This window comes from Chionomys nivalis, chromosome X (genome assembly GCF_950005125.1).
Source record: "Chionomys nivalis chromosome X, mChiNiv1.1, whole genome shotgun sequence".
In the NCBI taxonomy this organism is placed as follows: domain Eukaryota; kingdom Metazoa; phylum Chordata; class Mammalia; order Rodentia; family Cricetidae; genus Chionomys; species Chionomys nivalis.
In genome coordinates this window covers 83,654,602-83,798,780 of record NC_080112.1, presented here as the reverse complement: position 1 = coordinate 83,798,780, position 144,179 = coordinate 83,654,602, and the positions used below count along the sequence as shown (strand labels likewise).

Here is a 144,179-nt window from a genome sequence, read left to right as displayed (position 1 = left end):
TAAAATTACAAAAGGAAAAAGTTAATTTAAAGTTGCTATATACAAAATTTGGGATAAAGTTGTGTTAAACTTAGAAGAAAAAAATCAGCTTGAAAGAACAAATTATATAGATTATAGAGTGGAAACAGATTTACTCCTGCAAGGACCATGTCAAATTAAATGGAAACTAAAAAGAATAAAACAATAAGAGATTAGATTAGACTAAATATTAAGCCCTTCAATAAGTCTTTTAAAATTTTTTGACTCTAGAATAAGGAAAAGATGATTAAAGACAAATTAACTTGCATTTTGTTAAGAAATACTATCTCTATGGTACCAGAGTAGTACTGGAGATAATTGATTGCCATAAATTGAGCAAAAAGGAAACACAATAAACTGACCATAAGCTGAGGATTTTAATCTTAATGTGGGATATTATTATATCTGATAAAATCTTGAAATGCTTTTATCCAGTAAAATGTACACAGGCACTATTTTATTTATCATGTTAGTGGATTCCTATTATTATTAAATCTGACTACAAGATGTTAGGTCCACTACTGGAAACAGCCAATTCTAGAGGGCACAGGTCAAATAATTTGCTAAAGCCATAGTATTGTATGATTTGAACACTGAAACTAAAGTTAATTTAGACACAGATATATTTATAATGACATTGTTTTTGATGCCTATTTATTTATTTATTGTAACAAAAGACTAAGATATATACTTCAAAATTCTGTTGACCTGAACAATGTTAAGAAATTAAGGTTGCCCTTTTGAATTTTTAGTTTTTATGCTTCTCAGGATTGACTGAAAAAGTTAAGTATGGCACAGTAACTTGAACTAAATACATTCATATATATCAACAGTTAAAATTAATGTTGTTATATGCATTATCAGTTGTAAAATATTAACTTATTTAACCATTAGTAAGTTGGCAAATGGAAGAATGTATGAGTGCACTTGCACAAAAAATAAGATTTTGAACTATTTATACTTAAAATTTTTATTTTGCATGTATTTTGCCATTATGTATGGCAATAATAACATGGTACATATATTTCTCCCCAAGTTGACAGATGAGGAAACTGAAATTTTGAAAATATTAGTATTCTGAATCATGGTTTCAGGAGTAAAACAAAGCCACTTTCAAGGCACAGTTAAGAGGATGGAGCTAGTGTTATTGGAATGAAGCGAAAGAGGAATTAAAATAATACCCTATATATTTATATTTTATATAAGCTATATTATATAAAGAATGCTTTTCTCAAAGTATTGAGTGTGTCCTAACATTATCTTTGAAATATACATATTTCTTTGTGTTAATTGTTTCAATATATACTTAGAAACAGCTTGTTTTTAATATTCTACTTTGTGATGTAAGAATTTTTTAATATATTCTTTTATCATTTTACATAGCTTTCCCCATTCTCATTCTCTCCCTTCCTCCTGCCTCACCATTTTCCTCCACCCCACCATCTCCTTCTCAGAAAGGTTAAGGCTTCCTATGGGGAGTTAACAAAATTTAACACACCACTTCAAGGCAGAACCAAGGCCCTCCCCTTATATCTAGGCTGAGCAAGGTATCCCTTCAAAGATAATGTGCTCCAAGACTCCAGTTCAAGCACTAGGGATAAATCCTGGTCTTAATAACAGTGGCCGCACAGACTGCCTAAGCCTCATAACTGTCTCCCACATTCACTGGCCCTAATTTGGTCCTATTCAGGTTCTCCTACTATCAGTCCAGAATCAATGAGCCCAGGAACAATTTCTTACATTCTGGCATATTTAAAGTTAGAGGACAGCCTCTATGTAAGGTTTTATTTTTTTAAAAAAAAATATTATTACTGTTGTGTGTGCAAGACACTGCAGAGGCAATACATATGCTGGGGATGGGTGGTTACAAGTGCCACGATTTGCATGTAGAAATGAGAAGGCAATTTTGTAGAGTCACTTCTTTCTTTCCACATTAACAAGGGATGCAGGGCTGGAATTCAGGTCACTAGAATTAAGCAGTAAGTGACTCTAAATTCCCACAGCTGGACTTTAAGGAGCCTGTGTGCCTTTCCATGTGGGTGCAGGGAACTGAATTTCACCTTTTACAAGAGCAATGTAATTAAATGTTTATATATTAATTAGGATTATGTTTACATAAGTGTTTATTTTTAAAGAATAGTAATATATGTTCACTGTGTTTAAATTTTACATAAGAGAGAATAAATTGGTTGTCAACAATTTGCATTTGTTAACCATTTCAATGTACTCCTTTTTTATTAATTTACTTCTATAAAATGGCATTCTTCCCACTACTCTATAGATTGAGGATTGGATTAGTATAAAATAGCACATGTTTTACTATTAGGTTTATCACCTACTAGTTGGCAGAAAATTTGAAATATTATACATCCATAGATTCTAAATCCTGAGGGAAGATCTATATAGTGCATAAGAATGTCTAAATTAGAAAATTACGACTGAATGGCTTGTAGGCCTCTATATAAAGTGCCCATTCCTACAGTCATTTGAAATTTCAAAAAAGTTACTGAAAAAAATTAAAACTTTTACTTTTACTGTCAACTGAATTTAGAGTGAATTTCCAAGAGTTTTATGAAAGTTTTCTTTCTCTTGGGTCACATAGAAGGCTAATTGAGTAAGGATACTGTTATTGAGACATCCTTGAAAAATCCTATTAAGGTAGTGTCTCCTATGACTCAATACGTACACCCTTTCCTCTTGACAAAACACTCCACCATAAAAAAAAGACTGGATGATAATATTAGAGGAAGAAAAACATCATTGACATTTTGTGGGTTTTATGTTCTATAGAAAGCAAGTCTTCCTTAAAGTGGGAAAGTTAACAATAGCCTCAAATTGAAATCGATAGTAGATGAAATCTTCTTTAGAAATTGTGGTCAGGTAACAAATAAGTTCATTGTGGCTATAGTCATTCATTTTTGAAGAAGAAGGAAACTTTCTGCTTCAGTGTTCCTTTCATACATTCTTTAGAGAATCTATTTTATTCAGTCAAATTGAAGAAATCCTCTGGCTATTGATAAATTTTTGAGCATCTTCTAGCTCTAAGAAGGCTCTTGTGACCTGATGCAATATAATATTCAGTAGGACTAGTAACTTTCCACATGGATTAGAGTTTCTTTCTTTATTATCAGTAAGCTTATTAAATAAAATAGCTGTGTTAGAGCCTTTGAATTCCATTATAATATATCATACCCATTCAACACTTATATAGCCTGTAGAGATCTTAACACTTTGGTTAATATTATTATAGTTATCCATCTTGGATTTTGTAGATTTATAAAATTTTATTATAAAAACTTAAAGATTTTAGAAAAACAACAGATAATGTGGCTATAGATAGATAGATAGAGAGTTTTAATGGGAATGAAAAATTTGGTGTTGTATCATTTCCTCTTTCAAAAGCTAGATAGTCTCAAATAAGCTTATTTATAATATTTTGAACCTTTTTTTAGAGTTTGAGGGATTGTAAGATTCCCATTTTGTAACGTATTCATATGTCATCTCATCTCTAATTTCTGTGTATTTGTATGTATTTTTGAATTGTCACATGCATCTCAGAAAATAAAGCTCTGTTAACTCATAAGAATCACCTTATTGTTTTTCAAATCTAATAATCTCAAGAGTACTACTAAAGATACAAATGTGTGTATAAACACATACATATGATACGCCGGCTAATAATATGAAGTCTTAGGTTTAGTACAATATAAAAGGATGATACAATCTATTGTAAATGTTGTTTGCATTCTTGATACTTTGCTTTCACAAATTTCTAATTTTGCCACTCCCATTCTTTGAGGGTCCCTTTTAAACAAAATAACAACCAAAAATTTTAAGTCTTTGAAGAAAGAAATTGAAGAGGATAGCAGAAAATGGAAGGATCTCCCTTGCTCTTGGATTGGGGGGATCAACATAATAAAAATGGCAATTCTACCAAAAGCAATATGTAGATTCAATGCAATCTCCATCAAAATCCCATCAAAATTCTTCACAGACCTTGAGAGGACAAGAATCAACTTTATATGGAAAAACAAAAACCCAGGATAGCGAAAACAGTCTTATACAATAAAGGAACATCTGGAGGCATTACCATCTCTGACTTTAAACTCTATTACAGAGCTACAGTATTGAAAACCGCTTGGTATTGGCATAAAAACAGAGAAGTTGACCAACGGAATCGAATAGAAGACCCGGATTTTAACCCACAAACCTATGAACACCTGATTTTTGATAAAGGAGCTAAAAGTATACAATGAAAGAAAGAAAGCATCTTCAACAAATGGTGCTGGCATAACTGGATGACAAACTGTAGAAGAATGAAAATAGATCCATATCTATCACCATGCACAAAACTCAAGTCCAAAAAGACCTCAATATCAGTCTGAACATACTGAACCTGATAGAAGAGAAGGTGGGAAGTACTCTACAACACATGGGCACAGGAGACAACTTCCTACATATAACCTCAGCAGCACAGACATTAAGTACAACATTGAATAAATGGGACCTCCTGAGACTGAGAAGCTTCTGTAAAGCAAAGGACACTGTCACTAAGACAAAAAGGTAACCCACTGACTGGGAAAAGATCTTCACCAACCCCACAACAGACAAAGATCTGATCTCAAAAATATATAAAGAACTCAAGATACTAGACTTTAAAATGCTAATTAACCCAATTAAAAAATGGGGCACTGAACTGAACAGAGAATTCTCAACAGAAGAAGCTCAAATGGCCAAAAGACAATTAAGGTCATGCTCAACCTCCTTAGCCATCAGGGAAATGCAAGCCAAAACAACTTTGAGATACCATCTTACACCTGTCAGAATGGCTAAAATCAAAAACATCAATGATAGCCTTTGCTGGAGAGGAAGTGGAGTAAGGGGTACACTGATCCATTGCTGATGGGAATGCAAACTTGTGCAACCACTTTGGAAAGCAGTGTTGCGGTTTCTCAGGAAATTTGGGATCAACCTACTCCAGGACCTAGCAATACCACTCTTCGGAATATACCCAAGAGAAGCCCTATCATACTACAAAAGTATTTGTTCAACTATGTTCATAGCAACATTATTTGTAATAGCCAAAAAAGTTTAAAAAAAAGACTTACTCCCTTATTTATTTGCTTCACATTTGCTTAGTGTTACTATGCACAACAAATTTCTAATTATTTACTGGAAATCTTTAAGCTACATAAACACTCAAAGATATATAGTACCTAAACTTTTATAAATAAACATAAATGCATGTAGCCACAATTCATGTGAAAAGAAGCAATGAATTTGAAAAATTATATAACAATAATCCACCAATTTTTCATTTCTTTCCTTATCAATAGTTTAATTTTCCCCATCTACTAATGAAGACTTAATGTCTAATAATATGGCTTGAGCAAACTTTAATCAGGTTTCATTCTTAACCCTAATATCCTGACCATAACCACTGGCTGAACCTGCAACTGAATATAGAACAACATCCTTGACAACTATTCCCAAGATTTAGCTGACTGCAAGGGAATAATTTCAGGCTTTTATCTCTTCAGTAGCACACCCTGTTTACCCCTCAGTACCATTCTCAAGTGTTCTGTAGCCTTATTCATCCCTTGCTATAATGAGCATTTCTTTCTATTTTACCCTGCAAGAATATACCTCAGGCATGCACCTTTCACCCTGTTGCAATTGTCAACCTGTTCTGGTAATAATCTTTTTAGGTAATGCTCTACTAATTATGTATATTCATTCTTTTTCTTTGCTTTTTATGTGGGTTCTTACTATATAACCCAAGCTATCCAGACACTCACTTATAAAACCTAGACTGACAGCACCCTTAGTAGCAGTACCAGGATTTTAGACATGACCCATAATATCTAGAACCCAAAGTTGATCTTAATTTGACAGAATTAAAATCAAGAAAATGATGTTTCAAAGGAACTTAGAAATTTATGCATAAATTATTTAAGGAAAACTGAAATGTTTTATGATATTCAAAACTAATCATGATTTTTATTAAAAATTATTACTTGGGGCAAATAATGCAGACAATAGCATGGCCAATAGGTTGGTGCTATACAAGACTTTTTCAGCATAGAAACAGTCCAATTTTGTGGCTTTCCACAAAGAAGGGCTGAGTTAATATTCTGATTGTTTTCTCCAATGATTGATGCTTTAATAAATATTGATTAAGGAAAAGGTACTCTATATGCTCTGTATGTGTGTGGTTGTGCATGTGGAGTATGCCATTAAAAACAGTAACAAATGGGCAGATGGTGGTGGCACATGTCTTTAATCCCAGCACTCAAAGGAAGAGCAGGTGGTTCTCTGTGAGCTTGAGGCCAGCCTAGTCTACAAGAGCTAGTTCCAGAATAGGCACCAAAGCCACACAGAGAAACCCTGTCTTGAAAAAAACTAACGAGAGAGAGAGAGAGAGAGAGAGAGAGAGAGAGAGAGAGAGAGAGAGAGAGAAGAAAGAATATTAACAAATTACTTGGTATGAGGTGGTAAGGATAATGCCAAGATGAGATCTGATCATAGAAAGTTGGTAGGACTTTTACTTTAAAGAAACGAGTGAATATCAGATATGATAGCTCACTGATGCAGTGCTTTCTTAGTATATATGATGTATTAAATTTAATCTCTGGCAATGCAAAAAAAGAAAGGGGAATATAGAAGTAAAAGTGATATCAGAAACGAAAAAATGAACACAGTAATACTGAAGAGAAGCAATGTTGTATTTGTCATTTAGGCATAGAGAGGTAAGATGTATTTAAATTATGAAAATTTACAAGTTAGTCTTGTTCCCAACTGTGCTAAGCTAGTCATGCAACCAAAGCTCCACCGTTTTTCCACCATTTGTCAACAATGAATAAGGATTCACAGTAACCAATGAGCTTTCTGTATATTTGATTTGATGCTTTCACTGTTATGTGGTAGATACAATCCTGAACCCCTTTTCCACAGATCAGTACAGTGAAGTATGGAAGGGTTAAGTGGCATCCTAACATTATGTAACAAGACAAAGGAAGACCAAGAATTGTAAGCCAGGCAGTTTTATTCTGTAAAATGTGCACAAATTATACTCTACAAGCAATAAGATAATTACCACATATTTTGTGTGAACTTGTATCACTCTATAAAAATAGAAGCAGTAGTCTTTGAAAATAAACTTCAATAAGTTACATAGTTGAAGGTAATTCCTAAATTCAAGGATTTGAGAATAATATGAATAATGACTTGAAGAACAATTGTCTTCAGAGGCAGGTAGTATGCATGTTTACTTTCCTCTTGCTGAATTTTAATTTTTTCTATGATGAAAATGAAATGCTTTCAGGAAAGGAAAGCATTTTAAAATTATTGCTTATGGAAAAAAAGGCTTTGTTTTGAATATGCTGTTTCCCAAAAGACTAACTAACCCAGTTCTCTGGTGCACATTCCATGGGCTTCTGTCTATGATCATCCAAGTTTCATCTCACTTCTAAAGTACCTTGAAATGTTTAGTACGACTAACAATCTTTTGATCAAGTGGAGTATAGGTCACTTTCAAAGAGCCTTATTGTGTATTTTAAAACCTCTGTGTTTTGCTTTATAAACTTGCTTCCAGAGACACATGCACCTGATCAAATGACTACAGTAAACCTGAGATTTAATAAGCAAATAGAAAGTATAGTATTTTACAGTATGAAAGGGAATGTCAAAACAAATACAATAACATGTTTAAAAATGTTTATATGTTATCTTAAATATTAACTACACTGATAGAATAGTAAATTAATTTGCATTTGGGTGGGGAGGAATAGAGTAACTGAAAAATAAAGTTCTGAGGTTAAAGAAGTTAGAAAATGTTATAAGTTAGTTTATTGCTCTAACCCTGAGCTAATTATATCCAGCCCTAGAATATAAACTGGTTCACTTTATTTTATTAATTTACTTATAATATTTTTAGAATTTTTATCTTAATTAAAGTATAATTACATTATTTCCCTTGCTTTTTCATCCCTTCAGTCCCTCCCATGTTCCTCTCCTGACACTCTCAAATTTATGCTCCTTTCTCATTATTGTTAGAAACACCAATAAACAAATGCATAGGTATGTTTTAAAGATTTTATTTAGTAAACTTTTCAATGTATTATCAATAACAAGCATTACAGATTTTGAACTACTCTAACTGGCATATTCATGTTCTGAAAAATTGCAGGTGACATACTAGTGCATGAGAGAAGCAGAATTGCCATTAGCCTTTGAGTGTCTTGATTTGCAGTTTGTGGGTTTTTCTCTTTGCTAACAGAAATGTATAATGGGGTACTTTTTACTTTCCTATGAATCTTCCTAATCACTCTAGCTGAAAATAACATCGAGAATTACATATAGAATAATCAAAATTAGTTTTCAAAAATACTTGCACAAGGACCACCCAGCTCCATCCAGGTCTAGTAAGGTGAGCATCCAAACTGCCTAGGCTCCCACAAAGCCAGTACATGCAGTAGGATCAAAAACCCATTGCCATTGTTCTTGAGTTCTCAGTAGTCCTCATTGTCTATTATGTTCAGCAAGTCCGGTTTTATCCCACGCTTTTTCAGACCCAGGTCAGCTGGCCTTGGTGAGTTCCTGAAAGAACATCTCCATTGTCTCAGTGTGTAGGTGCACCCCTCGCGGTCCTGAGTTCCTTGCTAGTGCTCTGCGGGGAGAAGGCAGAAATCTTTAATAAATAAATAAATAAATAAATAAATAAATAAATAAATAAATAAATAGATATAAAAAAATAAATAAAAAAAGTAAAATGCAAATAAAAGCAAAACAACAACAACAACAACAAAAAAAAAATACTTGCACAGAAAAGACCACTGATAATTACCATGTGCTCCAAAGCTTGTAGGGTTTGGTTTTTTTGCTTTTGTTTTCAACTTCCTTCGGACAGAGACAACTGGATCTTTTTTACTCTTCCTCTTGGTTCTTTGAATGTGATCAATGCCATCTTCCTTTTCTAAGATTTGATGTGACTCAGACCTTCCTCTCTTGGACATACAGTACAACATGCACAACAACAACAAAACACTAAAACAAACAAAAAGAAGATCAGGCTTAAGGATCTAGCAGTGAAGAACACTTGTTGTTTTTAGGGAGGACCTGTATTCAAAACATACCACCTACACAGTGACTCACAGTCATCTGTAACTCTAGCTCCAGGTGCTCCAATATCTTCTTATTTCTTCCCACACCAGTCATGTACATGACAGTGATACACATACAAACATGTGGGCTAAATGCTCATATATATATATATATATATATATATATATATATATATATATATACTTTCAAAAAGTCTTGCATCTTTTAAAGTCAATATATTTATCTGAATATTAATCAGATAGAGCATAAAGTGAAGTGGTTGTGTATTCTTATAATGTGTTCTTTAGGAGGCTGAGGCAGAAAGAAGGCAAGTTAGAGGCTAGCCTAAGAAAGTTGAATGAGTATCTTTTTAGAATACATTTTTCTTTTAAAATAGAGATGGGAGCCATAACTTGTCCAGCTGACATGACGTCCAGGGTTCAGTTCCAAGCACCAAGAAAGAGCAGGTCAGACACTTACTCTTTTTATATGTTCATTCACATTTACCAGTTTCTTAGAAATACCTATAGAAAATGTACTGGTATTTTGAGTATTCCTTAAAACAAATCTTACTGTTCTCAATATTTACTGAAATATTCTTCAAAGTTACATTTTATATTTCATAAATTTGAAGTGATAGATAGCCCATATTGATTCCTTTCTTCACTACTCTTTAGTCTACAGATCCTGAGGCATGTAGAAAACTAAAAGAAAATGCTGCTCACTTTATTATACTCTCAATCCTATGGTTTACAATAAACGGTGGGTATATATTGGTTAAGATGCTTTATTTCTAACCTTCATTCAGTGTATGTTCCATCAATAAATATGTTTCACACTACAAATAGTTCCTAAGTCATCTGATTATTTTACTACATTTCTACATGGAAAAACAAGACTTCTAAATATTTTACATCCAATTAAAAATGATAATTCAACCAAATTAAAATGAAATTTAGAATATCTTCTCTTTGACAAGCTCAGAAGTCAAGGTATTCAAAAATGAAATATAAGATTGAAGTTTCCAATTTCTAACAATTTAAGTTGTGATCATTTTATTTTCTCCTCCTCTTCCTGTTCTACTTCATTTTATTTTAGTACTGTATACTGAACTCATGGACTTGAGTATGCAAGGAAAGCTTCCTAGTACTAATCTATACACATAAGCCTCCTTTTTCAATAGAGACAAGGTCGTGCTTATTCTCCAGGTTCATCATGAGTTTACTTTCTCTTCTTACTTTCCTGAGTAAGCATGCTTTTCCCTTTGCTGGTGTAACACCAAATTTGATTTTCAATTACAAGGACTCATTAAAAGCCAAGAAAAGCAAAGGAAAAAAAGTGTTTCATTCCTAATGACCTAAGAGTAGCAACTGATTCTGAAAAAATTCAACAAAACTGAAGTAGTCATTTGCTAAAAATATTGTTATTATAGTTATGGAATAGCTTATTAAAGTAGTTATAAAGAAGGCTTTGTTCTTGGAATGACAGCATTTGAAATATATCTAAATTCTAACTGATGATTGGCAGCAAATATGAAAGGAGGTTTTCATATTTAGAAGACTCTCTAAAATATTATTACTCAATTTAAATTTCACAATTAAAAGTTCTATTAACTACTTTTTGCCCACAATGATTTTATTAGTTTTTTATACCAAATGACAGAAGATTACAGTATTTGAGGCTATAATTAGAAAGAATTTCTGCTATAAACATTTCCAAAAAAAATATTTCCAAAATTCATGAAAAAAATATTCAGTATTTCACCAATGTTTGCGTTTATATTGTTACTATAAACTAATTTATCTGTAGATTAAATGTTTCAAGTGAATTTAAGATAGCATTCATATAAGGCAATGAGCAGTATATGAACAAAGAAAATGTATATGTTCAAAATCTTCGTAGTGAAACACACTGTTTTGTAGGTTAACTCAATATTAAGGAAATCATTTACAAGGCTGGGTAGATGACTGAGCAGGTAAAGGTAAAGTCTAGAAACCTGAGTTCAATAATGACAGATGAAAGCTCACTTCAGAAAGCTGTCCTCTGACCTCTGCATATGTGCCTTTGCAAGCACAAGTGTGCATTCGTGCTCAAACATACACACACACAAAAAAAAAAAAAAAACACAAACATACACAAACATGTACACCTGCCTGCACACACGCAGGCACTCATGCACACTCAAAGGGAGGAAAGTGAGTTTGGGGATATGAAGAGGAGTTAAAAGAGGAAAAAAGTATGATCAAAATACATTTCCTGAAAACAATCCTTTTCAATGAAACAATAAAAAAACTATTCATAACAATTTTTAAAGTTTTATTTTCTACTAAATAAGTAAAATCATTGATTCTTCAATGAATTTGATAGAATTATTTAAATAGTATTTTAATTTGAAAGTTTGATGTCACAGATATTATCCTCATACTATGAAGTTTTTCTAAGAGTGAAGTCAGTTTTCAAATTTACACTTTTGCCAGGTTTATTTCCAGCGTTTACTCACAGCACTTGGGAGGCAAACACAGGTGGATCACTGTGAATTCAAGGCCGGCCTGCTCTACAAAGTGAATTCCAGGATAGCTTGGACTGTTACCCATTTTTGTTTGCACATGAGTGTCAAGCTAAAAATCAAATGTTTTAAGTTAACTCAGAATAAGAGTTCCTTGATTTAATTGCATAGCTCTCATTTGGACCTTAAGAGCTCAGACCGTTGCTCCAAATTGGGTCTCTGTCTCTCTCTCGATCCATTGCCAGATGAAAGTTCCCATGCCATTCTCCTTGGCCTCTCGTCAGCTTTCATTGTCCGCCACATTCAGAGAGTCCGGTTTTATCCCATGTTTTTTCAGTAGCAGTCCAGCTGGCCTTGGTGAGCTCCCAATAGATCGGCCCCACTGTCTCAGTGGTTGGGTGCACCCCTCATGGTCCTGACTTCCTTGTTCATGTTCTCTCTCCTTCTGCTCCTCATTATAACCTTGGGAGCTCAGTCTGGTGCTCCAGTGTGGGTCTCTGTCTCTATCTCCATCCATCGCTAGATGAAGGTTCCCACTGCTGTTTCTCCTGGTGCTGAGATCAGATCTCCCAAGAATCCAACTCTTAATTGTATTCTAGTCATATTGCCTTCCATAATTTCTCCTACAGGTATTTTAATGCATATGGACAATATTATCTTAGAATGGAACTTTTTACCATATAAACCAAGTAAAAAATTAAAAACTTGTAGGGATAAGCCCCACCCATTGGGGGCGTGTTCGCCTCGGGCTAATGTTTACTGATAAATCTGCCGGGCCTGATCCCAGCAGCCCTTTTCTCTGCTTTCCTGTTCTCCATGGGAACCTGTGGTCCTGTAAGTCTATTTCCTCATTAAAGTTGTATATATTTTTATAATCTGTCTGTATTCATTTACGTTGATACATTTGCTTTTACTTGATAACTGTTTTATTATATGTAATTTTGCTATGTTAAAGTTAAAGCCTTCCTTTTTATTGTTTAAATAGAAAAAGGGGAAATGATGGAGGAAGGTCATTGATTAAAAATAAAGAAACTGCTTGGCCCTCATAGGTTAGAACATAGGTGGGTGGAGTAAACAGAACAGAATGCTGGGAGGAAGAGGAAGTGAGCTCAGATGCAGGGCAGCTCCTCTGAGAGTCAGATGCCATGCTCCCCTCTCCCTGGCAGACGAGATGAAGCCCTGACCCAGGATGGACATAGGCTAGAATCTTCCCGGTAAGTGCTCCTTGGGGTGCTACACACATGAATAGAAATGGGCCAAGCAGTGTTTAAAAGAATACAGTTTCCATGTAATTATTTCGGGTATAAAGCTAGCTGTACAGGCAGCCATGAGCCGGGCTGTGGGAAGAGGCCCACAGCTCCCCACTACAAAACTTATATGAAAAAGGTCTCTGAATTAATTATATAAGGTAAATTGAGACTTCATTAGTTAGCAGGTATAGCCCAGCAGAGATTATAGTGCCTTTTACTGCTAAAGAGAAAAAAAAAAAAACGTTATGGGGAGACAATGAACCCTGTCAAATGGCTTGTGCTAATTTTTGAAAGAAATTAATGGCAATTATCCCAAAAGCAAGAGACTTAACCTTATAAAGAGAACTTGAATTCTTCCCCAAATTGTATGTCATACACCAATAACTGGATCCTTTACATTTTATATGGATGCAAATAAATTAGGGAAGACAGGTTACAAATAAGAATTAAGTAAGGTGGAACAAAGTACTTAAAATTCTGTCTAGAAGGAAGAATTATATGCTATTTTTAAGATGCTAAGGGATTTTAAAGAACCTCTCAATATAGTTACTGATTCACAATATGTATAAAGAGTTGTCTTGCATATTGAAACTGCTGAATTTATACCAAATGATATGGAATTAACTTCATTATTCATGCATTTGCAAGACATAATCAGGAATAGGCTTTGTCCTATATACATAATACACATCTGATCCCATATGGGTCTGCCAGGTCCTTTAGCAGAATGTAAAGCAGAAATTGATTAATTATTGATTGAAAGTGTTTTGAAGCCCTCTGAATTTTATAAAAAAACATCATGTCAATAGCAAAGGTTCAAAGAAAAAATTTTCTATTACATGGCAAAAGCTAAGGAGATTACAAGGAGGTATCCTACTTGCTCTTTCTATAATCAAACACTGTTGCCTGCAGGAGGTAAACCTAAGGGTACTCAAAGGAATGAAATCTGGCAGATGGATGTGTTGCAATTTATGGAATTGGGTAAATTAAAATATGTATTCCACACCATAGATAATGCATTCATGTTTTCAATGAGCAACTGCCTTGAGCTCAGAAAAGGCTGATTCAGTAATCACACATTTATTGGAAGTTATGGCCATCATGGGTATACCTGCACAAATAAAGACAGACAATGGTAGAGCATATGTATCTAAGAAAATGAAGCAGTTTTTTGCTTATTATAATATAAAGCACTTTACAGGTATACCAAATAATCCTACAGTTCAGGCAGTTATGGAAACGTCAAATCTTACTATAAAGAATATGCTGAACAAACTAAAATGGAGGGAAAATACCTCCAGAAATAGATTGCATAATGCTTTATTATCCTGGAGCTTTCATAATGCTAATGACAAAGGAAAAACAGCAGCAGAGAGGCATTGGATAATGGAAAAACTTCTAAATTGAATCAACCAGTATATTTCAAGGATGTGTTGAATTTACAATGGAAATCAGAAGATATGATACATTGGGTAAGGGGTTTTACTCTTGTTTTGATAGGAGAAGAAAAATTATGAATACCATCAAATTAATTAAGATTCACTTTGAAAAGGAGAAACCCCTTGAAAAAGAGAAATGACAGCTCATCCACAATGGTGACAATCATACAGGTGGTAAGAAAAGCTCATAAGGGTTAGTGTAGGAAAGTGTTATGCTCTTATATTTGCAGGAAAATACACATTATCAAAAATTTAAGAAACCCTGAATGTTTTAATGCTGACAGAAGGAAAAGTAACTATCCACTAAGGATCACCTAGAAAACAGAATATGGTTTATGAATTTAGATCCTTTTCCTGAAGTAAACTTTGAAGTATCCAGGAAGAAGATGAGGCCCCACAGCAACAACTCCATCTAGTTGAGATGGCATCAGGACGCTGAAAACACTACTATAAGACTGCAATTAGGGGTACCAGCTGCTGAAATGGTGTACCTTCTTATGACATTCTGGCCAGAACTTCAAATAAGAACGTTAAAAAAAAGAAAAAGAAAAAGAAAGCCCTATTGACTGCTCGGAAATTATTTACAACTATTCTAGACAGTAACTTTGAAACTTAACCATCACTTTACTTTTGCAGGATCCCATTAAGAAAACATTGTTCCTATGACAGCAGGAACCAATTCAAGAAGATGATGCCCCCATTCCAAAAAAGTTTGTCCATAGGGTTGGGAACACTGTTTAGGGGTTGTTGATTATTACTTGTACTAGACAGAGGGTTGGGTAACAGCCAAACTATGTTTGTCAAAAAAATGAAAAAAAGGGGATAGTAATAGTGAGTAATAGAGTGAATACTTATGAGCTATTATTTATGGATAATTTACATTGGTATAGTTTTTGTATATTGATACAAGTTTAAATTATATTTGTTAATTTTGTTTACATCATTTGTACACCCATGCAAAGTTATTTTGTCAGATTGTATATATGCATGTTTATATCTTGGTTTAGAATATTTTGTGCATTGATACAACTTTTAGGATACATTTTCATATTGTATTATATATTACTCCTACCTCTGATGAAGATACTTATAGATTGTTTACATTTTGAGGTCATTGTCCTCATTTGTTGCACATTTGTTTACAGATTATTTAATATTCTGACATTAAGTTATACAGGTATTTATTATAGGTCAATAGTTGCTTATGTTTGTTGTACATACAGTCAGATCAATTAGGTTATTTAGGTACATAGAAATTGCATTCTGTCTAAGATGGGTAATCTTCAACCACTTCAAGCATCTGGAACATGGCATTTAAATAACTTAGGTTTCTGTTGACAGGAGACATGATTGCTTCTGACATCACCAATCTATTCTCTAGAGAATGTTGAGCACTGAAGACACTTCACTTGGAGTTTGTTTTCTTCTTAACAAAACTGGCCTTTGGACAAGTAACTGACAATGCCTCAACCATTGACAAGTTACATGATATCCAAATCATGCCACAAGAAGGTAAGACGGTTTTGAAAATTTTCCTGCCTCTGAAAATGGTGTGTCAGTTATGCTAGGCCTTAGCCAAAGTTGGTTGCTTCAACGTTGCAAAATGAGACTTTAGGTGATTGCTTAGGTAGCTAATTGTCATATATTGCTCATTTTGGAAGCTACTTAATTGTACTTCCTGCCTGCTGAAGTAATATTATCTCCCTCCTCAGGCCTTCAATGGGGTTGAAGATTAGCTAGTCATAGTTACTGTACTCTTATGATCTAGCAAAGCCCTTTCCTATACAAGACTTAGATTCCATAGAATATAATGTTTATTAAAACATTTAGCATATGATTCTTGCTTAATATTGTTTATACTGGTTGATATTCTAATTATACTTGATATTTGTTCCTAGTATATATAGTTTTGTATTGGGTTTGAAACTCTCTTATTTAAACAAAAATGGGAGATGCTGTGGAAGCACATTGTGCTCCTTCAGCCGATAGCCTTTAAGATACCAGCCCACTTGGGCATGGTCTCTTATACTGTAAAAGCAGTGGCAAACATGGGCCTGCTCTCTTGCTTCCAGCTCCCACTTCTGGCTGCTAGACTCTGTTCCTGTTTGCACAGAGGATTGTTGTCTAGGACAGTGATCTGTAAGTTTTCCCCTTAAATAAATAATCCTTTTATTATTCATAATTCTGAACTGGTGTGGGATTGTTTTGTAACTTAACTCACCAAAAGTACATCTGACTTGTTTCAAAAAATGGGTACAATTAACTCAGAAATAATTGAGGTAAACATAACGTCTGTGGGTTTTAAGATTGGCCTGACCCTGTGATAATATGGATGTCACTTAGCATATTATAAAGTGCAAGTGATAGCAGTCATACAGATGGGTCTTATGGCCTAAAAGCAATGGAATCATATAGAAGACCCGGATTTTAACCCACAAACCTATGAACAACTGATTTTCGATAAAGGAGCTAAAAGTATACAATGGAAGAAAGAAAGCATCTTCAACAAATGGTGCTGGCACAATTGGATGTCAACCTGTAGAAGAATGAAAATAGACCCATATCTATCACCATGCACAAAACTCAAGTCCAAATGGATCAAAGACCTCAATATCAATCTGAACACACTGAACCTGATAGAAGAGAAAATAGGAAGTACCCTACAACATATGGGCACAGGAGATAGCTTCCTATGTATAACCCCAGCAGCACAGAGACTAAGGGCAACATTGAATAAATGGGAAATCACAGGTTATGCAAGGACATAAACCAAACATGGCATATAAAGTAGCAGCAAAACTTGGTACCTCCCTTTGTATTAAGGCTTGGTGAGGCAAACCTGTATGATGAATAGGGTCCCAAAAACTAGTAAAAGAGTCAGAGGCCCTGCTCCCACTGTTCGTAGTTGCACAAGTGAACCAAGCTACACAATTCTAATGTATAAGCAAAGGGCCTAGGTCACTCCCAGGTAGTCCACATGGTTATCAGTTCATTCTCTGTGAGCCTTTATGAGCCCTGGTTAATTGACACTATGGGACATATTCTTGCAGTGTCCTTGACCCTTCTGGTTCCTACAATGCTTTCTCCCACTCTTCTGCATGATTCCCTGAGCTCCACCTAATTGTTTTGCTGTGTGTATTTGGAGTTTTTGTTGTGATAACTGACTCCCCAAATAACCACACAGAGGCTTACTATTAATGATAACTCCTTAGACAATAGCTTAGGCTTGTTACTATCTATTTCAACTTAAATTAACTCATATTTCTTATCTACATTTTACCACATGGTGGTCCTTTTTCATATGGTAACTGAGTCTTCTCTCAGTCTTGCTCTCCCCCAACTTCTTTCTGTCTAGATAATGACTAATTGCCTCTTTATTAAAAAAAGGAGAGCAAAACATCTTCACAGTATACAAAAAGAGTATACCACAGAATTTATGGATTGGAAACTATTTCCATTAATTACTGGATGAAGTCTCTCTGATAACAATTAAGGTTAGGTATTATTATATTGAAATTAATATTTTCATCATGTTTTATTCTAGGTCTCTGGGTCATTATTATCATGTGTCATGGGTAATTTCTTTTTTGGTTTAATCTATTTGAAGTTTTCTATTCTCCTCTACCTTGATTATCACAACCTTTCCTAGGTGGGGAAACTTTTCTTAATTAATTTTGCTGAATTTTTTTTTGTGTGTGTGTCATTGGCCTGGGTCTCTTCACTAACTTGGGTCTCTTCTTTCTAAATACCTATTATTTGGAGATTTGATCTTTTTACTGAGTCCCAGATGTCCTTGAATATTCGTGCCTATTTTTTTTTAAGATTTAACATCTCTTTTGATTGAGGTCTCTGTTTCATCTACTTCATTAACATTGTCTGTTATTTTCTCTTTTATATCTTGTACTCTGTTGTTGAGGTGTACTTATGAGATTTTTTTTTGTCTGCATTTCTAAATTTTTCATTTCCAGTTTTACTTCATTTGGAGTTTTCTTAGTCATTCGATTTCTATGATAAACTCTACTCTCATGTCATAAATTGTTTTTATTATTTCATTCAATTTATTTTATTTTCACAGATTTCATTAAAAGATTTATCTGCTCCTCTTTAATGTCTTTGGGCATACTTATGATTGCTATTTGGAAGTTCTTTACTGTGGAATAATGTTCGTATACACTGTAAAGATTTTTCACTCATATTGGTTTAATAAAATGCTGAATGGCCAGTAGCCAGGAAGGAAATATAGGTGGAGCAAACAGATGAGGAAAATTCTTGGAAGAAGAAAGGCAGAGATGTAGTCATCATCCAGAAGCAGAGGAAGCAAGATGATATTGTCTTACTGAGAAAAGGTAACCAAACCACATGGTTAAACTTAGATAAGAATTATGGGTTAATTTAAGTTATAAGAGGTAGCTAACAATAAGCCTGAACAATAGGCCAAAGAATTTAGAATTAATACAACCCTCTGTGGTTTATTTGGGATTGAAGGACTGTGGGAACAGGTGGGACAGAATCTTCCATCTACATTTTTGTCTTCTGCTTCAGATATATTGTATTTCCCAGAGCGTACTGTCGTAGGTTTACAAGGTTCTAGTGGAGGTATATTGTCTTAAATGTTATTTTTTTACATTGTCATGTAGTCTTCTTGAGTTATGATGATTGAGGTGATAGTAAGTGTTGGAAACTAATCTTGTCTTTGTTGGGTTCAATTCTTTGATTTATGTTGCCCTCTCTAGGTATAAGAAAATAGGGTTGCTGTGGTTTCCTTGGAACAGATGGCTTCTAATGGTTGGTAGATGACAGAACAGAATGAAAATATAATAGGAGAGAAGACTAGGAGCAACTGCTGGAAAGAGCTAAGGGAATTCTGTCCAGATCAAGGGACAGTGTCTCCAAGTAGTTGAAGTTACAGAGTGAATAGGAGCTTCAGACAGGAAGCTGAAATAAAACAAGGAAAATTATGGAGAAACAGGAAAGAAAGAGGGACAGAGATGCTGTGTCTGTATCAAGAATTGAAGTCTACAATGAATGGAGTTGAGGTGGGACAAGGGAAATCTGAAATCTTGTTTTTACAGGCTGATGCTGGAGACAGAGATATTGCAAGAGAGGACAGGAAGCATAATATGAAGCACCTTCCTGTCATGGCCATTGAAAGTTCCAAGTAGAAAGTGGTTTGAGGAATATACTGATGACACAAATGAATAGGAATAAACTAGAAAGAAGGGTTGTAAGAGTCGATAGGTAGGAGCAAAGCTGAGTTCTCACTAAGTTTTGGTTCAGGAGAATCAAAGTAGTTTGGGAAGAGTGGCACTTACTAGACAGGAGAGGCTTAATGGAGGAAAGGAAGAAGAGTAAATATTTCTTACTGAGTCCTTGGTAGGTGTGACTACTGGAGTCATTCTTAGGACAGGTTTCTAGGTATCTGGGGCTGAAACAAACAAATGGGATTGGGCTGTAAGGAAGGACTGAAAAGGTCCACAGGTAAAACAATGTTGGTTCAGCACCAAGGTTTGTCAAGTGCCCTCATGAATTGGAGGTAGAGTGGGAGGAGGGGCACCTGCTAGCAGGTGGCTGTAGGGCTGGGAATGAAACTCAGGAGACTGGCAGTGTAAACCTGGAAGAGGCATAACAATCACCTTCTTGACTCCCAGCATGATGTGACCCCTGGGCATTACAGATAGAAATTATTTTTGCGCATAAGCAGCTGAACTGAATCTTATTACAATTTATATTTACATTAATGTGCTTGGTTTTCTAAGTTCATGAATGAAAAGGAATTTTGCCCTTAGAATAAAGCATATCTTGATTCTCACCCATATCTGATTTAAATGTTTAGATAAAATGTTAGACTTCAGAATTTTGAATTGAATCTACAAAGTATTAAGTGTCTGTGACAGTTCTAATGGAATAACAATATTACATGTGAAGTTGACATTTATCTTAGAGAATTTATACCTCTTATCTAATTACACATTGACATCTCATTTCCTATTTGTAATGACATTAGAAAGGGGAGGGTCTTTAAAAAGGAATTGTGATCTCATGAGGACAGAGCTATATTTAATGGATTTAATGTCCTTATAGGAACTCTGAGAACACATGTTTTTTGTCTATTTTCTATTTTATTAGGGTTTGAGAAGAAATTGGCAATCTTAAAGTGGAAAATGAGCCATCATTAAAATCATGTCATGTGGGCACCCTAACCAAGGAGTTTTATTATCAATCTGTGTAACAAATAAATGTCTATTTTTATAAACCACTATGTCTATAGAATTCAAAGTTATAAAAATATCAATTGTCTGTCATTGTTGATTTAAAGGGTTATTTGTATATTTCAGATAACTGTCTTTTCCAGGTGTTCCGTGAAAATATTTACTTCTAACCAGTAGCATTTGTTTTCATTCTCTTCATAACATATTCTATAGAGATTTATTTTTTAGTCCAATGAAATACAACTTATGGATTTTTTAGTGAGATATATGTTTGGTGATATACATAGTGAGACATTTGTTTGGGTCTTGTGCAAGCCTGAACCCTAAATTATTTTTCTGGACCAGACGGGAGGTGTGACATTAAAGATACAACTCACATGGCTTTATCGGGAGGGAGATTTTCAGTGATCCCTCATAAAATCCTGAATTCATATCCTGAAAATCTTTTGTGTTTATTCTTCAAACATCCTTATATAACAAAATATAAACTGAGGGGGGATTTCATTAGCATTCTGTTTCCTAGGTAATCAGATGAATGGCTGTGGTCATGTCCATATCTACCTATGCCACCTCTGTTACATAGGCCTAATTAACATCTGTTTTCAGGCATACTCCAAATTACAAAGAAGGGAGCAGAACAACATTAGCATATCCTGACCCTTTGTTATGGAGGTGACCATCTCCTGTGTGGCAGGTGCAAATTATGGCCTGGAAGTCTGACTGTCATTTAATGTAGATATATAGGACTACAGACATTAAATCAAGGCCAACTTCAATTGCTTTAAGTGTTACAATTTAGGAGTTACTTTTAGATTTTAAAGTCATTTTGAAATAATGTTCAGAAAAATTGTATTTTCTAAACTAATTTTATGGGAATATCTTTTGGTTGAAAAACTTACCTCCCATCAATTATATTAAATTTATTCATTTATTTGTTTATTGAGCTGAATAGTTGTTTATTGAAAACAATTTCTATACTAGAAATGATGACATGCATTGGACATACTATCATGAATAAAACCAAGAATTGTCTTGTGATCTGAAGAAGAGAATTATGTTTCTCACAGATTTTACCATTTTCTCAGTCAAAAAATTAATATGCATTGGGCTGGCCAGAAATATCCTATTTGTTCAGATAAAAATTCTGAATCAAATTTTGTTAGTGTACAATTGGCAGAAATAAGACAAATGTAATTATGAAGATTTGTGAAGGTATGGATTTCAAAGATAGCCATCTGATTTTCTTTTTTAAATTTATTTTTTTAAAGCTATCTTGTCTCATTTTACATGCCAAATCCATATCCTACTCACTCCTCTCCTTCTGCTCCCTCCACCTTCCTCTCTCGAACCCCCCATTCCACTCCCATCCAATCCTCAGAGCCCTGATAAGGCTTCCCATAAGGAGTCAAAGAAGTTTAGAACATTGCTTTCAGGCAGGACCATGGACCTCCCCCCTGTTTCTAGGCTGAGTAAAGTATCCCTCCACAGAGAATGGGCTCCAAAAAGCCAGAAAAAGCAATGGTTCTAAATCCTGGTTCTACTGCCAGTGGCCCCAAAGTCTACACCAGCCATTGAACTGTAATCCACATAAAGAGGGCCTATTTTGGTCATCTGCTGGTTCTCTCATGGTAAGGCCAGAGTTGGAAGGCTTCCATTAACTTAGGTAAACTGTTTCAGTGGATATCTCCATTATGTTCTTGACCTATTTGCTCTTGTTCTCACTCTTCCTTCCCTTCCACTGGACTTTGGCAGCTCAGCCCAATGCTCCACTGTTGTTCTATGCATATGCTCCCATCTGTTGCTGGATAAAGTTTTTATGGTAACATTTAAGATAGTCATCAGCCAGACTACAGGGCAAGGCCAGTTCAGGCACCCTATCCACTATTGCTTAGGGTCTTACCTGGGGTCATCCTTGTGGATCCTGGGAATTTCTCTAGTGCCAGATTTCTTGAAAGTCCCATAATGGCGTCCACAATAAAGATATCTCTTTTTTTGCTCTTCATCTCTGTCCTTCCCCTATCTCAGCCATCCTGTTCCTTCTAGTTCTCCACCCTTCTGCTTTCACTTCTCCTCTCACCCCAAAGCTCCCAGTTATCTTACACAGGTTGAAAAATAGAATAAAATAAAAAGATGAGCATGGTGTGTACCCATTCACAAGTGAATACTAGCTCTAAAGCAAATGATATGGAGCCTTTAGTTTGTGACTCCAGAGAAGCTAAGTAGCAAGGACTATCCTACGAAAAATATGCATAGATACCCAGGGGAAGGAGAAATAGGCAAGATCTCCTGATAGCTGGGTGGGTGATCACTCACTTCCCCATCACACAGGTTAAGGTACCAAGTTAAATAAGGTTGTCAACAACTTGGCATGTTACCATGTTACCTGTCAAATGATAACACAGATGGTCAGTTTTACAGTAATCATTACATGGTACCAGCAAACTAGCTGTGTCCATACTAATGCCTAATCAAATAAGTATACATGGAAAGCCATGTTGTAATGCTTTTGTTGTTTTTTTATTATTATTTTCCATCTTGATTTGTTTCTGTTTAAATGCTTATTGGCTTCAAGGTGAACTGCATAAGACACCTCATGCTTCCATTTTACAGCTGCATTTGAAAATAATGCTAGGCCACTCTAGCATAGAATGAACTAAAAATGAAGTGAAAAAAATCTGAGCAGATGTGACCAATATGGATGGAGACCTACAGAGGCCTATACACAAAAATATAGCTATATTTGTCAAAGCAAAACATAACTGGGAAATAAAGTGAAGGCAGTTCCTTCTGGTCATTTATTGATGGAGATCACCTTTCAAGGCAGATGCAGTTAGGGAAATGTCTTAGATATTGGTTTATTGCTGTGTAGAGACACCATGACCAAGGTAATTCTTAAAATTAATGTGTTTAATTGGGTACCTGTTTACAGTTTCAGAGTGTTAATTCACTTTTATCATGAGAGGGGAATGGATAGATATGGTGCTAGAGAAGTAGCTAAGAGGTTTTTATTCTGATCCACAGACAGCAGGCGAAGAGAGAAAGGGAGAGAGAGGAGAGAGAGAGAGAGAGAGAGAGAGAGAGAGAGAGAGAGAGAGAGAGAGAGATTTGACTTGCCATGGGCTTTTGAAACTTCAAAACCCACTCTCAGAGGCATAACTGTACCACAAAAGACATAACTAATAAAACAAGGCCACACCTCCTCATCCTTTCCAAATAGTTCATTGACTGGGTAATAAACAAGTACATATATGAGAGTTTGGGGGTCATTCTCACAAAACCACTACCAAAAATGATTTTTAATTAATGCATTACTTCTATGAGTATATGAATGCATAAATTTAAACACTTTACAATTAGTAGACACAAATGTTGCTTCTTGATATATATTATTTATATGTATACATATGACAGTCAACTAGAACATAGATTAGGAAATAAAAAGACCAGTGCCAGAAATCTGTAAATTGTTGTAGAAAATTATTTTAAGGTGTGTTACTTTTGTTTATGCTACATTTGTTTAACTCTGTGAAGCTGTGATTCTTTGGCTGTCTAAAATAGATGATGTTCTAATAAAGAGCTGAGTGGCAAATAGTAAGGCAAGAGAAAGTATAAGTAGGGCTGGTGGGAAAAGAGTATAAATAGAAGGTGAAATCTTTGGAAAAGAAGGGGCAAGGCAGAATGAGGAGAGGAGAATGTCAGAGTTCAGCCACCTAGCCAGCCACAGAGTAAGAGTGAAAGTAAGATATACATAAGCAATAAAAAAAGCCCAAAGGCAAAAAGTAGATGGGATAATTTAAGATAAGAAAAGGTGTCTAGAAACAAGCCAAACTAAGGCTGTTTGTCCACAAATAATAATATATCTCTCAGTATGTGATTTATTTGGTAGCTGGGTGGCAAGCCCCCCAAAGAGTCCAAAGCCCAAAGTATAAAGAACAACAGAGTAAAAAGGGGGAAAAACAACCAACAACAGTAGGCTCTTTTGGAATTGTTTGCTGGTGGGATCATGTAGACCACTAGAGATTACAGGCCTTTATCACTGCTTTTGTTTACACCTTTACCCCAAGAAATTGACAATAAGATTATATTGCTGATGGTATCATATATATATATGTATTTCATAAAATTTAGAGAAATCAAGCTGGTACTGGCCTAGAAGCTTCATATCTATTCTCCAGCATTCATTGTGCTGGGAGGTGCTATGCAAGCTACCAAAAGAGAAAAGTAGTTAGCAGTCTTACCCAACTGTGAATCTTGAAGGATACCATAATGACTGTTCCAGCAAGATATGTCCATTGGCAAGATAGTGGCACAAATGTATAGTTATATTTCATTTGTATTCTAATAAATAAAGTTTGTCTGAAATTCAGAGAGTAAAACATCCATCCTGGTCAACCTTACACACCAGGCAGTCATGAAACACACTTTTAATCCTAGGAGCCACATTAGTTTGCCATAGAAACTGGTCATTTTGGTGCATGTCTCTTTAATACCAGAACTAGAGAGGAATATAAGACAGGAGAAGACAATTCTCAAGCACAGTGTCATTTTGAGGATTCCTGGAAGCAGGATCACCATTTTGGGCTGAGGCAGAGGTAATAACAAGTGACTAGCAGTTTTGTTTTTCTTAACTTTAGGTTCAACCTTAAGAACTCTCTCTGGGTTTTTATTAATTGTGATGCACAAATGTTATAGGGAATAGCCAAATACTTTAAGATTGGATTAGCACCCTGTCCACAAGATGGACCCTATACCTGGCACCAATATTGGCATCAGCAACCTGTGACTAGACAAATCATAGGCTCTATGAGAGACCTTACTGTTATGCTGCTAAATGGACTCCTAATGACTTCTGACTTTAACCACAGACTAGTACATCTCTCAACCCTTATAGAGAAACTTCATTTTGCAAGAGATACTGATATACAGTAAGGCCTATAGCCTTTTCACGTGTGGAAAATAAGAAACTGTGGAATGCTTAACCATAAATAGTAAAATTAGATCTTACAGGAGCAGGGAAGTAAATATCTTAATTAAGGGAGCCATTTTAGGGTTGACAAGAGACTTGACTCTGGAGGGGTTCCCAGGTGTCCAAGGAGATGTCCCCACCTCGTTCCATAGGCAGCAGAGGAGAGGGTCCCTGAACTGGCCTTATCTTATAGCCACACTGATGAATATCTTGCATATCACCATAGAACCTTCATCTGGTGTTGGATGGAGATAGAGACAGAGACCCACACTGGAGCACTGGACTGATCTCCTAAGGTCCATATGAAGAGCAGAAGGAAGGAGAACATGAGCAAGGAAGTCAGGACCGCGATGGGTGCGTCCACCCACTGAGATGGTGGGACTGATCTAGTGGGAGATCACCAAGGCCAGATGGACTGGAACTGATGGAACATGTGATCAAACCAGACTCTCTGAATATGACTGATGGTGGAGGCTGATGGAGAAGCCAAAAACAATGGTGCTGGGTTTTGATTCTACTGCATGGATGGGCTTTGTGGGAGTCTAGTCTGTTTGGATGCTCACCTTCCTGGACCTGGGGGAAGCAGGGAGGACCTTGGACTTCCCAAAGGGTAGGGAACTCTGACTGCTCCTTGGACTGTAGAGGGATGGAGAGGGGGAGTGGGGGAAGGGGAGGGAAGTGGGAGGAGGGGAGGAGGTGAAAATTTTCAATAAAAAATAAATAAAAAAGTTACATCTTACCCCATCCTCCCAAATCTCAGGGTTCTTAGAAGAATAGAAAACAGAAAGATATGCAAGAGTCAAGGTGGTAGAGTACTACCATTAAATTGTATTTTCTGAACCAATAGAAGAATTAAACATATGATCTTTCAGGAGTTATAATAGCATATTCAATAACTTTACAGCTCAAGTCAAACAAAATGTGAGCATGGGGTTCAATGGTGGGGACAAAGGAAAATTGGTCACTGACAACTACTGAAATAAGAGAATCAGTTTCCTTTAAAAATATGACTCCTGGTAGATTTCCTATACTCTAGGAAGTAACTCCAAACCCAATACAGTAACTCAACCCAATACAGTAATAGGTTTGGGGGGGAAAACATGTGAAGTTGGGTAGGTAGAGAGTAGCAGGTGGATCTGAGATGAGTTATATGGCCTATGGTAGGTCACAAAATAAAAGGATTAGTATTAATGTGATGGAGGAAGGTCATTGGTTAATTAATAAAGAAACTGCTTGGCCTCATAGGTTAGAACATAGGTGGGTGGAGTAAACAGAACAGAATGCTGGGAGGAAGAGGAAGTGAGGTAAGATGCCAGGCCACTGCTCTCCAGAGCAGACGCGATGAAGCTCCGACCCAGGATGGACGTAGGCTAGAATCTTCCTGGTAAGCGCACCTCATGTTTCTACACACATTAATAGAAATGGGCCAAGCAGTGATTATATGAATACAGTTTGTGTGTCGTTATTTTGGGGCATAAGCTAGCGAGGTGGCCGGGAGCTGGGTGGTAGGAACACAGCCTACAGCTCCTTCAACATTAATGTGTGAGAGAGATTTGTGGGGAGGAGAGTCACTCAAAGGAGTGGTAGGGAGATAGAGGTGGGAAACATGAATATGCATTGCACATGTGCAAAGCTGTTTAAACAAAGTTTAATTAATACAAAATATTTGAAAGACTTATTTGATCTGAAAGAATTAGTATGAACTACAGTGGAAGGTACTGAAGCAAGACTTGTCTTACTTTAAAATAACCCAGAGATAACAAAGTCAGATAGTGACTTGCCTCAGCTTCACTAGCCAGCCAGCAGGCAAGCTTTCTGCAAGTAGTCATCTCCAACCCCCACCCCCAATTGATTTGATCCTGTAAGTTACAAGACCCACTCTGCCCCCAAACCCACCTATCCCCTTATACTTCAGGAGAACTCTTAACCAGAAGTGGCAATGGCACACAGCAGACCATGAGAGAAGGGCAAGAGAGATCTCAGCAGCTCCATGAGACACAGAGAGTGACTGCACAGAGTAGACTAAGAACAGTTTCCTAAGACACAAATACCAGCTGCAAGGATTGGACCAAGAAGCAAAGACACTGTTGGCACCAATTGGAGGAAGAGATGTGTAGGCACCAAATGCAAAAATTCATTCAACAATGTAAAAAGCAACATGGTAATGTCAAAACCCAGTAGGCATAAAACAGGAAGACCTAATCATCCTAACGCAGAGGAAGCAGAATAAAATATCTTTACATATAACTTTATGAAGATGATAGAGACCCTTAAAGAGGAAATGAAAAACCCCCTTAAAGAAATGAAGGAAAAGACAAAAATTGAAAGAAATCAATAAATATCTCAAATAAACTCAAGAAAACCAAGAAAAAGCCAACAAACAGGTGAACAAAATAGTTCAAAACTTGAAAACTGTAATAGAAGCAATAAAGAAAATATAAACTGAGGGAATTCATAAAATGGAAAAATTTGGTTAAATGAACAGGAACTACCGATGCAAGCATAACCAACAGAATATAAGAGATGGAAGAGTGAATCACAGGTGTTAAAGATACCATAGAAAAAAATAGATTCATCAGTCATGGATAACATAAATCAAGAACAGATGAGCAATTTAAGTAGACATAACTTAAAAACAAATAGAAGATGTCATCAAAAGCCTCCCAAAAACAACAACAAAAAGACCAGGGCCTGATAGTTTCAGCAAAAATTCTACCAGAACATCAAAGAAAAGCAAATACCTATACTCCTCAAATTGTTCCACAAAATAGAAACAGAAGGAACTTTGCTAAATTCTTTTTATGAGGTTACAGTTATCTTGATACTGAATCCACATAAAGACTCGACCAAGAAAGAGAATTACAGACCATTGTTCCTCATGAACATAGTTACAAAAATAGTCAATAAAATACTGGCAAACCAAATACAAAAACACACAAAAAAATCATCTACCATGATTAACTAGACTTCATCCCAAAGATACAGGGATGGATCAACATTAAAAAAAATCTATCAGTGTAATCAACTATATAAATACACTGAAAGAAAAAAATCATAAAATCATCTCATTAGATGTTGAAAAGCATTCGGTGAAATCCAACATTCCTTCATCATAAAGGTCTTGGAGAGATCAGGGATACAAGGAACATATCTAAACATAATAAAAGGAATGTACAATAAGCAGACAGCCAACATCAAATTAAATGGAGAGAAACTCAAAGTGATTCCACTAAAATTAGGAACAAGACAAGTCTGTACATTCTTTCCATATCTATTCAACATAGTTCTTGAAGTTCTAGCTAGAGCAATAAGAGAACATAAAGGGGACTCAAATGAAGAAGTCAAACTTTTACTATTTGAAGATGATATGATAGTATACATATGTGACCCCAAGAAATCTACTAGGGAACTTCTATAGCTAATAAGTACTTTCAGTAATATGACAGTATACAGATCAATTAAAATCAGTAGCCCTCGTATATTCAAATGATAAAAAAGCTGAGAAAGAAATCAGAGAAACATCACTATTCACAGCAGCCAGAAATAAGATAATATATCTTGGAGTAAAACTAACCAAAGAAGAGAAAGACCTGTTAAACAAAAGCTTTTAATTCTTCAAAGAAATAAATTGAAGAAGATAAAAGAAAATGAAAAGATCTCTGATGCTCTTGTACAGGGAGAATCAACATAATAAAAATGGCAGCCCTACCAAAAGCAATTCAATGCAATCCCCATTCAAATTCCAAATCTGTTTTTATTGGCATAAAAAGAGACAGGTTGACCAATAGAACCAAACTGAAGACCAAGATATTAATCCACACATATGAATACCTGATTCTTGATAAAGAATCTAAAATTATACAACAATAGAAAAAAAGCATCTTCAACAAAGTGCTAGCTTAACTCGATGTCAATGTGTGGAAAAATGTAAATAGAGTTCAAATGGACAAAGACCTCAATATAAATATGACTACACTGAACCTGAAGGAAGGGAAAGTGGGAAGTAGTCTTCAATACATAGGCACAGGGGACCACTTTCTAAATATAATACTAATATCACAGACACTAAGAACAACAATCAATAAATGGGCCCTCCTGAAACCGAGAAGTTTCTATAAAGCAAAGTATACAGTCAATAAGACAAAAAGGCAGCCCATTGAATGAGAAAAGATCATCACCAACTCTATATCAAACAGAGAACTGATTTCCAAAATATTTAAAGAACTCAAGAAATTAGACATCAAAATATCAAATAATCTATTTTAAAATAATGGGGTACATTTCTAAGTGAGAATTCTCAAAAGAAGAATCTCAAATGGGCAAAAGACACTTAAGGAAATGTTCAGCATCCATAGCCATTTGAGAAATGCAAATCAAACCAATTCTGATATACCATCTTACACCTATCAGAATGGCTAAAATCAAAAACAGCAATGATAATTAATGTTGGAGTGGATGTGCAGCAGGGGAGCACTCCTCCATTGCTGGTGGGAATGCAAACTTGTACAACAGTCTGGAAATCAGTATTGTTTTTTTTTTTTTTTCAGAAAATTGGGAATCAACTTACCACAAAACTCAGCAATACCACTCTTAGGCATAACCTAAACGATGCTCAATCATACTACAAGAATATTTGTTCAACTATGGTCATAGCAGCATTATTTGTAATATCAAGAACTTGGAAACAAATTAGATGCCCCTCCACCAAAGAATGGATAAAGAAACCGTGGTACATTTACATAATGGAGTACTACTCAGCAGTATAAAGTAATGACACTTTGAAATTTGCATGTACATAGATGGAACCAGAAAAAAATAAATAAACATGCTGAGTGAGGTAACCCAGACACAGAAAGATGAACATGCTATGTACTCACTCATAAGTAGATTCTAACTATAAAGCAAAGGATAACGAGCCTATAATCCATGACTCCAGAGAGGCTAAGTAACAAGGAGTATCCTTAGAGAAACATATATAGATCCCCCTGGGAAGAGGGAATACAAAAGGTCTCCTGAGAATATTGGAAGCATTGGGAGTGGGAGAAGGGAGGGCAGAAGAGGAAGAGGAGGGGAGAAGGGTCTGAGTGGAGGAGAATTTGATGGAATGGGATGGTTGAGATGGATGAAGGACAGAGATGGAGAGCAAGGAAAGAGACATCTTGATTAAGGGAGCCATTATGGGTCTATCAAGAAGCCTGCCATGAGAAAACTTCCTTGGAATTCACAAGGATGACCCCAGCTAAGATTGTAAACAATAGTGGAGAGGGTGCCCAAACTGGCTTTGCTCTGTAGTCAGATTGATGACAATCTTAAATATCATCATAGAAACTTTTTACAGCGACTGATGGAAGCAGAGGCAGAGATCCTCAGCAGAGCACTGGGTTGAGCTCCCAAAGCCTAGTCGAAGAGCAGGAGAAATGAGAATATGAGCAAAGAGATCAAGATAACCACTGAAACAGTTTACCTGAGCTACAGGGAAGTAACCAGCAGATGACCAAATTAAGCCCTCTGTATGTGGGTGACAGTTATATGGCTGTGGCAGACTGCAGGGCCACTGGCAATGGGACCAGCTTGTACTGACATTTTAAAATCCATTGTTTCTGGAGGTAATACCTTTCTCAGTGTAGATATAGTAGGAAAGGCCTTGGTTTTTCCTTAAAGCAATGTGCCTTACCCTCTCTGAAGAGGGCATGGGGGGTGGGGAGGAAGGTGAAGAGAATGGGAAGAGGGAGAGAGAAACTGGGATTGTGATGTAAAATGAAAAAAGACAGTTTTTTTTTAAAAAAATGAAATACAAAATAAATAAAATCTGTGTTCTCCATTTCAAACATGTTTATATTCATGAGGGAAAAAATGCGATGGGGTTAAAGACTTGTGACATTTGTACTTTCACATTAATTTTATTAAAAATGCAATTTAAAACATCTAACCAAACTGTCACCCATGCTACTGTAAATAGTACTAATGGAACTCATTTGTTTACAGTGAGTTCAAAAAGGTAAATATAAAAGTTATTAAAGGAAGAGCTAGCTAAGGAGAGAGAGGAGATTAGTAGGAGTAAGGGAAGAAAAGATATGGTATATAAAGGATTAATATGATAAACATGCCTCATGTACATGTAGGAAATGTCACAAGGCAACTTATTAGTAATTAGTATGTATAATTAAAATATACTAAAATAAACATTAAAATTCATAAATGTCTTATGTTTCTTTTTTTTGTGTATGGTAACCTCTCTGTGCCACCTTTGGTGTGGAGAAGTCTGTAGCACTTTGTTGAGAATTATAGACAAAATGAGAAACAAAGGAGGGGAATTGTGTATTAGCATTGAAATATTTTTGCTTTTGAGGCACTACAGCATCAGAAAAATCACGCAACTTGCACTGGGCATATTTTATAATGACAATCATTATAGTCAGAGGGAAAAGATTTTATTTAAATTCAATTTGCCAAAGTACAAATACCTTTTTTAAACTTATGCTGTGATTTTAAAAAAAATAATAGGTACTATCATTTTATAAGCATCACTCTGGATTTTGTTGTTTGTTTTGATATTCTACAATACAAAGTTCATTCATGAGAAGTATTATAGAAATTCAAAAATGGGACATTTACTTGAAAAGTTAACTTCAAAAACATGCATTTTCAAAATTTCACCATAATATTTTATCTTTAAGTAGTGTAAATGAAAATAAAATAAAAGCTAAAGTAATATTCAAATACTCTTTTTATTTTTATTTTCAAAAGTGTAGTTTTGTAGTATATGTGTCCTTACATGTTTACTGCTAGGTAAACATGATTATGAAATTAAAAGAAGATTAGGTATAGATAGGTAAAGAGAAATTATAGAATTGACTATGTATGTTAAACTTTTTAGTGTTTCTGTTGTTAATATTGTGCATCATATTCTCAACTTTAACTTTGTTTAGATCAAATTTTAACATAATGGAAGGTGTTTATTGAGAAAATATTAAATGTTTGAGGAGAGAATAAACTTCTGTACAATGAGGCCCTCAAGTAAAGTTTGTAACCATATAATATTCACTGTTACAGATGATAGATTGTATATACGACATTATGATACTTTACTGCAAATCTATCACACACCATGTCATGAGATAGAAAATTTATATACATATTTTAGCAGAAAATTAACTGAAAATAATAGCCTGTGAAAAGTTTGACATTGTGTGATTAGTATAGGAAATTACATCAGTGAATGACCTGTTTCATGCTTGACACAGAAAATACTTTCTTCTTTGCAAATGTGAGGTATTATTAGCTAGGTGAGCTATTGTTTGAAACAAGACGGTATGCTTCAAAGCTTCTGTCATTCTTTTTTATTAAGTTATTCCAGATGGTAGAGTACCTTTAATAGAACATGTTTTTACTTCCTAGACCCTTACATGAAAATTGTTAATGCATTCATCACCTTCAAATACTGCCCACTGCCAAATATTTGTTAGGTACTTTAACATTTTATGCTAATGAGGCTAAACATAGCCCATGGGATTTTGCATTAGATTGATTATAAGCTGAGACAGGACATATACTCAACAGTAACATGTAATCCACATTTTTCAGCCTTATGAATGTTAACAATTTCAACTACACATGAAAACAACACAACAGCATTTGAATCTGCTATCAACTTCTGAAAAGAGAATATTTCTTCTTCATTCTGGAGATAATTCTATTCCATTGTATTAGCTAATGAGAGTTTCAGTGTAGCTTCACAACTACAACACATGCTCCGGCTCTTCCGACATTCACAGGGACTTCCTAAAACACAAATAAAAAAGAAACACTGCCTTTAGTATAACCCAGAAGGTTGGCCTTCAAAGAATTTTTACCTGCCTTGACCCAACTTTTGCCTTATCCTTAAATAAGAAAATTGCAGCTCAGATCATTGAAGACTGTAGAATGCAAGTAGATAGCTGCTGGAAAATCAGGTGCTTTGGCATTAAGCTTTTACTTTTGTGACAATTTTCTCAGTTTTTCAACTGTGCCTTTTCGCACAGCTAATGATACTACTACTCAAAGTTTTTTTGAGTATTAAATGAAATAATGGATCACAAGAATTTGATATATATAGTTAAACTGCTATTTTGTTAGTGTTCTTTTATGCTTTGAGTGATCAAACGAGACAGTGATAGATCCAAAGTCAGAATCTAGGACTCTTGGGTACTTATCTACTAAGAAAAGATCTGATGTGTCTGTACAGAGCAATAATGTGAAATTGTTCCCTAAACTATGCTTTAAAAACTCATTAAATTCTGAAATATAATAACATGAAGATTTTTACTATAATACCTCTTTCCATTCATCTTTCTGAGCATCATATGATTCAACAGTATTCAGATATGTATGACCATCATATCCGCCAACCACATAGAGTTTGTCTCCAAGGGGGCATACTGCAACAGCATCACGAGGAACACTCAAAGGTGCCACAGTTGACCATGAATCACTTTTTGGATCATATCTTAGGAGATTTAGGAAGAAAAATGAGAGGTAAAATTCAGTAATATCACAATGAAAATCAATAGGCATTAATAAAATATGTTATTGTGCAAAATACATAATTAGGAATACTGTAAAGCATTATCAACCATAGGTTTGCTATACAAGACAAAAGAGTTAAAAAATTATAGAGAATTGAAAAATTAAAGAATATGTACATGATATAGCTCTCTCAAGCCACAAGAGGGCATGCAAAGCATACGGACAAAGTGCTTCCTTTTTCCATCAGGCATTTATTTTGTCCATACTCAATTCATATGTTATACAAATTTGGCATTAAAGTCTCCCATAGATAACTTTTCTATAACTTTGACCTGTATGCTTAAACTATGTAGCATTGACTCTAAAAAGTGTGAAAAGTAAATTAATACAAGTATACATGACATGCTCTCTAACCATGTTGATCTATTTGTAAAAGCACATTGAAAGTGTTGTCTTGTATGTCACCTTTTACTAATTATATTAGGATTACATCTTTTAATCTTAAAAAATTTTCAATAGATACCTAAAAAGTCTCATTTTAACTTTTTTCCTGAATTTTAAATTATTTCAATAATATTTTAATACTATCAGAAAACCAAAAATTATCAAAATTATCTTTATGTATCTTTTACATTATTGAATGACCTTACTGTGTCATGTTAAATTGTTATGGTATGTTGAAAATTAGAATGAGAAAAGCTACAGTTGATTCTCTATGTGTAATATTTTCCAATCAATAATGTAATTGAGTCTATAGTGAATCAAATTAATTAATTATATGTAGAAGAGGTGAGTGAAAACTCACAGAGGCGATTACTCACATGTTTACATAAATTCTCAAGTATTTTCTATTCATACATAATCAAATATCAAAATACTAATATTATCAGGTTATTATTTAATTCAGAAAATGTTGAATTGTTATGATTTTGCTTAATTTCTTCATTACTGGCATTCTTGAGAATCGAAACTAGATTCTTAACATTGTTGACAAATTTTAAGGCATTAGCACTTGGCTAAAACCCAGAAGAAAATATTGAATTTTAAGAAGGAAATGAAATTATTAATTAATATGAAACCTATAAAGACATGGAGTAGTAGTTATGAAGCAACACACTGATTAATTCATTATTTTCAACTTAGAATAACACCACTTATCTCCCTGTTTCTATGTCTTTTCACTCAGTCTATATAGACACATAAATTAAACACATTAATTCTAATGGAGATTTCTAATGATCTTGCAAACAGGAGACTTAATAATAGGCTCATTGAACACATGATAGAATGCTTAGAAATAGTTTCTTCGACTTCTTGAACTGCATTTTAAATTAACATTATAAAAATAAACACTGATGGACTGGGAATCATCCAAGTTAAATTCTTCTATGTTAAGTAATGGTTAAGACAATTCCACAGAAATGGGCAAGTCACCATTTTTCAACAAGTAATAATGTTGTAAATATAAAACATTTTTTTTCTGTGTTGCTGGTTAGTTTTTGTCAATATGACACAAACCGGACTCTCTGAACATGGCAGACAATGAAGGCTGATGAGAAGCCAAGGACAATGGCACTAGGTTTCGATCCTAATACATGAACTGGCTTTGTGGGAGCTTAGCCTGTTTGGAAACTCAATTAAGGAACTGTCTCCAAATCATTGGCTTGAAGGCATGCCTGTGTGCATTTTCTTACATAATGGTCAATGTGAACTCCATTTTTGGCAATGCCATCACAGGACAAATGCTCCTGGGCTGTATAAAGATACAAACTTAGTAAGCCATTAGGAACAAGTAGTGTTCCTTCACAATCTCTGCTTCAGTTCTGCCTCCATATTCTTGCTGCAATTCGTAACTTTGCTTCCTCAATAGTGGATTATAACCTAAATAAGTCATTTCCTCTATTAAGATTGGTTAGCAGTGATGGAAACTAGAAAACTGGAAAACCTTCTCTTTCTTTAAAGTAATGACTTTATGTGTGTGACATTTGTGTACTTGTGTTCATGTCTGTGTTTATTTGTGTATGTATATGTGTATGTGTTAGTAAGAAAATTCCAACAGAAATATATGCCTACAAAGTACAAATTCTACCTGTTCCATGAATTTCTTTAAGGGAATATTCCCTATATCATCTGTGTTTCCTGAGATCCAAATGATAATTTGTGATTTGGTGATAAATTAACATTATTAACTATTTTTGTGCCTATGTATCATGTTTACTTTGAAAGAGAATACAGACAGATGATCTTTATTTTAAGCAACAAATAATGTTATTTATCTAAACCAATGTTTTCCACTCTAAGAACTCATGCCGTGGAATATTATTTTAAGTTGTTTTATATTAATTTATGCTGTGGAATATTGGTTTAATGATACAAAGATGTTTTGCGTTTTTTTAAGTTGCATTTATTTAACTCTGTGAAGCAACATTATTTTGCATGTGTAAAACACAAGACTGATCTAATAAAGAGCTAAATAAACAATAGTTTATCAGGAGAAAGATAGTTGGGGCTGGCCAGAGAGAAAGAATAAATGAGAGAGATGAGAGAGAAGAGGAAGAGTGAAAAAAGGAGAAGGAAAGGAGGAGGCAAAGGTTCAACTCCCCAACAACATGGGCAGCCATGGAATAAGAAGAAAGGAAAGACATAGACTAGAGAAAGGTAGAAACACAGAGAAAAACCATAGTTGAAGAGAAATGGGATAATTTAAGAAAAGCTGGCTAAAAGTGCAGCAGAGGTCCTAGCCACACCACTTAGTAGCTTAAAGACTCATACAGTCAAAAACAGCTATACTATATGCAGTAAAGAGATCTAGATGGAGAAATATTTAAACAGGTTACAGTGAGTTTTACAATGTATGTAGGCTTAAGAAAAGAGACAGGGTAAAATAGTTACTAAAAAAGTTAAAAACATGACACAACTTTATAGCTAGAAGTAAAGTAATATAAATAAGACACTCTTGGGAATATACCCAAGAGATGCCCTATCATATGACAAAAGTATCTGTTCAACCATGTTCATAGAAGCATTGTTTGTAATAGCCAGAACCTGGAAACAACCTAGATGCCCTTCAATGGAGGAATGGATGAAGAAAGTGTGGAATATATACATATTAGAGTACTACTCAGCAGTAAAAAACAATGACTTCTCGAATTTTGCATGCAAATGGATGGAAATAGAAAACACTATCCTGAGTGAGGTATCCCAGACCCAAAAAGAGGAACATGGGATGTACTCACTCATAATTGGTTTCTAGCCATAAATAAAGGACATTGAGCATATAATCTGTGATCCTAGAGAAGCTAAATAAGAAAGTGAACCCAAAGAAAATCGTATAGTCATCCTCCTGGATAGGGGAAGTAGACAAGATTGCCGGGCAAAAACTGGGAACTTGCAGGTGAGGTGGCATGGGGCTAAGGGGAAATGGGGTGAGAAACGTGAGAAGGGGAGGATGGGAGGAGCTTGGGGGATGGGATGGTTGGGATATAGGAAGGGTGAATACGGGAGCAGCGAAGTGTATATCCTAACTAAGGGAGCCATCTTAGGGTTGGCAAGAGACTTGACTCTAGAGGGGCTCTCAGGTGTCCAGGGAGACATCCCCAGCTGGTACCTTGGGCAACTGAGGAGAGGGAACCTGAAATGATCCTATCTTGTACTGATGAATATTTTACATATCACCTTAGAACCTTCATCTGGCGATGGATTGAGGTAGAGACAGAGACTCAATTTGGAGCAATGGTCTGAGCTCTTAAGGTCCAAATGAGGAGCAGAAGGAGGGAGAACATGAGCAAGGAAGTCAGGACCACGAAGGATGCACCCACCCACTGTGACAGTGGAACTGATTTATTGGGAGCCCACCAAGGCCAGCTGGACTGGGACTGAATAAGCATGGGTTGAAAATAGACTCTCTGAACATGGCGGACAATGAAGGCTGATGAGAAGCCAAGGACAATGGCACTAGGTTTTGATCCTAATACATGAACTGGCTTTGTGGGAGCTTAGCCTGTTTGAATGATCACCTTCCTGGACCTAGATAAAAGTGGGAGGACCTTGGTCTTTCCGCAGGGCAGGGAATTTGGACTGCTCTTCAGTATCGAGAGAGAGGGGGAATGGAGTGGGGGGAGGAGAAGAGGAGTGGGGATAGGGGAAGGGGAGTGCGGGGAGGGGCAATATTTGGGAGGAGGGGGAGGGAAATGGGAAACGGGGAGCAGGTGGAAATTTTAATTAAAAACGAATAAAAATAAAAAAAGAATAAGCCATGTAAATTTTGAAAACACACATGTAGTCTGTATCCTACATATTGCTTTATTGAACTTGAGTTTTTTGATTGGGGAGCAGGGCAGGGCAGCAGGCTGACAGACATGGGATTGTCAACTAGACTGTTAAGTGGAACCGACCTACTTTAGGTCTATCTTAACTTTTAAAAAGAATTTTTAAAAATGAATTTCCTTGGAGAAGAGCTTTTGTTTTTATTTCTACAAAAAACAAAAACTGTGGATTCCTTCCAGGTTGATAAGTATCAGGTTTGATTGGGGAAGGGCTGCTGATATTGACAGGTGATATATATCAGCAAAAGATATATCTTGTCTGTCAGGACTTGGCCATTATCTCAATATTTACAGGGACCCCTAAAGAAGCCTTCACCCACAGATATCAGGAAGCAATTTGGAGAACATGAAACCTATATTCCAAAAAGATGGAGTAGATGGTTGTTGGTTATTTGGTGGGTTATGGATGTTTGTTATCATTAAAGAAATATAGCAATATAGGATAAGAAGACAATTATTAATCTCCATTATTTTGCATAGGCATTGATTTTCATATATTTATACAAATTTAAAGTTATTTTTGTTATAATGTATATATGTTTCTACTTTTATTTTGTGTATTGTGCTTATACAGCTCATTTAGAAATACAATGTATAATTAGGATATAGGATGTGTTGTTAGTTTATACTGATGAGACTTTTAATTATATCAGATATGTTTTCAAGGTTAAGCAAGTATATTTTAGACAGATAGGTGATTATCAACCACTTAAAATACCTATAGAATGTGGCAGTTAATATGTTTAATAACCTAAGGTTTTGCATGATAATGAGACACATCTGCTTTTGGCTTCAACAATTTACTTCATAAAAGAATGATGGACATTGAAGAAACTCCATATGGAGTTTGTTTTCAATGTGGCAAGTATAACACATAAGAAAAAGACTGTTAAAGTTTTCCAAGAGAAGGTGGAACAGTCCTTCAAGAATCCTGCTTCACGGAAAAGTCTGACAAACATTCTGCAGGACACAGAGGAAAGTGACTGTCAAACTTTGCCAATACAGGGTAGAACAGTCAGTCCTTCAAAGTTTCTGCTCCACTGAAAAGTATGCCAGATATGCTAGGCCTGTAGGCTAAAAATAGATACCCCAGCATTGCAAAGGAACATTGGGTGAATGTCCAGGAAACAAAATGTCTCTGTTGTTCAGTAATATTACATCCATCTGGCATCTTTGGTGGAGATAAAGACTAAATAGAGTTATAGTTTTACTTAGGCATGATTGAAAATAAATTAAGCATAAAATTTCAGAATCACTAAGATAAGATAATTAATGGTGTATTTTACTTTGAATTTGCTAAATACAAATGATCTGAATTGTAAATGTAACTCTTACTTGATAACTGCTTTTTCATATTTATTTATTTATTTATTTATTTATTTATTTATTTATTATGTATACAATATTCTGTCTGTGTGTATGCCTGAAGGCCAGAAGAGTGTACCAGACCCCATTACAGATGGTTATGAGCCACCTTGTGGTTGCTGGGAATTGAACTCAGGATGTTTGGAAGAGCAGGCAATGCTCTTAGCCTCTGAGCCATCTCTATAGCCCCAATAACTGCTTTTTTTTTAAAAAAAATTATTTATTTATTATGTGTATAGTGTTCTCCCTGCCTGAATGGCTGCAGGCCAAAAGAGGGCTCTCATTACAGATGGTTGTGAACCACCATGTGGGTTTTGGGAATTGAATTCAGGACCTCTGGATGAGCAGTCAGTGCTCTTAACTGCTAAGCCATCATTCCAGCCTGATAATTGCTTTTGGTGTGTATACTTTTGCAATGTTAAAATTAAAATATTTTATTTTTATTTAGAGAAAAGTGAGAAATATCATAGAATGTTAGTTAAAGATATATTTGTTTAATCTGTGGAATATTTGTTTAATGATATAAAGATGTGTTTCATTCTTTTATGTTGCATTAGTTTAATTCTGTAAAGTTGTGTTACTTTGCCTGTCTAAAACAACTGACCGGTCTGATAAAGAGTTGAATGGCCGATAAATAGCTAGGCAGGAGAAGGATAGGTGGGATTGCCTGGTAGAGAGATTAAACAAGAGAAAAAAAAGAGAGATAAGTAAGATAAAGAGGAGAGAGGACACCGGGGGACAGCCACCCAGCCACAGATTAAGAAGAAAAAATATATATAGAATAAAGAAAGGTAAGAGGCAAAACAAATTTAAAGAGAAATCAGGTAATTTCAGTTAGAAAAGCTTGCTAAAAACAAGCAAAGCTCCAGAATTCATAAGTATGAGTAGGTCTCTGTGTCTTTATTTGTGATCGGGGTGGAGGACCCCCCAAAGAGCAAAGACTAAAAACAACCAACTGTAAACTTAGCTTTGAGCAAGGAAATATTTTTTGCAATAAGTAAGGTTGTTGTTCAGAAAAGTAATTTTGTTTGGAAATTCTGCTCATATTTTTGACAGTCCTTTTTATTATCACTTTGAAGACCAAATTGAGTTTTGAAACAGTAAACTTAATTTGATTTGGATATCATGACTGATTTATAACTTTGCAGAAAAAAATCCTTATTCGTTTATCTCTTTTGTGTCACTACTTTATAACATAACTAAACAAATATGTTTCATAAAGTTTGGGCCTTTTACAAAATACTTTGTGTTTAAGCATAAGTGTGGAATGTTACAAAGTACAAATCTATTTTAAAAACTAATGTATCCAATTACATTTTGGTAGTTTCATTTTTTTTTTTCTCATTAAAAAGTCCAAATAACCACATCTGTAAAAACTTACCTTTCTACACAGTCAGAAAGCCTGGAGCAATGGTTAGGAGCAGGAGCATCATGTCCCCCTACAACATACAAGTATCCATTGTGGGTTGCTACGCCTACACCTCCACGTCTTTTTGACATTGGAGCACACAGACTCCACTTGTTAGTATGTGGGTCAAAGTACTCCATTGACTTGAGGCAGGAACTTCCATCACGCCCACCAATAGCATACAGCCTACAAAAAAAATAAACACACACATACATATATACCCATGTGTGTGTACATAGTCACACAAATTCATTTACAGAAATGACAATGAAGGCACTTTTATTTTCTCACACTCTATAATGTATGTTCTAGTCCATTGCTGTTGTCAACAGAAAGACTGGATTTGCAAATGAGTATTTATCTATTGCCCTTGGTAAAGCCTAGTCTATTCCAAACAACCCTCTTTTATTTTTGTCAAAAAAAATTGACTTAACACTGAAAGATCTGGAAAATATTTATGTGCAGAAATTCAAAAGGTATCAAGAAGATTTATTTTCATATGTAGTCCCAACAATCAATTTCAACAAAGTTGCAGTTACAGGAGGTCAAACTGTTTCACTTCATACTTTCTGTCATATATGAACTGTTTAGTATTAAATATAATATTTTTCCTAAAAGATGTTTATATAAGTCAACTGATGAAATATAATAAAATTGAGACGGTAGATTATCCTTATGAAGAAAATGTTGTTTTATGATTTATGAATGTAAATTATTATAATATATAATGCTTTAATTTAAATATTATACTGTAATCATAAAGATTATAAACAATCGTCAAACCATATGCTTGTAGCTTTCTTTCACACTGCATTGAAAGCAATATAACTCAATAAAGCAAAATAAAATAAATTCAAGTTGATGATTTGAATCTGGTGTGGTGTATAGAGGGGTTATGGAATTGAATCATTTGATATCATCTGGTTAGAATAATTATGTGAAACCCCAAAATATTATACATAGGACATACTCTTTTGCTTTAACTATTTACTATTTCTTTTTCTGTTGAGTTCTAAAATACACCTGTGCTGAGTTTTTACTAAGCACATTGATGTTCAGGTACCAATTTCATACATAGTAGTAGAGAATAACATAAATCTTGACACTGGTTACCCTATTGTCTGAACTATCTACCATGTAAGCTATATGTGACTTTGTGTGGTTTCATGTCTCTGGAAAATACACATGTAAGTAGCATTATACAGACTAAGCAGGTTATATTTAATTTATAATATAATTTATAATTATATTTAATAATATGTATATATATATGCATGAATGTGAAAACAATGAAAAAGGAACATTAAATTTGCAAGAAAGACATGAAGGTATATGGGCCAGTTTAGATGGAGGAAAAGGAAGGAAGAAACAATGTAATTATTTAATAATCTCAATAATAGAAGAAAAATAAAAATAAAGAAAAACATAATTATGTAGTACTGATTCAAGGTTTGGAAGCATCACAGAGCTTGTTTTTACAGAATCAGAAAAATGTGAGTCTTCAGGAAGGGCAAAACCAGATGGAATTCATTATTTATGCACCTTAAACTCTCAGAGGAGAGATTGGTGAACAATAACTTACCTTATTCATAAACATAGGAAGACAAATTACTTTTATAAATTTAGAGTAATTCATAATGCAAAATATGTCACTTATTTAGAGCAAATTGGAAATGATTATCTAAAATAGTGTTCTTCAAATTCATGTGTATATACTTTTCCTAAAGATTTAAGTAAAATTCAGTTTCTGATTCTTTTAAGATAAGACTAAGGTGTAAAATTTTCCCCAAAGATTCCTTGTATTTCTGGATCCAGGACCAAATTTTGAATAGAGTCTATTAAATTTTTTAATGTAGCATTTATTGTAGAAAACTATTTTCCGTCACAAAGAAAGGAAGATTCCACCAATTGACTTTTATAATTGCTAATAAGGATGATCTGATAACGTATAATGTTTACTGACTGATGATCATAATACAGAAACTGCACTACATGATCTGGTAACAAAGAGTTTGTATATTTAAGTTTACTTGTTATTTAATGCAACAACTCCAACGGTGCTTCTAGGAGTTGACATGCTGGCCACATAATTCCATTGACGTCCATCAGGATCCCATCTTTCTACAGTATTTAGATAACTCCATCCATCGTGACCTCCAACAGCATACATTGGTCCTTCAAGTGTCGCTACACCTAAAGGATAGCATAGTATAAAGGGTCACTTACCTATGCCTCATGCAATAATGTACTTCTACTTTAGAAGCAACAAACTGCTTTAAGAACTATTTTGTATCTGAAATAGTTTTCTGCCCATGTGAGTTATTAATTGATTACATATGAGGCTAAATATGGTATTATTATCATAGAAAAACTTCCCCTGACCACTATATTGCATGATAAGCTATCAATAATCAGATTCTCATTGCTTTTTGTACATTCTTCACACATATGTGATTACTAACGTGTGTTAGATTGCATTTTTAAAAGCTTGCATTTATTTCTTTTCAGGACATGCACATGCATAAGAATTATAATGATATAACAGATAATAACTACATTGTGTATGATTTAATAGAAACAATTTAACAAAACAAATGGTGAGAAAATTCCAGTCCTGGATCTGACACGTAGTACCATAGTACCATATGAAAGTCTATGTACAGAAATAACTAAGTGGTTAAAAGTGGGTACTGATCTTGCCAAGAACTGGATGAGTTCAGTTATGGCACTCATGTCTGGCGGTTATCAACTGCCTGCAATTCTGGCTTCAAGAGATCTGATACTTTCTTCTGATCTCCAAGGCACCATTTGCATGTTTGTAAGCCCACATACAGATACATTTGCTTACGCATAAGTTTTAAAAAAAATCATAAAAGCATACTGTGTAAAAACAGTCAAATACTTCATTTTTTCAGATACCATAATATTTAAGCACATAGAACATAGTATAGAGAAATCAATGTAATTTGATATACATTCAAGAGAATTAATGTTTTCCAATATTCTATACAACCTTACTTATCCATAAACTGTGTAGAAACCTCTGCCTTAATTATGCTTTAGAGTTCTGATCAGCAAAAGTACTAATCATAAATATATTTATCCTGTATTTGCATCCAAAAATCTCTTAATCTCTTAGTGAATGCAAATCTGCTTGTTGTGCAGAGGCATAATTTTCTGACAAGAGCTTATAATACTTTACCATTGTCAAAAATTTTACTCCCAACTGAGCTTGAGGAAAGTGTTCTGTTGCACTTTATATGCTCCATAAAATACACTTTCAGAAAATTAACATCTTCTCTGAAATGGAACTCTTTCAAATGTTGGTAGAAGGGACATAGAATTAAAATATAACATTATGTTACAATTAAAGATTTCCATGAACGTTTCAAGTTTGCTTAACCTTTCCAGGACCTTTAAGCCCCTGTGATTCTTGGAATATCTCTTTGTAAAGTGCTTATCGACCTAGTATGAAAAGTTTTCCTACATATTTTTGAGAAATTATATAGCGTTAAATATCTTACCAAGCCCATGTCTATGTGTTGACATAGGAGGCATCACAACCCAGGTTTTGGTAACTGGATTAAAACATTCTACAGTATTCAAAGTTTTTAAACCATCTCTTCCTCCCACAACATAAAGTTTATTATCAACAACTGCAACTCCAAACTGAAGTCTACGACCACTCATAGTGCCAATATGGAGCCAACTGTTGGTTCTGAGGTCATACTTCTCAATTGTAGTAGTACCTGTTAAAGATGTAATTAACAATAATAAAAACCAAGTTAAACTATAAGTGTGGTTATTTAATATTATGTGTTCTAATTCACAACATACCATCAAAAAAGAGAGTTGAAATTAATTTAACTAGCTCATCTATCAGTATTAACTGATATATAAGGCAAGGAGTGATAGTTCCACTGCTTTTAAATTAAACTGGAACCCTGAGCAGAAAGTAGTGTATTTGGTTTTGACATCAAGATATGAATTTAATGACAATATTAAATAATACATGAAATAAAATTGTGGGCAATTACAGGTGGTACCAATACATGATTTATATATATTATGAAAAAGCTCATATCTTAGTTCTTTTATTGCATATTTGTATAAAATATATGATGAATTAATTCCTTCTATAGCTTAATAAAGCCAGTGAACTGAAATTTTAATTATGCTAATAATTATTTTCTTCGTATTTTCTACAATGTAAGGATTTCTCTGTTGTATGTATATAGATGTATGTGTATGTTTAAAATTATTTTAAATGAATTAAACATTAGACGGAGAACTAAACAATTATGAATTACAATTCATTTCACATGTTTTTGGCATTATTTCTCCAAAATTTTCATGGTTGTTATGTGAAGAATTGCAGCTGAAGTTATAAAATTCTTAAGAATTAATTCATTGATGAAAGTTTTTTTAATTTTTTTTATTAAAAATTTCCACCTCCTCCCCACCTCCCTTTTCCCTCCCCCTCTCCCTCCCCACACTCCTCACACCGCACTCCCCTCCCCCTCCCTCTCCAGTCCAAAGAGCAGTCAGGGTTCCCCGATGAAAGTTTTAAGTTAAACTTCTGAAATATCAATTCAGTGAAGTAGTGTATTCTCACCAGTGAAATAGTAAATTCTAACTAATATTTTAATGAATTTTTTACTTCTGTAAACACTGCATTTTGTAATTTACTCAATGTTGCTGTTGAGCATTTTCAGTGAAGTCTGATTCATCACAATGGCTATGAGTATAATGAAAAAAACTAAAGTAGACTTAATTAGTATTCATTCCTATAGTTTATCAGAGGGATTTGTAGGAAAAATAGTTCACTGTAACAATAAAAATAAGGTTAATATTTGCAGTGTTGTTATTGGCAGCTGTAAGGCTATGGTCTAAGAGCATATAAAGGCAAAATTTAGGTGGAGCTTATATTGTGTCTATAGCTAATTTATTTTGATTTAGGTCATCTTTTCTGCACTACAAATATTTAGATGATACAGTTAAACTTAAATACATACAAATTCCTACATGATTTCAAATACAGATTTCTGAGAATGTTTTGTTTTTATTTATTACAATTTTGACAAATCATTCTTTTAATTCTTCTGATTTGTTTTATTGTTGGTTTATTCAGTGAAAATTATCATAGCCAATTTAGATTGTAATTCAAATTAAGCTATACTAATTATTAAGAAAATATAGATAACAATGAAAAGGTAATAGGTTAGGAAAATACACAAGGCTATATTAGCTATTATAGAAAAATGAACTCGAAATATCTCGATATCCAGGGTAGTAAGCTAACTACAAAAGATAAGATTTTATTTAAATTCTCTATTGCAATCACAAAAGTTTGGATTAGTACTTTAGAATTTTGAACTTTAAAGACTTTCTCAGTTTCTTTAATCACCATTTCTGATAATTCAACTATTCAAATTTAAAATTTTGACTCAGATCTTGACTACAGTTTTCTGATGATGGTTCTTTTATGATAATTTCTAGTCATTAGCATTAGCTTCAGACATTTGTGTGTTGTCTGTATTTATTTGTAGTTCTGTATTTATTATACGATTTAGAACCAAAAATAAATAACAGAGTACTATATTCCTAGACATTAATAGGTGAAACTTCAAAAAGCATCATCAAGGCAACTGAAACAATATACTATAAGAAAAGGCATATATAGCACTGTGAAAATCTGTAATGCTTTTCAATATAATATTGATTTATGTAAGCAGACACTACCCTTTCCACATTTTGTGCATACTACTTAGATTTTGTATCTAATTCTATATTGTTTTATTGTTGATTATAGGAGCTCACACTGGTTGTTCAAGAACCTGAAACCACAAAGAGTACAGAGGGTTTTACTGCTATCCCTTCTAGAATTGTGATAATGGAGATAAAGGAACAAGGACTTCTAGTAAGTATTCATTCAATAACATTTCGAGAATATCAAATCTTAAATTGCCCAAAGTAGAACTAATAGAAGTTCTCTTCCAGTATTATGGTCAGAGTTATGAAGTATTTTCAAAAGGTACTTGAAACTGCTAGCTCTTATTATTTTCCTAATAGTTGTCAACTTCCCATAGATCTTTATATGGTGTTTCTATATAGAGACCCTCAAAAATGAAAGGTTTACATGCCTTCAAAACTGAACTGTGGTAAGAGAGGTCAGTTATAAAAAGTTCCTATTTTGTTCATCTTTAGAATCAGAAATGAAACTGGATACACTTACAATCATTTCATTGTTTAAAAAAAACCTCTTCATTTAAGGATAACATAGACAATAAATACTTGAAAATGATAAGATAGAGCAAATGCAACAAACACACACACACATAAGAGATTTCTATACTGTACCAGAGAAATGGCTCAGTGGATCAAGGTGCTGGCAGCTAAACCTGATGACTGGAGTTTGATCTCAAGGAGACAACTGATTCCTGTAAATTGTCTCCATATGCACACTGTGACACACATGTGCTCGCAATACAATTAATAAATAAAATGAACAAAGTCTCAATACTTAGAAATGTTTCTATATTGCAGATTATGTTTTTAAAGATATCACAGACTAGAACCAGAATTTATAGTGCATATGTAGAACATAAGCCTAGCATAAGTAAAGTGCTAAACTGATTCCCAGCACTGAAAGAAAAAAAAAACTCAATGAATGATAATTGCATTTATGTTTTGCACTTAATACCTTCAGTTTTTAATTTAAGTACCAAGAAGCTGTTAATGTTATTCTATTCAGTTCAATAAAGTCAGGGTTAGTGGTTTATTGTCTGTAATACCAGCACTTGGGAGGCTGATGCAGGAGGATTGCCATCACCTTTTAAATCAACCTAGGCTATGGAAGCAATATGTGAAAAATAAGACAATCAAAAGCAATAAAATGCAAAACTATCAAACCTGAAATTAATTAGGGTATCCTGTAGTATTTGTTATTTTCTGAAGAATGCTAGTTATATGAAGTAGTTCCAGAATTTTGGAAATTATTTCCTCTATAATCTCATTTTCAGAAGTGTTAAATTAGATATATATTTTGTAGAGTTTGTATATTGACAAGCTGACATATAATATGGCAATGTTTAAAGGTTTTTTGCATTAGAACTGATAAGATGATGAATATTTACTCTCACAAATTGATCAATTTTGTTCTCACAATACTCTGTTAGTTATCATGAAAGCAGACTATTACCAAACAAAAATCAGACAGGAGATGAGAAAAGACTATAGAGGGCAATTTTTTTTTAAAAAAACATCTATGTTATATGTATGCATTACAGTATCATAGTGAAACAACTTTATTCTACAATTAATGAGCAGTAATAAAAACAAAAGTTTACCTTCTATATGTTCTTTGCTATTTTCACTTTCTTACTTTTTTGTCCCTCAAGCTCATAATTTTTTATTATTTTAAATTTCTTAGATTTAGATACTCTATTATAGTAATAGAAAATTCACTAGGTGAAAATTCTTTGAAATTAATTGGCATATTTCTTATATCTATTCCAGTTTCAAATGGAAATAATGGATTGTTACTAGGATAAACCTTCAAGTTGTAGGTCATTTATTCAATCTATCAAATAAAATTTCAACTTATGATTTATCAGTATTCGCACTTTCTTCTCAATAAACTTCATTATAAAACGGTTTCTTTAGTTTGGAGAGATAATCCAGTTGGCAAATCATCAGCTGCCCTCTCACAAGACCCAGATTCTATTTCCAGCACTCACATGACGGCTAAAAACAACCTGTAACTCCACCCCAAGGGATCTGAAGTCTCTTCTATTCTTCTTGAGATTGTACTCATGGGTGCTAAACATGCATTTACAATCAAGTATGAAAACAAAACACCCTTGCATGTAAAATAAAATAATAAAAAAATCTTTGCTTTGTTATTTTAGCCAAAAGAATCATAAAAATGAAAATGTCACATGAAAACAATAAAGCCATAGACAAAATTTTTCAAGAAGGGGAAGGATAATGGCTTCAGAAGCTGCTCCTTTATCTTCATGGAAATTTTATTTATATAAAATTAACCTTATATTGCAATTCAAACTGAGGATCTTACTGTTAACATTTCAGTATTTTTTTATAATTAGTCTTTAATCATGTAGCAGAGTTAAGAGCACTAACTAGATGTCACCATTGTATTTGGGAAAATACATTTATCTCTTTCAAAAATAGAAACATGGATAGAAAGAAAGATGATACAGACAGACAGACTGAAAGACAGACAGACAGACAGACATACAGACAGATAGATAGATAGAGCTGGATAGATAGATGATAGATAGATAGATAGATAGATAGATAGATAGATAGATAGATAGATGATAGATAGATAGATGGATGGATAGATAGATAGATAGATAGATAGATAGATAGATAGATAGATAGATAGAGCTGGATAGATAAATAAAATTTCCCTGTAAAGGTTTGACAGAGAAAACTGAATAGTCAAACCTAGTGTTTTGTTCTTAAAGTAAAATCTTTATTAAGAATTAAGTAAGTCATAATTAACAGATGATGATCCATAAGATAAGGAGGAAAATGAGGTCATAAAATAATCACACAAACTACCCTATTTATGAAAATTCAGCTTCTGATACACTTACTTAACAGGGATTTAATAGTCTCCTTATAACGTGGAGGCTGTTAGAAATATCTCTCTCTTCTTTTTTCAAATGGAGATATTTTCCCAATTAATTAATGTGTTGCTTTTACCTTTAGCAGCATCCATACCTCCCACAGCATAAAGTGCCCCCACAGTTGACTTTCTAGGTTTTGTACGAGGGCTTTGCAACATGGATCTTCTCTCAGGCAAGAGATGATACTTCATAGCTTCCATTAATAACTTCTGACACTCCAGATCATCAGCAAACATCGAACTGTTTTCCAGATCTGCTAGTAACTAGAAAGTAACAATGCATGGTACATATATAAGGAGTCCAACATAGAAAGAACACGGTTTATTTCTATAACATGGAATACTAAGTATGAAAACAGATGAGAAAAATATTTGTCAGGTAATCAAAGAGACTAGCTATAGCACACAATGCTGAGTACGTTCATCTACTGCTTAAGGCTAATTCAAACAGTTCACATTTTTGTGTATTTGGGATATTGGAGATGTCATGGAAATATACTCTGTAAAGATATTATCCCCTACATGTATATATATATGCATATATATGTGTGTGTGTGTGAATAATTTATTCTAAAAGCATATGCTTTTATAAGTGAGCTAGTATATATATATATGTGTGTGTGTGTGTGTGTGTGTGTGTGTGTATGAATAATTACTAGTCAAGACCAGAAAAAGTGGGTGATAGATATTGCCATTACCTAATATATTACAGGATCCTAAATAACTATGACGAAATATAGGTAATATATTGTTCCCAAGAGGAACTGCAGAAAACTCAAAGACATATTTCAGAATGTTGATATGTATCATTTTATTGAAGCTTTGGGTCCACACTGGCATAGTATATAAAAAGAAATAGCAAACAAGTTTGCTGGATTAAATTGTTAGTCTTATACCATAAGATTTCTATGACAATTCTTTTTCTGGTTAACTTTAGTTCTGTTTTATTTGACTTGTTCTCTGGTGAAGGAATATTTTGATTTGCCAGACTAAACTGCAGGCATTTTTTTAAACATGATATTTGAAATAGGTTTGAAGATTATGCTACAAAACTTTCTTCTAAAAAACACTTTATAGATTTATAATGTTCATATATTTTATTTCTTTAGTGTTTGTTTGAAATATTGTGGAAGTCAAAAAATACCGACCCATTTCCACCTTTTCTGATAGTCAGAGAGTTTGGAGATTTGACAATCATTATTGCATGCCCTAAGTGAGGAGGTGATTGCTTAGTTCTTTTAAAATTAAAATAGCTTATTCTAGTAAGTCCATGCCATTCTGACAGGTGGTCAGGATATGCAAATGTACTTCTGCCCTAACCACCCCCACCCACCCCAGCCCCACCCTTTATGATGGGTACAAAAGTTGTGGAAAAATAAACGCTAGTGAATTTCAGGATTTCTGTCACTGGAATGCCCTGCTGATACTTTCCAAGTTTTCTGTCTCATTATTTTTATGCGTCTACATATTCTTTACTTATATTTCTTAATTTTCCATGCCTCTACCCTGGTAAGAAGGTTGGTCCTTGACAAAATATAATCAATTATCTTAGAAACTCTACGTGCCCATCTAATTTCATATTACTAACAATATTTGGAAATTTTCAAATAAGACATATTTTAAGTATAAAGCATTATTAAAGTTCAGAGAACAATAGTTGTATGATTAGGTATGACACATCCCCTTATTCTAATACAGAGAAGTTTAAACTAATGCCTGCTGGAAAATACCAAATCTAAATAAAGAAATCTAAATTTAAGAGCTTTGTATACACAAGTACTTCCCAGGATTTTTCATGCCTAAAAAATATGATGAACAGGTTAAAATATATATTGTTCAACCTAATTATAGGGTCTAAAAACATAGATTCTAAAAAGTTCATAGAAAATATCTTGATGTTGCTCTGGGAGAATTACAGATTCTAATCATTTTCCTAGTTTCTTATGCTTACACAAATAGAAATTTTCTACATAATCTGAATTTCAACTATCTGTTTTTTATTAAGAATTTTGATATATGTATATATATATATATACAGAGAGAGAGAGAGAGAGAGAGAGAGAAAGAGAGTAGTTATGTTTTAAGTATTATTATTATCTTATCTTTTGGATAAACAATACACTCAAGAAAGCACTTGAAGAAACATTGTCTTAAAAAACCCAAAAGGTAGTTGATAGTATGTCATTATATATATATATATATATATATATATATATATATATATTATAAAAAGTGATAATAATAGTATAAAAATAATGAGCCAAAAGATTCAAGCATTATCCAAGTATCCCAGCAAGAAGAAAATATATATATATATTCTCAATGAACATATCAAATTTCATAATTTAATAAACAAGAGGACTCATTAGAAAGTATGAGATTGCAAAAGCATTTCTAAGAGGATATTAATGCTTTAAAAAAACCCAGAAAATACAAACAACTTAAAATACACTTTGACACCATAAATATATTAATAATAAATGAAACTCAATGTTAATAGATGGAAAAAATAACAAAGATTATTGCAGAAAAAAATGGAATGGAGACCAGAAGAACATAACAAAAATCAACGAAATATACTAAGATAAGGGCCAAATTTAACAAGATGATAGGTGAAAAAGGAAACACTACATTAGAAACAGATTAAATCCAGAGAATTGTTAGTGAATACTTTCAAAATGTTTATTTAAAATATTCTGGAAAGTCTATGATAAGGAGTAAATTCTTAGACAGATAGAAACTACTAAGATTAAATTCAGAGGTTATAAAAGTGATAATAATAGTATAAAAATAATGAGCCAAAAGATTCAAGCATTATCCAAGTATCCCAGCAAGAAGAAAAAAATTATAATGATTCATTAATGAATTCTACCAGATCTTTAAAGAATAACTAACATAACTATGTCTCAGAAAATTCAAAAAAGCAGAAAGAGAAAGCATTCTACAAAAATCACACCAAAAGAAGGTAGCATTATGCTGAACCTAAAACCAGAAAGGGACACACACAAAAAATAGAAAAATTCAAACCAATTTTTTCCAGAGAAATTAGACACAAATTATCTCAATAAAATATTTTCAAATGGTCTTAAATAATATATGAAAATTGACAAGCAATATTTTTAAATATGTTTCATTTTCAGTATGTTAAGAAGGTACAATAAATGCATATCAACATATGTAAAACAATAAATTAATAGATTCAGGAATAGAAGCCACAAGGTGATTTTAATAGATATTATAACAATATTGACAACAACAAAAGCCTACAGTGATCTTCAACACCACTTCAGGATAAACAGCCCTAAAAAAATTATGACTAGAAGGAACACACCTCAAAATAATTAAGAGTATATAAGGAAATCCATATCTTGCTTAAGGTATCACAATATCCATTTTCATATAGTACAATAGAACCACTGTAACAACATAAGCATTGTACTGGCACAAAAATTTGGGCATTCACACACAAACATATACATATAGAGCAATGAAACAGGCAGAAGATTGTGAAGGAAACTAAATTACTTGGATAGTAAGAAATTGAATGCATTTAGTTTAATAGCAGGGAGTAGACAAGAGTGGCTACTTTTTCCATTACTACTTAATAAACTGAATTATATAAATCAATAAGACAAATAGGTAATAATGATTCAAGTAGAAAAATAACTTCAATTATTTATATGTGTTTATGATTATATATGTAAAAGGTTTTAAAGATTTATGAGTCTTAAATGCAATGAAGAATTTAAGAAAAGTATCAAGATAAAAAATTGATATGCAATGATTAGTAGATTTTTTTAATGCCAGTGACAGTTGTGCTGATGAAATCATTCCAATTATAATAGCTACAAAAAGTAAAATATCTAAAAATAAGTCTATTTTATTATCACTTTAATATATTGGAGGTCAAAGTATTCTACCAGAAAAACCCTAAAGGAATGAAGAAGGTAACTGACACTATAAGAAAGACTACATTAAAGAAAGCGATGTACAGATTTAATGCCAACCTAAACAAAATAACAATAGCATTATTCATATATAGAAATAGAGTGAATAATTCTAAAATGCAAACAGAAATACAAAAAAATTACTCCAAATAGCCAAAGAATTTCTATGTGAGAATAATGCTAAAGTTATAATAATATTCAATTAAAAATTTTAGTATAGAACCATTTAAAAAATAAGCATGTTTCTGGCACATAAATGTATACACAAAAGCACACACATGCACATTGACACAGACTCTGAGAGAGAGGGGCATTGGCAGAGATGTAGAGTAATGGAACAACATAGAGAACTGAGAAATAAACAATAAGCTACATTCGTATATTCTAACTGCTGTGGGACAATGGTCTTGTACCCTGTGAAGATTTGTCACTTGTTTTGTTTTAATAAAATGCTGATTGGCCAGTAGCCAGACAAGAAGTACAGGAGGGGTTGCCAGGCAGGAAGTGTAGGCAGGGCAATGAGAACATGAGAATTCTAAGAAGCAGGAGGACAGTCTACAGTTTTCACCTAGACACAGAAGAAGCAAGATGAGAAGACCTCACTGACAAATGGTAATAAGCCATGTGGCTAGCGCAGACAAGCATAATGGGTTAATATATAATGTAAGAGATAGTTAATAAGAAAGCCTGAACTAATAGGCAAACCAGTTTATAATTAATTTAGGCCTCTGTGTGTTTCTTTGGGACTGAATGGCTGTGGCACCAGGCTGGACAGTAACCTCCACCAACAAATGGTGCCAACGTGGACAACTACATCCACATAAAACCTGAGAGAACTTGGGAAGTAATTTGAGACAAAAGAACAGAGTTAAGCATGACATTTTGGTGGCAGCATTTTCTTGTGTGAGCTCCATTTGCTAGAAAAAAATGTATCTCATTTAAGAGAGGAGTTCTGACTCAGGTTTAACTGTAAAACCTTGCAGCTCTTTTAAGAGGCCCACCACAAAACAATTAAATGGTATTTATGAATAGCCAACACCATGCTTCTTGGTGGTTCCGGGGACCTTGAAACATGGAGCAATAAACATGGCTCCAGCTTCACCATGAAGATAAACTATCAGAAAACTAAGGAATGGGGTGGATTTAGTTTTCAAATCTACAGCTTTAATCCTAGCCATACCACTTAGCAAATTAAACACTCATGCGGTCATAACAGGAGAGATATACAGTAAAGATAGATTCAGATAAAACAAAACAAAACCAACCTCTAAATGGTTTATAGTGTGTTTAAAAATATGCGTAGGCTTGGGAGTTAAAATGAAAGGATAAAGTTGAAAGAGAGAGACAGAGACAGAGAGAGAAGAAAGGAAGTGGTGGCACAAACCTATAATCCCAGCACTTGGGAAGCAGAGGCACCAGACAGGTCTCTGTGAGTTCAAGGACAGAATGGTCTCCACAGTGAATTCCAAAACAACCAGAGATACACAAAGAAACCCTGTCTCATAAAAACAGAAATTAAAAAGAAAAGGAAAAGAAATAGAGTTCAAAATAAAGCCATGTAAAGATGGAAAATACACAGAAAATCTGGATATTGTATGTTATTGTACTGTCTTTGAGTTGTTTGATGGCTGAGGATGACTCAACAGCTGCTAAAAGACATTTGGTTATAAATGCTGCTGGATTAACATGGCATATAAATTTTGAAAAATGCCTTGACTTCAAAATTTAAGTAAAAAGATATGTTACTTTGGAGAAGAGGTTTTGTTTTTGCTTCCACAGAAAATGAGAGGCTGCGGATTCATTCTAGTTTTAGAAAAATCAGGTTTAATCAAGGAAGGCCCCCTGAGAAATATCCAATAATGGCATTTGGCCCAGATGTCTGAGTTCTATGTCCAGAACAGCCTCAAGACTGCTGGCTGAGATGATCAAGCCTCACAGAATAGTCCAGTCAGGATTTGCCCATAACTCTAAATTTTCTTTAGGTCCCTATAAGATTATCAGCATCTCTAATCAGCAGGAAGTATCATAGAAAACTATGCCCACATTCCCTAAAAATGAATTATGGATGTTTTTCTCTCTCTATCTCTCTTTTTTTCTTTTTAGAGTTTTGGTTACAAGTTGTTATGAATAATGGTCATGGAGAAAGCTAAACAAAGGAGATTAGATTCAGAGTTTTTGTTTTGAAAAAAGGGGGGGAAGTGCTGTGGGACAGTGGTCTTATACCCTATAAAGATTTGTCACCTGTATTGTTTTAAGAAAATTCCAATTGGCCAGTAGTGAGATAGAAAGCATAGGTAGGCAATAAGACCAGGAGAATTCTGTGAAAAGGAAAGGCTCAGTCTGTAGGCATCACCCAGACACAAAGAAAGAAAGATGAGAATGCCTCACTGACAAAAGGTACCAAGCCATGTGATAAACACAGACAAGAATAATAGATTAACGAATGATGTAAGAATTAGTTAGTAAGAAAATATTAGCTAATAGGCCAACCAGTTTATAATTAATGTAGGCCTCTGTCTATTTTTTGGGAATGACCAGCTATGGCACCAGGCAGGACAGAATCTTCTGCCAACACCTAACTTTTGATAAAAACTATCAGTAGCAAAGATTTTCTCTTTATCAGATGGAGGGAGGAAAATCAGATATCTGCATGCTTAAGAGTAAGTATAAATTTTCTACCTCTTACATTGCACCAATCAATTCTAAATGAATCACGGATGAAGAACAAGATCACATGAAATGAATAAAAAGCATCATGAAAACAAATGTAACAAACCTCTACAGAATGCAAGAAAATTCTTTGCCAACTATATATTTTAATTGGTTAATAGAATACAGAGTCAGGGGAATAATTCTCCACTGTTGGTTGGAGTGCAAACTTGTACAGCCACTTTGAAAATCACTATAGCAGTTTCTTAGAAAATTGGGAATCAATCTGCCTCTAGACCCAGATGTACCATTCCTAAACATATAACCAAATGATGCTCAATCATACAGCAAGGACACTTGTTCATTAATGTTCATAACAGCATTATTTGTAATAGCGAAAACCTCAGAACAACCTAGATGTCCCTCTACTGAAGAAAAAATGAATGAAAAGAAAATGTGGTACATTTACACAATTGAACACTATTCAGCTGAAAAAAAGTGACATTGTGAAATTTGCAGGCAAATAGAACTAGAACAAGAAATCCTGAGTGAGGTAACCCAGACTCAGAAAGGCAAACACAGTAGGTACTCACCCATAAGTGGATATTACATGTATAGCAAAGAATAACCAGACTATAATCCATAGTGCCAGAGAAGCTAGGTAACAAGGAAGACCCTAAAAGAGGCACATGGATTGCCCTGGGAAGAGGGATTAAATGAGATCACCTGGTTAAACTGGGGGCAAGGGTGTGGTAAAGAAAAGGAGATGGGAGAGGAGAATGTAAGGGAACAGGATGATCAAGTAGGGAGAGGGATGAAGTGGGAGAGCAATGAAAGAGATATCTTAATAAAGAGTCACTATGGCGTTAGGGAGAAGCCTCCTCCTAGGAAATTCCCAAGAATCTTCAAGGATGACCCAAGCTAAGACTGCAAGAAGTATGGAGTGGGTGACCAACATGGCCTGACCCTGTAATTAGATTGGTGAATAACCCAACTATTATCATAGAGCTTTCATCCAGTAACCAGTGGAAACATATGCAGAGATCCACAACCAAGCACCATGGTGAGCTCCAGAAATCAAATCAAAGAGAGGGAGGAGGGAATATATGAGCATGATCATGATGGATAAATCAACAGACAGCTGGTTCAAGCTTGTGGAAATTTATGAACTCTAGACCGACAGCTGTGGAGCCTCCATAGGACCAAACTATGCCCTCCAAGTATATGGGAGACAGTGATGAAAATTGTAGTATTTGAGAGGCTCTTGACAATAGGACCAGGAACTCTCCCTGGTGCATGAGCTAGCTTGTTAGAGTCCATTGTCTATGATGAAACCCCATGCTCATCCTTAATGCAGGGGGGAAGAACTTTGTCCTGCTCCACCTTACTGTGCCGTACTTTGTTGATTCCCCATTGTAGCCCCTTTACCCATAGGGTAGACTGAATAGGGAATGGGCTGTTGGGGAGGCAAGTGGGGGTGGAAGGAGAACTGTGGTGGGAATTTAAAATGAAATTAAAACAATAAAAATAAATATGATTTTAGAAAGTGTTAATATCTAGAATCAACAGAAAACTGAACTTTAAATATCAAATACGGATGTAGGAAGTCCTTTTGTATATGTTGCTTTTATTGGTTAATGAATAAAGAAACTGTCTTATGCCTATGCAAGGCAGAACTTAGCTAGGCCGGGAAAACTAAATTGAATACTGGGAGAAAGAAAGTGGAGTCAGTGAGAAGCCATGTAGCCCAGCAGAGATAGATGCTGAAACTTTACCCAGTAAGCCACAGCCTTGTGACAATACACAGATTAGTGGAGATGGATTAATTTAAGATATGAGTTAGTCAGAAATACACTTAAGCTATTGGTCACACAGTATTGCAAATAATATAGTTTCTCTGATTATTTCAGGAGTCTGGGTGGCCAGGAAACAACAAACAGCCTCCTACTACAAATTTATTAAATCAATAAAAGGACAAATGAATTGAACAGAACAGATAATCCTCAAATTAAAGAACACAAATGGCCATTCAACATATGTAAACAAGTTTCAACATCCTTAGCCATCAGGAAAACACAAAATAAGAATGCACTGAAATTCCATATTAATATATACCTCTAAGAAAAAAATTTAAAAAGACATAAAATTTAAAATTTTAAAAACTCCAGTGAGTAACATATTGGCATGATATAAGGAGAAATAAAACCTTATATACTGCTGTCTCAAAAGTAATCTGGTAAAAAGAAACTAGTAGGAAGTTTCCTCAAAAATCTACAATAGAGCTATTATATAATCTAGCTAAATAATTTGAAAAATATTTACAAAGAAATATAATTCAGCATCCTATATAGATAGTTACCTGTGTATCCATGATTATTTTAACACTATTCAAAAATCTATGATATGCAATAAATATAGATGCCTACCAATAGTATGAAATAAAACAGTGCTTCATAAAGAGGAACTAGCCAATAGTATCTGCAAGCTAATCAAGTAAATTAAGACCATTCTCAGCAAAAATAAGCTATTCAGAAAGACAAATAACACCTTTCCCATGCATGTACAAAATCTAAATTTAGTTATGTGTGTGTCTCTTCTACTTTCATGATGTGCTTATTTGTGAGAAAATAAAAGGAAGGCAAGAGGAGGACATTGGATGTGACAGTAAGCTGAATATCAACAAACTATAATAGATGCATATGAATGAAATATCATTAGGGGAACCTTAATTGCATAGTATATAGATTTAAAAATAAAAAAATAATTTCAAGCAAGAATTTCACACTTTATTTGATTGGGAATAACAGCCACCTTAGAAAATACATTTTTCCTATTGTTTAGTTTGATAATAATGGCTTATGCAATCACATACAAATAAGTAACAGATGAAAACTAAGAGAGAAATTATCAATATGTTAACATATGTTTTTCAATATTAACATTTAATTGGGGGATATGTTATAAAATGTATGAATTTTGTATTAATTTTACAAGACCTCTTTTCTTTTTATAGTAAATGATTTGGGGCACTTTAGCCAGATTCAATAAATATAAAACTCATATGAGCAATGTGCTTTTCTAAATTGTATAAATCACACTTACTATAAGATCAGTTTACAAATAATAGATTGTTATTCACATAAATGTTGCAATAATAGGCCTCCACTGCATTTGAAGAAAAATTCATGTTAAAACTGAACAACATGCTGGGTAGTCCTGGTGCACACCTTTAATTATAGCACTCAGGAACCAGAGAAGGCAAATCTCTATGAGTTCGAGGTCAGCCTGGTCTACAAGAGATAGTTCCAGGACAGGCTCCAAAGCTACAGAGAATCCCTATCTCAAAAACCAAAATCAATCAAACAAACAAAAAGAACCCCCCCAAAACAAAAGAAAGCAAACAAAAACCCTGAACAACATATGAGCCAATCTTAGGTCTTAACTAAGGACATTTATTTTTAGAATCGTTTTTTCTGTAATCCTTTAGTTTAGTGCACATAATGAGAATACCATTATAATGAGTGCACCTGAAAGGACAGGAGCTTGTTTTCAATTACAGGAGATATTTGCCCATGTTTGTAGGTAATATCCTGTATCTAACTCCTCCTAAAGCCCCTTACATGAATCGCTCTCTTGATTATTAACCACTTTGCTTAGAAGGTATGTGGAATCAGGAAAGGAGCCCTAATCATTTTCCTTGTTTGTTATAATGCTGTCTGACAAAGGATGAAACTGAAACTGATGTATATTATGATGTTTAGGATCATCTGTAGGTTATTATTTTCAGCTATGTTTCTTTTTCTCCATTATTAATAATTTTAATTGAAGAGTAAGTTGTTCTATGAAGTGAATCCTGTATACACTATTATTAGATATTCTTTGTAAAACTGGATGGATAATGACTGGTCTGCTGCCTAGCGATAATTTAGAAATCCAATTTAGCTCTTCCTATCCCACCCAGCTTGCATCCAGAACCCTTCTTCTTTCTGCCCCCTTCCCTCTTTGGGCACATAACACAACCTAGCTCAGCCTGTCTGGGTGCTGGGGGCGAATCCTCAGGGCAAGCAGGCGGGCAGGAGTTCCTTTGTTTCACTGGCTTGCCTGCACCAAGCAAAGTAGGCACTTTGTTTACGAACTACCCAACCAGCACGGAGATCTGATCTTGGCACCAGGATTGCCATCATTGGGGTGAGTTTGTGACCCGCTGCAGCAGCCCTGGACAGGGAACTCAGAAGTTCCCCATCCCCCCCATCCTTCCTGGGCTCCCTGCAGGGACTCTACTCCCCGCAGACTGCCTCTCTCTTCCTATCCCACCCAGCTTGCATTCAGAACCCTCCTCCCTTCTGCCCCCTTCCCTTTTGGGGCACATAATACCACCCAGCTCAGCCTGTCTGGGCGCTGGGGGCGAATCCTCAGGGCAAGCAGGCGGACAGGAGTTCCTTTTTTACTCTGGCCTGCCTTCACCAAGCAAGGTAGGCGCTTTGTTTATGAACTACCCAACCAGCACCAAGAGCTAATCTTGGCACCAGGAGAGCCATCATTGGGCACAGAGATCTGATATTGGCACCAGGAGAGACATCACTGGAGCACCAGGAGAACCATCACTGGGGAGTACCATCACTGGGAAGGTACAACAGTAGGCAAGGAGACCTGATCCTGTAAAAGAAGATCCATAGGAGAGCATTCGGAGGAAGAGATGGGCAGGCGCCAATGCAAGAATTCACCCAATAATCTGAAAAATAATATGAAACCACCAGAACCCAGAGACCTCACAACAGGAGGACATGAACACCTTAATCATGAAGAAGTAGAAAAAATTGACTTTATGAAAGTGATTGACGCCCTTAAACAGCATGTAAAAAATGCCCTTATAGAAATGGATGAGAAGTATAACAGAAAGTTTGAAGAATTGAGTGAATGATACCCTAGGAAACCAAGGAAAAACAATCAAACAGATAATGGAAACAGTTCAAGACTTGAAAACTGAAATGGAGGCAAAGTAGAAATCCAATTTACATTACCTTAATAAATTTGCATACCTGTGGTGAAAGTAATGGCAGTCTGATATAAGAAAGCAGCTTCGCCAGATCTCGTTGCCTAGTCTGAACGTCATGACCTACCCACTGCATAAGAGCATGGAAAATTGTTTCTTCATCAGGCACATTAATATCATCACTACACAGAAGTTTTGATATTTCATTAGCTGGAAGCAGAAGGAATTCTTGATTCTTTACTACATCAATGAAATGTTCCTACAAAAAAATACAATATCTTGTGATAAAGTAGTTGAGAATCTGTTTAATAAAATAAGAGTTCAATGTATTTTATTTTGTTAATATCCATAAAGATCAGAACACACATTTTATTGTATGTAATATCAAATTTCCATTTGCAATTGCCATATATATTTAATCAAATATCAAAGTACAAGCAGCTATGTTTCAATTTTTCATTAAAGCACACCCATAATTTCTAGTTCTTAAATACATATTATTAACATGGGTTATTTCAAATATTTATATAATTGAATGTGTCAATCTTTTTAAGTATATAAACTATTATACTCTTGAAACATAATTAAGCATTTTCTTTGTAGATTGAGTTTTGTATAAAAACAGATATTCTGGGGACTCTTAAAACAGATTATAAATAACTTGGGAGTTTTAACTAAATCAAATAATTACATTACTTCTACTTCTAGTTTAATCATTAGCAACAGGAGAATAAGTATCAAAATTTTGCATAAAGTAAAAAAGAAGGCCAATAATTCCATATTGAAATGCTGATGGCTTAAATTCCTAAATCAGTATGCCTATTCAAACAATGAGCCCTTTTGTGACTAAGGCAATCAGTTGAGACAAAACTGATGTTCTTCCTGTCGCATACCACTCTGGCTAACCTTTCTCCCATTTATAGAAAATTATTGCAATGTTCTTTCACACATTAATTAATAATTATACAAGTGGTAAGTAATCACTATGGGATCTTATGAAGAGATGGATTACTCTAATGATAGACATGCAGTACACATTGTTTGATCTCCCTTATGAGTTGAAAATTCTGAACTCTAACATTAATATCTGAAATCATGTTTACTTTATTTTGCTCAACTATACAACTGTCTTTTCGAGGTGACATAGTATTTATAGAAATGTTAATAACAAATTACAAAACACCAGGCCAAGCTCCAGGAATCCAGTTGAAAAGAGGGAGGAGGGGATATATGAGCAAAGGAGGTCAAGATCATGAAGGGGAAATCTATAGAGACAGCTGAACCAAGCTCATGAGAACTCATGAACTCTAGACAAATGGCTGTGGAGGCTCTTTAGAACTCAACTACGCCCTCTGCATATTGAAGATAGCTGTGTAGCTTAGTTTATTTGAGGGGCCTCTAGCAGTGGAACTAGGATCTATCTATCCTTGGTTCATGAGATAGCTTGTTGGAGCCCATTCCCTATGATGACGTGCCATATGAAGCCTTAATACCAGGGGGAGGGGCTTGGTCCTGCCTCAACTTTATGTGCCAAATTTTGTTGACTCCCCATGGGAAATCGTGCCCTTTGGGAGGAGGTATGGGTTAAACAAGGAAGGTGGGAGGAGGGGTAGAGAGAAAACTGTAGTTGGAAGGTAAAATGAAATTTTAAAAAATAAAAAAAATTAAATGTATGATTAACTGTCATGGTCATCAGGTGTTAATTCTGAAACTGTATTCCTTAAATAAAAACAATAGACAGAGTATTTCTGTGTGTAAAACTTACTCAATGCCAAATTGGAACATAGAGAAGTTTATTTAGAATGTCTTTATTGAGAGTTAAAGTAATGGTAAGATATGTTAATGTGATATTTAATACACAAGCATATATTTACTTTGTGGTTCAATTGCTATCATTTCAGAGTCATTGCTTCATATGAGTACAGAAAACTGATGAGCAATATAGACTAGTGTAAATAAAAGTAAATGTATTATCTTCAAACATCTGTGCATGCCACTGTGGAACTTCAAACTGTAGACAAGTAATCATTTTAAATGGTTTTATTTTGAAATTATTTTGAATCTGATGCCCTTTTGTTTATGCAACTTCCAGCAAAATTTTCTTTTATGTTTTTGTTAACCATTTATGATCTGTACTTAACTTCATGTAATATTTATAAATTAAATATTTTGTTTATTATATTCTGATTATTTATATGACTGAGACAGAAACTTTTATGTGTAGGCTTGTAGTACGTATCCAAAGCTGATTGTGGATAAAAAAAACACCCAAATCAGGACAGGCAAGCTGTTTTCCTTATTCTATCAACTCAGCTATCATTTTCGTTCATTAGTGATTAACTCTATATGTCACCAATAATGCATTGGTGTCTCATTAATGAAAAAAACAAAACACTTACCCTTGGAGTCATTTAACCAAGAGTGAGTCCAGATTTGAATTCTCTACTTAATGCTCCCTGTGTGTTCTCTTCTGTTTGTTGTATGAGTCTGAATCTGTTCCTGAATATGTATCTGTCCTGTGTTTATATATGTGAGTCTCTGAATCTGTCACTGATAAAAGAATTTGCTTTGTATTTATCGAACAGCATAGAGAACATCACATGGAGAAGGAATGGCATACCTTACAGGAATCTTTATAACAGAATTTTATAAGGTATTAAGTCACTGATTCCAACTAATCCCATCTTATTCAAGCAACAAACATCATTGTTGGCCAACAAAAATCCACTGCTTTCAATCCTTATGTTAGATTTTAAAAGTTGTTTTCAGCTTCTGTATTTGCTGCTTTCACCAAACAATACACAAGAATAGTCTACGTCAGTGTCAAGGAAGAGTATATAATTTCAAATTGTAGGTATGCATTGATTATCTTAGGCTGTGAAAGTTAATTATGTGGGAAATCCAAAGGAAGTAAGGTTGTCACTTTTTTTCTGTTAAAATCAAGCTAAGCAGACAATTCGAGTACATAACATGGAACAGTTTTAAGTCTGAAGTGACTTCAAGGTGCACTATTAACTGGCTTTGAGGTCCAGGAAAGCTACAGTCTCTTAAAATATAAGAGATATTTTGATAATATTTCATAGGCACAATAACTGAACACCTAATTTGCCTAACAGTATTTTTAGAAAGTAATTGTTTGCATTCAAATACTATCAATACAGAATTGTAAAAATATTATAAGAATTATATTTTTCTAATTTTATTGTATTCTAAATACATACTAATATTATTGAAAAGGGTGTTAAGGGACAAAGCTCTATTGTGTATATGGACATCTTGCTTTGACACTCAGTTTGGATACCACAATGTAAAGAGGAAGGCAAGTACATTTTGAACAGCAAAAATAATACAAGTTGTTTATCAGAGTGCATTTTGTCTGCAAGAGTAAGATACCAGACAGGAAACTGTTAACACTTACTTCAAGAATTTAAGCAATTTAACAGGAAGTTTTCATGTTTGGCTTTTATAGTAGGATTAACCTTTGAACTACATAACTGCTGTTCTTTAAGATTATATGGCATCCATATTTATGACACAGGTATATAAATAACATGACTAAATAACACATTGTACAATGTCTGTGAGTATGTGATTCCCCACATTCTGGTATTGTTTCAAGACTGTATATGAAACTTCAAATTCTAAGCAATGAGCTGGTAGGGATGGGGAAAAAGAAGAACAAAATTTACACAAAACTTAGACAACTCATATTTTATGTGTTGAGTTTGAGAGAAGTGTTTGTGTATACATATACATATATATATGCATATAGGTATGTATGAATTTATCCTATAATCTATTATTTTTATTGAATAATTTTACACTTAGTGTTCTATTTTTCATTAAAATGCAATTACCTCTTTCTAAAAACTCAAATGTCTGGAGCAATTAATTTGTTCAAAGTATTTATCTTTTGACAAAGTTTCAAAGAGATCCACCTCTCTGGTAATCTACTGCTTTAGAGGTTAGTTTTTTTTTTTTTTTTTTTTATCAGAGAAGTATTAGTAACCGTAGTAAAGATTTTATTTTATATCTAATGTCCTATTTTCCCTTCCCCTTTATATTCTGTATTTCATTTGATTGTTATCTAAATAAATAAAGATGGTTTTACTCTGTACAAATTCTAAATAAGTATTATCTGGTGATAATCATTTGATTCATTATAACTTGGTAGAGTTAAGAGGAATTTCTAAAGTTCAATGAGTGAACTGAAAATTATTTTCTTCACACTACAAGGTTTTTCTAATACGTAAAGCCAATTCAATAAAATCATTTGAGCTACTAACCTTGATGAGCTATTGCCATTTACACTTTTCTTCTGCTCCTTTTCTGAAACAGTCTCATGTATCCCAGGCAGACATGACATTCTTTATGGCGTTGAGGATCACCTAGATCTCCTGATGCTCCTATCTCTAGCAACCAGGCTAGAATGCAGATTATTAACCACCATTCCCAGTTTATAAAAGGCCTGGGAATTATACCAACTACGTTGTACATGATAAACAAACAATCTATAAACTGAGTTGTATTCACTTTTTAAAATTGAATAATATATAATTTTAATAGGAATCCTAATTTGTCCAATTTTACAAAATAAGTTGCTAATTATTGAAAAGGTTATGCAGGTAATGCTTTCAATGCTGTATATTCAATTAGAAATACGGAGTTGTTCAAATTAAGAATGAGCAGCATTTTAATTCTCTGTAGTTTAGAGATTTAGTAAAACTTCATTTTAGTTCTAAAGTAAAAATTTTGAGTATTATTTACCTGAACAAATTTTTTTAAAAATTATTGATAATGTACAAGTTACTTGAAAATTATTTAAGTTTATATAGGCTTTCAGTTTCATCAGAGAAAGCATATATTATTACAATCAGTTACTTTGAAACAAATTATTTTACCATGGTGTACTTATGTGCCACATTCTGGAGTTCCACACAGCCCTGGGCGTCTCCAAATGAGCGAATCCCTAGGCAGTTTGAGGGATGAAGTTGCTTTATGAGGAAATTACAGCAGACGTCAATGACTTGAGTCAGTTGTAAGAGACATGCTGCAGCCAGCAAATTTTCAATAGTGTCTTCTCTCAGTTGTAGCACACCTAAATGGTTTGAATTAGTAGAGAACAATTATATATCACATAAAATAAAACACAGATATTTTAGGCGACATTTTTGTTGGACTTTATAGGGCATCTATGTCTTTTGTTGTTCAGTAGCTTCTTTATAAATATGGTTTAAGACAGAAATACAAAGGAGTCTTTGTGTACATACAAATAAAGAAGGAAAAAAGGCTGTCAGACAAGACTAAACAAAATGAATGCAGCAAATGAATAGGGAATATTATAAAGAATGATAAGTTAGTATTTTCTTTTTTTTAAGATTTATTTATTTATTATGTACACAGTGTTCAGCCTCCATGTATGCCTGCAGGCCAGTGGTACCAGATCTCATTACAGATGGTTGCTGGAAATTGAACTCAGGACCTCGGGAAGAGCAGTCAGTGCTCTTATCCTCTGAGCCATCTCTCCAGTCCAAGTTAGTATTTTCTTATCAACTTAAGAATAGCTTACATTTTGATTTTATATTAATCATTTCACATATTATACTTACATAAGAGCACTACCTTAAATTCATACAATTTTAAATAGTTAATAATATATAATGAAGCTACAAAACTTCATGTTATGAGTTAAGGAATGTTATGTCATATTCTCTAAGCATGATAACATTGATCATAAGTATGGTGACCACCTTTTTAAGGGCATAGATCTTAAAAAGCAAGAAACATAAAAATATTTTTATCTGTTTTTTGTATGCAACTTTACTATCATGAAAGGTTATCTTTGTCCAAAAATTATGCTCAGAACTCTCTCTGACACTTTCTCAAAATCAAGAGAATATTGTAGAGTTCACAATTGAAAAACTGCTCATTTTAATTAACATTTTAGTATGAAGTAATCAGAAGTGATTTAAACAAATTGTTTATAATGCTGTTATATTTTAGAAAAAAATATTGATAATTTATTGCAAAATTTTTTAATAAAATATATCCTTTTGTTTTCTAATTTTAGCTAAGTTACAGATACTATAAACATAGTTTGAAATGGATTACACAAACAATCTTATTCTATTTATTTGGTTTGTTGAGATAGGGTTTCTCTTTATAGCAGCCCTGGCTGTCCTGGAACTCACTATATAGACCAGGCTGGCATCGAACTTACAGATCTTCCTACCCCTGCCTCAAAATTGCTGGGATTAAAGTCATGTGTCACCAAGCCCAGCCTCAAATAGTTTACAAAAACAATATTATTGTTAATAAAAGTTTTTTCATTCTAAGAATCCTTATATGGTTTTCACAATCATTAATATAAGAATAATATGTATTGTCATTTGTTATATTTATTTGAAACAATAAAATATTTTCCAAGGTGTGCAGTAAGTCTACATATTTTATTGTGTTATGCTGGGAGCCGATTCAAGTGGCCACCATTACAAGATGGCGCTTGGCCCCGGCCTAGCTTGCTAGACAGCTCCATATTAGGCAATGCAGTGGAACCGTGCCTCTCGTATGTGCAGTGACGATGATGTGCTTAGGGCCAATCCTGTGGCCAGGAGCATCGGCAGGCACGCATCAGCCAATCCAGGCACGACTCGTTCCCTTACCCCCTATATAAGCAGCCGTCCTTTGGCGCTCGGGGGGCCCCTCGCTTCCACTCTCCCTTCAATCAAGAGGCTCCAATAAAGCGTGATTTGGGAAGAATCCTCGTCTGGTGATCGTCTTTTCCTGCTGGTCAGGGAGTTCGCCGCAACTGGTGCCGGAAACCTGGGACGCTGGGACAAGCTTTGGTACCGAGTGAGGGGCCAAAGAGGATTCAGAACTCGACACGCGGAGCGGTGATGTCGGTGAGTCTCCCAGGTATGATGATTGTTGGGGTTGCACCTGAGGTGTTTTGCTTGATCTTTGTGGCCCTCATAATTGTAGTTTTTCTGTGCTGCTTTTGGTTGCACAGGGAAGGGAGGAGGGCACAGCAAGCACACCAGGACAGCCTATCAGAGTCGGATTCAAAAGGGGGGGACTTAGGCAGGTCTAGACAGAAAAGAATAAAGATAAAAAAGGATAGTAAAAAGGAAAAGGATAACAAGATAAAGGCTATACCTAGAGAAGAAACTCAAGAGGACCCTCAACGGGAGGAAGGGGATGAAAAGCAGAAAAACCGGCTTTACCTACTCCTCACAGAGTTCACTGACTTAAATTTGTGGGATGATGAACTCCGCTCACAGGAAGAGGGGGAGCTAGAGGAGGAGGCTGCTAAGTATGAGGAAGAAAGGTATGAGCGGGACTATCACCGTCCCCCAGCCTATAACACACCCTGTGCTCGCGCACCGATGGAGGGTGTGTCTCGCCCCTCGGCACCGCCATTAGGTGCACAAGCAGCTGAACCAGGAAGGGGTTGCCATTATGTTAGCCAGAGCACTTGGGCACGCTTAGCCTCAGCATACCCGGTGATGGAGGATCCCGTCACCCATCATAGGTGGTATGAGCCAGTGCCATATAAACAACTAAAAGATCTGGTAACAGCAGTTAAGGATTTTGGGGCTACTGCAGATTATCCAATCGCCCTCCTGCGCAGACTTTGCACCTCGGTGCTGACGCCTACAGATTGGACAGAGATGGCTAGGGCCTGCTTGACTCAGGGACAGTTTCTGGATTTCAAGTCTCTGGTTGCCGATAGAGCCCATACCCAGGCTAGAGTTAATGCTCAAAATGGTCATCATGATTGGACAGCTGATATGCTTCTAGGACAAGGACAGTTCGCTGGCAACCAGGTTGGATTCCCTCTAGAGGTCTATCAGCAGATAAGTGATATTCACTACAAGGCCTGGAAGGCGCTCCCCAGTAAGGGGGAGGTAGCTGGCAATCTAACCAAAGTTATTCAGGGGCCTGTGGAGCCGTTTTCAGACTTTGTGGCTAGGATGATGGAGGTTGCAGATAAAACGTTTGGCAGCTCTGAATACACCTTGCCCTTTGTGCAGCAGATTATTTTTGAACAAAGTACCAAGGAATGTCAGAGAGCCATAGCACCGGTCAGGCACAAGGGACTGGATGCCTGGATAAAGGCTTGTAGAGAGAGATCGGGGGTCCCTTGACTAATGCAGGACTTGCAGCCGCTATGCTTTCAGCCACAAAGTCAGCCCGTGATAATAAAGGAAAAGGGTGTTTTCACTGGGGCCAGTTGGGGCACCTTAAACGAAACTGCCCCAATGGCAGTGGGCCACCAGGAACAGCCGTGAAACTGGGCCCACATATGCCTGGTACTTGTCCCCGCTGTAAAAAGGGAAAGCATTGGGCTAATGAATGTCGTTCAGTTAAGGACATTAACGGCCATCCCATCCCACAAACTTCCAATCTTGTGTCAAAAAATGGGATGAAGGGCCCTCAACCCTGGGGCCCAAAAATATGTGGGGCATTTCAGACTTCAGTTCCAGCCCAGAACCCAGTAGGATCAACCCACCAGTCTGGAGGGCAACCATCGGTTCCACAGGGATGGACCTCTGTGCCACCTCTGGAATGGTACTGACCCCGGAGGTAGGCGTCCAGATATTGGGGACTGAAATGTCTGGCCCCTTGCCACGGGGCCATGTGGGGATTGTCCTGGGGCGTTCCTCATCCACAATGAAAGTTTTGATTGTCCTTCCAGGAGTTATTGACCCTGATTATATGGGGCAGATCAAGCTCCTTTGTTATTCTCTCAATGGTGTCATCTCTATCACCCATGGCGATCGGCTTGCACAATTGTTAATTTTGCCTTCTCAGCATGAGAAGTTTCCCTTCACGGGCGCATCAAGAGGGAGTGCTGGTCTAGGCTCTACTGGAGTTGATCTCGCCTGTTTATCAATGGCCTTGGACAATAGGCCTGTTTTACAGTTGATAATTGAAGGAAGGACTTTCTCAGGCCTGGTGGATACAGGGGCAGACCGAAGCATTATCAGAAACCAGGACTGGCTGAAACAATGGCCCTTGCAACAATCCTGCCAGTCCTTACAGGGGCTGGGATATGCATGGACTCCATGCATAAGCTCCAGAGAACTAACCTGGAGGATGGAGGACCAACAAGGAAAGGTCCAGCCTTTTGTGGTAGATCTCCCTATCAGCTTATGGGGGAGGGACATCCAACAGCAGCTCAAGCTCAGATTAACCAATGAGTTTTCAGAAAAAAGCAAGGATATGATGCGGCAGCAGGGGTTTGTTCCCTCACAAGGTTTGGGGAGGTGCCTTCAAGGTATACCCCAACCGATTCCACCAGCCAGCAAAACCGATCGAAAGGGACTGGGTTTTTCTTAGGGGCCACTGACATGTCGACTTCTATTATAAGATCCTTGCCCATACCATGGATAACAAACAAGGCAGTATGGGTACCCCAGTGGCCCCTATCCCAGGAAAAACTGGAAGCCGCTAGACAATTGATTCAAGAACAGTTATTACTAGGTCATATTGAACCATCCGTGTCTCCATGGAACACCCCAATTTTTGTTGTAAAAAAAGACATCAGGAAAATGGAGATTACTTCATGATTTGAGGGCCGTTAACAGTCAGATGCAAGTTATGGGCTCAACCCAGAGAGGCCTCCCATTGCTATCAGCATTGCCAAGGGGTTGGCCTATCATGGTCCTGGATATTAAAGATTGTTTTTTCTCCATTCCTCTATGCCCACAAGATAGGGAGAGATTTGCTTTCACTGTACTTTCTGTCAATCATGAGCAACCAGATGCCCATTTTCAATGGCGAATTCTCCCACAGGGAATGGCCAATAGTCCCACTATGTGTCAGCTATTTGTGGATTCTGCCTTGATAGCTGTGAGGCAACAATACCCTTCTGTTAGAATTATTCATTACATGGATGATATCTTATTGGCAGCAGCGTCCCAACGGACGCTTGAAAATGCTTTTCAAAAGACAGTTCAAACCTTGGAGGCATATGGGTTAACCATAGCCCCTGACAAGGTACAAAGTTCTACAACAGCAAAATTCTTGGGATCGATTATTTCTCCCGATGCCATTCGTCCCCAGAAAGTTCTTATACGGACTCAGCATTTAAAAACTCTTAATGATTTTCAGCAATTGCTTGGGGATATTAACTGGATCCGGGGGTATCTTCACATACCTCAGTCCGAGCTGTTGCCTTTGTTTTCCATCCTGGAGGGTAATCCTAAAGTAACTTCCCCTCGCTCCTTGACACCTGCAGCCATGCACTCCTTGCAAGAGGTTGAGAAAGCCCTATCCCAGGCTCAATTACATCGATATGATCCCTCTTTGCCTATTCTCTTGTGCATCTTAAAGACGAGACATTCACCCACAGGGGTCCTGTGGCAAACGGGGCCCTTATGGTAGTTGCATGGCAATTCTATTGGGGCAAAAACACTTAGGTATTACCCCAACTTGGTGGCTGTTCAGGCTTTAAATGGCATAAGGCTTTGCTTGTCCTCCTTTGCAAAAATGCCTGACAAATTAATTATACCCTATACCAAGGATCAGGTGAAGACTTTGGCTGCCACCATGGACGATTGGGCCCTTTTGGTCTGCGCTTTTCCAAATATCATAGATAATCATCTCCCTAAACATCCCATCCTAAGTTTTGTAGAAAATAACTTGATCTATTTCCCCCGAGTGACCGCCCTAAGACCAATAGCGGGAGCCTTGACTGTATTTACTGATGGGTCCAAATAGGGAAAGGTGCTATGGTGGTGGGTAATCGACCACCGGAGGTTTTCAACTACAAGCCCGGCACTCCCCAGGTCACAGAATGTCTGGTGGTGTTAGAAGTTTTTAAGAGATTCCAGGAGCCTTTTAATTTGTTCTCAGATTCTCAATATGTGGTTAATGCTGTCTCTTTGCTTGAGATAGTTGCCTCGGTTCGCCAGGCGAGCCCAGTATCTAATATTTTGCTGCAAATTCAACATTACATATTACAGAGGAATAATCTGTTTTATATTGGTCTCTGGCTTTATGTCAGAGAATAATGCCAAAGCTGATCAAGCTACTAGAGCCATGGCTCTGGTTGCAGCTGACCCATTGCAGCTCGCTCAGGAGTTTCATAATCTTTATCATGTACCTGCTGATACCCTTCGCAGAAAATTTGCCCTGTCTCGGAGTAATGCAAGAGACGTTGTAAAAGCCTGTTCCTCTTGTGTCACCTTCTTTCATCCTCCTCACATAGGAGTTAATCCCCGAGGCTTGCGTCCAAATGCGTTGTGGCAAATGGATGTAACCCATGTTCCTGAGTTTGGAAAACTTAAATATCTTCATGTTTCTGTTGATACCTATTCGGGTATCATATTTGCCACTCCATTGGCAGGCGAAAAGGTCACCCATGTCAAGACCCACTGCCTAGAGGCCTGGGCGGCTTGGGGCAAACCCACCCGCCTTAAAACTGACAATGGCCCTGCTTATTCCTCAAAAGGTTTCCGCGCCTTCTGTGCACAGCTTCAGGTGGAACATTCCACTGGCATACCCTACAATCCCCAAGGTCAGGGGATTGTGGAGAGGGCAAATAGAAGCCTTAAAGAACTCCTACAGAAACAGAAAGGGGGAATAGTGGAGATAGCTTCCCCCAGGAACAGAGTTGCACTGGCACTCTTTACTTTTAACTTTTTGATAGTTTACGGCCGGGGCAGGACAGCTGTTGATCGGCATGCTGCAATGACCCTTGAAGATAAAGGAGAGGCCGTCATGTGGAAGGATGTGTTGGATAACAAATGGTATGGCCCGGATCCTGTCATCAGAAGATCCAGGGAGGCTATTTGTGTTTTCCCGCAGGGTCAAGAGGTGCCTCACTGGGTTCCAGGCCGATTGACAAGAACCATTAAGGATGATTCAATTGCTCCCCAGCCAATGGAGGAAGGCCATGATCCAGTCGAAGATGACGCCGCTGCTGTTCCTGATGATGGTGGCGATGACAATCCGGATTCAGGCAGAGCAGAGATGGGGAATACTGTCTGCCTTCCCTAAGCCGATTCCTGTTCGCCACAATGCCGTGGTTTTCCCCCGTTTTTTTATTACCAACAAGGATTTGGGCCTCCCCATGTTACAGGCTTTTTGGTTCAATGGAACCTTCTTAAAATCTGCTAACGCCCTATAATAAATGGCTCCTCTGCAGGGTTAATGGCAGTTGCTCTGATCTCTCCCCTTTTTCTGTTACTTCAGGGAGGGCAGGCTGGACATAGCAACTTTACTTGTGCTACCAATCCCACTAATAAGTGCAAAGTGAGTAATGGTACAGGCTATTCTGGGCCTCAATGGGCCCCCGCTAATTTCACAAGAGGCTGCAACAAAAGGTTTTCAGATATAAGGATTGTTTTTTGCATGCTGCATGGGAGAATGTGTAGTCTGCCTTTGGCTAATATGCCACCTCTGAGCTCAAACATCTCGAGATAAGGTTGCGGTTCTACAAGCGTTAGCCACTTTGGAGAATGGTGATTCACCCCAAGTATGGTTAAAAGGCCAGTTGATTTGTTCCTTGCATAGCCTTTGCACTCTCAGGGAGAAATTCTCCATTGCACTGAGGAAGGTATGCATTTTTACTCTGAGTACTGCCTTTGCACCTCCCAGGAGTTTATTCCATTGCACGGGAGAAGGAGTACCAGCAGTTTCGGGCCTCCTTTGATCGGTCCTCGCATCATGAGGTGAGGACCTGAACGGGAGTAAGACCTTCTCACTGGCCTACAGAGAAAAACAAAAAGGGGGAGCTGCTGGGAGCCGATTCGAGTGGCCGCCATTACAAGATGGCGCTTGGCCCTGGCCTCGCTTGCTGGACAGCTCCATATTAGGCAATGCAGTGGAACCGTGCCTCTCTTATGTGCAGTGACGATGATGTGCTTAGGGCCAATCCCGTGGCTAGGAGCATCGGTAGGCGCGCATTGGCCAATCCAGGCACAACTCGTTCCCTTACCCCCTATATAAGCAGCCGTCGTTTGGCACTCGGGGGGCCCCTCGCTTCCACTCTCCCTTCAACCAAGAGGCTCCAATAAAGCGTGATTTGGGAAGAATCCTCGTCTGGTGATCGTCTTTTCCTGCTGATCAGGGAGTTCGCCGCAGTGTTATTTCTTAAACTGGGGAGAACCACTAGTATCTTAGAAAAAGGAAAGTGTAATCACATCCTATATTTTTAAATTGCTGACTTCTCTTATACTCTTGCAACTATGGAATCCTATAATAAATAATCTTTATAGTAGTTTTCCTTCAACTAGCATGGCATTTAAAAATTCATTTCAATTGGCGAATCTATCAGTGTTTCCTTCATGTTTCATTGCCTATTAACAGTCCATATTATCTATCTAACTAATCTATATGTTTCTTTATGTTATAAATATTCTGATATTTCATTATTTATAATTATGACTAACAATAACTAATATATCACTTGCAGACACATTTTTGTATGCTCATATTCTTCCCTTGGGTCAACTTGATCATGGCAATTGACATTTTTATATGTTGTTGAACTTGAAATGTTATCAAGACTGTCTTCATCCATGTTCATCATGGAGTTTGACCTTTAACTATATTTTTGTTTTGTATTTAGTTTTGGTATTTATTTGTGTAGCACTCTTTTCATTAAATGAGTTTGGTAACATTCCTCTTATTTCTATTTTGTGGAATTACACAAAAAGTATTGATATTATTCATTCTTTAAATGTCTGGTAAAATTCAATGGTGAATGCAGTTGGGATTGTACTATTTAAATTATAATTTTTGGAGCCTTTAAACTACTTTGCGAATTTCATTACGTGTTTTAGATTTATTAAAGTATTTTTTACATTAACTCAACTTAATTTTAGTAATTGATGTGTGCTTGCAATTTATCCATCTCTTTTAGTTTTTCCAATTTATTGAAATATTTATCTTCAAATTACATTCTAATGATTCTCTGAGTTTGATTGTCTCTCCTGTGATCTTTTCCCTTTCCTTTCTAATCTTATTAAACTTGTTTATTTTAAAAGACCCAACTCTTTGTTTAAGTGATCCTTCCTTCTGTATTATTCTTATCTATTTAATGTATGTCCTGATCTTAATTTTTGATTTATGATTACTAATAATGAAATTAAATTGTTGTGATGCCTGTATTGTTCATTATGTTGTTTGAGATTTCTCTAACATTTTATGTAAACACGTATAGTGATAAATTTTTGCTATTTAAGATTCTTTTGTTTTATCCCACTGTTTCTAGTATGCTATGTTTCTATTTTCCTTTGAAGGTAGGAATATTTTAATTTCCTTCTTGATGTCTGTGATGATACAGTAATTATTTAATAATATGATGGTAAATGCTCATGTGTTTGTATAGTTTCTGTGTTTCTTTTATTGATTTCTGATTTTACTCTATTGTAATCAGATGGACGCTATATTTATATTTATAACTGTTCTATCATTTTAATCAATTATCCATGTTCAAGAACTTACAAATGCCCTTAACTACAGCTCCATGATCCAATAATCTCTTCTTTCCCCAATGACAATTACAATCAGATGCACATAGCCTCCCCCACCAAGCACACATAATTAAAATTAATATAGATAAATTACTCCATGCTTTTAACCCATATAAGACACAATCTTGAATTTTATGTTAAAATATCCCTCTCCTCTCATGGTAGCAATATTAGCAACACATTCATTATATTTTACATTGGGGTGATTAATTCATTATTTTGTCTTTTTAAATTTTCCAGTTTTAGAAAATTGTTTAATTGTTAAATGGTATATTTCCATTTTTAGAGCACAAATAACTATAATGCATGATGTATAATGTAAAGTTAATGTTAGTTAATTCACAATGAGAGCTTACCTGTATAAGCATACTGCACCAATGAATTAAGTGCATTTGGATCTACTCCTTCCATCTTGACCTCTTCCTGTCTGGCTTCAAGCACATCATTAGTAAACATTGCAGCAAAATAGTCAGACACAGCACTGAGAACCAATCTAGAACCATAAAATTTAAATCAATAATTATATCAATCAACAACATCACAAATAATTATACAATGTTTTCAATAAGTTTGTGAAACATGTCAGTCTGCTTTCTTCATTAAATGTTCAAAATTCCCATATATGGTTGCAAATGCCATTAATTCCAGGGAGACAGAGCTAGGCAGATTCTGTGAGTTCTAGGTCAGCTTGGTCTGGCATAGCAGTATCCAGGCCAGACCAGGATACATTATAAGAGTCTGTCTCAAAACATACATAAAAATCACAATATTTTGTATTAAATTTATTAAATTTTATTTATATTTAATTAAATTTTACTAAAGTTAAAAAGGGCAATTAAGTAGACTGATCTTTTCAGAGGTTTTGGAATTTTGTTTGCATTTTGAAATCTCCAATTATGGCTCTATTAGACGTTGGACAAATAATAATAATTTTTCAATATTTCAAAGTAAAAATGATTTCTCCACCATGTAATTTGTAATAAGTTTACAGATTCCTTCTCATTCATTCTTGCTTTCTTTGCATGTTCTGTCTATATAATAATATTTACCGATGAGCTGGAATCTTGAGAGGTCCAGCAATAAGTAGCACATCACACAATTTTTTCTCTTTCAAATAATTTTCCATTTTACAGAGAGTATGATTTGCATGGTTTTGAGAACGGAAGTGATCCTCAGAACTGATATTCATTTCTTCAGGTTCTTCAGCATACAGTCTAAAAGTTAGGTGAAAATGAAAATATGATTTATCATATCATCATTTTATATGTTTTGATCTATTAATACATAATATATATCTAGTAGAAATCTAGTCATGACTTCTATATGTAACATTCTTGAGTAAATTACATTAAAATTTTCTCTATGATAATAAATATTTTATTATTATTTCTGCCTAAACCTCTATTCAAATGAAGAGCCACAGTATTTTTATTTAGAACATTACAACTAGTGTTTCTCTCTATATAAATACAATCCACAAAATATATCACCCTATATTTGTGCTGTTTCTTTAATTCTTATAGTTATAACTATTGTTTAGACTTAATTCAAAATAATATCTTCAATCATATTCAGACAGATAGGTAGATAGATATAGATGTATAGATATAGATCAAAGACATGCCCATCTTTCTTAAAATGAGTCTATATGTCACATTTACCAGCACTGTTGTGACATTCTTTTTCATATATTCAAGTCATACTTCACCCCTACATTCTAGTCTTTTTTGTGTGAGAAGGTACTCTGCAATATATGGAAGGAGAAACTTGGACATCAACTCAACCATAAAACCCTTGACAATCCATTAGGCATTCAAGACATGGTGGGGCAATGGTTATCTAGAACATGTGAAGAAGTCAGTCAATGTTTGATTTAGCTCGAGGCACACCCCGTACCCTACACTGACTGGATGGTCAGGAACTGAAGATTGCATAGCCCAGAGACCTAGGATAGAACCAAAGAAACATGGGAAAAAAGCAGTTAAATGATTTCTAATGATATTCTGCTATACTTATAGATTGTTCGAACAGTGAGTACTTTCTTATTATCAGAGAGGCTCTCTCTGGCAACAGATAGGCTCCTGTACAGAGACACACAACCAGCCATTATGCAGCAAAAGTCTAAATTACATGTCTCCGCTGGGTTCCTTCCCTTAGATATTATGAAATCTGGCAGAACAGGGGGCATAAAGATTACAGGATTCAGAGGGGACAGAGGACATCAGGATAACACACCAGAATCAACTAAAAAGGGCTCACATGGACTCACAGAAACTAAGCCACAATCAGCACGATCCTCTGCATATATGCTATGGTTGTTAACTTAGTGTTGAATTCCTATCAGTGGCAGCAGGTGTGTCTCTGACTCTTTTGTCCGATCTTGGTACTCTTTTCCTCCTATTGGTTTGCCTTGACCAGCTTTGATATGAGGATTTTGTCTTGAATTATTGTATTTTCTTTTGTCCTGTCTAGCTGTTGTCTCATTGAGGTTTCCTTTTCTTTAAAGAAGAATGGAGGGAGGATTGGCTCTGGGGGTGAGGGGAAATGAGAGGGAGTTAAGAGAGAAGACAAACTGTGGTTGAGATGTATTGTTTGAGGGAAGAATCTATTTACAATATAAAAAACTAAAAACAAACAAAACCAAAAGACAAACAAACAAAAATAAAGTCTATTTTATGAAGAACTCTTTGTATAGATCCCTAGCCTATTTTTAATTGAGTTTAATTGTCTTGTTTTCTTGACACTTTATTCTTGAGTTTGTATATTCTGAATATGAGTTCTCTGTCAGATGTACAGGAACTATAAGCAACTAATGACTACTGAAATTTGAATTCGCTTACTCCACGCATGAGGCCCCTTATGGATTCTCTAACACAGTATGATCAGGCTTAAAAGTATTATACACACCAATAACAAAAATCGACTCAATAGCTTGTAGTTGTATATAATGTACAAACACATTTAAACACACTAATGAATGTAACAATAATAGTCAATAAATGGTTGCCAACTTGAGAATGGTGGAAATGAGAGGGATTTTAGGAAGGGGAGACAGGAATGCCTGGAGGGTAGAAAGGAAGGAGAAAGTCATGTGTTTGCATTTCAATGAAAACAATACTTAAAATATAATAAAAATTAAGGCTAAAATAGACTTCTGTTTTCTATGAATTGGCTGCACCAGTTTTTGAAAGACATTTTTTTCATCGAATGGACTTTTAAAAAATATTAGTTTCTTTTCTAATGCTCACTGTCTTCCCTTAGCCTTTCCCGAAGATCATGCTTGTTCATGTCTCAACTAGCTCCCTTCCTTCTTTCACTAATTTTTGTTCAAGTGTTTTGCTGGTAACTCACCAAATTTTAATATTTCTCTCCTCTAATGATTTACTGTGTAATAATTTTTAGTTATTACCAGTAGTTATTAAAATATTAGAATATATTCTCAATAGAAACAAATGGATATTTGGAATTTTGTGATCAGAAGTGATTTTTTTCTAAGTTTTCTTTGGATCAATTTGGTTAACATCAAAATAATTTCTCTAAATACAAGCTAATTCAGAATTTTATTCAGTTATAATGACTAATGAGATACTTGGAAGTTATTTTATTTTTTCATGGAGATATTTAGAACCTAAATGTCTTACAAAGATGAACCCTACATAAGCTCACAATATTTCATGTATCACAAGCTAAGCAGTTGCACTACTAGAGAATCAAGTTTTACTATTTCAAAGCTAAGATGTAAATTTATGATTGATCATTTTAAGAAATAAGAAATGAGTGCATAGGGAGACATATGTAGATGAAAATGCATTATAAACATAATAAATATATAAATATAATACATACATAACTTAATTTATAGTATGAAACTAAAAATATAATATATGCCCATTATTATTTAAAGAGAAGGTAATGCAACAAAGAAGCAAACCACTACTATTACAAACAAAGTCAGTCCATTTTCCTGACTTGTTTTCAATAATTTCATACAATTCATAAGTTTTTCACTTACCCTCATTTTAAATGCTATACTATTAGGTCAGATATTATCATTAATACCATAGCATTGGACTTTCTTTCCCTTATGATGTTCTAGCCACAGTTTGTAACATGGGGGTGGGGATCATAAGGTATCAGAAAAAACAGTCTATGGGGTTGAAATATATACATTAAGTGCAACCATAGCTATGTATTAGATAAGTTATATTGAACAAATAATTTATCTTTCCAAATATTAATTTTATCCTATAAAATTGGGATTAAAGCAATATTAATGCTTCCTTCTGTAGTGATTCAGCCACCCATAAGGTTGCACCTTCAGGTCCTAAAGGCGGGCACATGTGGGCAGACCCTTGGGAACAACGGGTCCCGTGTGACCCACGTGCGCACATGCGTGGTTACCTCCACATATGACTCAACTAAAATCCTTGAGTGCATGCATGGATTGTCCATCATCTGTATCATCAGCGTGTGACGTACTCACACAAACACTTTGTGCACATGTGCAAGGCGTGGGTCGCCCGTCATCAGTGTGTGATGTAGCCATGTCTTCCCCGCTGTGCGTATGTGCTAGGCAGCTTTTAAAAGCTGGATGTGCCATCTTTACTCTCTCTGTACGCCACTCAGTGAGGCAGCCTCTCTCCTTCTCTCTCTCTCTCTCTCTCTCTCTCTCTCTCTGTGTGTGTGTGTGTGTGTGTGTACACCGTCTTTGCCAGGCCTGTGTGCATTTTCCCCCTCTAATAAACTCCTAAGTGGGTTGGTTCACATCCTGTGTTCTCTTCTTGCTCATGCCAGATCATTTTACCTTCTCTGGAGATTCTGGCTCTTGGTACAGACTCAGCTTTGCTCCTGGCTCCTTCCTGTGGATTCTCTCAGCTTCCCTTCTAGTCTATTCCCATTTCCTTGATTAAGCCACCAGCATCCAAAAGACCTTCTACCAGGCGACCTCCATTTGCTGCACCAAGCTGGTGGGTACACCTACTCAGGTAGGTGATTTTTATTATCCTTTTTCTCAAATTGAGTCCCTCGTGTCACTATTCCTCCATTCACAATGGAGATACATGATCAGCCAGTGTTTCGCTGTGGACTTTTATATCTTCATATAGACTTCTATATCTGCTTCCATCAGATATTTGATAAAGGTCCTAGGATGGCAATTAGGGTAGCTACCAATCTGATAACAGGAGAAATCCAGCCAGTTCAGGCACCCTCTCTACTCTTGCTAAGTGTCTTACCTGAGGTCATCCTTGTGGATCCCTGGGAGTTTTCCTGGATCCAGGTTTCTCCTTAACCTGCTCTATGATGACATCTCTTTTATTACTCTCCCTCTGAAATGAGTATGGGTAGAAACTCCAAAATTAGAAAATATTTCATAAGAGGGATAAAATGAGTCTTCAAAGGAGGATCAAAGGGGTTGACAATATATGTGATATGAAAGTAAAAAGGAAATATGAGGGAATAGGATGGTCGAGTTGTGAGTAGGATGGAGGGGGAGAGTAATGAAAGAGATGTCATGGTAGAGCAGGTCTTTATGGGTTAAGGAGAAACCTGGATCCAGGAAAATTCCCAGGGATCCACAAGGATGACCTCAGGTAAGACTTTTAGCAAGAGTAGAGAGGGTGCCTGAACTGGCTGGATTTCTCTTGTAATCAGATTGGTAACTACCCTAATGGCCATCCTAGGATATTTATCAAGTGTTGGGGCCCCTGTGGGTCCAACACATATTCCCTAACTGGACTGGAATAGAGTCACAAGGAATAACCAGACGCAGCTTACACGGTCATCATGGAAGGGCAAGATCTCTCTCCAAAGATCTCCTCTTTTTTATCCAAACACCTTATATATCATCACATAAATTGAGCAGGAAAACACATGAGGCTGTCTCCTAGGCAACCAGGTGAATGGGCTCAAGTCACATCTGCATCTACCTGTATGCTAGCTGTCATGTAGGCCATGAATTAGCATCTCTATAAGACATCCTCCAAATTTCAAAGGGAGGAAGCACCAAACCTCTTAACTCTTAAGTCATCAGCTTCAGCCAATATCTCCTCTCAGGTAATTTACATATATAACAAAAGAAACTAGGAGCAGCACATCCTGGCTATTGTTAAACAGAGACACCTTGTCTGCAGAGTTCGTGACCACCTCAGACCAGGCTTATGGCTCTTGTGCCATACAGAAATATGGGCCTAAATCAAGTAACTGATAGAAGCAGATATAGAAGTCCACAGCCAAACACTGGGTCTAGCTCAGGGTGTTCAGTGGAAGGGAGGGAGGAGGAATTATACAAGCAAGATCATGAAGGGGAAACCCACAGACACAGCTGACCAGAATGAGTGGGAGCTAAAGGACACGGGACCAACAGCTGGGGAGCCTGCATGGGACTGAACTAAGCCCTTTACATGTACGTGACAGTTGTGTGGCTAGGTCTGTTTGTGGGGACATTGACAGTGGGGCCAGGATCTACCCCTGGTGCATGACTCCTTTTTTTGGAGCCCATTCCCTAGGATAGGATGCTTTGCTCAGTCTTGATGCAGGGAGGAAGGGCTTGGTCCTGCCTCAGCTTGGTATGATAGAGTTTTTTGATTCCCCATGGGAGGCCTTACCCTTTGGTCATGGGGTAGGAGGGATGTATGTGGGTACAGGAGGAGGGGTTGGAAGGGGAACTGTGATTAGGATGTAAAAGGAATTTAATTTTTTTTTAAAAAAGAAACAAAATGGAGAATACTTGTAGTAGAACATAAATGATTTCAAGGGAAAGAGATAAGACAACAGCATGTGGGGGAAGAGTTGGAACATAAAGCTAAGTATATAGGTAAATCTAACCATGTAACATGAGGGGCCTGCTTGTTGGGGTTTCTGTCCTGCCTGGTACCCCACAGCCGGCAAGTCCCAAAGAAAATTACACACAGGAGGATATATGATTTTCTTTGGGTTCACCTTCTTATTTAGCTTCTCGAGGATCACAAATTATAGGCTCAATTGGAAGGAGACAAGAATGCCAGGCAAAAGTTGGGTGCATGGGGATGGGGTGGGTGTAAGGGGAAATGGGGAGAGAGAAGGAAAAAGGGGAGGTTTGGGGAGAGCTTGGGGGAATGGGATGGTTGGGATGGAGGAAGGGTGGATATGGGAGCAGGGAAGTAGATATCTTAATTAAGGGAGCCATTTTAGGGTTGTCAAGAGACTTGACTCTAGAGGGGTTCCCAGGTCCAAGGAGATGTCCCCAGCTTGTTTTTTGGGCAGCAGAGGAGAGGGTTCTTGAACTGGCCTTGTCCCATAGCCACACTGATGAATATCTTGCACATCACCATAGAACCTTCATCTGGCGATGGATGGAGATAGAGACAGAGACGCACATTGGAGCTCTGGACTGAGCTCCCAAGGTCCAAATGAGGAGCAGAAGGAGGGAGAACATGAGCAAGGAAGTCAGGACTGTGAGGGGTGCATCTACCCACTGAGACACTGGGACTGATCTAATGGGAGCTCACCAAGGCCAGCTGGACTGGGACTGATGGAGCATGTGATCAAACCGGACTCTCTGAATGTTCCTGTCAATGAGGGCTGACTGAGAAGCCAAGGACAATGGCACTGGGTTTTCATTCTACTGCATGGACTGGCTTTGTGGGAGCCTGGTTTGTTTGGATGCTCACCTTCTGAGACCTGGATGGAGGAGGGAGGATCCTGGACCCACAGGGCAGGGAACCCTGACTGCTCTTAGGACTGGTGAGGGAGGGTAAGGGGGAGTGGGGGGAGTGGGAGGGTAATGCGAGGTGCGGAGGAAGTGGAAATTTTTAATAAATAAATAAATAATAAAAATAAATAAAAAAAGAAAATTACACACAGCTCTACATAGGTTATAAACTGATTGGCTCATTAGCTTAGGCTTCATATTAGCTCTTATAACTGATATAGCCCATTATTCTAGTATATGTTAGCCACATGGCTCGGTACCTTTCTCAACAGGCAGGTAATTTGGGCAGGAAATGGGGGAAACGGGCTTCCTCCTTCCCAGAATTCTGTTCTCATTGTCCCACCTCTTCTTCCTGTCTGGTTGACCCACCTGTACTTCCTGCCTGGCCAATCAGCATTTAATCAAAACATGATTGACAGAATAAAGATAATTCTCCCACACCATAACCAAACTTGTATTTCTATGTTATGTGAAAAAAAATAAGTATTAAAATACAGAAAGAATAAATAACACAAAAATAAAAATACTTATTTCATGAACACAAATACAGATTAATAATTAATGTAATTCCAAAAATCCAATATCAGCATATTAAAAGAATACAAGAAATGACTAAGTGGAATTTATTCCATAAAAGTTGATTCAATAGTCAAAAGTTAGCCAATATTTAAAACCCTTTAAAATAATGAAAAGCAAAAGAATGTGCCAATCAATAAGATAACACATTGATACAATCTAATACCAATTCTTGTTGAAATAAACAAATTATTAATAGAATTTTCTTAGGAAACTTGATAGGTGTTTTTAAAAATCAAAAGCTCTTATCTTACAGATATGCAAAATCATAACAAGATACCACCACATGTCTTTTATAAGGGTTATTATCAGAAAGCAAAACAATCCCCCACAAAGTAAAGGTTAAGTATTTCAAAGGATTTAGAAAAAATGAGAGCTCTTGTACATTTTGTGTAGTTCTGTAAAATATGACCTTTTTGTGAAAACACGTCAACTCTTCGATCATGCCAATTAAGCAGTTGTAATTGTAGAGTTTAGCTAAAAAAAATTAAAAACAGATGTTCAAAGAAATATTTACTGAAATGTTCATAGAATTATTATGCAGAAAATATTCAAGGTATAATAAACAATGTACGTACACATCTTCTGGTAAACAAAATAGTATATTCATGTGATGGAATCATCTTTGCTTTAAAAAGATTAAAATCTTGATACATGTTGCAACATGAATGATTTTCGAAGATAATATTTGAAACATAATAAGCCAGAAAAAAATGGACAAAATTGTGTAGTTTTTCTCACATATCTACAATAATCCACACCAATGTAACAGAAAATATAAAGTTAAACCAAGAAAACACTAATAGCCAAAACTGATCTATAAAACTGGAGGAGATATAAAGAGTAATAAAAAGTCTTCCAACTAAAAACTGTTTGGGTACAGATTGATTGACAGTAGAATTATATGAGACTTTCAAAGAAGAACTACAACCAGTCTTTTTTAAATACTTCAAAAAAGAAAGAAGAATTCAAATTAAAACAATTTTGAGATTTCATTTCTCTCCAGTCAGAATGACAAAGATTACCAAAAACTGAAAACATGCTGGGGAGATGTGGCCAACCTTTCACTATTCATGGGAAAGTAAATTGCTGCAGCTTCTCTAGAAATTAGTATGGAAAAGAAAGAAAGAAAAGAAAGAAAGGAAGAAAGAAAGGAAGGAATGAAGAAACCACATTCAGTATATATATATATATCTTCTAGGTACAAAAGCCCTTGGTATATCCCCAAAAAACTTCATAATTGCTCAGCAATGCTCATTGCCACCTATTCACAATAGCTAGAAAATATAAAGACCCCAAATATTCTTCAACAGAGGGATGAATATGAATGTGCCATGTATATATACGTTATGAAATAGGAAGCTGGGTGGTGGTGGTGCACACCTATAATCCTAGCACTCAGGAGGCAGAAGCAGACGGATCTCTGTGAGTTCGAGGCCAGCCTGCTCTACAAGAGCTACTTCCAGCACAGGAACAAAAAGCTACGGAGAAACCCTGTTGTAAACAAATGAAATGATGAAACTTGCAAGCAAATGAATAGACTAGAAAATAATATATTGAGTGTTGTATCCTACTTGCAGAAAAACAAATCTAGCATGTTATTTTTTCTTTGTAGTATCTTTCTCCAAATCTTTGTAAGTTAGTATACAAAATGAAATAACAAGAGGTTATTACCTTCTCTCAAACTCAGTGAAGATGATGTGGAAAGTATCCTAGGTGGAGTGCATGGTACATCCTGGGTAGAGCAACCAAAAGTATCTGTTTTATAATCTAAGAATTTGATTATTTTGAACCTTTATTATACTATTTTCTATATATTATAATTCTACAATATTCAAGAGTTAATCTATAATTTATTATTATAAGGTGTTTATGCCTCTTATCCTTTATAATAAGGAATATATTGTCTATCAATAGTACTATATGTTTAAATTATGTATTCCTTATATCTTCTTATATAATGGATAAATTTCTTAAAATATAACATTTTGCTCCATACATATGCCATGTATGTTCAAATGAAACTTTCATTAAAGTCTGGGAAATTGTTGTCAGATATTTTTAAAGTTTTAATTTATTTCTGCTGTGTAGTACTCCATTGTGCAAATGTCCCACATTTTCCTTATCCATTCTTTGGTCGAGTAGCATTTAGGTTGTTTCCAGTTTCTGGCTGTGACAAACAGAGCTGCTATGAACATAGTTGAGCACATGTCCTTGTGGCACGATTGAGCAGCCTTTGTATATACACCAAAAAGTAATATTACTGGGTCTTGAAGAAGGTTGTTTCCTAATTGAAAAAAAATAACGACATCTTGAATATTGCAGGAAAATGGATGGAGCTAGAAAACATTATTTTGTGTGAGGTAACCCAGACACAGAAATACAATTATCATGTGTACTCACTCATAGGTGGTTTTTAAACATAAAGCAAAGAAAACCAGCCTACAAACCACAATCCCAGAGAACTTAGACAACAATGAGAACACTAAGAGAGACTTACATAGATCTAATCTACATGGAAAGTAGAAAGAGACAAGATCACCAGAGTAAATTGGGAGCATTGGGACCTTAAGGGAGGGTTGGGGGGGGGAGGGAGAGGCAGAGAGGGGAGCAGAGAAAAATGTAGAGCTCAATAAAAATCAATAAAAAAGAAAAACAAAAACAAAAAAGTTTTAATTTAAAGGGTTTCTATTTTTTCTTTCTTCTCTCTAATCCTTTCTACTACTCACATTGCCTTGAAATAATGACATATTCTTCACTGTTATTGTCACATATACATATAAATTCTTAAATATATAATATATAACCTACTGAATCCATTTATTGTTAGTCATATGTGTATGATTGCAGGACTGATCACTTTTTATTGGATAACCAAATTAGAGGGTTCATCCCTGAGGAAGACATCAATGTTTGGTCTAACTTGAGATCCATGACATGAGAGGGATCCCATGCCCTACACTGTCTGGATAGCTAGGAATGAGGACTGCATAGCCCAGAGATCTAGGGTAGAACCAAACGCAACTGGCAAAAAAAAATAGTTAAATCATTTTCTAATTATATTCTGCTATAATCATCATCAGGGGGGTTTCCTCTAGCAATAGATGGGAGTTGTTACAGAGACCAACAGTCAGACATGGAGAGGGAGAGTATAAATTGGCAATCTCTAATGAAATCCTCCTCTCAAAGATCAGGAAATGCCAGGGAAGAGTGGGTTGAAAGATTGTAGGGGATCACGGTAGATAGAGGGCACCAAGAACACATGTCCCACTGAACCAACTAAGCAGGGCTCGAGTAGGCTCACAGAGACTGAAGGAGCAAGCATAGAGCCTGTTTGAATCTGCTACAGGTCCTCTGTGTATATACTGTGGTTGTTATCTTTGGGTTTTATGGGACTCTTAATAGTAGAATTCCTAACAGTGGAAATGGATTTATCTCTAACTCACTCTTTTGAATGATCTTGGGACTCTTTTCCTCTTATTAAATTTGCCTTGCCCAGTATTCATGTCAGGGCTTTTGCCTTGCCTTGTTATATCTTGCTTTGTCCTGTTTGACTGTTATTTCTTGGAGGTTGACTTTTTTTCTGAAGAGGAAGTAGAGGGGAAGTATATCTGGGGAATAGGGGAAAGGGGGAGCTGGTAGAAAGAGATGGAGGGGAAACTGTGCTCAGGATGTATGTATGAGAAAAGAATCTATTTTCAGTAAAAATACAAAAAAAAATAAGAGCAAATAAGGAAAGTGTAAAAATAAAAATTTTTCATGATCGTGCCCCTCTTTGACAATTTAAGCATCGGGATTAATGTTTTTCTCACAACTGATAAAGCTCAAAGGGTTGTCCAGACAATAAAATAACTAAAATGTATTTATCAAATAGAGCAAAGATCAAAGTCGTGCTTTAACAGTCTTTCTAATGACCAAATTATTTAATAATATCAAGAAAGATGTGGCTCCAGCAAGGTGAAAAGAAATGTAGTGGTTCCTTCATTTGATTTGCATGATATCACTACATTAAATAGAAATAGAAAAACAAGTGTTTCCTCTAATTTTGGTTAAGCTTAAGGTCTTTAAAAACAATTTCTTTAGTATTATATATCATGTGAAATTTATTTATTCATAGTAGTCTTACATTTACCCTTAAACTGCAGTATACACATTTTTTATAAAAATATTTCTTATCTAAGATAATTTCATATGTTTTTGTCAGGAATATTTTTTGTCTGATTGGATTGTCTATTTTTCTTGTTTCTGTGTGATATGTATTGGTTATTTCTTATGATACCATTGAGCATGGTATGTTGCCTATCTTTAAAATTAAAGATAAAGAAACATTAAGAAAAACATAATATAATGTCTAATTTTGGCATTAAAGGCAAGTTGATTCACTAGCTAAAATAATAAACTTATTTTTATGAGCAGTAAAGAATGACATTTAAGCAATAGCTTGAAATTTTATTTGTACTTTTATTTGTTAAAAATAACATTAAAGTGAATATTTTTGTCTCTTGGTAAACACAGAATGCTTTATGAACTTCAATTTCACAGCAGAGCAAGTAGCATTCATCCTGATGAATTGTTCCTGTTATGAGTAGAAAATGTCCCTCTCCATCTCTTCTGATTGATTTAAGTTTGAAGTCAACTTTGTTAGAAATTAGTATGGCCACACCTGCTTGTTTCCTAGGTCCATTTACTTGATAAGCCTTATCCCAGCCCTTTACTCTGAGTAGGTGCCTGTCTTTGTGGTTGAGGTGTGTTTCTTGTAAACAGCAGAATGTTGGATCCTGTTTTTGTATCCAATCTCTTAGTCTGTGCCTTTTTATAGGTGAGTTGAGTCCATTGACATTAAGTGATATTAATGACCAGTGGTTGTTAACTCCGGTCATTTTTTTTTAGTAGTAGATTTTGTGTGTTTCCCTTCTTTGAGATGTGCTGGTAAAGGGTTTCTAGATGTCTGAGTTACTGTGGTCATTGTTGGACTCCTTGATTAGTGATTTTCCTTCTATTACTTTCTGTAAGGCTGGATTTGTGGCTACGTATTGTTTAAATTTGTTTTTATCTTGGAAAATTTTGTTTTCTCCATTTATAGTGAACGAAAGCTTGGCTGGGTATAGTAGTCTGGGCTTGCATCCATGGTCTCTTAGTTTCTGCAGTACATCTATCCAGGACCTTCTGGCTTTCATGGTTTCCATAGAGAAGTCAGGTGTAAGTCTGTTAGGTTTACCTTTATAAGTAACTTGGCCTTTTTCCTTTGCTGCTCTTAGTATTCTTTCTTTATTCTGTATGCTTTGTGTTTTGATTATTATATGGCGAGAGGATGCTTTTTTTTTGATCCAGCCTATTCGGTGTTCTGTATGCTTCTTAAACCTTCATAGTATATCTTTCTTTAGGTTGGGAAAGTTTTCTTCTATAATTTTATTAAATATATTTTCTGGACCGTTGAGCTGCGCTTCTTCTCCTTCTTCTATTCCTATTATTCTTAGGTTTGGTCTTTTTATTGTGTCCCATATTTCCTGAATGTTTTGTGATGAGAATTTGTTGGCCTTGCTGTTTTCTTTGATCAGCGTGTTTATTTTCTCTATGGTATCTTCAGAATCTGAGATTCTTTCTTCTATCTCTTGTATTCTGTTGGTTATGCTTGTTTCTGTAGTCTCTATTCGTTTACCTAGATTTTCCCTGTCCAGCTGGCCTTCTGTTTGTGTTTTCTTCTTTGCCTCCATTTCAGTTTTTAAGTCTTGAACTGTTTCCATTATTTGTTTGATTGTTTTTCCTTGGTTTCCTAGGGTATCATTCACTGATTTACTCAATTCTTCAAACTTTCTGTTATACTTCTCATCCATTTCTATAAGGGCATTTTTTACATGCTGTTTAAGGGCGTCAATCACTTTCATAAAGTCAATTTTATCTACTTCTTCATGATTAAGGTGTTCATGTCCTCCTGTTGTGAGGTCGCTGTGTTCTGGTGGTTTCATATAGTTTTTCAGATTGTTGGGTGAATTCTTGCATTGGCGCCTGCCCATCTCTTTCTCCGAATGCTCCCCTATGGATCTTCTTTTACCGGATCAGGTCTCCTTGCCTACTGATGTACTTTCCCAGTGATGGCACCCTGCAGTGATAGCTCTCCTGGTGCCCCAGTGATGTCTCTCCTGGTACCAATATCAGATCTCCGTGCCCAAAGACGGCAATCCTGGTACCCAGATTAGCTCTACCACTGATGGCTCTCCTGGTGCCAAGATCAGATCTCCGTGCAGGTTGGGTAGTTCGTAAACAAAGGCCTTACCTTGTTTGGTGGAGGCAGGCCAGTGAACCAAAGGAAGTCTCGCCTGCCCACTTGCCCTGAGGATTTGCCCCCAGCGCCAGACAGACTGAGCTGGATGGTGTTATGTGCCCAAAGAGGAAAGGGGGCAGAAGGAAGAAGGGTTCTGGATGCAAGCTGGGTGGGACAAGAAGAGAGAGGCAGTATGCAGGGTGTAGAGCCCCTGCAGGGAGGCAAGGGAGTATAGGGTGGGGGATGAGGAACTTCAGAGTTCCCTGTCCAGGGCTGCTTCCGCCGCCGCCGGTCAGGTCACAAACTCACCCCGCTGCTGTCTCTCCTGGTGCCTAGATCAGATCTCCATGCAGGTTGGGTAGTTTGTAAACAAAGGCCTTACCTTGCTTGATGCAGACAGGCTGGAGAGACAAAGGAAGTCTCGTCTGCCTACTTGCCCTGAGGATTTGCCCCCAGCGCCAGACAGACTGAGCTGGATGGTGTTATGTGCCCAAAGAGGTAAGGGGGCAGAAGGAAGAAGGGTTCTGGATGCAAGCTGGGTGGGACAAGAAGAGAGAGGCAGTATGCAGGGTGTAGAGCCCCTGCAGGGGAACCCAGGGAGTATAGGGTGGGGGATGAGGAACTTCAGAGTTCCCTGTCCAGGGCTGCTTCCGCCGCCGCCAGTCAGGTCACAAACTCACCCTGCTGCTGTCTCTCCTGGTGCCTAGATCAGATCTCCCTGCAGGTTGGGTAGTTTGTAAACAAAGGCCTTACCTTGCTTGATGCAGGCAGGCTGGAGAGACAAAGGAAGTCTCGTCTGCCTACTTGCCCTGTGGATTTGCCCCCAGTGCCAGACAGACTGAGCTGGATGGTGTTATGTGCCCAAAGAGGAAAGGGGGCAGAAGGAAGAAGGGTTCTGGATGCAAGCTGGGTGGGACAAGAAGAGAGAGGCAGTATGCAGGGTGTAGAGCCCCTGCAGGGAGCCCAGGGAGTATAGGGTGGGGGATGAGGAACTTCAGAGTTCCCTGTCCAGGGCTGCTTCGCAAGTAGCATTCAAAAGTTCTCGCATGGAAACACTTCTCAATGAGTCATATTACTTTAAGAGCTATTGGGAACTAAAGTACATAGAGTACAGAGTCTCAAATATCTACCAGAAATTTGATCATTGGTTTACAAGTATAGCCCTTCAATCCACAAAATCAGTAACAAAATTCAATGAAAATAATTATAAAGTCAGGGTGAATTGTAATATGATGTGGGAAGGTCATTTGTCAATCTATTGTTTCATTGGTTAATCAATAAAGAAAACTGCTTGGTCTGATAGGTCAGAAAATTAGGTAGGTGGAGTAGACAGAAAAGAATGCTGGGAGGAAGAGGGAAGTGAGGCGATCACCATGCCTTTCCTTTCTGAGGCAGACGCCATGAAGCTCCAGCCCAAGATGGACATATACTAGAATCTTCCTGCTAAGATACCACCTCATGGTGCTACACAGATTACTAAAAATGGGTTAAGCCAGATACGAGAGTTAGATATCTGAAGAAGAGGATAGATATAATGGGCCATGCAGTGTTTAAATGAACACAATTTGTGTGTTGTTATTTCGGAGTATAAGCTAGCCAGGTAGCCAGGAGCCAGGCAGCAGGAATGCAGCCTATAGCTCCCTCAACAATAACATCTAGTCTTAAGAGTTCCTTTAGCAACAGAAAGACAAGAGTACCTGCTTTTTGAATGACTAATACTCATGCACATATATGTACCCAAATAAAGATAGTTCTGGTTTTTATGTAAAAATTTTGTTGCTGCAATATATTCCTAAATATACTAGATAGGTTGTCTGTTGTGTGAAAATGTTAAAAAATGTGTGAAAGAGCAATTACAAACAGAAGGAAAATTTTAAAAGAAAGCCCTATATTCAAATTACTATTTCAAATAAAACAGTTAGTTACTGGGTCTACAGAGAAAATTAGTTTTTACAGTTGAACATTAAAGTTTATTGTGCACTTAACATGAATCAATACAAAAGGCGAGCACACTGTCATAAATTTTATAAAATCTTAAGTGTACAAGTTCATTATAAGAGAGGCTTTTTTACTGGAGCATTGAAATAATAAATATTATTTTACCCAGAATTTCTTCGACTAGATTCATATAAGTCAGTAAGATTTTCATATAAAAGTTTCTGAGTGTCCATCAATGAAATATGAAGGTAATAAATGAAATTATAAAATATAAAATGTATTTGTTTTAATTATCACATTGTAAAATTTATAATTAATGCATTTTAATGATATAACAGACTGAATTTTATAAATCTTCAAAGTACAAAATTAAATCTCCCATAGATGATTGGCTTTCAAACATTGACCAACTAAAGGATAACATTAGAAAAATGCTGGCAATATGTTCAAACAACACCATATCCTCAAGCCAAAATCCAGAATTCTTCTATTAACCTTAGTACCCAGGTTAGAAAGTTTTATAAAAATAAAACCATATCTAGTTGATCATTATATAATATGTTGTGTTGTGTGTCTCAGGGTTTCCATTGCTGTGCCAAAACACCATGATCAAAAGGCAAGCTGAGGAAGAAAGGCTTTATTTGACCTATACTTTCATATTGCTGTACATCATCAAAAGAATTCAAGACAGATTTTTGACAAGAAGCAAAAAAGATACAATGGAAAAAAGAAAGCATCTTCAACAAATGGTGCTGGCATAACTGGATGTCAACTTGTAGAAGAATGAAAATAGATCTATTGCCATGCACAAAACTCAAGTCCAAATGGATTAAAGACCTTCATATAAATCTGACCACACTGAACCTGATAGAGGAGAAAGTGGTAAGTAACCTTCAGTGCTTGGGCACAGGAGACCACTTTCTAAATATAATCCCAGTAGCACAAACAATAAGAGCATCAATAAATAAATGGGACCTTCTGAAACTGAGAAGCTTCTGTAAAGCAAAGGACAGAGTCAATAAGACAAAAAGCAGCCTACTGAATGGGAAAAAAATCTTCACCAACCCCACATCAGACAAAGGACTGATCTCAAAAATATATAAACAACTCAAGAAATTAGACATTAAAATTCTAAATAACCCAATTAAAAAGTGGTGTACTGAACTAAATAGAGAATTCTCATCAGAATTTCAAGTGGCCAAAAGATACTTAAGGACATGGTCTTCGTCCTTAGCTATCAGGGAAATGCAAATTGAAACAACCTTGAGATACTGTCTTACACCTGTCAGAATGGCTAAGATCAAAAACACTAATGATAGCTTATGCTGGAGAGGTTGTGGAGCGAGGGGAACACTCATCCATTGCTTGTGGGAATGCAAACTTGTGAAACCACTTTGGAAATCAGTGTGGTGACTCCTCAGAAAACTGGAAATCAACCTACCTCAGGATCTAGCAATTCCACTCTTGGGAATATATCCAAAAGATGCTCAATCATACTATAAAAGCATTTGTTCAACTATGTTCACAGCAGCATTATTCGTAATAGCCAGGACCTGGAAATAACCTAGATGCCCCTCAATTGAAGAATGGATAAAGAAAGTGTGGCACATCTACGCATTAGTTTACTACTCAACAGTAAAAATTAATGACATCTTGAATTTTGCATGCAAATGAATTGAATTAGAAAACAATACCCTGAGTGAGGTAACCCAGACCTCAAAAAACGAATATGGTATGTATTCACTCATAAGTGGATATTAGTCATAAACAAAGGGCAACCAGCCTGTAGCTCAGGATCCTAGAGAAACTAAGTAATAAGGTGAACACAAAGAGAAACATATATAGACCCACCTGGAAATTGGAATCAGACAAAAATTTGGTAGCACGGGGGCAAGGGGTAGAGGAGGGGAGAAGGGGGCTGGAGGAGAACTTGAGGGAATGGGATGGTCTAGATGGAGGAAGGACAGATATGAGAGCAAGGAAATAGATATCTTGATTGAGGGAGCCATTATGGAGTTAGCAAAGAACCTGGCTCTAGAAAAATGCCCAAGAATCCCCAGAGATGAACCCAGCTGAGACCCTAAGCAATAGAGGAGATGGTGTCGGAAATGACCTTACCCTGTAGTCAGACTGATGATTATCTTAAATATCACCATATAACATTTGTCCAACAACAGATGGGGAACAGAGGCAATGACCAACATCGGAGCACTGGACTGAACTCCCAAGATCCAGTTGAACAGTGGAGGGAGTGAGAGTATGAGCAAGAAATTCCAGACCATGAAGGGCTCATTCACAGAGACAGTTTGCTTCAGGTAAGGAAGCTCACCAACTCCAACTGGACTGGAAGTGAACGAGCATGGGAACAACCAAGCTCCCCCTGAAGGGGGTTGACAGCTGGGGCGGACTGAGGGGCCACTGATAGTGACCCTGGGATGTGTCTCTACTTGCATATACCTGCTTCATGGGATCCTATTCTCTTTGTATGTAAACCTTGTTCAACCTATATGTAGTAGGGAGGGCTAGGGAGGGCCTTGGACTTTCCACAGGGCGGGGTTGGAGGGGTGGGGGAGGATCTGTGGTGGGAGAGGGAGGGGACTGGGAAGAGGGGAGGGAATGAAAATTTGGATTGGTATTTTTTTAATAATAAAAAAAGAAGAAAAAGACAGAAACTCAAGCAGGGTAAAATTCCCAAGGCAGGAGCTGATACGAGGCCATGGAAGGGGCCTGTTAACTGGCTTGCTTCCCATGGCTTGCTCAGTCTTCTTTCTTCTAGAACCCCAAACCACCAGCCTACAGATGGCAACACCTACCACGGGCTGGGCCCTCTGCCATTGATCACTAATTGAGAAAATACCTTATATCTGGAACTCAAGGAGGCATTTTGTCTGCTGAGGCTGCTTCCTCTGGTGACTCTAGCTTGTGTCAATTTGACACACAATACCCCCAAGTACAACTGACCCATTGTCAACTGACATACATCACCTTTAAGTCACACCCTTCCTTTCTTATTCATCCCTAAGATTTAAATAACTTCAATAGTCCCACAGTCTTTACAAATTTAACACATTAAAATTTAAGGTCCTTTAAAACAGCTAATCTCTTTAAAAAATTCAAAGTTTTTTTTTCAAGTCTCTCAACTGTGGGCTCCAGTGGAGAAAAAAAAAATACTACTTTACTTCAAGGGAAAAAAATCAGGGCACAGTCACAATCAAAAGCAAAACAAAATCACAACCATCCAATATCTGGGATCCACTTATAATCTTCTGGACAACTGCAAAGAGCTTGGGTCACTTCACCAACTCTGCTCATTTTAACAAACACAGCTTGTCTTCCAGACTCCGACTAGCTTCACTCCACTGCTGTTGCTATTTGTATTTGGTTATCCATGGTACTGGCATCTCCAAAATGCTGGGGTCCCTTGCTGTGGCTGTGTTGCACTTTCACCAATAGCCTCTCATAGGTTTTCATCATCTTGCCAATCCTCAACTTCTTTCAATTCTGGGTTTTCAATGCTACTGAGACTACAACTCCACCAGGGCTCTTTCCTGGCCCTTGACAGTGCCAAACCTCAGCCCCTCTCCGTGACAGCTTCATTCCTTCAAGACTAGTACCACCCGGGGTGACACTTAACACATTATCATGTCTGGCTACCAGCATAAGGTAAATTATGACTGCCTTTGCAACACAGTTTCTATAGGCTCTTGGGAAACACTTTCCAGAAGATTTTACTTCAGTGATGCTAATCTTTTAATCATTGCTAATTTCTTAGCTCCAGTGGGCCAGCATCAATTGTCCCAACGAAGCAAAATTTTGCTTTAGTAGTTCTGGTAACTTGTTAATCACAGCTGATTCTTCAGCCCCAGCTAACCAGAGACACATGATTGCTTTAGGAGTTCTGGTGCCTTGTTAACAACAGCTGATTCTTTAACTTTAATTCTAACTTGTACCACAGATTTTAAATTCAAAATAATCAAGTGGCCCTGATAGAGTCTTTAAATGTTCCTCTGAAATTTTGCAAGCCGGGTCTCCATCCTCTGCACTTCTCTCAATATTCTTATCTTCCAAGTTTCCACAGAACTGAGGTCCCTAAGTACCCAATGGCTCTTCTAGCCAAAGTTCCAAAGTCCTTGCACAATCTTCCCAAAAACCATTGTTAGGTTTGTTATAGAAATGTCCTACTCTGCTGGTACCAATTTGTCTTAATTAGGATGTCTATTGCCTTGATGAAACACCATGATTAAAAAGCAATTTTGGGAGGAACATGTTTAATTGTCTTATACTTCCACATTGCTGTTCACCACCGAAGAATGTTATAACAGGCAAATAGGGCAGGATCCTGGAGGCAGTAGCTGATGCAGAAACCATGGAGTGGAGCTTTACTGACTCACTTCCCATGGCTTGTTCAGCCCACATACTAGCAGACAAGGGGATGGCAACTCCCACCATGGGCTGGGTCCACTGTCATTTACCTCTAAATGAGAAAATGCATTCTAGCTGGATCTCAATGAGGCATTTCCTCAGCTGAGGTTCCTTCTTCTGATGACTCTAGCTTGTGTGAAGTTGGCACACAAAACCATCAATAGTTTGTGTCTTTTGAATATTAATTGCTTAAACTTTCAAACATTTATCTCTTAAACTTGCAGTGATTGGTCATGAATTCACTGTTAAATTTTCTGAGAAATTACTACTTTAAACTATTTACTGAAGAGGGGAAAAGGGTGTAAGAGGCAAAGGGGATGCATGACACCAAGAGAACAAGTCCCTCTAAATGAATATGAGAAAAGTTCATATGAACTCATGGAAACTGAAGCAGCATGCACAGGGATGCACAAGTCTGTACTAGAGCTTCTGGGTGTATATTATGGCTTCCAGATTAGTGTTTTGACTCCTGAAAATGTGAATGAGTGACTATTTGATTCTTGTTCTTTCTCTTGGGGATCTTTCTCTTCTGTTGGTTTACCTTGTCCAATTTAAAGGTGATGGTTTTGTTTTATCATATCATATTTTATTTTGTTAAAATACAAAACCAAAAATATTTACTAAGCATGTTCTATGTACTAAACAATGGGACATTCAAGCTTTTACTTCTTTTGGTGCTTTTACTGTGGAATGAAGGGAGACAGAGACATAAGTAAATAAGTAAATATTTAAGATAACTTCATCAGTAACAAAATAAAGAAACACAATTTGAATGGAAAACAAGGGAAAATGGGTCTTGGCTTGAAGAATATGATGGCACATGATTATTAATAATGTATATTATTGATGAAATTAGTAATAATCCTGGGATTCATTTCTATGATGAAGGGTAAGACTTTTAGAACAAAACTAGTTTTGTATAACAGCAGAGTATAGAAACATCCGAAATGTCTGTATTATAAAAATTTATGTTCAATGATGAACCTCCCTTAGAGATTGGTTTTAACAGATGGACTACGTAGTAGGTTATGAAAACCTAAGCAGTAAGCTCTCTCTCTCTCTGTATGTATATATATATATATATACATATACATATATGTGTGTGTGTATTTATACATATATGTGTATTAGCAACATTAAATGTACTAAGAAAGTGTTGTTTAGCTTTACATATGGACATATAATAAATGATAGTAATTATATAAGAAAATTCCATCAATTCTAGAGGTAGTGTGGGAGGAACACAGGAAGAGGAAAGAAAGGGTAGAGTGATATAATTTAAGTACAATACACATTCATGAAATTTTAAATTGACAAAAAATAGTCTAAGCATCCAAAGAGCTAAAATTAAAAGTATAATACCTTGTCTAAAAGTGTAATAGAAATTCATCACACAATCTCACTGTTTATTCAATCTTTTGGACATTACATGAAAAATTAACAACAAGAGACAAAATGATGTGAAAAATTAGATGAGGTAATTTTATTGTCTATTATATAAGAATTGACAGCAATTACAATAATGAGGGCTTAGAACTCAGTCCCAAAAAGGACATTTGTACCACCTCATCAGAGGCTCACAGAACATTTCAGAAGAGAGTAGGAAGAATGTAAGTGCTAAAAGAGAGGTAGAAGAGATATAAGATGCTATCTTTAGGGCATGACATTTCCATTACACATGTGATTATACAACTGGCCTTTGTCTGCCTGGAGCCTACTGTGAGGCTGGAATGATTAATAGTCAATCATGAATCATGGGAAGCTCAGGAAGCATTTTCCCCTCCCTACAGGTTTGGCAACTGATGGACTCACCAAGCTCTAGTATACAGTTCTACCCATCAGACTTCAGTAGTTATTCCAAATCAGTGGCCATAAGGATATCAATCTTTAAAATCAGAGATCACACACTCAAAAACAAAAAAGTTATGAATTTGGGAAAGGGGCAAGAAAAATGAGTCAAAGTTGGGAGGGAGTTAGGGTAAGCAGAACACACACACACACACACACACACACATATATATATATATATGCACCAAGGAACACACAAATTAACTGAATGAAAAAAAATAAAAATTAGAGGTGTTTTCATGACACACAAGCTAGTATTATCTGAATATAGGGAAACTCAACTGAAAAAAATGCCTTCATAAGTTTCAGAAATAAGGCATTTTCTTAATTAGTTATTGTTGGGGTAATGTATAGTCCATTGTGGAGTGATTCTATTCCTGGGCAGGTGGTCCTGGGTTCCATAAGAAAGTAGGCTGAGCAAGCCAGGGGAAGCAAACCAGTAAGCATCAACTCTCCATGGCCTCTGCATTGGCTCCTGTCTCTAGGATCCTTCCCTGTTTGTGTTTTTGTCCTGAGTTCATTTGAGGATGAACAGTGCTGGTGTATTGTTGATGAGAGATTCTTGTGATTCTCTATTTGTTAAGTTTATTTTCACCTTCAGTTTTATATACATTAAGCATTATATAAATGAGTGGTATCAAATTCAGAATAAATCCACAATAGAATATCTAAGAACAAAAGAAGTATGAACTAATAGTAGAAATTTTAAAAACTGAGGGGTGTAAGGCATATATGTTTTTAAATTTTGTAAATGGCCAAAGTAAATGAATGAATAGAAAATACAACTTTATGTTGAAGTAGACAGTAATAGCGTTAGGGAAAAAGTCGTAACTGTTCTGGTTAAAAGGACATGACATGGCTGATTCATACATGAACTCCCAGTAGCTGTAGCTGATTTCATAATACATACATGAGATCACACCATTCAAAATTATAGCCTGAACTATCAAAGTGGCATAGCAGTCTTCTCCCTTAGCTAAGGAGCTTTTGGCAGTTGATGTTTGCTCAAAAAAGTTGGAAGACAGAAAAAAATGGTGGGTCCGATGGAGCTGGAAGGAGGTAGTGGTGGACTAACAAGATCAAATACATAGTAAACATGTTTGATGTTTTCAAATAATAGTTATTTTTAAAAGAAAAGAAAATAATTATTAACTTGTAATATTAATACAAAATAAAAATTGAACATTATTTTATTTTTGACGATTAATAAAAACATACAAAATATTGCATACAATATATTTAGAATGTGATTTCTTTAGCATTTGTTCTGATTTTTATAATATTATTAATATTATTGATTCCAAAACTACATGTGATTTAAAGCTTTATGGAGTTTATTATCAGTCTGTTGATGGTTAACCATACATAAGTCCTTAATTATTGCTTATAATACACAAAATTATTCACTCACTTCTAAAACAACAAGTAAGTGACTTGAATAAATATATTTTAGTGAAGATATAAAAATACCCAATAAATATATCATAAGGTAGTATGCAGCTAATCATTGGAATATTATAAATCTAAATTACTGTGAACAATTATTGAACATTTTTGAAAATGGCTATTTTGAAAATAGTAATAGATATGAGACATTGGTTAAAATAAGAGAGGCTGGAATCTTGTATTAGCTATTTTTCTGTTGTTGGAACAAAATACCCAACAAAATCAACCTAAGAAAGGGCTTATTTTGGATCATAGTTTATGGTACAATCTATTGTGGGGGAAATGTCACTGTGGCAGGAGGAGGAGCTTACTGTTCATATTTAATATATATTCAGGTCCAAGAGAGTGAAAAAAATTTTTGTTTGTTTGTTTGTTTGTTTGTTTGTTTGTTTCGAGACAGGGTTTCTCTGTGGTTTTGGAGCCTGTCCTGGAACTAACTCTTGTAGACCGGGCTGGTCTCGAACTCACAGAGATCCGCCTGGCTCTGCCTCCCGAGTGCTGGGATTAAAGGCGTGCGCCACCACCGCCCGGCTGAGAGTGAAAAATATTGATGCTAAGCTCTCAGTTTCCTCTTTTTATTTGGTTCAAGATTCCAGCCCAAGGATCATGAAACCCTCCTTCAGGTTTGTGTTACATCAAGATGAATGGATCTAATCTGGCTGAAAAGAAACATGTTATGGCTGATGAACACGTGAACTCATAGTAGATGTAGCTGACTTCATAATACTGGCATAATATCTAAACCATTCAAAAATGCAGCATGAACTAGGAGAGGGACTCAGAATTCTACTTCCCTAGCTGAGGAACTATTGGAAATTGATGTCTGCACAGGGAAGTAGAGTAAGCTTTCTTTGAGGGTGCAGCTGCTGGTAGGTTTCCTATTCCCTAGTGGATAGTCCCACTGTCATTGAAATATGGTCAGCAATAGTTAGATTAAGGGGGAATAACTAGATATCTAGATAATTCTACAAAGGTATGTTCACAGGTTTTTCTACTGAACGATTCTAAATCCTGTGTAATTGACACCAAATATTAAGCACCTCTTAATTGCAACATTATTCACAAATAGGGAAACACCTAAATTTAACATAGATGATTTAATGGATAAATTATGGTATATTCATACAATGAAATAGTTATTATTCAGTACTGAGAATCCAGTGACATAAAATGTGAATGTATTTGAAAGATTTTTGTGCTAAATAGAATTATGTAGCAACAGCAGGATAAATACTACCTTATTCAACTAATATGGTGTATCCTCAAGAGTCAATCTCATAGAAACGTGGAGGGAAAAAGCAGTTGCTAGGAAGTTATAGGTAATGGAAATGTGGAATTGCTGCAGATTGAGTGTAAAGTCTCAGTTATGCAAGAAGTATAAATTCTAGAGATCTGTTACACAATAACACTCTATAATTAATACAGCATTGCACATTTAAATTTGTTAAATTGTTAGACCAAAATTTAAGTATACTTACCACAATAAAACAATGAACCAATAACATATGGAAAAGTATATTTGTTGTCTAAAATGAACATATTCTTATTGAAACTATTAACAGAAAGGCCATTGCTATTTACAGCTAAACAAAAGACAATGACAGCCTTGAAAGAAAGGAAGTAATCTCCAAAAATAAACTCAGAAAATCAGCTTGATATATGAGGGCAGAATATTTGGGCTGTGAAATGTTTTTCTTCTAGTCCTTAAGTTATTCTCTCCTTACCTAACTTCATGTTATTAAGAGTCTTAAAGGAAGAATGACATAATTTTGTGATAGGATCTTAAAGACAAATGTTTCTTGGCAATATCCATGTTAAGTACTGTGGTTTTATTTATATATGAATGTATTCCCTGTGCACATAAAAGAGCTAGTCATTTATGAAAGTAGTTTGTACCTAACTTATATACTTCAAGTGAGAAGTAAATATTTATATAACACAGATGGACACATGGACACACATAGATATCATACTGGGATTAAAACCCTAGTTCTTGCAGGCTTGTTTTCCTACTCTAGTTTAAAACATGTTATTTATGACTTTTGAGATATAGTGTTATTTAAGATTTACTATATTATTATACTTATTGAAACTTACTATATTATTATAGTTTTTGTATTAGAACATACATACTTCACATACTACCCTAGAATGTAAACAAATAGAAAGCAAGTTTTTAAGATGTATTTTTTATTTTGACCTTTAATACATTTATTATACATTCTAAAAATATCTATTGAACTCAAGGATCAGGTGTGGAGGTACTTTCTATATGCTCTTTTACTGTTTTGTATTAGTGTAATACAACTTGCAGTCAGCTTTATTTTAGCTTCTTCCACAGTGTGCAAAGCATTCTGACATTACAAAATTAGTCAAAATGCAGCATGAAGTCGAAACTCTTCTAAAACAGAAAGCAAGAGTCATCTACTGAGAATTTTGAGAAACTTCAAGGCTTTAAGGATTTCAGAGAAGTCTGTCAACCTGAGAGCATTTTTTCATGACTTTCTCTTCTAGGCAATAATAATTTTATGTTTCACAGCATGTTAGAATAGGGGTGGACAAATTATAGCTTGTGGGCTAAATAACACGAATTAGCCATTTTTATGAAGCACAAATTTAGATTTCATTTTATAATTTTTTTTGAGACAGGGTTTCTCTGTAGCTTTAGAGCCTGTCCTGGAACTAGCTCTTGTACACCTGGCTGGCCTCAAACTCACAGAGATTTATGTCTCTGCCTCCTGAGTGCTGGGATTAAAGGCTTGAGAATATGCCTGCCAGTGCGTGGCTCACTAAAGAAGGTGCTGAAGGTGGCATCTCCTCCCTCAATGGTCTTGTCACTTGGCATCTGGCCATCAGCTGGATATCATGTTACAGGTAGTAGAGATACCATCAGGCATTGTTGATCTGGACACCAGCCTAACCAACATTTATGGAGATTCACATATGCATGGTAGCTGCAGGTTAGGAGGCCAGAGTAATGGCAGTGGACAGAAAGTTCCAGTTACCCTCCCCAAGAAATTAAGAGTAGAGCTAAGTAACATAATCAATTGTTGAATGCCTTTCTTTCTCAAAGCTAAAATTCAGGTTGTCTTTATTTGGGAGTAAAACTTAAATAATATCTTAACAGATCTTCTTCTGATTTAGAAGCATTTAAACTTGTACATATTTTATAAACTATTATAAATGAATTTCCCAAATTTTACCATTTCAATATTTTTAATTTTTATTTAATTTTTTTCATTTTACATCACAACTTTAGCCTGCCCTCTTTCCTTTCCTCCCAGTTCCTTTCCCTACCTCTCCTGCACACCCCTCAATCCACTGCTCTGTATTCACTCAGAAAGGGGCAAGCTTCCCATGGGCATCAGCAAAGAAATGCAATCAAGCTGCCATAAGACCAAGCAAACACCCTTGTACTCAGTTTAAATTTCCTATCCATTAACTTCTTGTAATAGAAAATGTTAGCTTTTAAACATTATTATTCTGAAAATTAGTTTTAGCAAATGATGTTTATAATAGACTGATTATAGCAATCTCTCCAAATGAAAAATGAGGCGATAATAAAATTAAATTTAAACAGAAAAGGGAAAATGGTGTAGGAAGCCCTATGTATTTGTGTTGCTTTCATTGGTTATTAAAGAAAACTGCCTTGGCCTAGTTGATAGGACAGAACTCAGGTAGGTGGGGAAGACAGAACAGAATTCTGGGAGGAAGAAAGCAGAGACAGGCAGATACCATGGTTCTCCTGCCTGAGACAGATGCTGGTTAGAATCCTTCCCAGTAAGCCACAACCTCATGGTGATATACAGATTATTAGAAATGGGTTAAACTAATATGGGAGAGTTAGCCAATAAGAGGCTAGAAATAATGGGCCAGGAAGTAACTTAATTAATGCAATTTCTGTGTGGTTATTTTGGGGGGTAAGCTAGCCAGGCAATGGGATGCAGCCCACTCCTTTTACAACAGATTGACACCTCAACATGACAACCTGGATCCACTTAAAAACCCGAGAGGGCTTAAAAAGGAGAGAGAGAGAGTTAAAAAGCATCTGTTGCTGTTTGCTAGTGGCATGCTGCAGAGAGAATTTCCTGACTCAACAGCTGTAAAAAAAAAAAAAAGCCACGTGGTTTTAAAACGTGGCTTCCTGGGCTGTGCCACTAGTGTGAACTCCAGCTATAAAGCATTTCAATGATATTTGTGGGCCCTGGGTGTTTCTGTGCCCACTGGGGTTGGGAGGAAACCGGCTGAGACCATGCCTGTGACTCAGCGCTTCCAGCCTGGGCAGGCAGCGGGATCAGGTTTACTAGGTGTGCACAAGCAGGAAAGCATGGTGGATTTCTGCTGCCATACAGAGAGATGTTTCCAAGCTTCTCTGTGCTCTTCCTGGCAGATTTGGCTGTAACTCAGATAAAAAGCTCATTTTCAGAGTTAAAGTGCTGAGTGTGAAATTGGAGAGAGGTGGAGCCAACATCTAGAGCAGCTGCAACCAAGATGCTTAGCATTTTAAAAGCTCTTCAAGATGGTAGAGAATTAAAGACAATGCAATAGGACAGATTCAGACATAAAAGACCTCTAAATGGGTCATACTGTTAGATAAAGTCATAGGCTTGGAAGAGAGAAGAAAAAGAGTATAGAAAGTCATAAAATAAAGTTAATGCTTAAAAAAGGGTAAAGTCTTTAAAGAGACAGAGTATAGATAGTCATAGACTAAAATAAGCCATGTAAAAATGGAAAATTCACAGAGAGAATGGATTATGTATATTGTGTTTCCTTTGAATTTTTTGACTGTAAAGGAGATAAGTACAAAGGTACATCTCATTGTGTGGGCTGCTAAGATAAACCAGGATGTATACTATAAAGGTATCTTGACTTCGGAATTTGGGTCTAAGGATATGATGCTTTGGAAAAGAGGTTCTTTCGTATTCACAGAGGATGAGACCCTGTGGATTGCTTCTAGACCAATATGGTATGATATACCACACCCTCCTGAAAGGTTGCTGGGAATATCCTCAGAAACTTACTTTGCTTAATTGCCAACTGAGATGAACCTAGCAAACAGGATACACAATAAAGGACCTGATTAATAGCACCCCCATTCAGTACGAAGCAGTTTGGAGAGAAATAACTATGTCCCAAATATTGTTTATAAATCTTTTCTTTACATTAAAGAGGGATATGATATAGATATGAAAAATTTACATTGGAGTAAATTTTACTTTATTGATATAAATTTAAGGTTAATCTTGTTATATATACTTCTGATCTTGATTAAGGTATTGTGATTATGTAGTTCATTTAAAAATATAATGTATAATTAGGAAATATAAGTTGTTAATGGATAATCATCAATAATAGTCAAGCTTGTAGTCATGTTAGTTAGATTTTCTAGGTATATAGAGATATATTTCAGCTAGATAGATATTCTTCATATCTTTCTTTTTTTTTCTTCATATCTTTCAAAGACTACAGAATATGGCATTTAAAATGTTTTAATAACTTAGGGCTTTTCATGACAATGAGACACGTCTGCTCCTGGCAGCACCAATCTACTTCCTGAAGAAGATGAGCATCAAAAGTACTCCTTATGGAGTTGGTTAGCCATTTGGGCAAGAAACTGCTCTTGCCTGGACTGTTGCATAAACTGGACATGAAGAACCCACAGAGAGAGGACTGATGAACTTGCCTAAAGTTGAGATGGTCTTTCGGGATTCCTGCTTCATGAAAGAGTCTGGGAGACATTCTGCAGGATACAGAAGAAAGTGACTGAACTGTCTTTGAATTTTCCTGCTTCATGGAAATGTTTGCTGGATACTATGGGCCTGTAGGCTGAAGATGGATACCCCAACAGTACAGAAGATCTTTGAGTGACTATACAGGCAGTGAGATGTCTCTGTCATTTCTAGGGTTTTAGAAGTTGCTTACTTCTTGTTTACTTAGGTAATATTATATCCTTCTGGAGACTTTAATGGAGTTGAAGAATGGATAGTTATGGTTTTCCTTAGTTATGATTAAAGATAAAATAGATATAAATATTTTGACTGTAATTCTTGCTTGATAACTGTTTTGTTATATGTAGCTTTACTATGTTAAAGTTAAAGCCTTCCTTTTTGTTTAAAGAGAAAAGAGGAAATGGTGTAGGAGGCCCTTCTGTATTTGTGTTGCTTTCATGGGTTATTAAAGAAAACTGCCATGGCCTAGTTGATAGGACAGAACTCAGGTAGGTGGGGAAGACAACAGAATTCTGGGAGAAAGAAAGCAGAGACAGGCAGATGCCATGGTTCTACTGCCTGAGACAGATGCTGGTTAGAATCTTTTCTGGTAAGCCATAATCTCATGGTGATATACAGATTATTAGAAATGGGTTAAACTAATATGGGAGAGTTAGCCAATAAGAAGCTAGAAATAATGGGACAGGCAGTAATTTAATTAATAGAATTTTTGTGTGGTTATTTTGAGAGTTAAGCTAGCCAGGCAGTGGGATGCAGCCCGCTCCTTCCTCAACACTCTGTAGAACAATTCAGTGAATCAGAACTTATTCAGAGACATTTTTTCTCACTCCAAAGCAAAGCTTGCTAAATTTCCTTAATTATTTTAATTTTCATAAAATACAAATATGGCATTCTAAAATTATTCAGATATTTGAATCGATAATGCTAACATTTACTGCACACTTAAGGAAAAGGAAATATTAAAATTTCTCAATTTATTGCCTCAGCATATATTCCACATAGCTATATGAAATACTTGTTGCTACTCTTCATTATATAGATGAGATAATTTGAGGCTCAGAGAGATTCAACAGTTCACTGCAATTCATAACAGCATTAAATAACAGAAGTGGAATTAGATATTTCCCAAAGGCACTCAATCATGCCTTTCTATATAGAGTGTGCAATAAACACAAATTTCATCTGGTGGGCAGTCCTTTTATGCTATAATAAACATTTGGGGAAGTTGGTTTCTTTAATTTAATAATTCATTCTATTTCTTATGTTGACTAATTACTTATTCATTTATTGTATTAGAAAAGTGAACAAAATGTTTTCTTTTTCATTCTGGTATCTTTATAAAAGGAGTAATGACTAATAGTTTAACAAATTGGCTACAAACTGACATAGACAAGGAAAACAAAAATGATGTCAGAGAAAACAAAAACTAACTACAATATCACACTTTGTCTGTTATCCATAACAATTACTCATTAATTTATACATTTGGAGCCAGACGCCAAATTAAAAATCAAAGGATCAGAGGAAAACTGGCTTGAATCTGCTCAGTATAAATATATATTTAAAATTAAGCTCTACCTTGACTATGGTGAAATTGTCTTGAACTCCTGAGGTATTGATTCAAGTAACTAAACTTAACAAATGCCCATTTCAGTTTTTTATTGACAAATCATTATGAAAATTAATGATATATTATTTTAGAATTGTTTTATGTCAAGATCACTACACCATTGTTCATTCCTTGTTGATATTTGATAAGTTGCACATTTGCAATTTCAATGTACAGGTTTCATGTATTAGAAAATACCCTAAGATAATTTTCATTTACAATAAAAATCTGTTTAGTTTACTAGAATTATGTATATTTCTGTGTATCTATATGTCAAAATGTTATCCTTTATTCAACAAAACCATTCCCATTTGTTCATTTAAAATTAAAAAAAATGTTCATCCTCTCATTCTCATCTCAGGTACATAATTTCTATTCTAAGTCCTGTTGTTAACATAATTGTCCTCCATGATAAAAGGTAAGTCAGACTTGGGTAAGAAATAACTTCTGCTACATGAGAAGAATAACAGCACTATCTCATGATCTTAAGGGACTTGCAAAAGTATTTCTCTACCTATCCAATTTTAAATGATGTAGGCTGATGTTAATATCTTATTACTTATTTTACTGGACTTATTGATGATTATATACAAGTCCAATAATAATTTATATAAAGGTTTACAGAACTGAGAAAACAAATGCCAATGAAGTGAGAAGGATGGGAATGGATGTGTGTCCATTTAACAACAAGCAAAATAAATTTTGGTACAAAAGAATTTTTCAATGCTAAAATGACTACAGATACCAAGAAAGTGTAATCATAATTGAGATAATACTCATTTGGTGATTTGGCTGTATGTGGATATAAAGTGAAACCACAAAACTGGTTTAATGATGATATTTATTTGGTGAAAATCAAATCAAGTTAAATCTAACATTTCTACTACTCTGACCTGGCCATAAAAGCAGTATGAACTGGAAGAGAATGCCTAAAAATGTTAGGCATTAAATATTAAGCAGTCAATATTACATGATAATAAAGTAGCATATACTGAGTCAAAATTTGAGAATTATTTCCATTTTGCCTGGCAAAATTAATAAAATTAAATAAACCAATATATACATACCATTCTCTCCTCTCCAAATGCATACAAATCTTATCTTGTACTATTTCTGCCCAGTGCTGTCTAACTGCATCATGAAAAACAAAATTAAATAGTAAATGGTAATGAAATGCCACTTGACTAATGGAAATAGGCCAAGAGAGGACTGAATTATAATCCTCTTTGTAAGAAACTTCATTTTATCTATAATGGCAGATATGAAGATTTTAGCTACTCCCAGCATCTGATTAGCATAATGACACAATGTGAATTTTTGAAGTGAAAAACTGTGTATAATAGTGTCATAGAAATGGAGAAAGCTGTAAAACACAAGAAATTAGGTTTATATTTTTGTGAGCAGCCAAGAAATGTAATTTTGTACATTATGCATATCAAACACACAATATGGAGAAATTAGAAAATTCTGATGTCTTAGCAAAAGAGATATATTCCATATATAGAAGAGACATTAAAAGAACATGATTCTCTGGGTAAAAATTGGTGTGTGTGTGTGTAATTATTAGAGACAAGTGAGCTGGGTGTGGTGGTGTATACCTTTAATCACACTCAGAAGGCAGAGGCAGGAAGATCTTTGTGGGTTCAAGCCCAGCCTGATCTACATAGGAAATTTGACTAAAGTGCATCCAGATTACATAATGATACACAAGCAAACAAACAAAAATGAAAGAAAAAGAGTGAAAACAACATTGACTTTAGAAGAAAGTATTATGATATCTTTATTTCTCTTCATAGAATGCAATAGATGATATATAATGTGGGGAATCCACAGAGTTGGAAATTATAGAAATAACAGCATAGAAATAATCTAAACACAAAATGATTAGAATGACCAATCATTACCACATGAGGATTTATTTTTATTACTGCCTATACACTTATTTTAGGTACACACTTTTAAATTAGTTTATTTTGTTTTGTTTTTTTAACTTTATCTTATTAACTTTTATTCTTCTCTCATAAATTATATCCCAAATGCAGTTCCCCCCTCCATTTTATCCAGTCCCTCCCTCTAGCCCCCTTTTCCCCAGATCAACTCCTCCTATATATCCCAATCAGAAAAGAAAAAAAAAAAAGAAAGGGTTGAAAAGAAAAGGAAAAGAACGAGGTAAGAAAGAAAGAGCAGGCCTCCAAGCAATATCAAAGTAGTTATTTCACTTTTGTGCATGTAATCAAAGGACTCTACATTTTACAACAGATGTACTTGGTCAACCATGGTTGCTGCTGCTCTATTAATAACAGCTAGAAATTGGGAAAACCCTAGATGTCCATCAGCTAATGAACAGCTAATGAAAATGTGGTATATTTACACATGGGGATATTATTTATATGTTAAGAAAATTGAAATTATGAAATTTGCAGGTAAATGGATGGAACTATACACAACCATTCTGATTGAGGTAGCCCAAGACCAAAAGACAAATATTCATTTTTTTCTCTTATTTGCAGATGTTAACTTTTAAGCTTTAGGCATGTGTGTTTTAAGCACATTAACCACAGAATTTAGATAACTATTAAGGGTCCATCAGGGTAGAGGGAAATTTTTAAAAAACAGAAATAGAATATAGCCCTATAAAGAGGTAAAGAGGAAAGTAGAATAAGGCATTTAAAAGGAAAGTAGGGTGGGAAGGTGGGATAAAAGAGAATATAGGCAAAGACACAATACTAAAATTCGTTTGTAATGCCATATGAAAACAAATTTCTTTAGAAGATTTCTTAAACTATATATTTAAAATGAAAGGGATTTAAATGAAGTCACTATCTAACAGGCTACACAATGTTTCAATTAGCTATTTCTGATGCCAAGTAAAATCCACAATGCCAGAAATGGATTATATATTATTGAGGTTTTAGCCAAAGGGGTCTTATACACCACCCAAACATGATAGGCTATTGCCAATGCTGTTGATTAGCATCCATAACCTTATGGTACATACCTGTTGCGGAAGACTAACACTTATGTCATCCATGGTAATATTTAGCTGTTTCCAGAAGCTTCATGCCTATGGGCTAGAGTTCATGGTGCTGTAAGAAACTTTTTATACTACCAGAGGAGAAACATAATCATCACTAGTACATAGCTACAAACTCTGTGACCTGCATCAACAATCTGCATGCAAATATACTGGTGCAACAAAAATACAAACTTATGGGAGTAAATAGCCACTGCTTGCTTGGATTTAAGAGACACTCCATGAAATGAAACCCAAATAAAGGACTGTTAATGATGCCAAGAACCTTAGACTAAATGGGTCATGGTCCTTGGGGAAATCTTACATTATTATTCTGCTATAGGTACTTAGTAAAAAAATTAATACTTTTGACCCATTTTTTATACCCATATATCACTGTGCCACTCAACTTTCTTTAGAGAAGCTTCTTCTTGCCAGAGATAATAATTAACAGTGACATCCACAACTGGACATTATTCAGAGAACAGTTAGTTGGAACAAGCACTAATAAATGGGATGTCTTCTTCCAGTAAGGATCTATGTAGAAGAGAAGGTGGGAAGTTGGTAAGAAATGGATATGGTGAATGAATCAAAAGAAATAGTGTCTTCATGAAGCAGCAGGACTGATGCACTTACGAACTCACTGAGACAGTGGCAGCAAGCACAGAATCTACGCAGGTTCAAGCCAGAAAAAAATCCTAACACTAAAAAGGGGTAGTTGGTTCAAATTTCCACACTGGTCATGAAGGTATTTGCAGTTGATACCTTCTGGAAAAGGGAAAATAAGTTGTCTGCAATAGCATGTCACTGTGTATTATCAACTACAATCCAGGGCAGGTCCCATGCCCAGGAGTTGTTGTCCTACATTGGCCCACACAAAAATAGACTTAATTTTGGTTTGTTGTGACTATTTTTGTTATATTTGCATTTTTGATCTTATTGTCTCTTTCTTTTATGATATTTTTTAGTGCTCAATATAGAAAGTACCTAAAATTGGGAGCAGAGAGAAATGGGGAGGATCTGGGAGGAATTGGGGGAAGGGATAGAAAATGATTAAAATATATTGTATGAAAAAAATACTGATAGATATTGCCGTAACAACTCATGTGGTTTCTTTTATTTAAAAGACCTATAGTCTTGACTATAATATGAGAAAATTCAAGGGTTTTTGTAGAATTGTACATAAATAAAATCAATTTGAAAGCAATATGAATTGCATCACTACGTCTGTATTATCTCCTTGCCTTGTTTTCTTGTAGCTAACCCTTAAGGCTTAACTGGAGGAGGAAAATAGAATGGACAGTGAGTGATGGTGAAATTCATTCATACCATGAATAATATATGGTAGTGGAATTGAGAACTTCTTTATATTTTACTATAGTTTTCCAGAAATCTGTCACAAAAAGAATTCTTCCTTCAAAACAACATTTTAAAAAGTTGTTGCCTAGCCATTATAGCTGAACCATCTCTCCATTCAGCTACAAATCCTGTGATCTAAAAGGGTAAGCCAGTATACGTTGGTGCAAGAGTGGCAAAAACACTGTAGAAGTATCCACCAATTATCTTATTTGAGTTAAGGCTCACTCCATGAAATGCAAGGCATACGTAAACCTGGGAAGCCATGAATCTGAGACTAGAAGGGCCAGGAACCTAGGAAATGTAAAATATTGCTGCTTTGTTAAGAAACATAGCAATAAAATGACACTTAATGACATTGTGCTATGCTCATAAATTTGTTCATTATTCAATCATCATCAAAGATGCTCCCTCCTCCAGCAAAGGAGAACACCTATAGAGACCCATAATCAGAAAATTTGCAGAGAGTGAGAGATCATGGAACACTCATCCCTAATAGGGAGGTCTCCACCAAATCCCTATCTGAACTTTGGGAATTCTGCAAAAGAGAAGGCAGAAAAAGTGTGAGATCTACAGTGGATAAAGGATGCCAAGGAATCAATGTCTTGTAGACACAACAGAGATGGTGCACATGTGAATTCACAGAAATTGTGGCTCACACACAGAGACTAAATAGGTCTACCTCATATGGGGTTGTAGAGTTGAGAGAGGATGTGGAAACGTATCTCTATCCCCAACCCAGAAGCTATCTCCAATTGATAACCACTTTCAAATAAAAGTAAGTTTTATCCAAAGGAGTCTCACTCAGGAAATAAACACTTCTAAGGACAGATCCCATGCCTAGCAGTAGATGACCAACAAAAAAATGAAGCCATCATAATTTTTGGAGTTTCTTTGTTTAATATTTGTTTAATAATATTAATTCAGAGCTTTAAAAATATACTTTAGTATTCCTTTGTGAATATATATCTTACACACAAATATATATATATATATATATATATACATGTATCTTACATGTGTTTTCTGTATATATTCTTAATTGTATTCCTGTGTGTGTGCACATGTGTGTCTCTGGTCTATAAGAATCTCATATGGTTTTATTTTGGCTATTCTTGTTTTGTCCTATTTTGATTTGTTTTTGCTTTATCTTATTTTATTTTGTTTTATATCAGTTTTATTCTTTAGACATATGTTTGACTTCTAATAATAGACAGAAAGAGTGTTTATCAGGATCAGAAAGGAGATGTGGAGGAACTAGAAGAAAAGCAGGTATAAACATAATGAGAATATATTGTAAAACATAAAAATCCCTGTCTTAAATCCAAACCAAGTTAAACCAATCAAAATGAAAAACAATAGTAGAAACATAACAAATAGCAATTCATTTAGTACTTTACTATGTATATTACTGAGGCAGAAATTAACAGTTTATCCTTCTCTCCTGTATTTTAAATTCCACAGAATCTGCAAAGCTCCTCTTTTGTAATATACAATTTATAAAGACTAATACCTACTTATAGATTGACTACCTACTTTATGTACTTTTTTCCAAATAGTGAAGCAAAGTGATTTATCCATATCCATTCTCTAAAGATTTGTGAAGTAGCTTAAAGTGAATCTCTGACATGATAATTTTCCATTTTAAAATGGTACAGTTACTTCAATTACTTATTTCCACAAAATTCTCTGTGCAACTTAATCTCATTTCAACTATAATGCTAACTGCAGGCTTTTATTTTATTTTATTTTATTTTATTTTTTAGAATGAAACAGTCAAACATGAAATTGAGAAAGGAGTATGGTAAGCAGCCAACAGTTAGGAAATTGTGTTTACAGTTTGAATTTTTCTCCCTTGAATTAGCTGTGGTCATTTTATACTTGGGTTTACTTTGTATATCTGCATAGTTCTTTAAAAGCATTTTCAAACTCAGAAACACCATGATATTTTAAAGTGAGATTATCATGGACAGCTCAGTGGAAATAAAATGACCAAAATTCTGTACAGGAGTATTGCTTATCCTGAAACATACAATATCTATGAAAATTTGTTGTGGGACCTGGGGAAGGCAAGGAAAATTTTTGAATACTGTGAAGAATGTGATTGGCAGAACACATATTTTCAGCACATATAGGATTATTTTGAAATCATCCAAACTGCTCATCAGAGAGTTGAATGGAACCCTGGTGATAATAGTACATTATAGTTATTTTCCTTTTGTTGCTAGAAAATGGAAACCAAATAAGAATTTTCCACATTGTTGAACTTGTTTCTATTTTTGAATTGAGCCTTTCCCTGTTTGTATTGTGAATCATTAGACTTCCTTCCATCTTCACTGTCCTCCACTAAACACCAGGATACCTAAAACAAGTTGCTGTCATTGTAACTATTTAAGGCTTTTATGGAGGAAGTGTATAACCCTCCCCCCTTATTTTTTATCATTCAAACTGCATTGTAAACTTCTTAAGGGCATGATCTTTAAAATATTTACAATTCTATAGTAGAACTTAATAAGCATAATTAAATATCAAAGTGGCACAAGACTTTAATACTATGGACTATTTGTCAAGAATTTTCCTTTAGAAATACTTTGAGAAATTGTTACTATAAACCCCAGAATTTCTCCAGGGAGAAGCTGAGTGTAGTATCTGTTCTGTCTCTCAGGCAACGTTGCTATAATCTTTACAGTCATAGAGAATTACTAAGGGTGTTTTCTTCTTTATATTCTTGTTGAACTTTAATGGTTAGTTTTACAATATTGGTGCTTTTTCTGCTACTTTTACTCCAGAGTCAGACTTCCACTTTTAGGTAAATAAATATATAGGTAAGAAATTTCCAGTTTTTACCAAATAAAGTGCAATTATTTCTTTTCAATTTCTTGTGCTTAATCATATTCTTTGCACTACACTATTATTTTTGTTAATATAATTTGGATGTGAAAAAGAACATCTTGAGCTAACAAACTATGTTTTACCTTCTATGTTACATCTTAGTTTCAAGAAAATGAATTCTCACATACCAGGCCTGTTATTTTGAACATTATTTGCTTATTCTTGTTAAAACTTCACGTTATATGCTAATAGATTAATAAACTTGGAAAATGAAGTGCCTGAGATTTCACAGAGCAAATTATTAACCTAGAGATTTGTAATTAAATGATATAGTTAAATTTTATGATAGGAAATAGAGCCATTTATTGTCTTATGGCATACCTCATTTCTATAGTACTGGGTGCATCTTCATTCAGAGAGGGAGTAAAAGTACATGGATTTTTGTCTCTAAGTCAGTCTAAGATTAGTTTATAAAAGTTTTTGAAACTTTTTATTAATAAAAGAAAAGTAAGTTTATTCATTAATAATGGTAAAATTTAGAATTATAACATACAAATTAATAGAAAAAACAATATTCTTAGCATTTTCAAAACCCTGCCATGTTACCCTTTGCGATTCAGGGGCAAAAAATCTTTATTCCTAGGTATTATAGAACTTAAAAAATTATGATATTTTGAATATGCTTAAATGGGCTTTTACCTTATTGGAGAACTGCATTTTGAATTGGTTTTCATTAAATATTCCTGTAGGATGTAATTGTTTTAAGTGCTACTAAACTTTGGATACTGACGATGCAACAAAAACAGAAAAGCAAAAGGTGTGAGGTACATTTACCATAATATTTGAAGGTAAACAAAGGGTAAGTCACTGTGACCAATACAGGACAGGTTGATAAAATGAAGATCATGGGAGGATTAAAGATTCATTTCTGGAAGTTGCACCAACATGATCATTGGAATTTCTCTCTTCCAATGTAAATAAATGCTGTCTAAAGTTTCGTGTCTATTTGTAGACTTAAAAATGTGTACTTTATACTATTTCTAGAACACACACACACTTCTTTTTGTTTAAAATGTCAGCAATTCTTTTTCACAGCCTTATAATCAGATGTCTAGAAACAATTTGATTTAGATTCATTGCTTCTAGTTTATTTGCCTTAAGCAGTTGTTTTTAAATATACAATTAAAAAATATTACCTCTCCCAGTATGCCTAAGAATTTGGCATTTTCTTTAGTGAAAATATATAAATTGGATAGAATGATCATAAATAAAGTATACTCAATGGCTATATGATGTATTTATCATTGGAAGCTAAAAGCTTTATATAATGATTATTGTTTTTATATGTATCAATACTTTCTTCCCAAAATGAAGTAGTAGACAACAATATAAAATTATGGTTGATTTTGTACTTGAAAATATCAATGAATATTTACTATGTCACTAGTCTCCATGGTATACTTAGCCATTAAAAAGAAATGTGATTTTCTCTAATGGAAAACTGTGATTATATATGAATTCTGTACTCCTACGATAGGTACTTATGAAATGCTATCCATGAGTAATTTCATCTGAATAAAACTATTTCATGTTATTATTAGAGCTTCAGTTACCTCCACTAGAATTGCCTATAGAATATCATCTTGATGAAACAAAATATGACATATTCATTAGAAATTGTGAATCAACAGCATTATTTTAATGGTTGTGGAAGAATACAAGCAAATTAAGAAACAGCAAATATTCACTTTTTATAATTTTGTGGTACACTGCTGTTGACTTAGAAAATCTATTTAACATGAGGACCACAGGATTTAATTGTCAGAAAGAAACTATGGGCAAAAAGAGTATAAATATATTTAATATTAAGATCATGGAATCTAATTTTCCGAAAAGACATTATGGTTAAAAATTGTTTAAAAACTAAACAAAAAGTTCCATCTCTAAATTGTCTGGAATTATCTCATACGTTTAAATTATCTTCTAAAATGTTGTACATTAAGGAAAATACTTCAGGAACTCATATATTTCTGTATGTTTTGTTTTAAATCACATTTAAGAAAATTTAGCCTCTGCTACTCTATAAAAATAATAGTATTTATTGCTAATTCTTTCATTTGAAAACAGTTTATAGTGAATAATGTGGTGTAAAATTAAATAATGCAGGTCTTGTTCCTTAGAAAACCACAATATTTTTGCATAATGATATGCAACAAACATACCCAGAATGAAATTTTCCAGAAACATATAATTATTCATGTGAATAAATACTTTAAATGAATTTTTCTTTGAAAGCATAAGAAATAAAGAAAAATCATGTAAAACCTTGTGTGTGTGTGTACACATGGAATCAAATAATGTTGAAATAAGGTGATATTCAGGTATGTCATGTCAATACCAGTTGCTGCTACCCTGATCATTTGCTATAAATCATTTCACTTCACTATGGACAAGCTGAGAATTTCCAAGTATTTTTAATATACAAAAATGCTTCTTTTCAAAAAGTTTTATTACAGAAAGAAACTCTGAATCTTTAGGAATATGGTCACTTTAATAGCTGTCATTGCTAATTAAAACATCGTTGACCAAATTCACATGATTTTTAACCCTAAATTACCCATAAGTTATATATTATTAATCATTTAAACTCCTTAGAATAAGTTTATGTGACCAGAGGATGATAAACAAAACAGTGAGACACTTGTGGCTGCTTCAAATAGATTCTAGCATTGATTTTTTTTAAATAAAAACATTCATGCATTTTTCTGTTCTTAAAACATGTACCAAGCATATTACTCAAAATCTGTTTGTATTTTGCTTCTATGAGAAGACAAATGCAAGAGTAAAACTATTTATTATGGAAATAAGAGCTCTTATTGGAGAAGAAAATTGGACTGATCAATTCAGTCTCACCATAACTCTAAGCACTAAACAAGGCATACAAAATAAATAGTGATAATATTCACTGTAAAATGAAAAATTCTAAACATTTTTTCTATCACTTTTAAAAACAATAGTACTTTTTGTTTCTTCATTTGTGCTCAAATAATCCTTTAGTTTTTCAAATTGTAGCTTACTTAAGATGATTTTTTTTCTAATACATATAAAAATGTATAATTTATAAGTTGAAATGGGTTTTTAACAAATGGAAGGTAAATTTGTTTTTTTTTTTCTCACAGATATTTATCAGGTTCTTATCAGTCTTCCTGTATACACGTATTGTAAACATCAGTGTTGTATGGGTGATCGTTTATGCACACATCATCCTGTCCTGCAACTTGCATTCATTTAAAAGGAGTCTTACACACTAATGAGGACTGAAGACATATTTTACACATTTTGATTTAACACTCACTTGCACATATAAAACTGGTTTCTTTCTTTTTTTTTTTTTTTTTTTTTGGTTTCTCAAGACAGGGTTTCTCTGTGGTTTTGGAGCCTGTCCTGGAACTAGCTCTTGTAGACCAGGCTGGTCTCGAACTCACAGAGATTCGCCTGCCTCTGCCTCCCAAGTGCTGGGATTAAAGGCGTGCGCCACCACCGCCCGGCTTAAACTATGTTTCATGCCCAGAAATAAAGATAACCATGACATTTTTAAGAACCTCTCATTTTTGCATTACTATTATCTTATTTTTAGTATTTATTTTTGTATTACTTTTCAAAACTCTCTTCTCTCACTGTTTCTGTTGTGCAATCTAGTAAAAACTGCATTGGTATTTGAACATACCCAGCACATTTCAGGCACAGGGTCATTGAAATTACTGTTTTACATTCTTAGACCCTGCCTACAAATACTATACAGCTGCCTCTTTATTGTATTAGAAAGAACATTAGAATAAGTTTCATCATTTTTAATTCATGTTTCTCCTTATGTGTAAGTATTTTCCAAGTAGATTCTATATTACAGATGGGTTTGGACAGAGAATGAAAGCCCATACTGAACGTGTCTCTATATAAATATTTTGGCAAAAAATCTTGTACAATGTCATGTTTATACTTCCTACAAAGGGCATAGGTCTCTGTGCATGAGGCATACTGTGTGGGAACGGAGTATCCAGTTTCCTAGATAGCACAATACCACCATGGTTACAGGATGGCTGAGAACTCACCTCTATGTCCAAAGGACATGAATGTGATCATAAAATCACCACAATGAACAGCGTAATGTGAATTTGTTTAGTTCACCATTTAATCTGAAGATGTTTTTTACTTGATTCAGGTGGTTTTGTGGGGGCCTGTAGTACTGATTTGCACAGAAAAAAAAAATGATGTATAGTAATTAAGGACTCTTCTGTGGAACAGAGACAGTGACCTTTGGCTTGCCTCATGTTTTGTTAATCAGAAGCTTGGCTTCTTCTTTCATTGCATTTGAATCTCTGTTCAACTGTATTTGATTCTGTTACTATCTGAAGGAAAACCTTCTTTTCACTCTAGTCCCTTTAATTTTCATTAGACCACTTATATCCATTCAAATTTATATTTTTGTTTGTTTATCCCTTCTTTTTCACTCTGTCTCTGAATATAACTTCATAATATGTATAGGATATAAAAATGAGATACTTTCTTTGATTCCATTTCATTACTAACATCTAGAATTCCTGAACATAATGGATATTTAGTATTTGTGGATTTAGTTAATGAAAATTTCTGTTAATACAGTTCCCATTTCCTATTCTATATGGATATTTACAATGGCAATTACAATTTTTCAAGGCAAATTTTACTTGAAAAATAGAAAGTGCTCAGTGAAGACAGAATTTTGATTCTCAGCACATACTCCCAAATAAGAAATATATGCAGATTAATTTTTCTTACAGTTGTCAGTTTTTCAAAAACTTTATAGGTACAACAGGCCAGTGACATAATCCCCATTCCTTTTGATATTTTAAACTAATAATTCTTTAACTGGAAGCTCTCTATTAAGGTGTATGTTAGTACCATAAGTGTGTGTTAGTACCATAAACAACTCATATACATTTTATTCAATAATTGATGTTTATATAATGTGGATTAATGTTAACACTGTGATTTTCACCTAAACACTAATACAATTATTTATTTAGGAGTAATTAATCATGGCTATACCTAAATATCTTGTCATTTAGCACAAGCATAATGTAATATTACATTGTTTATCTTTGGAACTTTATGGTTAAAACAAAAAAAGAGAAAGTCTTTCTTGAACTAGGTAGTTGCAAAACAAGCAACGATGCAGTTGGCAGACGACTATCAAAAAATCAAATGACAAAAGAATTCAGAACTCTGATGAGAGGAATATTGATATATGCATGCTCACAGTGATTAAGCCTGTGGCAGACATTCTTAAATATACTACTAACTTGTGATCCAAGTTTGTAAGTATATATTTGAATTTTTAATTATTATAAAAACATATTAATAGAAATTGACATAATGACTTTTATTTCCTTGGGCAATTAACTTGACTTATTTTGTAATACTGGACACTAATAAATTAGCTCATTATGGATTCAGTTTTTATAATATTTACAGAAAGTGGAATGTCTTATAAAGTATTCGTTGTTGAGGTATGAGAGGTCATCCATGCTAGATTTATGATTTCTCCATACTGTTTGCTGTTTTTATTTTATCTGAAATTGTATCAAGGATATGGCAGGATGCTGCCAATTTAGTGAAGTCTTTTTTTTCCAGTTCTCCAATCTTGCTACAGAAGAGAGAATGAAAGGAACAAAAATTCCTAGAGCTTTTCTTTGGATTATCTTGGAACAAAACATGTAAATGTATAATAGGTAATAAGAGACATAATATTTTATCTAATAAAGTCCTCAATTTAGTTTCCCCTTCTGCCTTCATAGTCTTGACACATGCATAAATGTTTCCTGTGTTTATTTTAAGAAAATAGTAACTTTCCTATGAAAATTTAATAATTAAGGACAATTCCTTAGCAGATGAGAAATGTCAAAATCATAAATAAAATCATCTGGTGTTTTAGACTGGACAAGTACCTGTCATTTTCTTTTAGCATCTAATTTATTAGACTCATTTTTATTCTTTTTGGTTTTATTCAGAGATATACCCAGAGTTTTCTTAGAATATAACAGTGGATTTTTAAATTTATATATAGCAGAGACAAATATTTCCTTTAACCTTCAACTTGTCAGTTAAGAAGTATGGAAGTAGTTCACAAGAAAGTGCTTTGAATTGAAAAACACTAATTTCATATTATTATGAAAGTCTTTTAGTTGAGCTATATTCTCCATTCAGTCATTGTAGTTATATTTTTTGTAGTCATATTATTTTTCAGGTAAATAAAAATGCATATGCTCACAAAGAAACACTTGATATTTTAAAAGATGTTTATTGTAAGTGATCTAATATTGTGCTTAAAGCCATTTGACAATTTTTACCTGTTTATAGTTCATGAAGACCAAGTTCCTATATAGCTGTCATTTCGCATATGTGTTTTTTCTCTATCATGATATACTTCGTTTCTTTTGATATTCTCTATTAAATTCATGGAAACAAGATTGCATTTTCTAAATATAGTGAACAGACCCACACGATGAAGAAAATATCCCAGTACTTAATAGGAACACAATATCAAACACCTAGATTTTCAAAGAAGTTAGTATAGTTTCATTCTACATTAGTATGTGATTTTTTTAATACATCAAAGCAAGTTCTTTATTCTACAGCACTTCTAAAACTTAATTTCAGTCGAAAATTTAATTATGACTTACCAAATTAATAATATAAAAATTTTAATGGCAATACAAAACATGGGCAATGCACTAGGCTTACTTATACTTGACAGTGCTAAAGATAGCATAAATATTTCTTCCGTTCAGACCTTACTGATGAGAGCAAATTAGGTTAAAATCATATTAGAAATCTACCCCAAAATATGCATTTCATTTTCTTATTTTAAGATCCTGCTGATGTAAGCAGATTTTTATTACTTGTCCCATGAACATTTCTGTGTTACAAACTGGCTATGAAAGCAATGTCACTTAAAATGACTGACTCTCAAATGCCAAGGAATTTTATATATTCTTACTTTAAAAGAAACACAATTTTAAAACTATTACTGTGTCCTAAGCAGTAAACAAGTATATGCTGTGCAGTTAGAACTTGGATTTATTTTTTTCAAAGTTGCCCCGTTCACAAAATCAGAAAGAGTTCTGATTTAATGCACTTGTCAAAACAATTCTCACTGTGGGAACATCTAAACTGTTGAAAACATCTACAGAGCTTAGTAACGTAAAGAAATCTCTCTTAAAACCAAAGGAGAATTCTGAATATAACAGAAGTAAAGCTACCATAGGAATATGAACTTCTCATTAATTATCAAAACATATGCTTGATTACAGTGTTCTTTCGTAGACTAGAAGCGGGGTTTTCTTGAAGACCCTGATTGGCTGCTCACAAACTCAGAGATAGTATAACATTTCTATTTAGAACGAAATGGGAGTTTTGTAGAATAAATTAATCCAGGCTAAAGCTTTCACTTACATAACCAAAAACTCTTACCGTGATTTAGAATCTTCTATTTTGTCATCACCCATCATCTCCAAATCTTGTGAGTGCTTCTCACAATCTTCTTTGAGCAAATTCTCCTCTGGAGCCGCTTTAGGAGTGCCTTCATTTGCTTGAAGATGTACTATCACGTTTTGTTGGTGCCAATTCTGAAGGACTCTTTGATGGGCAGGGGCTGGTCCTGGCACCGGCGTCAGTATATTGTGGTGGACAGGACTATTGCCTTTCTTCAGTCCATTTCTGTCCCGTGAGTGGTTCTTCAACCTGCCCTGAACCGGGGTCCCTCTATGCTCATATCCTTCCTGCTGAAGGCAGCTTCCAGTGTTAGGCGATCCTTGAGAAGGATGACTAAACCATCTCCAGCGGAGCCTCAGGATCTGTTTCACATCAAACTCTTTCTTGCCGGACACTGACATTGTTGCCGGAGGAAAGACAAAAGCCTTCTCTGACAGAAAGGAAATGGAGCCTTTGTTATCTCTTGTTTCTCTGCCTCTTGTGTAGAACTAACAAAAGCACAAGTGCTGAGAGAGAGAGAGAGAGAGAGAGAGAGAGAGAGAGAGAGAGAGCAGTCTTTCTTGCTTTCTCTCCCCTCCCCCTCTGCCTGTGATACACTGTGAATACTTCCAGCCTAGCTGAAGCAGAAATCTGCCGCTAACAGTGTAGGTGGGAACCCATACTGACAGGATGATGAGGTCAGACCTTAAACAAGTAAATCAGCTTAGCACAGGAAAGCAGCTACCACAAACACACTCCAGCTGCTAGATTTGCAAACTCACAGCCCTCAAGCCTGAACTCGTAAATATCTAACCCAGCTTCTTTGATGCCAAAGTGCATAGTTGCTACATAAACACAGACATGTGAGTAAAAGCAACATGTTTAAAGTCACTTCTACATTCCCCGTGCCCTCGCCCACTGGCATACTCACTTCTCAGTAACCCACTTCCAAAACTGTGCTAATTTGTCCCAGGAGAATTTGTCATGGAGAATTCGTTATAATCTATTTTGAGATTCTTCTTATGTAAAATTTGAATATAGCTCATTAAGGAAAAGCATCGAATCCTCAGTACCCTTATGCAGATCTGCAGTTATTACATGCAAAGCTCTTCTGAAAATGTGAACGACTCTGGATAAACATTCTGTTTGAAAATAGAAAATATAAAAATAGTAAAATCATGTTGATTAGCCATGACTACACCTCCACACCCCTACAACACACACACGCACACACACACACACACACACACACACACACTCATCTCACTAAGTGCTGTAGGAAGAGTAACTAACTTAAGCAAACATATGGAGAGACAGTGCTTTTCTGATTTAACTTGAAAGGGATCTTTTCTGTCGTTGACCATAGCTTGAAAATGAACGCATCTTCTGGCCTCTTGCCTATATAAACACCTCTTTATCATACCCTGTACTTTCACAGGCAGTGATAAGGCTTATTTTCTTTGTTCAGAACTCTTTTAAAAAGGATGCAGCAGGGCATGTTTTAAATTAACTCAAAATCACCACACTGTTGAGTCATATCCAAAATTCTTTGACATCTAGTTCAGAATGACTATTTTATGCCAAGGCAAATATTTCTAACTCAAACTAACATTTATCATTAGTAGAATACCAACATCATTGTGCAGTTTATTTTGAAGTATATCCAGATCTTGTGGTTTACACTCAAATTAGTAAAAAGGGAACTTATCTTAGCACGTCCTTAAAATCAATATTGAATTGGTAAGATTTTCAGTTTCAGATTTGTTTTTAATAAGTTGTGTGTCCCCAGAAAAATTATTATAATATGGAGAAGTTAAATTGATTTATAAGTAGCTACCAACACCAATGCAAAAAGGTTTTAAAAAGAAATTAGAGAAGGAAATTAACTCTTCTAAGTTTGGGGTTTATCTCTAGTTGTTTATAATTCTAATTGCAACTTTCCCTTTTCCATCTTGCTTTTGTCAGCATGACTTATTTTATGGCAAATTGACTAGGCTAAAAAAGTCCCCAGATATTTGATTAGACACTCATTTGGCTGTTTCTCTGAGGGTGTCAGTGTAAGTTTCATATTTACATCAACAGAGTGAGTAAAATATTTTGGCGTAATTCTGTGTGAGACATCTAACCAGTTGAAAGCATGAATCTTTGTTCAGATTTGAACTAACGTTGCCTTTTTCTGGGACTCATGCTTGAAATCATTCAAACCCAAACTATACCATCAGAACATGTGTTTCTCCAGCTTTCTTGCTGGAGGTCTGAGAACTCCAGCCTCTTCTTGCCTACCATGCACCTCATTAGCTATATTCTTTAGAAAGCCCTGGCTAATTCAAGCTTGTCTGATATTCAAAAGTCACTAAAGCCATACTGATCATATATAGAGCTCATTTTAGGAGTTATGGGCCATTTATTGTCAACTCTAAATTTATACTCTACTTCCCCATAGATTGTTTAGTCTAGGTGTTAGCATCTATAGTCACCTGTCTTTGACAGTTTGTGAAGAGTACTCATCATACAAACTCTAAGTAACTGAATAAAACATCAAATAGTTCTTTTTATACAGCTAATGTGCACAAACAATTAAATCTGGAATCCTATCTTATTATCTAAGTATGTAAGATTCCAGTAAATACCTAGGATTCATGGTATATGTTTTTACCCACTATACATAAAATACAGTGCTGCACAAAGAGAAAGTAAATTGTATGTGTCAGATAGAATGATTGAAGAGTTTTAATAGATGTGTACATGATGTGTGACAGGAATAAGAAGTACTGAATTTTAATAAATTTAGCTCTAAACAATGCCAAGGTTTGAATGTAGCTTCCGCCACTAGAGTTAATGCTCTGGAAGCATCTTCTGGTAGGAAGCCATGGGATGTGATGGGTGGGACCTTGAAGGGATGAAAATGATGGGAGTAAAGAGATTAGAGAATCCATCATTAGAAAGAATTAACATAGTTGTCATAGGACCAAATAATTTATCAAATAGAAAAACACAAAATACAAAGATTGATTCTTGAGTTATTCTCTGACTTCCTATGTCATTATGTGGTTTTTCTTCTCTCTTGCAAGTGCTCCTACCACTATGATAAAATTACGGAGAAGATTATTTTTACCTAGAAGCAAGTTGCCAAAGGTGTTATCGCTTTGACATGCTAAATAAGAATTCATATTAACTTATTTAAATTCAGTTACAAGATAATATCACATAGAATCTAGGAACATATTATTGAAGTATTAGACTTCTGAAATATTCTATAGCAGAAAGAATATACAATCATGCAAAATTAGTTATTGTTGTCATTTAATTTTTAAAAATAAATATATGTATTATATATAGCTATTAATAATAAAAGTTGACTATCTTCTTTTTAATTTGCAGTCTATTCCTTATTTTATATAAAAATATGAAAAAGTGGATATTAAAATAAAATACCTTTAAGTGTGTGTGGGGAAACCTATGTGTGTTTTACAGTGGAATCTTTTTTCTTCTGAAACTATTTTCCACTTTTGAGTACCTTGCTTTCAAATAGAAAAATAATTGTGTTTGAAATGCATACAATAATTTGGATTAATATATCTACAGTTTTATATAATTTAATGTCTAAAATTTGTAAATGTCTGTAGTTAAATTTCATTCCTAAATTCTTAAAAATAAGAAAACTTGGAAGTGAATTTAGAAATTTCGGGGTAATAAAAAAAATCTAATCCAAAGTTTCTGAGTGGTACAGATTCAGTATAATATTTAATAAATATGTATTTTTCAATACAAATGGCATACATGTACTTGTTAAAATGCTGAAAGCTATACATACATTGATATAGTGCCCTATAAATAAAAGCTATACATACATTGATATAGTGCCCTATAAATAAAAACTTTAAAAGTTTAAATCAGGAAATTCTGTATAAAATAATATTCATTTTTCCACCACTACAAAAGTACAGATAAGTACACAAACCTGGCAGGGACGTGTAGCATGTTAATAAGTGTATACACATATAAATTTATAATTATTTTAAGCAAATATAAATTTAAGGACGTAAAGCAGTATAGACTACATTAAACATACTCTGTCGATTTTATAAGTCTATCAGTTTCGTTTATCACAGTTATTTAGTTACCAATGTACTTTCATTCTAACCAAGATATTTAATCAAAATTGATTCAAGAATGTGAAAAGATTCTTTTGCTCTTCACAGCAGAGGCTGATGAAGGAATAAAAACTACAAAAATAATAAAAGATTCTTAATTATAAAGAAAGTGTAGTTACTGTGAATTGGTTAATTCAATTTGAAATTGATTGATTTTAATATCTTAGGGAAATATTGGCATGATTAACTTCAACTGTACTTTGAATTTTTATACCTGGAGTTCAATATTGGTCAAGTATGGAAATAAGGATCTGAGAGTAAGTAAGATTTGAGAATTTTGAACATAAAATTGCCATCAGATACATGTGAAAATGTTAACATTTTCAGTAATAAGAAATTTACATTAAATATATAATGAAATATCACTTTTGATCTATTTGGTACTTTTAAACTGTTCCTAAGGCTTGAAAAACATTACAGAGAACTAGGCACAAAGATTTTAAGTGACAGATGCTCAGGAAGTCAGCTATGAGACTGTGTCTTTTAGAAATGGCTGCCTAATAAATATCAATAGACATACTGATAAAATTGGAGTCCCACCCCCTGGACAAAGAAGTACAGGCAAATAATGACTGCTATGTTTGGGAGAGGAGAATTAACCTCTCCCAGGAATAAGCCCTCTAACTAGTTACTCATTACAAGATGGTATTAATCAAAGAAAATGAGGTTATCAATTTAAGAGGGAGATGGGAGAGACTGGAGAGGGAAGGTATGTTGGGGGAAGAAGTAGGTGGCAGGAAATGATAGGTTATATTTTAACCTAAACCATATTAAATAAATAAAACAAGTGTCTAGAAGATGTTCAAGTAAAGGAAACGTTATACATTTGATAGGATGGTAAACCAGAATAGTTATTGTAGATGATAGTATGAACGCTTCAAAAAATTAAAAGTAAAACTGTCATATAAATCAATACTTTTATGACTGGGAAATAGACAAAAAATGATGTCTATGCATTGAACAGGCATCGATACTACTATGTTGATTGAAACTTTATTCAAAGTCGTGATGATAGAGAAATAACTTAAGTGTTCATCTGTGGGTAAATGCACTAAAATTCTCATGTTGTAGTAGGAGCTGCGGGTCTCTTCCCACAGCCCGGCTCGCTGGTCACCTAGCTAACTCATGGCCCCAAAATAATGACACACAAACTCTATTCATTTAAACACTGCCTGGCCCATTTCTATTCATGTATGTAGCACCCCAAGGTGTGCTTACCAGGAAGATTCTAGCTTACGTCCATCCTGGGTCGGAGCTTCATCGCGTCTGCCCCGGAGAAGGGAGCATGGCCTCTGCTCCAGAGAGCAGAGCTGTCGAGTCTGAGCTCACTTCCTCTTCCTCCCAGCATTCTATTCTGTTTACTCCACCCACCTATGTTTTAACCTATGAGGGCCAAGCAGTTTCTTTATTACTTAACCAATGAAATCAACAGATTGATATGACACTCCTACATCATCATGTAACTACACAAATCAATAGCCTTTAGACTTTGAAAACACAAATTATGTCACTTGTGACAGACAACAACACTGAACCTAGAGAGCATTAATTTTTAGAAGAAAAAGCAAGAGTCAGAGAAACACAGTGCTAGCTAATCTATATATTGAATCAAAAGAGAATGGACTCACACAATTACAAAATAAAAGGATGATTATCAGGGCTGGGAAAGGGTTTCAACTGAAAAAGGGGAAAACTAGTTAAGGAGTACAAAGTTTCAGTCATATGTCAGAAGTGAATGTCATTGTTCTATTCAATAAGATTGCTGTAATTAATAATGGATTGCATATTCCAAAATATTTGAGCAATGATTTTTTTTTATAGTCTTAGCATAAAGGAACAATAAATAATGGAAGTCAAATGATGCCAATAAGCCTGATTTGGTCTTTTTACAAAGTAAGTCTATACCAAAATAACAACTTTTACAACTTAATATGTATGTAATTATTTGTCAATTAAAATAAATAAAGTTTATCTGCCAATTTGTACAGAAATGGAAATCAAAATATAGAGAAAGGAAATAAAAATAGCTACTGAGAGTCAGAGTTTAGGAAATACTTTTTAAAAAGTTAATCTTTTTCACACAATACATTTTAATTATGTTTTTTCCCTCCATCAACTCCTTCCTAATTTTACCCATATCCTTACCCCCCCACTCTTCATGTTCCACCCACCTAATTTCATGCTTTTCCTTTCACTTAATGAGAACCTGCGATGTTCAACATGGGGTTTAAAGGACACTAAAATATAGTAAAGAGTAGATTCATGCTGAGTTACCCACATCACACAAATTAGGCACAGTAGAACAAAGCTAAAGGCTGATTTATTTGTATGATACAATTCATATACCAAAATTCCAACCTTACTTAAAAATATAATATTGTGTAGAAAATAACACTAAGCTCATGCTCAGAAAAATTCTATTTAGTATTTGCTTACATTGTATCATGTAAAGAATAATAGGCAGACATATTTCATGAGTCATTCTTTAAACTAATTATCTATCAAACCGAAAGAAATTCACATGAACATTATATAACCAGCACCTTCCGCAGTTTTGGAGATATGAATTGTGAACATACAGGAAAACGCACACAAGTCTCAGTTTTTACTAAAAGTTTTCCAGATAATTGGAAATTGCAATTAATATCAACGCTCAGTGAATGTATTTATACAGCTGCTAATAATAACTCAAGAACTAAATTTATAATTTTATTTCATTTAAATATGAATAATGTCTACTATATCATGTAGAAATGATGGGCTTTACAGAAGGCATATGGTATATATTTGAGATATTCTGAGCAAAATTACATTTAAAAGAACATCCTAGATTTTTTAAAACAATTACATACAGCAATATATCTAAAATAATGACATACAAAGAAATAGTCATAGTTACTTAAAAGGAAATAATTTTAGTAATAGTATTCTCAGCTTCCTTATCAATTTCATCTAATGGAAAAATCATGAAAAAATTGTCTTGTGCTTCAGAATTTATACATAAAAGAAAGTAAGGAACAATGCAGTGTTCTGGTGTATAAAATGTATGGGGCAACTTAAACTATAAAGTGTTTGTTGATATCTGTAAACAATGTAGAAAATGGCTTTTTATCACTATTAAGAGTATTTTTACTGTTAGAAACATGTGTTTACATGCTTCTTTCTGTCTAACAACTGCCATGATAGAACATTTTATAATTCTTGATTCTCAGTTGTAAATAAATAATATATAATAGGATGGTGTCTTAGGGTTTCTATTGCTGTGAAGAGACACCATGAACTTATGAAGGAAAATATTTAATTGAGGCTGGCTTACAATTTCAGAGGTTTAATCCATTATTGTCATGACAGGAATCAAGGCAATGTGTAGTCAGACATGGTACTGGAGAGGTAGCTGAGAGTACTGCATCTTGATCAGCAGGCAACAGAAAGTGAACTGGGACACACTTCCTCGAACAATGTCACAACTAATCCAACAAGGCCATACCTCCTAATAGTGCCACTCCCTATGAGCTTATGGGTGTCAATTAATTTCAAACAACCATAGATAGTCACATATACTGCAATTATGAAAATCGAGGTTTACATTCTTATATTTAAAGAAATTGCAGTTCTTTTGTGAAAAGTAAATAAAACACCCTTCAAAGAGTTAACTATCCACCTAAATAATGCATTTATTCATTGTGAGTGCATATGTAGTTTTACCAGTTTTGCAAGATCAAAGCAATGTAATAAGGAAATATATAAAATTTTGCTGTCAGAGAAAAAAATGCTACAGAATTAAGATCAGAAAGATGAGGGAGGTGCCTTGATCTTCCTGTATTTCAAACCTTTTTTATACACGCTCTTTAGCAAGATTCCCTGAACCTTAGGTGTGGAATTGTTTTGTAGATACATCCACTGAGATTGAGCCCCAAAACTCTGCATTTTCTGTAGTGGTTTCCCTGAAAAGAACCAATTTTAAAAACATCAAGGTACATCAAAACAATCCAAAATATAGACAAACTGAAATATCAAACATGAAAAGCTATCCGAAATATTAACAACAAATTGTAAAGCTGTTAAATATTATTGAATAGCATCAAAATATCAATCATTGACTATAATATGAAGTAATACCACAGGAAATAATTCTCAATTAGAGTAATACATTATCAAAATACTTTTTATATAACTTCACCAAATTGAAGTTTCACAATACTCAGCTATAAGGTAGGTGTTTAAGTCCAAATATATGATGACTGTGATAAATTTTCACATATATGTGAGTAGTGAAGATACACGTACAGCAAATCATTTTGGTAGTACTATTTTTAATGTCTTAAAATCAGCCTTGATTGGATGGTTTGTGTCTAGGTTTATTGTTTTTTACTATGCCATGTTCAGTTGATATCCCTGGGAAGCCTGTGTTTTTCTGAAGGGAAACAGAGGAAGAGTGGATTTGTGGGGAAGAGAGATGTGTGTGAAAAGAACTGGGAGGACTAGAGAAAGAACTGCAGTTTGGATGTAATGTATGAGAGAAGAATAAATTTAAAAATAATTGTGTTTGTGTTTTGCTTGCATGCATGAATGTGTACCACTTCCTTCCTTGCCTGATGTACACGAAAGGCAAAATAGGGCTTTTCATGCCCTGAAACAGGAGTTGCATTTGGTTGTGAGCCACCATGCTGCTACTGGGAGCTAAAATTGGGTCCTCTGCAAGATCAAAAAATTCTTTAAAAATCACTAAGTCATTTGTATGCCCTGTGGATATGTTTTTAACAGAGTAAAACTAGAATAAAAAGTAAATTATATATGTATATATATTATATGCATATATTATTTAAATAAAGGAGTATCTGCAGTATAAAAAGGAAAAATAGAACAGTATTGGTTAAATTGGGTGGAAAATGAGAGGGCAACATACTATAAGCAATACTGTAAGGGATATATAACATTGAATATATTTGAATAAAGTCATAGGGAAGCATATTCTTGTAGAAGCTTCCTAAAGTATAGAAATACACACATCAGAAAAAGGATAAATGGAGCTCCTATATAACAGGGAGAAAATACCTAATCAGCCACTTCAGGCTAACATATAAAAAGCCCTATGCCCAGAATGAGTTAGTATGTAAATATTTAATTAAGTAGAGTAGTTTTACATGCTATGGTTTGGCCAGTTCAATAATGGCCACCTGCTGATAGAAACATCAACAAAACAGTCTCTGAATCTTGATGTCTTAACCAGTCTTTAATCTATGTTGCAATCCTGAATAAGTAGGTTCTAATGGCAGTGAAGCCATGTCAGCAATAGGATGGAGGAACTTGCCAATGAGAGTGAGAGAAAGCAAATAAAAAGTAAAAAGCTTCCTTCGTCAATGTCCTTTTATGTAGACTGCTAACAGAAACTGTGGCTGAGATTTAGGGCAGGCCTTCTCACCTCAAATGATCCAATCAAAAAACTCATTCACTGATGTTCCCAAATGCTTCAATTCTAGTTAATTCCAAATGAAACCAAGTTGACAAGAAGTATCATAGTTATCCTCTAGAACTTGATGGTAAAACTCTATTGCTGAAGAAACTGCATATCTTAGTTTAGAACAGGAAGAAATCAGTTGGTACAGATATGGAAGCTTCAGTTTTACTGACTGGTTCTCATGGTGCAGAAAAATACTATGCCAGCTACCTGGAGAAAAAAGTAAACAGCAGTATTATCCAGCTCTAAGCCTTACCAACTACAAGAGAAATTGGTCTGAAAAGACCTGTCCACTGCTGCAATAGTGGAACAAACATCACAGAAGCAATCAAACACTTTTTGATAGGATTTAATTTCAACTCCACAAGGTGAAAACCACACCTGGTACTGCATTTGTTTATCTGCTAAATAGATACTGTACTAAGCAGACTCCTAATGACTTATTACTGTACTCATAGTTTCTTACATCTCACCTCCCTCAACAGAGAAGCTTCTTCTGGCAGAACACAGATATTAATAAAGTGACATACAACTTGTAGATGTGCAGAGAAAAAGAGACTGCAGAGTGCATGGAACATCTGTATAACAACCTCCCTTCCAAGGTTCATTAATCATCACAGAAAATGAAGCATAAAGATTGGCATAAAGATTGAGAGACATTATATGAATATAAGGAAATAATGTTTTCAGGGTAGAGCAGAGCAGTTGAATATATAAACTCATATCAGTTTTTATTAACATACATAATTCCTGAGAAATCCCAAGTCAGAACAAGTCCCAGCATGGAGAGAAGAGGTAGGCATAAAGTCCAATGCCTAGATAAAGAACTATTATGAACTGAGAGTTGCTGGGTGAGGGAGAATCAGTTATTTAAGGCGAAGTGCCCTGGTAGGATGATCATGGTCCATTAGAAGGCCACACTTCCAAGAATATGTAGTCATGATAAATTAACCATGACATTTACAAAATATAGAGGGCACATATTTCGGTATGTAGATTTGGGAAAAGGTATAGTATAGCCAAAAATAATATTGTGGGAGGAATTGTCTACCTGTGTTTATGGTAGAGAAGGAGAGCTTAGAATCTGAGAGAGAAGCACAGTGATGGAGTGGGCTATACATTTTCTTATTGCATATATTAAGCAAGACAAACCAATGTAAATGCACATGTATATATATATATGTATATGAACAGTATATATGATTATGTATTAGGGAAATATATTGTAAGACAGACACACACACACACACACATATATATATATACATTATATTTAGAATGTATATAGTTAATATGTACATATTTGAAAAAAATACATTTACAGGAATGATACAGTAACTTAATGAAACTATTATCAATACTACTAAAGTTTCTTGTAGATGTATACAGGATACAACAATATTTATGAAGAGAGGTATAAGCCTAAAGATAAGATACAAGAATATTTATGAAGAGAGGTATAAGCCTAAAGACAAGAATATTTATGAAAAAAATGTATAAGACTAAAAGGCAAAAACAGTATTGCAAAGTAAAAATATAGAATAGAAGTAAAATGGAACATAGTAAAGAATATTGGGAGATTAAATGATTGAGAATAGTGCAGTAGATTTGGAGAAAGGAAGAGATAGTAGGCCCATTAGTCAAAACTAAGGATATATGAAACAACTTTTTGGAAATCTTAAGTCAATGTGCTAATTTCAAAATACAATTTCAAAATAAACAGAACTGGAAAATAATTACACTACATTTGTGTTTAATACCATTCCCAAATATATCATTTATTAAATGAAAACCTCAGTGGAAATCATCAGATTCCTCCCTACCACTTACTGAAAAGTTAGGTCCTAAAGGTCTCTAAAACAGCATGGGCTATTGTAATTGCCTTTGGTTATCTCCCAGAACTTTATGGTAAGCCTCTTTACATAAGATACCACATACTCCATTGTATAAATGTACCACATTTTCATTATCCACTCTTAGGTTGAGGGGAATATAGGTTGTTTCTCGGTTCTGGCTATTACAAATAATGCTGCTATTAAACATAGTTGAGAAAATATGTTTTATGGATGTACATCCTGGGGTATATGCCCCAAAAGTTAAGTATTGCTGGATCTTGAGTTAGATTGATGCCCCAAACTCTGAGAAACCACCACACTGTTTTCTAAAGTGCTGTACAATTTTGGATTCCTACTAGCAATGGAGTTTTCCCCTCACTCCACATCCTCTCCTCTCTAGCATAAGCTGTCATCAATGTTTTGATCTTTGCAATTCTGATAGATATAAGATGGTATCTCAGAGTCCTTTTGGTTTTTTTTCCTGATGGCTTAGGATGTTGAGCAATTTCTTAAATGTCTTTTAGCCATTTGGGTTTGTTCTGCTGATAATTCTCTGTTTAGATATGTGCTCTATTTTTAAGATGTAGTATTTGGTATTTTTTGTGTCTAGTTTCTTGAGTTCTTTATATATATTGGAGATGAACCTTCTGTCTGGTTGGTGAAGATCTTTCCCATTTTTTTGGTTGTTACTTTGTCTTATTGACTGTGTCCATTGTTTTACAGAAGTTTCTCAGTTTCAGAAGTTCCCATTTATTCATCATTATTCTCAGTGTCTGTGCTAATGGTGTTATATTTAGAAAGTGGTTCCTGTGCCCATGTGTTCAATACTACTTCCCACTTTCTCTTCTGTGAGGTTCAGTGTGGCTGGATTTCTTTTGAGGTCTTTGAACCATTTGGACTTGAGTTTTGTGCATGGGCATAGGTATGAATCTATTTGCATTCTTCTACATGGTGACATTCAGTTATGCCAGCACCATTTGTTGAAATTGCATTCTTTTTTCCATTGTACAATTATGTCTCCCTTGTCAAAAACCAGGTGTTAATAGTTGTGTTGATTAATATCAGGATTTTTAATTCAGTTCCATTGAATCATGTGTTTGTTTTTGTGTCAATACCAAGCAGTTTTACTTACTATTGCTTTACAGTAGAGCTTGAAGTCAGAGATGATGATGTCTCCAGAAGTTCATTTATTGTATAGGATTATTTTGGCTGTCCTGGGTTTTTTGTTTTTCTCTATGAGATTGAGTATTGTTCTTTTGAGATCTGTGAAGAACTGTGTTGGGATTTTGATTGTGATTGCATTGAATTTCTATAAAAAAAATCACCCCAAGTGAGGCAATCTAGACCCAGAGTATCATAAGAGGATATTATATGTAAAGGAAGGGATAACCAGGCTATAATTCACAACCCCAGAGAAGTTAGGTAAAAGAACCATCCTTAGAGGAACACACATAGAGGGTCCCAGGAAGGGGAAATAGCTAAGATCTTCTGGGTAAACTGGGAGACAGGGATAATAGGGAAGGAATGGAGAGTGGGAACATGACGGATCAAGAAGGATGAGTTGAGGAAGGACAGAGAGGGAGAACAATCAAAGAGATATCTTGATAAAGGGAACTATTATGGGGTTAGGGAGAAACATGGTGATTGGGAAATTCTCAGGAACCTACAAGGATGACCCCAGCTAAGACTCCTAGCAATAAAATTGAGAGGGTACCTGAAATGACCTTCCCCTATAATCAGATAGTGAGTATCCTGATTGTCATTACAGAACCTTCATCCAGTAACTGATGGAAGCAGATGTAGTGACACATAGCTAAGCACTGGGTTGAGCTCCTAGAGTTCAGCTGAAGAGAAGAAGGAGTGACATGAGCAAGGGGTGTCAAAATCATGATGGGGAAAGAAGAGAGCAGTTGGCTTGCCCAAGCTACTGGGAGCTTACAGACTCTGGAATGGAACTTGCTTGTGAGTGAACTAGACCCACTGAATATGGGTGAGTTATGTGGTTTGATCTGTTGGGAGGTTCCTGACAGTGGAATGAGGATTCATCCTGGATGCATAAACTGGATTTTTGGAGCCCATTCCCTATGGTGGGATACCTTGCTCAGCCTTGATACCTGGGTGAGGGGTGGGGGAGGGGCTTGGTTCTGCCTCAACTTGGAATTCCAGTCTTTTTTGACTCCCCAATGGAAGCCTTACAGCCTCTGAGTACTGGATTGGGTCAGTAAGGGAGGAGTAAGGGGGTCAGCTGAAAGAGAGGGAGGAAGAACTGGGGTTGGTATGTAAAATGAAAAATAATTTAAATAAAAATGTTACCACATACTTTGTTGTAGGACATAGTAAAATAAGTCTCAAACCAACAGGGAAACTTCTTCTCTCCTGACTAGCTGTCATTATACCAGAAAGTGTTATAAGCTGCTGAGGGAAAAATATTATCAATGGTCTTACTCAAAACTGAATGCAGCATGATGCGATAATGACCTTCCAGAGAAAGTGTGCACACTGATCAAATGGTGGCAAGGCTATTATTGAGTAACTAGTTACCCTCAGATTGTAATTGAGGCCTGTTTCACAGAAGAGAATTTCATGCCTTATCTTTTATCCAAGATAGACCCTCAAACTTGGATAAAAGTACATATTTTGGTTGTCATAAACCTTATGGTACTTGCTATTGTTATTTTACTTAATGGCTGTGTGACAAAATTGCCAATAAATATTAATGCTTAAAGCTATAGACCTAGACTGCTTTCAATCTTTGCTGGAAAAGCTTCCTTTTTATGGTGGATAGCAGTTGGTATAAAAGTATAAAACTTCTGAGAATGTATTCGTGGCCATAAATAGGGGATTAATATTAACCTAATCAAACCAAATCTCAGGGAACATTATGAAAGAAAAGGTTAAAAAATATTAAGAGCTGAAGGATGGGAGAATGAGTGCTATGCAACACTACCTTTTTAGCATGATGTTTCTGACAGATGCACAAATGCATGACAGCTAGTGGGGGCTGCAGAAGAGTCAAAATTCTGTCATAGAGTTGATCTCCAGGCCACACCCTGAACTGAAGAGCTATTGGCAGTTGATAGTTTCTAGAAAAAGGAGACAAATTCTTTTTTAAGGATGTAAGGACTGATAGTAATTACAAATTACAGTGGGTGACTTTACACCCAAGGCACATGTGGGAGGCATTAACTGGATTCTATGGCTATTACTCTAAGACACAACATTCAAAGAGACAAATATAGAAAAAAACATGAAGTTTGGAGAGACATACACTTGGGATAAATGGGAACAGTTGCACAGGATAAGTGCAAGCTATCTATGATTGTGTTTCACTGTATACCAGTATAAAACTCTCAAGAACATATAAAATTTTAAGAACAATAAATTGTACAAGCATCCAAAAACTTTGTGTAGTTTTGATAATTTAAATAAAATTTAAACTAAAAAGGAAAAGGATAAAAAGAAAAGTAAAAGTAAGGTAGGAGAAATTATAGTACCTGACATTTAACGACTGAATTTTGACAAACTTACAAAATCAATCCGATGGGAAAAATAACCATAAGCAGGAGGCTGATGTGGGGGTCCCTTCTGGTGCTGTAATTACCATTAATGAGTAAAGAAATTGCTTTGGACATATAGCGAGGCAGAACTTAGGTAGGTGGGGAAGATGGAACTGAATGCTGGAGGAAGAAAGCTGTAGTGTGAGCTGCGGTCCTCTTCCCACAGCCCGGCTCATGGTTGCCTGGCTAGCTTATGCCCCAAAATAACGACACACAAACTCTATTCTTTTAAATACTGCTTGGCCCATTTCTGTTCATGTATGTAGCACCCCAAGGTGCGCTTACCGGGAAGATTCTAGCCTAGGTCCATCCTGGGTCAGAGCTTCATCGTGTCTGCTCTGGAGAGGAGAGCATGGCATCTGTCTCTCAGAGGAGCTGCCCTGCATCTGAGCTCACTTCCTCTTCCTTCCAGCATTCTATTCTGTTTACTCCGCCCACCTATGTTTTAACCTATGAGGGCCAAGTAGTTTCTTTATTACTTAACCAATGAAATCAACAGATTGATATGACACTCCCACATCACTTCCCCTTTTTCTGTTTAAACAAAAAAAGGAAGGCTTTCACTTTAACATAGCAAAATTACATATAACAAAACAGTTATCAAGTAAGAATTACAATTACAATATTTACATCTATTTTATCTTTTATAACAAAGGAAAACTATAACTAACAATTCTTCAACTCCATCAAAGACTCCAGAAAGATACAATATTACCTAAGCAAACAAGAAATAAGCAACTTACAAAACTCTAGAAATCACAGAGACATCTCGCTGCCTGGACAGTCACCCAAAGTTCCTCTGTACCGTTGGGGCATCCATCTTTGGCCTAAAGGCCTGTGGTATCCAGAGACATTTCCATGAAGCAGGAAATTTCAAAGGCAGTTCAGTCACTATCTGCTGTGTCCTGCAGAATGTCTCGCAGACTCTTTCATGAATCAGGAACCCCGAAAGATCATCTCACCTTTAGGCAAGTTCAGTAGTCCTCTCTCTGCGGGTTCTTTGTGTCCAGTTTATGCAACAGTCCAGGCAAGAGCAGTTTCTTGCCCAAATGACTAACCAACTCCCTAAGGAGCCTCTTCGATGCCCATCTTCCTCTTGAAGTAGATTGGTGCTGCCAGGAGCATACGTGTCTCATTGTCATGAAAAAGCCCTAAGTTATTAAAACATTTAAAATGCCATATTCTATAATCTTTGAAAGATATGAAGAATGCCTATCTAAAATATATCTATGTACATCTAGAAAATCTAACTAACATGACTACAAACTTTACTATTATTGAAAATTATCCATTAACAACCTATATACATTACATTTTTAAGTGAACTACACAATCACAATACCTTAATCAATATCAGAAATACATATACATATAATAAAATTGACCTTAAAATCCATACCAATGCAAATTATTCATACCTATATCATATCCCCCTTTAAATGTAAAAGAACATTTATAAACAATATTTGGGAATATGGGCTCAGTTATTTCTCTCCAAACTGCTTCCTGCTGAATGGGGGCGCTGTTAATCAGGTCTTTCATGGTATAACCTGTGTGCTAGGTTCCTTTCAGTCGGCAGTTGAGCAAAGTAATTTTTTAAAGGTGTTCACAGCAACCTTTCAGGAGGACATGGTCTATCATACCATATTGAAATAGAAGCAATCCAAAGAGTCTCATCCTCCGTGAAAACAAAAGAAGAAACTCTTTTCCAAAGTATCATATCCTTAGATCCAAATTCTGAAGTCAAGGTATTTTGAAAATATCTATCTTGGATTAGTTCAGCAGCATTTATAAACAAATATCTTTTAGCATCTGTTGCTCCTTCCTCAGCATTAAAACAATTCAAAGAGAGCATAATAGCATACAGTATCAAGATTCTCTGTGTATTTTCCATCTTTGTGCAGCTTTATTTTAACTCTATTTTGTTTACTTTTACTTTTGTTTTATACTCTCTGTACATATTTGTCCTGGAATAACTCTGTAGACCAGACTGTCCTTGAACTCTCAGAGATCCTTCTGTCTCTGCCTTCCAGGCATTGGGATTAAAGGCGTGTGCTACCACACCTTGAAGTCACAGAGGTAAATTTCCCTCTGCCTCCCAAGTGTTGGGATTAAAGGTGTGTACTACCACACCCAACTACTCTCTTTCTTCCTTATTTTACTTTTAAGAACTTTTATTTTCAGCCTGCATATATTTTTAAACACACTGTAAATCATTTAAAGTTTTCTTTGTCTTTGAATCTCTCTTTACTGTATCTCTCTCTTTTTCTGACCACATGAGTCTTTAATTTACTAAGCAATATCAGTAGGATGAAAGCCGTGGCTTTGACGGCTGGATCCAGCACATTCCTTAGCTTTCCAGCCTCATGGCGGAGATACCAGCTGTAGCCATGTTTATCACCACAACTCTATGGCGTTTCAAGGTCCTTGCCAGCAAACAAGCTACAACATTCAAATGCTCTCTCTGTAGCTGACCTCCTGCCTCAAAGAGTCAGAGTTTGCCCTGGCAGGACGGCCCAGAAAGCCAGCATTTTAAAACAGCACAACTTTTTTCCTGCTAAGGCTGAAAACCAAAAAGTATGCCTTCAGCTTTTCACCAACACCGTTTTAAGTATTTTGTGGCAGGACCTCTTAAATGAGCTGCAAGGTTTCACAGCTGAAGCTGAGTCAGGAAGCCTCTCTTAGATGAGAGTACTTGCTTGCCTCTAGCAAGCAGAGCAGACCCGAGAAATTGTTGCTACCAAGAAAACATGCTTTACTCTATTCTTTCCCAAGCTTTCTCAGGCTTTCTGTAGATTCAATGCCCCATGTCTGGGCGCCATCTGTAGTGTGAGCTGCGGGCCTCTTCCCACAGCCCGGCTCATGGTTGCCTGGCTAGCTTATGCCCCAAAATAACGACACACAAACTCTATTCTTTTAAATACTGCTTGGCCCATTTCTGTTCACGTATGTAGCACCCCAAGGTGCGCTTACCAGGAAGATTCTAGCCTACGTCCATCCTGGGTCAGAGCTTCATCGTGTCTGCTCTGGAGAGGAGAGCATGGCATCTGTCTCTCAGAGGAGCTGCCCTGCATCTGAGCTCACTTCCTCTTCCTCCCAGCATTCTATTCTGTTTACTCCACCCACTTATGTTTTAACCTATGAGGGCCAAGCAGTTTCTTTATTACTTAACCAATGAAATCAACAGATTGATATGACACTCCCACATCAGAAAGCAGTGTCAGAGAGACACCATGGAACCACCAGATTCAGACATGCCAAATCTTTGCCAAAGCCACTGCCACGTGGTGATATACAGATTAATAGAAATGGGTTAAATTGATATAAGATTTAGCCAAAAAGAAGCTAGAGTTAATGGGTTAAGCAGTGCTTTAATTAATATAGTTCCTGTGTGGTTATTTTGGTTTTGGGTGGCCGGGACAAACAAGGGACCTCTCTCCAACAGGCAGAGTGGAGAAATGTTTCAGAAGTCAAGAGCACTGGCTGCTCTTCCAGACAACCTGGGTTTGGTTCCCAGAATACACATGGCAGCTCATAAACCTCTGTAACTCTAGTACCAGGGGATTTGGTGGTCTCTTCTGATCTCTGAGGGCATTTGAAAGGTATACATTCTCAAAAAACACCCACACAAATAACAATAAAATTGTTTGCAAGATACATAGGTAGAAAAGGACTAAGATTTATAATACATAAATAACTCAATGAAATGAAATGCGTCATTCAACTAAAAACCAAACAGAACACCCAAGCTGACATAAAGACAAAATGAATGTAAAGATGCCATTTGAAAATGTATGAGGAGCTATTCAGTATCTTTGACTGCTGGTAAAAATGTAGTACATTATGAGTACTACTGTGGTATGACTGTGGCTTGCCACATGTTGAAGTTTGCTCTGTGTGCATAGTTTTCTAAAATAGTGATATTTATGAGAGGTAATAAGATTATAAGCTTATGACACTCAAGAAAGGATTATTTGGGAATCAATATTAGTTTTAAGGAGAAATGATTAGGTTTTCAAAGTGTTTGTTGTTAAGGAAATTAAGCACCTTTCCTCCATTTCTCACATACTAATAAACACAGGGTAATATCATCTACTCTCATGTCTCTGCCCTCAGAACAGTATACCAAAATAAACCTATTTTCTTCTTAAATTATCCACTGTGATATACTTTGTTTTAGTAACACAAAATGTACTAAGACAATGAGTCTAACAAAATGGCAAAAATGAGATTGTTATAACATCAAATATTAATGAGAATTTCTAGAATGTTATTCACTTATATGTTGCAAATTGGTAATTTAAAAGTGTTTAATAGTGTCTTATAAATGTATAAAATGTAGAATATTACTGTCATACAATCAGACAGTTTCACTCTTGAGTATCTTATTCCACAAATAATTAATATTTATTTTCAGGCAAAAACATACACAATACTCATGATATTTATTACCTTGGTAGCCCAAAGGTGAAAATTATTCAAATATATTTCAAGACATGAATGAATAAATAGCATATAGTATGTTTATCTAATGATATATTAGTTTCCATCAGTAATAATAAACTTCTTACATATGAAACAATTTGTATGAACCTCAAATAACTCATGCCTAAAACATAAGGGTCATATCTAAAATGATTCCATTTTTTTCATATTGATTCTATTCATTGTGATTCTCCTTTTATTACATTATTAGAAGCACTGAGTTATAAAAAAAGGGGAACAATTTCTGATTTACAAGAGTTACAGACACAGAATGAACATAGATTTGTCTATAGAAAGATATCATAGTGGTTATATGTAGTAAAAAAAAAATCTGTTCTGTGTCCTGTTTGTATTCATGTCAACATGCTGCCTTAGATTCAATATCTACTAGAGTTTTGCAAGATGTAAATTGGAAGATTGAGTTATAATTCAAAGGTTCACTTTTATTTATTATAATTGTGTGTGATCTACAAAATAAAGGGAAACACACAGCCTTTGTATCGAAGCAATGATTCTTTCTAACTAGGGAAATGCATTTATAAAATACAACTAAAACTAATTTAAGCATTGCATTCATAATGTATCTCTTCTATAAAATATTTGCCAGTTAAATTTAATAAATTGATGAACAAATTTAGTAGTTTGTTTTTAATATAATGGGAGAAAATCTTCTGAGAATATCTCTAATTTTTTTTAAAATAAATCACTTTAGAATGTGTATGGCTCTGTTTTTAGATAAATTGTTCCATGTTGGATTATTATTTGCACTCAAATACTAGATTGAATAATTACTAGCAGTAGTAGGCTGAATTTAGAATGATTCATATTCAGGAATAATGGGTTCACTTACTGAAACTTAACTCTTTGAATTCTAAATATATATAGAAAAATTTTGGTTTTTTCGAGACAGGGTTTCTCTATGGTTTTGGAGCCTGTCCTGTAACTAGCTCTTGTAGACCAGGGTGGTCTCGAACTCACAGAGATCTGCCTGCCTCTGCCTCCCGAGTGCTGGGATTAAAGGCATGCGCCACCACCGCCCAGCTGAATTCTATTTTTTTAAACAAGCATTTTATCACCCAGTTAGTCTAACAACCAAATATCTAACAATGGTAAGCACTGCTAACTGGCTCAACATCACTGATTCTAACATAAAATTTCAGAGTATTTTCCATGAGCTTTCCTAATCAATTATGCCATCTAAATCAAACCTTAAACTACTCTGTTGTCAGTAGTTAGAAAATTAAATATTGTGAGATTTTTTCCTGCCTAAGATGTTAAAACCAATATGATGCAAATATCTTTATGCTAAAAGTTTGAATGGAATAGGGTTCATAATCAGTTTTCGTAGGATTATCTGTGATAAAGCTGAAGTGACTCCATTTATTTAAAGATAATTATTTAAATAATGCAAATGCCATTAAAAAGAAACAAATGGAAATGTAATGCAGCAAAACTAAATATCTGAACTAATAATTGTTTGAATATACTTATGAACAGAAAGAAATAATGGAAAAAGGAGAAAAAATTAAGAGAAACTGAGGAAAAACTCACTATAAAGAAAAGAAAAAAGGGCCAGGGTTGTGAATCACTAGTTGAATGCTTACCTGGCATACACAAACCCGTAGATTTGATTACAAGCACTACAGGAAAATAGGAATTTTTTTTTTAAGATGGGGCTGGAGATATGACTCAGCAGTTAAGAGTAAGTATTCCTCTGCCTGAGGTCCAATGCGTGGTTTCCATCAGCCACTTCATGTGGCTCACAACCTCTTATAAATCAAGATGGATGCTGCTAAGTTGGATGAATTAAATGTGATGAATTTAATTGGGTCCTGAAGAAGCAAGAGGGAGGTGGCACCAAAGGCAAGGTGGTAATAGTTATCATAATGTTTAGTATAGGCAAAGCAATGTTTATAATGACCTGATCCAGAATGAGCAACACAGGCAAAGCAATTTATGGTGACATGAGACTCATATGGCACATTGGTATTGGCAAATTAGTCATAGTATTTCTAGGAATAAAATAGATCAGAATTTTGTTGGTCTGTATAATAGGGGAAAAGTCTCAAACAAATAAAAGAATGGTTGCATTATATTGAAGCAAGAGTGTAGTGAGGAGCAGCAGGCTGCGTTCCTCCCCAGCTCCTGCACGGCTAGCTTTACCCAAAATAATTACATGGAAACTGTATTCTTTTGAACACTGCCTGGCCCATTAGTTCCAGCCTCTTATTAGCTAACTCTCACATCTCGATTAACCCATTTTTAATAATCTGTGTAGCCCCATGAGGTGTGGCCTACCAGGAAAGATCTTAACCTGCATCTGTGTCGGGTGGGAACATCATGGCGACTGACTGACTCGGCTTCTTTCTCCCAGCATTCTTTTCTGTTTACTCCGCCTACCTAATTTTCTGTCCTATTAAAGGGCCAAGGCAGTCTCTTTATTTAACCAATGAAATCAACACAAAACAGAAGACTCTCCCACATCACAAGAGGAAATACCAGTGAATGAAACAATATCAAGAACTAAACCAGTTTGCAGACTGTGACACCCCTTGATTGAAGGCAAAGTACCTCTGAGGAAGAGCTTTGCAGTTTTACCTCATGTATATATCTCTTTATCCTGGTTATGGATTTGC

The 144,179-nt window shown here is 35.3% G+C and overlaps 1 protein-coding gene across 2 annotated transcripts; it reads right to left on the bottom strand.

The window, feature by feature from the left end:
• Positions 1-32,023: 32,023 nt before the first annotated feature.
• Positions 32,024-122,579, bottom strand: Klhl4 (kelch like family member 4). Of its 2 annotated transcripts, none has more exons than XM_057759588.1 (11): positions 122,055-122,579; positions 76,874-77,038; positions 76,181-76,317; positions 66,240-66,436; positions 61,385-61,597; positions 49,827-50,013; positions 44,618-44,842; positions 43,124-43,286; positions 41,067-41,279; positions 33,804-33,975; positions 32,024-33,272 (listed from the first exon to the last, which is right to left on the bottom strand). In XM_057759588.1, the coding sequence occupies exons 1-11, from the start codon at positions 122,474-122,476 to the stop codon at positions 33,213-33,215; spliced, it is 2,154 nt and encodes a 717-aa protein (XP_057615571.1). In that variant the 5' UTR covers positions 122,477-122,579; the 3' UTR covers positions 32,024-33,212. The 2 variants fall into 2 exon arrangements, with proteins under 2 accessions (XP_057615571.1, XP_057615572.1); XM_057759589.1 differs by having other exon boundaries at positions 49,845-50,013.
• Between the last annotated feature and the right edge of the window lie 21,600 nt (positions 122,580-144,179).

What these genes read in the sequence shown, in the direction of transcription:
- Klhl4 (XM_057759588.1), bottom strand. Translation starts at nt 122,476, where the DNA reads ATGTCAGTGTCCGGCAAGAAAGAGTTTGATGTGAAACAGATCCTGAGG. An exon ending in GGTGCAGTATGCTTATACAG is followed by an intron (nt 66,437 to 76,180) that starts GTAAGCTCTCAT and finishes CAAACCATTTAG; the next exon opens with GTGTGCTACAACTGAGAGAA. An exon ending in GTTGTTGCATTAAATAACAA is followed by an intron (nt 41,280 to 43,123) that starts GTAAACTTAAAT and finishes TTTTTTTTGTAG; the next exon opens with GCTGTATGCTATTGGTGGGC.